The sequence below is a fragment of the Lates calcarifer genome, linkage group LG5, assembly GCF_001640805.2.
Source record: "Lates calcarifer isolate ASB-BC8 linkage group LG5, TLL_Latcal_v3, whole genome shotgun sequence".
NCBI lineage: Eukaryota > Metazoa > Chordata > Actinopteri > Centropomidae > Lates > Lates calcarifer.
The window spans coordinates 25,793,915-25,936,761 of record NC_066837.1 but is presented as its reverse complement, the minus strand read 5'-3'; the positions used below and the strand labels follow the sequence as shown (position 1 = coordinate 25,936,761).

At 41.6% G+C, this 142,847-nt stretch overlaps 10 protein-coding genes and 1 non-coding gene across 14 annotated transcripts in view; 7 read left to right on the top strand and 4 right to left on the bottom strand.

Annotated features, from left to right (window-relative positions):
* Window positions 1-28,042, top strand: part of maml3 (mastermind-like transcriptional coactivator 3) — a 99,507-nt gene extending 71,465 nt beyond the window's left edge. Inside the window, 4 exon segments of the mRNA XM_051070859.1 lie at window positions 23,124-23,390; window positions 24,677-24,755; window positions 26,342-26,958; window positions 26,960-28,042. Coding sequence (XP_050926816.1) covers window positions 23,124-23,390; window positions 24,677-24,755; window positions 26,342-26,958; window positions 26,960-27,433 — 1,437 coding nt within the window. The 3' untranslated portion in view covers window positions 27,434-28,042.
* Window positions 28,043-38,455: 10,413 nt separating this feature from the next.
* Window positions 38,456-53,528, top strand: naa15b (N-alpha-acetyltransferase 15, NatA auxiliary subunit b). Its single transcript, XM_018701031.1, has 20 exons — window positions 38,456-38,647; window positions 42,989-43,073; window positions 43,164-43,268; window positions 44,546-44,703; window positions 45,389-45,523; window positions 46,213-46,366; window positions 46,779-46,898; window positions 47,001-47,096; window positions 47,349-47,455; window positions 47,649-47,721; window positions 47,867-48,036; window positions 48,137-48,289; window positions 49,554-49,682; window positions 49,778-49,991; window positions 50,160-50,353; window positions 50,441-50,549; window positions 50,674-50,772; window positions 50,948-51,091; window positions 51,527-51,624; window positions 51,833-53,528. Exons 1-20 carry the CDS (start codon window positions 38,594-38,596, stop codon window positions 52,028-52,030), a joined length of 2,595 nt encoding a protein of 864 aa, XP_018556547.1. The 5' UTR covers window positions 38,456-38,593; the 3' UTR covers window positions 52,031-53,528.
* A 993-nt stretch (window positions 53,529-54,521) lies between these two features.
* Window positions 54,522-61,661, top strand: LOC108900127 (ras-related protein Rab-33B). Its single transcript, XM_018700985.2, has 3 exons — window positions 54,522-55,156; window positions 60,749-60,927; window positions 61,054-61,661. Exons 1-3 carry the CDS (start codon window positions 54,647-54,649, stop codon window positions 61,382-61,384), a joined length of 1,020 nt encoding a protein of 339 aa, XP_018556501.1. The 5' UTR covers window positions 54,522-54,646; the 3' UTR covers window positions 61,385-61,661.
* Window positions 61,662-65,700: 4,039 nt separating this feature from the next.
* LOC108900126 (protein MGARP) lies at window positions 65,701-73,064 on the top strand. Its single transcript, XM_018700983.2, has 4 exons — window positions 65,701-65,995; window positions 69,067-69,167; window positions 69,988-70,060; window positions 72,931-73,064. Exons 1-4 carry the CDS (start codon window positions 65,923-65,925, stop codon window positions 73,062-73,064), a joined length of 381 nt encoding a protein of 126 aa, XP_018556499.1. The 5' UTR covers window positions 65,701-65,922.
* trnar-ucu (transfer RNA arginine (anticodon UCU)) lies at window positions 71,500-71,591 on the bottom strand. Its single transcript is given in 2 exon segments — window positions 71,500-71,535; window positions 71,555-71,591. It is a non-coding gene; the product is annotated as a tRNA-Arg (tRNA).
* A 2,886-nt stretch (window positions 73,065-75,950) lies between the features above and the next one.
* Window positions 75,951-79,620, top strand: LOC108900129 (fibrous sheath CABYR-binding protein-like). Its single transcript, XM_018700987.1, has 2 exons — window positions 75,951-76,839; window positions 78,800-79,620. Exons 1-2 carry the CDS (start codon window positions 75,984-75,986, stop codon window positions 78,835-78,837), a joined length of 894 nt encoding a protein of 297 aa, XP_018556503.1. The 5' UTR covers window positions 75,951-75,983; the 3' UTR covers window positions 78,838-79,620.
* Window positions 79,621-79,994: 374 nt separating this feature from the next.
* Window positions 79,995-97,026, top strand: elf2b (E74-like factor 2b (ets domain transcription factor)). Its single transcript, XM_018701024.2, is given in 12 exon segments — window positions 79,995-80,256; window positions 83,013-83,144; window positions 87,148-87,291; window positions 87,425-87,680; window positions 92,764-92,877; window positions 93,124-93,315; window positions 93,534-93,620; window positions 93,754-93,949; window positions 94,048-94,279; window positions 94,281-94,465; window positions 94,581-94,758; window positions 94,898-97,026. Coding segments are annotated over 10 exon segments (2,136 nt in total). The 5' UTR covers window positions 79,995-80,256; window positions 83,013-83,144; window positions 87,148-87,216; the 3' UTR covers window positions 95,519-97,026.
* A 1,479-nt stretch (window positions 97,027-98,505) lies between these two features.
* Window positions 98,506-112,047, bottom strand: LOC108900154 (nocturnin). 3 transcript variants are annotated; one of them, XM_018701038.2, is made up of 6 exons: window positions 111,912-112,047; window positions 106,938-107,214; window positions 101,421-101,563; window positions 101,130-101,304; window positions 99,554-99,885; window positions 98,506-99,479 (listed from the first exon to the last, which is right to left on the bottom strand). In XM_018701038.2, the coding sequence occupies exons 3-6, from the start codon at window positions 101,553-101,555 to the stop codon at window positions 98,958-98,960; spliced, it is 1,164 nt and encodes a 387-aa protein (XP_018556554.1). In that variant the 5' UTR covers window positions 101,556-101,563; window positions 106,938-107,214; window positions 111,912-112,047; the 3' UTR covers window positions 98,506-98,957. The 3 variants fall into 3 exon arrangements, with proteins under 3 accessions (XP_018556554.1, XP_050926815.1, XP_018556552.1); XM_051070858.1 differs by lacking the exons at window positions 106,938-107,214; window positions 111,912-112,047 and adding exons at window positions 102,964-102,989; window positions 103,310-103,541; XM_018701036.2 differs by lacking the exons at window positions 106,938-107,214; window positions 111,912-112,047 and adding an exon at window positions 103,310-103,540.
* Window positions 108,046-111,745, bottom strand: LOC108900153 (cingulin-like protein 1). Its single transcript, XM_018701035.2, is given in 3 exon segments — window positions 108,046-109,600; window positions 109,602-109,778; window positions 109,780-111,745. Coding segments are annotated over 3 exon segments (2,208 nt in total). The 5' UTR covers window positions 111,481-111,745; the 3' UTR covers window positions 108,046-109,270.
* A 104-nt stretch (window positions 112,048-112,151) lies between the features above and the next one.
* Window positions 112,152-123,363, top strand: LOC108900151 (uncharacterized). Of its 2 annotated transcripts, XM_018701032.2 has the most exons (8): window positions 112,152-116,446; window positions 116,538-116,635; window positions 117,050-117,375; window positions 117,570-117,634; window positions 117,801-117,958; window positions 118,101-118,598; window positions 119,187-120,667; window positions 121,558-123,363. In XM_018701032.2, exons 1-8 carry the CDS (start codon window positions 115,341-115,343, stop codon window positions 122,233-122,235), a joined length of 4,410 nt encoding a protein of 1,469 aa, XP_018556548.1. In that variant the 5' UTR covers window positions 112,152-115,340; the 3' UTR covers window positions 122,236-123,363. The 2 variants fall into 2 exon arrangements, with proteins under 2 accessions (XP_018556548.1, XP_018556549.1); XM_018701033.2 differs by lacking the exon at window positions 116,538-116,635 and having other exon boundaries at window positions 112,152-114,048.
* A 409-nt stretch (window positions 123,364-123,772) lies between these two features.
* LOC108900152 (equilibrative nucleobase transporter 1) lies at window positions 123,773-133,691 on the bottom strand. The gene is made up of 13 exons (XM_018701034.2): window positions 133,546-133,691; window positions 131,495-131,848; window positions 130,548-130,677; window positions 129,607-129,653; window positions 128,574-128,650; window positions 128,390-128,482; window positions 128,162-128,301; window positions 127,920-128,068; window positions 125,837-125,980; window positions 125,549-125,656; window positions 125,270-125,456; window positions 124,134-124,257; window positions 123,773-123,916 (listed from the first exon to the last, which is right to left on the bottom strand). Exons 2-13 carry the CDS (start codon window positions 131,679-131,681, stop codon window positions 123,773-123,775), a joined length of 1,530 nt encoding a protein of 509 aa, XP_018556550.1. The 5' UTR covers window positions 131,682-131,848; window positions 133,546-133,691.
* Between the last annotated feature and the right edge of the window lie 9,156 nt (window positions 133,692-142,847).

The window sequence follows — 142,847 nt, the reverse complement described above, 5'->3', positions numbered from 1 at the left end:
AAAGACCTTTTTGATTGAGCTGTTACCTAACCTGATTTGACTTGACTTTGTTTTGTTGGGTTGTAAGTTTCTCTGCTGGTGTGTTCTTCAGACAGCAGGTTAGCAGCAGTGCTTAGCTTGAAGGATGCTTGTGTACGGTTTGTCTGGTTTAATACAATGTAAGCTCTCCTGTCTCACCATTGTCAAGGAGTCTTAGGAGTGCTTCTTATCCAAATGCTACACCACTGAGCTGATTAGGGAGGAAGTCTGCATGTGTACGTGTGTGTGAGAGAGAGAAAGAGAGAGAGTGAATTTGTATGTTTGTGTGCCGTTTGTATGAATATGTGTTTTCTATCTGTTTTAACATCATGTTAGCTTAGCATGTGTGCGTGTGTTTGAGTGTGAAAAGCCTCATTCCTGTAACAACTGCAAGCCCTGTGTCTCAGTGAGTGTGTGTCTTTTGAGGCTCCTCAAAAGCTGCCTTTTTCTCTCTCATGTGGCTTCTCTGGTATGTTTGGTATTTCACAAAGCCTCAGATCCTCCTCTCCTCAAAGGCTGGGGGAGGTGTGTGTGTGTGTGTGTGTGTGTGTGTGTGTGTGTGTGTGTGTGTGTGTGTGTGTGTGTGTGTGTGTGTGTGTGTGTGTGTGTGTGTGTGTTTCAGTGAGAGCAAGAAAAGGATGCTGGCTAACACACACACAGACACTCATGGATCTAAAGTGTCATTTCTCTGCCTCGTATTTTTGTGTTGAGGGGGGTGGGGTTGTAAGGGAGTGTGCATGACACTGTGATTAACACACACACACACACACACACACACACACGCTGTGGCTCTGTTGCTCCAAGTTCCTTTCCTTGTTAGCGTGCATGGTAGGGATTTCTTGGTTGGCTGGAGAGGCAGTGATTGTGTATTTATGTGCACATATGCTTGGAGTGTGTGTGTGTGAGTGTGTCTAAGGAGACCAGGATGTAATTAGACACAATGGCAGTAGCTAATGGAACAGCTGCCTCTTTGTAAATGTTGCTTGGTGCTGCCATGTGGACGCACAAACAGAACACACACACACACACACACACACACACACTTTCTGTGACCCACCAGTCGCTCAGGGCACCTCACCGTGTCTTACCCCTCATTTTTCTTTCTTTCTTTCTTTCTTTCTTTCTTTTTCTTTTCTTTTTCTTTCTGTCTTCTGTTGTCTTTTCACCTCTCCTTGTACACAAAGAAACTCTTGTTTTTCCTTTTTTTCTCCTCCTCTTTCACTTTCTACTGCACTCTCTTTCCTTTGCCCTCTTTTTCCTCCGCCTGTCTCTCTTTCTTTGTGTCTGCTCTGTTCCTTTGTGTGGCACTATGTCTCTATCTCTGCGCTCTCTGCCTCACTTTTCCTTTTCCCTCCCTCCCTGCCTTCCTCCCTCCTCCCTGCCTTTTTCTTGGCTATCAGACCATTTTTCCAGCAGTGAGACTCGTCACCCCTCCCCCCTTCTGTCCTTTCCCTCCCTCCCTCCTCTTCTTCCTCCTCTTGTGGCAGAGCTCGTATCAGAGAAATGATAACACTACGTCACTCTGTAATCTGGCAGAGGAGGGCTGCAGCAGCACACACACACACACAAACTGAGCCATTGCTGTCGTAGCAAAGACCAAATCTTTCTCATTTTCCATCTATCACTCTCTCCCTTTTTCCCCTCCTGTCTGTCTTTCACACTCTGGACCAGAGACCTTGATGTGTGCGTCTGTGTCAGATAGTCACAACAGTCGCCTTCAACGTCATGCCGCCGTAAAATCTCCATAGTAACGTGACCTTGCCCATCGCAGCCCTCCATCTCATCCATGTTTCCATCTGTCATCTCTCCCATCTTTCTGTCTCGCTTTCCTCTGACAGGCAGCTGTCTGGTCCAATTGATAAGGAAGTAAATCTCTCTTTGACCTCGTCGTGGGTGGGTCCTGCCTTCACTCTACCTCAGAGAGAAAGCAAGGGAGAGAGAGGGGAGATAGTTTGGGTGGGGTGGTTTGTCTACATGTAACACGAGGTCACTAATATGCAGGTTCTCCTGTCATACCTTCACCAAACCTTCAATCATCTCTCTCATCTGTGCCATTTAAGAGTCACTACCAGGAGTGTTCCCCTAAGCGTGCTGAGAAATGACTTTAATTGAGCCGCGGTTTGATCGTGATGTTCTGGAGCCGCTGATTGTTTGTTAATGCCTGCCACTGTCATGTCACCCCGGTCTGGAACGGCACAAACAGTTCCTGCTGAAACTGCACAAACTTGCCCTCCCCTTCCTAGTTCTCTGGATCATTCTCTCCCCCCTCCCCGCTTTCTGTCACTCTCTCTTTCCTCCCTTTGCCTCCTCACACACTGGTTCTCTGCTCAGTAGTTGAGTCAATACTACAGTAGGCTGATTTATCATTCTGTCACCCCACCACTCCAGCTCAGTTAAGATGTTTTAATAGAAAAGAATTGCTCTGAATGGATAATTCCACTTTATTCCAACATAGGTCTAATTTTTGTTGGTTTTTTTGTTTTTGTTGCCCATCTTTTCTATCAGTAATTAGAACACTGTTCTCACCAAGTTAATTAAGATGTGGGAGTGCATCAGCATCACTAAAAAGTATGGTGATCACACAGGTTTTAAAGGGAAAGGCAAATATTATTTTTGCCAAGAGTTAGATTAGTAGGTTGTTAACACTCTCATGTCTGTGTGCTAAGTATGTAGCTCAAGCTTAGCACAGAGACTGGAAACAGGCAGCTGCTAGCCTAGCACTCTTGAAGGTTAATAAAAAGCATTACCAAAAGGCACTTATTAATGCATTGTATCTTGTTTGTTTAATTCATGTAAAGACAACAGCATGTTAATTTGTGTGCTTTAGAGGTATTCATTTTGTATTTTTGAACTTTGGACAAAGCCAGGCTAGCAGTTTGCACCTGTCTCCAGTCTTTATGCTAAACTAAACTAATCCCCTGCTGGTACTGACGTCCAACAAACATCGTTAGCCAAACTTGTTGAGAAAAGCAGACAGATAATTTGAAAATTACTCGCCAAGCAGCTTAGCCAACTATGGAAATACTATCACTTCATTCATACCATTTCACTACCAAAGAAAGTGGTTTAAATAATCTGGTAAACTGCTGGATTGTGGCCTTTATGATCGTCTTATTGCTTGTGTTTCTTACCCCATTGGATTCAGTTGTAGCAGTGTTGACGCCTTCCCAAATCTCAGCAATTATTTTGCTGAGTTCAGTGTTATTTTAACTGATAGCAAAGGTGCCCAAAGCTAGAAAAAAGTAGGACCCAAGTTTTAATAAACTGGAATTATTCTTAAAACAAAAGTGTGTGTATTTGTGATGATAGCACACACACACACACACACAAATGTACAAGACTATGCAAAGTGAAACATAGTGACAGATAAGGTAACTCCTCACCACACCTATAGCAGCTGTTTTGATATGAGCATACAGCTACCTGGTGGGTCGCGCACACTTAGCTGTGTGTGTGGTCATGTGAAACATGAGTGTGAACACACAGGCACACATACATACAAAGCAACAAAACTTAGGGAGCCACACCATCATCTCATTTCTTGTGTGTGTTTGCACCAAATTAGGCATGCAGCACGGGGTGGGGGTGTGTTTTCATTGCTGTTACCATGTTTTTTTTTTCATTCTTATCCTCTACTCCCTCTCCCTCTCATCTTCCCTGTTCCCTGTTGTCAGTGCCTCTTGCAATAGCTCTACTCCCTCTCAACATTCCTCCTCCCCTCTGCTCCTTCCTCCCCTCACTAACCTCTCCTCTCTCTCTCCCTCTCCCTCTGCAGAAGGTCAGGGATATGAGGACGAGCAGAGAATCACATGATAGTTTCCCTGAGTACTCTGGCTCTAAAAAAACTTCCACACTCACCAGCAAGCCAACGACTGGAAACTTTTCACACCACAACATTGTTTCCTTAAACCCTCATTGGTATCCTATTGTCCTCAGTTTAGCACTTTTTGGCATTTGTTTTGAGGGCCTGCTAAAACGTATGGAATCATCGTCATGTATGCATACACTCCACCTCTGCTCCCTCTCTCTCTATCTCTCTCTCTCCTTCCTTCACCAGCAGCAGCACCAGGAGGAAGCAGTATTATTCTTCTCTGGAATGTCGCATCGGGCTAAATTTAGAGCCTTAGTTTCCGTTCTTCCTTCTCCTCCCCTCCCACTCCTCCTCTCCTGCTCCTCCTTTTCTCCCTCTTTGCAGATGAGACTGAAATAGCCGACGTTGTGTCTTGAGACTCACCTGGGAATACAGGCCCTAAACGCTCCCGTCGTTCTCCACCTCCCTTCAGCCTGCCAACTTCTGTATCAGAGAATTGGGCACAGATACTGACTTTGCAGTGTTGACATATTCACATGACTTTGGCATCTTAGTACCTGAGAGTGGTGTGTTTTCCAAAACTAAGTCTTTTTTTCACTTTGGACAGAGCTAAGCTAGCTGTTTCCCCCTGCTCTCAGTCTTTATGCTAAGCTAGGCTGAACAGTAAAGGTTTAATGGTCATTCTTGACCTTGAAAACAGCAGTTGACAAAGCAATCTCTCAAGGTCAGTGAAGTGGTTATTTTGGAGCCATCAGTTTTTTCCCATGATCTTCATAAGCATGTACACTGTTTTGTTTTGCTGTTCATTGTCATTTTTTAAGCTCCAGAACAACCACAAAATTATTTTTTGATGTGTGATTACTTCTTAGAGAGAAAGACAATAAGCATAGTTCACAAAATGTTGAAATGTTCCTTTAAGTAATCTATGCTGTAATCACAAACATTTAATATATGTCCAGATAAGATATTAGATTAGTAATATCACTTGACTTTTTTACCTGACTTTTTGGGGACCTGCAGAGTTTGATTCCTGACCAGATGATGCAAATTATGTCACAGTCATGTTCTGTGACATGACATGACATGACATGGAACTGCCTTCAGTGTCTACAGTACTTGTGCCCTGACTGAACGTGACATGTCTTTGTTCCATAATGTGTTAGGTACATGTACAACCCATGGACACGTTCTGGGTTCTGTAGATGTTTAGCTCTAACTGTATTTTGCCCCATGTTATTTTGTGTGTTTGTACATGTGTGTGTGTGTGTGTGTGTGTTTGTGTACGTGCTTCAACATGTGTTACAATCTATCAATACAGCCCTCTCTAGCCATTACCACTGATTCATGCCTCACTCCTAATGGTCAAATCATTAACATTATTTAGACCACAGGCTGTTTGTGGATGCGAGCGTGTGCATTTCTCTCTCTCCATGTTTGCCCATAGAGGAATGTTTGTGTGCTCATGATATATTAGATATGTGTGTGTCTGTGTCAAGCTTTGCTATACCTGTGTGTGTGTGTGTGTGGTGTGTGTGTGTGTGTTTCTGACTGTCCTCGGGCCGCTCTCAGTATTGATCTCCATATGGTCAATGAGCAAGGCTAACAACGCTACAATATGCCGCTTTCGCCCACCCCAAATCAATCTCAGCAGCTACGACACAAATGGCCCTCCCTGGTCTCCGTGAGGACCTGACGCATTAGCCGACCTCGGCCGCCATTAGCCAGCACTAATGAACAGCTCCAGGCTTGAAACACATTGTCATGAGTGAAGATTAGAGGATAGGTAAGCATATTTTATGTCTGTGCCAATCAAGGGTCTTGTTATCCCTCTGTGTTGCAGGGGTGAAGAGGATGCACAAATACCCACTAACAAGCTCCTATACACATTCATAAACTTACATACACAAACAAATGCACACTGATGCGCACTTGTGTTTCTAACCACCCCATCATTGGTTTTCTAAGGTGGATGGGTTGTGTTTTCATTGATTTCTCTGCAGCAGAAACTGGAGGCATAACATTAGACTCCTAGGACAAACACACACACACACACACATACATATACACACACACATGCATGCACACAAAGAAATGTGGAACATATCAATACACTGGGTCAATAATCAGGTATATCTCATCTGTTTAAAGAAGCATCCATTTGTGCCACAGGATGGAAGGAAGGATAGAAAGTGAGAGGCAGGGAGAGGAGGAATAAAATGCAGGGATATCCCCTCTTCCTTCCACACCATGTTCTTCTCTTCCTCTGTCTCCTGAGGCACAGAGAGAACCAGAAAAGCAGAAACACAGAGTGAAATCAAGAGAAAGAGAGACGTTACAGGCGCACTGGTAGCATTACCTTCACCATGGTCCCTGCAGATTTCTCTATCACTTACTAACACCAGTATGGCACAGTTAAACACTTACATGCTCAGTGACTCATTCACTTCACTCTTTTACCGACCCTCCCTCCCCCCTCCCTCTAACTGTTTGAGGTTTAAATCCCTCCATACTCAGCGACTTAACCCCTCTCTTTCATTTCGCCCCCTTCACTCGTGCTTAGATCTACCAGTAACCATTAGCTGCAGTGTGTCTCTGTGTGTGTGTGAATGTGTGTGTATGTGATCAGTAAACTAATGCTTTGTCGAGTGCCACGTTCCCGGCACGTGGCGTACCTCACTGCCAGAGTAAAACACAGGAACTACAAATGAGCTTTCAGCATGGCCACTAACACACACATATACACTTCCTCTTTAACATTTGGCTCTGTCTTTCTCTCCCACCACACACACACACACATATAAAGCCATATGTAACTTACATGTGTCTGTCAGCAAACATATATACAAGTCCAGTTTTTCACAGCCATGCAGTATACACTGGGGCTGAATAACAGGGCTGGGATCACTGTACTCTCTAGGAATTCTTGCCAAAAACCTCTTACTTTTTCCTGAGAAAAATTCCTGTAGGAACCTTAGATATTAATAGGTGCTCACATTCTGAAGACTAACATAACATTACTATGTGTCTGTTGTAGCTTAATACTGTTATTACGGTAATATGACAGGACCACCTTTTCTGCTGCAGTGGCTTCTTCTTATGCTAAAAAGGCAGCTTACAGTCCACTGTGTCGCAGATATTTATAGAAGTATTGTATTAAGGAAGCACAGTAGAACAATATCTGTAAACAAAAATGCAGTCTATTCAGTGAGACATGTAGGCCACCATCCTCAAATCAAAGAGCAGAGCAGCATTTAAAAGATGAAGCAGAGTGCAGAAAATAGCCCCATCCTTAAAACTGAATATCCTATAGGATAACTTGCGCGACACACCAAAAGGTCTACATGCGACATGTTGATGGTACAGCTCTCCAAAGACGCTCTAATGTGTTAAAACTGACAATAGGTTTTTTTTCACCTGCAGAATATTATACTTTCAAGAGGAACTGACTGTTTGCTAAACCTCTTTCCCAAACAGCGATTGTACAATCATAGCTTAGCAACCATACCTGGATACAGCAGGCCTACCGAGGTTTGGATTTCTGTAAATGTTGAAGTGTTGTGTGTGGAGCTGTAGTAACAGTGATACTCAGTATGTCTTTTTTAAGAGCCTTTCCAAAATCAATAATACATTAAGAAATGTGCACTAGCAAGTCTGTCTATGTAGTTATCTGAACTATTAACCTACATTTGTGTTACTACCAAAGCCAAGAGTTTGCATACTATGTGGATGTACAGGTGATCTTAGTAAAAGCCTGTTCAGACTGTGTGATGGCACAATGCTTCTTTTTCACAGAGAGGTCATTATTGTACCACTGAAAGCATCAGCAATTACTTAACTATAGTGATTTATGAAAGATGTCAGAGTGTGAGAAGAAATGCATTTTGTACAATTACTGCAGTTTCAACTTCACTTACAGTGAAGAGTGTGACATATTCCCGTCATCCTTACCACACACACCCCCTGCTTCTTTCTAGAACTAATTATTACAATACAGTCAGTGTTTAAAGATGACTTCCCCTCATTGACATGCCCGTTGTGTGCATTATCTGTGATGGTAAGAGCCCAAATGAGGCTTCTTAATTGTTAGTTTATGTAAAAGCTGCTCAATGCATGGGTAAACAGACGTCACAAGTTTGTTCCCTGGAGTTTTGCTCTTCTATTTTTCTTTCTCTCTCTCTCTCTCTCTCTTGATGGAGTGGTGTCAGATAACTTCAGGCCTACATCGCTGTCACCTCCTCACCCTTCCCCCACTCACCTTCATTGCCCCCCCCCCCTTTTTCCTTTCCACCTCGCCTTCCCTCCATGTTTCCCTCCCTTCTTTCCCGCTCTCTTCCAGTCCCTCCCACCCGGGCCCTCAGTGTAGTGTGAATCCTTTGGTAAACGTCTGGTGCCTTGCAGAGCTTGTCAGTAAAGCCAGAGCTAATTAGCGGAATCACAGAATAATTAGTTTTTCTTCTTGTCGTTTAATTCCCACCACCCCCCATCACCCCATCCCCTCTCCTCCCACCTCGCCTTAGTTTCTCTGCTGTCAACAGTCAACACTGTCGCTGAGCTATAGGCACAGTTTGTGCATTCTCTTACCTTCTATCACTCTAAATAGCTCACTCCTGATTTCTTTCGCTACATCTCTCTCTGAATCTCTTGATGCGTCTCATCTTCTCCTCTCTCTACATCTCTTCTACATCTCTCAGTGCCTGTTTCCCTTCTACATCTGTCTCCTCTCTCCCCGTGGAGTGTTTCCCGCCCACACCTTTTTCTCTATTGAGGTTTCTCTTGCCGTTGTTGACTTAAACACATGGTCGAGCTTGTTTTCTCACTCTGTGCCTTCCTCCCACTCTGCTTCCATCCCTCCCCTCCCTCTTTTCTCTTCTCTCTCTCTCTTTCTCTCTCCACTTCACTCTTGTTTGTCCCTATAGCCAGCGTTTGTTTACACATCTATTTCTCCCTCTAGGTTGGTCGACAGTCTACTCCTTCAAAAGTGATTTCCCCTATATATCCCTTCCTCCCTGCTTCCTTCCCTCCCCCCTCCGGCCGTTTCTCTTCATCTCCTCAGGGTGACTGTTTGCTCCTTTATCAACAGCTTTCCCTCAATCCCTCCCCTATGTCATTCCTCCACCCACCCATCACTCAACTCTCTCCCTCCTTCTTAACCACTCCTCGATTGCTCTTGTTTTGTAGAAATGATAAGGCAGAGGGAGGAAGGGTCTCTGGTCGCAACCGAGGTAATTGGCTCTTTACAGCTTAGTTATGTGTAGAGAGTGCTCTGGTTTAGTCTGGCTCAGCAGCCTCACTACCAGAGCCCCACGACACTGTGTCAGCCCAACACAGGGAAGGTCTGCCATTATCTACGCAGGTAGACTCTCAAAGAAGTTAAATGTGAGTGTAAATGAACAGATGGATGCTCTTCAATGAGCAATTCTACATCTAGAGTCTGTTCTGCTCTTAGCACACTGCTGTATTGTGCATATACACACTGAACACTGCATGTGCTATATGTGATAGTTTATATTTTCACACTGACTACTGGAATTAACTTCATCAGCTCACAGATGTTTGCAGCAAGAAAGCTCTGAACTGTATGCTACCTGTCCAGCACCAAACAATAAAGTTAACAACCAGTTTGTGAATATAGTGGAGCATTTAGCAGCCTGAGAGCCAGATAATGCAATAACCTTAATGAGTGTTAATGCTGCCCTTCATCTCCTGGTTGTACATAGGCAGTTGTTTGCTAACACATTTGCCATAGCAAAGTTTTGAGGTGATAATATGTCAGCGCTGTGTTTACACTTTGTTCCACTGCCTTCAATTGGCCAAAAACCCAATTAATGCATGTTTAAAATACATTTCTGATGGTATGATAGATAGTGTAGTATTAATGTCACTGATAGCATCAGCGTAGGTATACTTCAGTAGTGTGATGTGTCATATTATCTAAAAGTCGTCTCAGAGGCGTTTTACCACAGGTCTTCAAAGGTTCTCAGAGTTCGACGTGTAAAGTAAAAGATACATGACTTGTGTTGTTACATTACTTTTTTGACCACCAGTTAATTGGTGCTCTGTTCTCTCCATATTCAGGTTGATTGCTTAACCCTAAAATTCTGGCAGGCCAGTATTAGCTTAGCTTGTTAGTGTAGATGTTGGAAAACAAATAACAACAAAAATTCTGTTTTTGTTTGCATCTGATATATTGACAAATTTTCAATTCTCAAAAATTTAGGATAGGTTGGGCTCTACATTTACTATCTGGTCTAATTAGGCTTTGGTCCTTTGTTTGTTTCTCTTTCTTCAGTGCATTCATGTTCAGGTATGGGTTGATTCCATGGGGTCTTTCTCAGAGTGGGTCCAAAGTTTTACGCATGTGACCTTTACTATCCATAAAATCCCACTGTAGATAAGGAGTATTAACTCCATAGGTGAAATGCCCTTTCCAGTGGTGGCACAGTAATTGTAGTGATTTTTGAAACTGCAGAAAATAGGGTCATGCAACTGGGTGGAAGCCTGTTATTTATCTGAAACAGCCTTTGCAGAACTTTAAAGATTACACTAGAAATCTAAGTGTGATACCATAAAGCTTATATTGTTTCTGTCAGTGCTGCAGGAAAATACTAACATAGAAAACAGAACCAGGCAGCACTCTGGTTTGTCAACCAGGACAGGTGTGACCTGACAAGCCAATCAATATTTTTCAGAAGCAGTGTGTGGAGAACCTCTTCAGCTTGAGTAAAGGTGCTAGCATGGCATTTGAAGATAACACGTTGGATACCGGCTTTAGAGATTATTGAAACAATATATTAGCTCTTGGCATGTTCTGTCTGTACACACCTACCTGCGTTTGCACACACACACACACACACACACACACACACACACACACACACACACATACACATGATCACATAGCCCTTTTGTTCTGTCTGCTACTGTACACCTCTCTCTGTCTTTCTTTCTCTTCCGCTTTTTCTCTCTGTCCATCTGTTCTGCTGAGTCGTGCGATCAGGAGAGGGTCTATACATCACCTCTCCATCTCTCTTGGGACAACGCAGTGGAGCAGGGTAGAAAAAGAAGGGGGCGGGGGGGGCGCTCTCTCTCTCATACACACACGCACACACTCTCTCTCTAACCTCCACACCAACACAGCAGCTGTTAGCAATGACTGCAAATTGTTTTTCCTGTGCTTATTTGTGGTACACTACTGATTGGAAGGTCCTCTCATGCAAGCACAGTCGCAACCAGGCGGGTCTGTCTGCGTGTGTGTGTGTGTGTGTGTGTGTGTGTGTGTGTGTGTGTGTGTGTTGGATTAGTGTTTTAGCTGCATTAGGAAGAGTCTGAGACCAACACTTAGTTTAATGGAATTTCCATTTTCTACTTTTTGAGAACATGGTGTTATCTGACGACGGATCGACACACACTCGTCAAGAGTCTCGTAGACAGAGAGAGAGAGAGAGCGATAAAGAGATAGAGGGAGAAAGTGAGAGATGATGAGCTGCAATAGATAGGAACGGAGTGTGTGATTGATGGAGGGAGGGGTATCACCAAACAAGCAGGGAGAGAGAGACAAACAGAGAGAAAAAGAGAGAATTTAGAGAAAGACAGAGTAATGCACTGAATGTGGGAGGGAGGGAGGCAGACAGAGAGAGAGATGAGTAGAATGCAATAATGTGATAAAGCAGCTGAGGAATGGAGGTTTTTCTACACTCTGACGCTTTTAGTCCCATTTCTACTTTTTACGGCAGATTTCATCATATTACCAAAGGCCATTTTGGCTCTATTGTGGATAATAGGCTGCTGTGGAATTATTGGAGATGCTGGCTTAGATAATGGTCATTCTCTCTCTCCCTGTCTCCATACCCCACCCCACCCACACACACACACACACACACACACTGCGTTAGAGAGAGAGAGAGAGGTAAGGCAGAGGAGGTAAAGGAAGAGGAGAGAGATTAATGGCATACAAAGATGGGCAGAGTTGGGGGCGATGGAGATAGCTGAAAGTGCAGCGCATAGAGAGGCAGCTAAATGTGTAAGACAAAAGGAAGTAAGGATAGGTTGTGCTCTGTAGATAGCTGTGTGTGTCGGTGTGGGTGTGTGTGTGCTCAGACTGATTTGTGAATGTTTGCTCCTAATACAATAAGTGGATAAGAAAATTGGATTTATTCATCATTATATCCCTTCTGCAGAGCGAATGAACCAGCCAGTATTCTACAGCAGATATATTCCTGAAGGCTTACAGTATGTTTAAAAAACAGCCACAGGTTTAGATACATAAAATCAGTGACTGAGCTGCAATGATGAGCTGATGATTATTTTTGTTATTGATTATATTGATTAATCTGCTAATTGTGTTCTTGATTAATCAACTATCATTCTACAACAATCATTTGGTCTATAAAACATTAGAAAACAGTGAAAAATGGCCATTATAATTTCTTAGAGCCTAAGGTGGCTTCTTCAGATATCTGGTTTTGTTTTACCAGCAGTGAAAAACATTAAAATATTAGATTTAAAGTAATGAACGACATGACAAAAACAGTAAATTCTGACATTTGATAACTGCAGGTCTAATTTTAATAACATAACATCATTTGAGTCATTCTCTGAAGCAAAAATGCCAACAATTCAGCAGATTCAGCTTCTCAAATTAGAATATGTTCTGGCTTTCTTAGTCTTTTATGATATTATTTTTGGATTTTGGACTGTTGGGTGGATAAAACAAAGAATTTGAGGTCGTGGAAATAGTGAATAGCATTCTTGGGACTGTCCTTCCAAGAAGAACAGCAGTTGTTTCAGCAAATTCTCTAAAACAACATATGTCTAAGTGACAAAGTCCTTTAACAGTCATTGTAATTATGACTCTTATCCATTGGGATCAAAGGAGCAAGTAGTGTATTAAGTCCAAATAGAGTGGGGGTCAGGGTGGATGGTTAACAGTAAAACAAAGGGAGGCCGTTGTTCCCTTACTATTTCCAACTGACTGTGAATCACAACTGTGATCATTTCCTGACCTTAACCAAGTGTTTTTTATTCTGTAACCATGATGACAAAGGTCCCCAAATCTTAACAAACATTATGATTAACCTAAACCATGATGTTTTCCTTAACCTAACAAAGTACTTATTTTCACCCAAACCAAGTTGTTTTTGTTCCTAAATGTAATAGCAATGTCATATCATCTCCTTCAACTTGGAGGACATATTGCAATTTTCTGAGTACTGTAAAGAACAAGCAATTAAGTGAAGAAAATTGTTAATTGATCATAAAATAATTATTAGTTGTAGCCCAGTTAACTGTAGCTTCAGTGTTTGCATAGCTGAGTAAATGTGAAGCAGCTGGTGGTGAAAAGGGGAATGGGCTTGTGTCTGTAAGTAGCAGCCCTTCGTGTATATAAGCTCACTGATACACGGGACTATCTCACTGGAATATGGAAGGATAGAGAGAAAGGTGGGGGTAGTTAGAGGGGTGGAGAAATCAAGATGGAGGGAGGACGAAGAGGATGGAAGAGGAAGGGAGTCAGATGATGTGAGGACACGAGGGGGGGGGTGAAGAAACACAGGAAGACAGACATGGAGAGACTGAGGAGGAATGGCAGAGGGAAGGAGGGAAGGGGGCGCCTATTGCCCTGAGACTACGGCAGAGAGAGAAAAAGAGAGGGAGAGAGCAAAAGAGTGATAGCCTTACAGCAACACCTAATGGCTTCTCTGGAGAAAAGGAGAGGGAGGGAGTGCAGAGGAGGAGGAGAAGGCATAATGAGGGGGCTATGATAGAGGCAGAGATAGATTTAGAGAGGTGGATGGAGGGAGAGACAAAGAGAGGTGGAGGTTATATGGCCATTCAGTAAAGATGGTGTCAAAGAAAACAGGGAGTGAGTGAAAAGCAGTAAATGGAGTGGGGGGTGGGGTGTTGGGGGGCAGAGTGATAGCTGCTGAGACAGGGATGGATCCTGACATTAAATGAGCAACAGTGAGAATAAAGATGGATGAGCATGGATGTAGAAAAACAAATGTGAACCAGGTAGAAAAACAAATAAAAGCAGGGGTGAAGTCAAGAGGAGGAGCAAGAGAGAAAGAGAGAGAAGAGCTGTTGGGGCGAAATGAGGCGGGCGAGGAAAGGAGGGATCAGCCCTGAAGGTGAACAAAGAAGGAAAGAATGAGGGGAAGATAAATAGAGTCGAAGGGTGGACAGAGAAGGAGGGAGGAAGGGTGGCGAGGGGTGGGAAGGATTGGCTGGATGGAGGGAGCTTAGAAACGATAGGGAGAGAATAGAGATGAATGAGAGAACAGTGGAAAGGGAAAGACTGAATGAGGTGAGGAAGAGATGGAGGGATATTTTCAGTGAGTGAAAGAGTAGAACGCAGAGCGAGCGGTGAGACAGGAAAATGAAAATGGAAAATGAAGAAGCGGTTACCCCGAGAGGTGGAGGATGACTGGATGGATAAAAAGACAGTTTGCTGTCATAATGAGAGAGAGAGAGGGAGGTAAACAGAGATGGGAAGATGGACGGATGTGTGGAATGTATCTTTACCTCCGTTAACAGCCGTGTAATAGCACTGATCGCAGCTGTGAATAATTCAAAGCCTCTAGTTAGGAATTCTCCCTGGGAAGAACCCGAATGTGATAACCTCACACTCACATACACACACAACAGGACACACTCACCACAGCGTTTGATTTCCTCACTCCCTCTGTTTATTGCTACTTCTAGCTACAAGCTTTGTATATTACCCTCAATACACATATATATGCGCACGTACACACAGTAGTAATAAAGCAGGTAGTCATAAAAAGCACACAAGAGAGAGTAATAGAGCGATAGAGAGAGAAAAAGAAGAAGAGACAGAACATTCCACCTGCTGTGGCTCTGAGTTGTCCCTCAGACGCACCATTTTCAGCCGCCATGATTAGATTATATAGAAACATGTCAATCTCTCTCCCTCTCTCTCTCTCTCCCACGCTCACACACTATCCCCCCTGTTCTTTTGAAAATACACACATGTACACTCTCAGACGTGGTCTCTCTCCCACGTGCAAGTGTCTGCACGTGTGTCTTTAAGGTCTCCATGACTACCGTTTCCAGGGTGATTTACTGTAGCACCTGGTCCCTCTCAGGGTGGTACACTCGTCTGCTCGCCACAATCACTCCCCGGCCACCAATGATCTCATCCCTTTGCTCCCGCTCACACTCCCTCCTCCTCCTCCTCCTCCTGGCCTGTTGTCATGAATATGATTTACTCCTGTCTTCTGTCCTCTCACTGCTTGTCATATTCTGCTGTCTGTGACTATATATCCTCCTCACTAATGATATTCACGGGAGGGAACTTGTGTGGAACTAAGAGCAAAGCAAGCCTTTAGAATAACTTGTAAACTGCTATACAGGCTGCCTCAAACATTAGTGAACAGTAGTTCTGAAACAGCCATTTGATAAATTGGTTGATTGACATAAAATGAATTGGCCACAATTTGGACTACTTTGATAACATTTATCACTATAAATTAGATACTTTGGAGTTTTGACAAATGAAGCCATTTGAAGATGTCACCTTGAGCTTTGGGAAACTGTGTTGACCATTTTTAGTATTATGTATTAGACATGAAATTATATGGAAACAAAAAAAAGTTACAACACACCAGTTGCACACAACACACATCAGATGCCACTGCCCCCTGTACCAATGTGTTTCAGCTCTTCTGAAAAGAAATAGTTTTATGATGATTGCTCCCCAAATTGGCACATCTTGGCTGTGGTACCTTGGTTACGTCCTCTCTTACGTGTCAGATGTGGCCCTAAGGTGTCAAATGATGAGTGTCGATTACTTGTGCTGATTGTGCGCTTTATTGTGGGCAGAAATTAAAGTAATTGTTTTGAATACCTGGGACTCCCCAACCAATTTTTAGAACTAATGAAGCTTTTCAGATGAGAGGTGAAACGTCTTCAAGAAAATGAAAAGAAGTCCAGTTGCCTTCAAGTCTAGCACTTAAGGCTAATTGTTTTGACATGGCTACTGCATTTCCACCAGTTGTCCTGTGGTACATCTGTCCAGCTTGCATCAAATATCAATAGTATACAGTCTACAACATGCCAGTGGTTCCTTGAGGCTGTACTGAGACACTGCAGTGCTTTGAGCTAAATGCTAAAATGCTAATGTTAAGCAAGTAGAATGTTTACCACGTTAGTATGCTAACTTTTGCCAATTAGCATGTATTTTTTAGTTATTAAGGAACATATGTAACATATGTAAGAACATAACTGTAGCAAATGATGCAATAATTCATCAAGAGTTTTTACTCACAACTACAAATGTAACCCCCATGGTGTCACTAGGGGAAAAGTTAGGGGATCACTGGAGGCCTCAAATATCTATACAAAACTTCATGGGAAATCCATTCAGCAGTTGTTGAGATATTTCAGTCTGGACCAAAGCAGTGGACCACCGACCCACACTGCTATAAAAAAAAGTGAACACAGAGTCTTTGAAATAACCTGTAGATTCTAGAGTTTGTCTTGAAACCTGTTTACCACACCCTGGCACCGTGACTGCTGTAGAATCTATTTGGTCGATGTTGGACCCTGGGTGGCTCAGTTAGGATGGAGAAACCAACACAACTGAATGTGTAGGCTGAGAAACAGTCAGTCGAGGCAGTCACAAGCTGTAATATCCTATTAATGGAACAGTGAATAACGGTAGAGACAATATTCTCTATTCAAAGTCTTATCTCAAAGAATAAACAAAATAGATAAATGAAGTTTTTTGTCGGGTAAATTTAAAGAATTTCAGGCTACATGTTTGCAAACAGGCATGAACTGACATCCCAGGCTCTGTGCTGTCTGTGGGTGGCATTCTGTGTGTGCAGAGAAATCCCTTGGTTAAGCACAGTGCCTCCAAACAGCATTCATGCTGCAGGGATTCATTTACTTAAATTGATCCACTCCTGCATGCCTACATGCATTTCACAGCAGCATTGCATGGCATCATCTTGGTTCAGTAATGGTTTAAGGATGATCCCAAGAAACCCTGTTAACCCCATCCTTTGTTTTTGAGTCTGTGAGGGGAATTTTACAGTTAGGGGTTGTGTGGATCTCATTCTAACGTTGCCCCTAAATTATATGTGTGTGAGTGTAGATGGAGAAGATTCAGAAATAGGCCAGTTAGGGTTTAGAGCAGAGAGATGTTAGAGATTAAACAGACCTCTGTGGGGAGCAAGACTCCTCTCCAGCAGTTTAAATATAACTCTCTTCAGGGAGAAACCGTGTAAGTGTGTGTGTTTGAGTGTGTGTGTGTGAGAGGGTGGGGTTAAGGTGGGTGGATGTGTTCTTCAACAAATGAAAATGGTGACTATGAATCAAACCACTGGCTTCATACCTCCACCTATCCTTGTCAGTGTGTGTGTGTGTGTGTGTGTGTGTGTGTGTGTGTGTGTGTGTGTGTGTGTGTGTGTGTGTGTGTCAAAGTGATGTCTTCTTTACCTTTTGCGCTGTGGGGATAGTTTAATACTGTGAGGTCTGTCTCCACCATCTGCTCGGGGTTAGTGTGTATGTGTGTTGTCGTTATGGATCAGTCAGCAGGTGCTGCATAATACTTATGTTTTAACCATGTCCTCTAATACACAACACTTTTATCTGTACAAATACTTTATTCCTTGACTTCACATTGAGCATGTTTACATCGAGAGACAATTGAAACATACGCTCAAACATACAGCAGGTTTTCTTTTCTCCTATACAGTGACATTTGCGTGTGATGGGAACAAGGATCCTAACTAGTTGGGAAGACTAGCTTTTTCAGGCTATACCTTTAGACGAACACACAGCAGTCTGGCTTTAGCTCACATGCTTTCTCTGAGTTTGATATTGTGAGTTACAAAACTAAGGTTGCTCTTTTGTCTTAAATGTTAGTGTAGTGACACATACGCATGCACACAATCACTGTACATGTAGAGTGGTATGGTCCTCTGTGTTGGGTCATCAAATAGTAGACCTGTTATCTCACTAAAAGTCAGAACTAGTGCAAAATACAATGAGGTGCAGCTTGAAGTTGAGTGTGTTGCTTTAGGACACTTGCCAGTGGTTCGTGATGATGGACACATACACACACACACGTACACACACAATGCAGTGGAGATTAAATGTGTGGTCATTTAGATACAGGACCAGAGGTCCACACTGCTAGTCACCCAGCACTCATATGTTGTATCATTTGTTGTTTCAATATGATATTAGGGTTGTGACGACATAAGTACGGTGCACAGTATAAAGATACTCCATGTGAAATGATAACTGATGGTTTAAAATGACATCTACGACTCACTGAAAAATCCACAATCTGCCAAAAGTCCAATCAAAAGTCCGTTCTCAGTATGTGTGCACTACATACTTGTGTAAGTTGCATAATGGACTACGATTGCAAACTAATGGAGATGTCACAGAATCATCTCGTCCATACGTAGAGCTACAACATTTAATCAACTGGTCAAGTGGATCGGTAGCAATTTAGGAAATTGATCTGTTTTAGCTGTTTTTCAAGTTAAAATTTCAAACTGTTGATGGTACCAGCTTTTCAAATGTGAGGATTTGATGCTTTTCTTTGTCATACATGTCACCATAAACTCAACATTTTTGTTTTTTGGACCACTGACAAAACAAGACATTTTAAAATGTCACAGTGATCTTTGTCAACATATAACCAGCATTTTTTTTAAACTATTTTTTTGACATTTTATAGACAAAGAGATTCATTCACTTGTTGATAAAGTAATCATCAGTTTAACAACAATGAAAAATATAATTGTAAATTGCAGCCCTTGTGGGAGTGCAGAGAAATGTTCCCTCTTTAGTAGATGTGAAAACAGCCAGACTCTGCACATCCATTAGGTCTGTACAGTGAAGGCTGAGCATCCATTTTCCAGGCTGATGAGTGGAATCTTGTGCTGTTAGATGAGTGTAAATATGAAAAAAGAATGGATGTAGCAAAAATATCAAACAAAATAAATATCCAGACAGAGAGTAGATAAGCTTTTTCCTGCTGTATACTAGTTATTCTCCCCACATGCACCAGTGTGTGTTATCTATGTATCCATTCATTCAAGCTGGTGCCCTTGAAAATGTAGAGGCACCACTACAGCAACCAACCTTTTTGTAATATTACTACCAATGTTTTCTCTTGTTTGTTTTTTTATGTACCTTTTTCTTTTGCATATTTCTCCTTCACTTCTCAGACATCACAGGGTCAGAGTGCAAGGTCAACCAGTGTGAAGCTCAAGGACATTCAGACATTGATAAGCTCTGGCTGTGAAAGAGATGTGACCTTCAAGCTGGCCATGCTAACCAGAGACACAGCTGCAACACACTCCCTGCATCCATACCATAAACTGTCAACTGCCACAACATCCACCTTTGTCTGAATGTAGAATCCAAACATAATGTAGGCAGATGCACTTTCTGTTCACTTTCTCAGTTCAGTTGCAGCCGTAGTCTACACAAGAACGAAGCATCCAATCATCCATCCATCCATCTATCTTTCCATCCATCACTCTGCTTCCTTTCCCTTCACTGTTCCTGATCTCCTCCTCTTCACACTCCCTCCCTCCCTTCTCTTACACAAGTGGGTGACAGATGTGAGCCACTGTGGAGAGCACACAGACACCCAGCGCGTTGCTGCCAGGCGCCACTGCTCTTATAGACTGTGTGTGTGTGTGCAGTTGTGTTTCACTTAATGCCCTCATGCAAGAGCTGTAAGGCATCACATAGTTCTGTAGTGGTCTGTGTTTGTCTATGGTTTCTGAATGTGGGTGCATGTTTACAGGTTTGTGTGTGAGGTTGCATGGCTGTGTGTGTGTGTCCGTGTTATTTCATACCGGCAAGTGCAGCCTTTAATCTTACCACTGTGTGGTCACCATGGGAGCAGGTGATTTCATCCCAATTGGGACACATACACACACACACACACATATATACATATACATACAGTTAATACAATAGACATGTTTTTCTGCTCCATGAGACATAAGAATGAAATGGACAGTCTCTCCCTCCCTCTCTCACTTACACACATGCACACATTTCCGCTCACTTCACATGTAATGTAATCACCTGGGCTCTCCATGCCTCCTAACCCAATAAAGCTGACAGCCTCCACTACACACACATGCACACACACATACAAACAAACACGCACATCCCCCCGAACAACCTGTGATACATTTACCTCTCCTTTCATTTCATTCGCTGTTCGCTTTTCTCTGTCATTTCTCTGTCATGCAGCAGCCTACAGTAGCTGTTGCAGTTTCAAACTCCAGCTCCCAGAGTTTGCAGTAGTTAGGAGCTAACCGTTGAGTCTCGTTAGCTGCTGACCCACTTCTGTTGAACGGCACAGAGTTTGGGGACTGACTCGAACTGGTCTAAGGTGCCAGAATGAAGCATCAGGGGAGGGACAGAGGGAAACAGAGGCAAAGACAGAGAGTTGGATCGACAGGGCTGAAAGAGAAGGCAGACAGAGTGTGGATGCTCTTTGTTACATTATTCACCAACAATCATGAACTTAGGACGGAGAGGACAGAGAGAATGTAAGATGGACTGATGAATAGAGAAAGAAGAGGTCAAAGAAAGTACAAAAATTGCAGGGTAACTGGGAGTGTTTGTGCATATACTGTAAGTGTGACTCGTCCGGGGGTCTGCCTGGCGTTGCGGAGGGCGACCGGGCGCGGCGGCCATAACTGCTCCTCCGAGTGCCATCTGCTCCTCACTGCAGCAACTGTTGCCAGGGTACCTGCTCTCCTCTCTTCCTCTCTCCTCTGTCCCACCTTTTACTCTTCCTCTTTTGGCTTGTCACCTCCTCGCTTCCTCTCATTATTTTCTCCCAAAGGAATTTATCCTATTCTTCTTCTCCTTCCACTCTCACACCATTCTTATTTCCTCACACATAACTCTTTCCTCTTCTCTCCTATTAATTTAATTTGCTTTTTCATTCTAAAGAGGATACCTGCTTTCTATTCAATAAGATTTATTGGCGTGACATTCAATTCATTGTATATTAGCAACGCTTCAGTGAAGTTACTAATAGCAATAAAATAATACTGATACTACTGCTAATGCACTCGCTCTTTTTTCATTTTTTCCCACATGTGCTGTTCTTTTTTACATATCTTAATTCAACAACGTACAATGTGTACATACACCATACTTATCTGTCATTCTTCAGCTAGCTGATACTGTGCTACTACTGTCACTTTCCCCCATAACACACACACACACACACACACACACACACACTACCTTCACTAAAATCTTTAAGTCTCTGAGACTTTTCCTCTCCTCTTTCCTTTGTAATCCATCTTCCTTCCGTTGCTTCGTTCCCTGGCAATTGTGTGGACATGACTCAGGGCCCCCTGTCTACAGAGGGAGAGAGAGAGAACCAACCAGAGAAAGAGTAGAGAAAGGAGTTTGATGGTGGGGTGTTTAGAGAGAAGGGAAGAAAAGAGGTAGAGTGAGTGGGGGAGAGGGAGAGATCGTAGATCAGAACCGTCATGATTGAGCCATCTGCTGAGAGGAGGCCAGTGAGAGACACACACACACACACACACACACACACACACACACACACACACACACACACACATACGCATGCTTAAAGATCACCACTGCCACCCGTTGGTCATTTCCTGACACTGCGCCTCTCCTTCCTCCCTCTCTGCTCCTCTCTTGCACCGACCGACTTGCTCTGCTGCCATCCAGCAGGAACATGCCAACCAGAGATGAGACACGTAGCTCTGAACATCGATCAGTCTGGTCTGGCTGTGTCTGGTGAGCCAGTCTTAAGCAGACAATTCTGTTTGCTCCACAGGGTTTTCTTGTGCTCTAATGTGTGAGGTTTATCTCCACCTAACTCCTTTCTAAGAAGAGCAGAGCCTCAATACGGATTATGAGGCTTTGGCTCTTTCAAAACATATTGAGTATAGTGGTGTGTTTCAGAGTCTAGCCAATGCTACGATTCACTACTGTAATCCTGTTTTTGCTGTTTCATTCCTTCCCTGCAGTTAAATGTGATTTGTTGTACACTGTCTGTTCCTCTGTGTGGCTGTGGCTGGCTGTGTGTGGTAGTATTTTTATATGTGCAAACACACCTCACCAGCCTGAATGGTTCATTCTTCTCCTCACAGGCCTTTCCCCTCTCCTTCCACTGGCAGCCATAAAACGACGTCCACTCTCGTTCAGCTGTCTAACCTTTCATAGATTCATAAATGCTCCTCTTCCATTGGCCAGACCAGACCATTTCATCCTGTTAGAGATTAGCATACGGCTGAGTGGAGGAGGAAGTCTTTATATGCTAATGAGGGAGATAATGTATGCAGCGAGGACCCACCAATGCCCTGTTGGGAGGACTCAGAGTGGCCCGGCGTGCTGAATCTTTAGGCAGTCCTGTCTTTATCCTGCTTTTCACTCTCATTCACAGACACCTGGACTGTGTCTTTGTGAACCTTTATAAAACAGACTGTGTGAAGTTGTCACTGTAGATGCTCACAATGCTGGGAGTGTGTTGAATATGCATTCCTTCTATACTTGATGTAACTGTGTTGCATTCACTTGTGATACAGAGCTTTAACAATGACAGTGAAGAGGAGGTTTATGTAATTAGAATTGGTTTTGTTAGATATATAAAGGATCACTTAGCACTTTTTTGTTTAATTTTTCCATTTTAGGTTCACAAACATGATTAGACTAGACTTCAAGGTAATAGTTCAACATTTTAGGAAATACACTTGTTTGCTTTTCACCAAGAGTCAGATGAGAAGACTAATTCCACTCTCATATCTGTATGGTAATAATGACACTACCACTAGCAGCTGGTTAGCTTAGCACAAACACCAGAAGACGGAGGTTCTGACGGAATATAACAAAATCTGCCTACCAGCACCTCTGGAGCTCACTAATTAACACGTTGTAGCTTGTTTGTTTAATCCATACAAAAACCAAAGTGTAAAAACAACCATTTGCCATTTTACAAGATATAACCTGTTAATTAGTGAGCTTTAGAGGTGCTGGTAAGCCGATTCGTTACCTTTGAACAGATAGATAGCTGTTTCCAGTTTTTATGTTTTCCAGTGTTCTTCTTTATAAGCCACAGTAACCAGCTGCTGGATGTAGCAGACTGATATGACAGGGATCAATCTTCTTATCTAACTTTCAGCAAGAAAGCAAATCAGCCTGTTTCACAAAATGTAGAACTGTACTCTCTCTTCTGTAGATGATTGACAGTCCATCTGACCAACTGACCATCTCCTCTCTCTTTCTCTCTCTCCCTCTGCAGGAACAAGGTGTGGTGGGAATGTCGCGCCCGCCGGGTGCCATCCCTCCTCCTCATCCGGGTGGGGGTGTGGCCTCGGGGGTGGGCCCCAACCAGGGTTCAGGACCACCTCCGGGCTATGTGGGCAATCAGCAGCAGGCAGCCATGATGAAACAGATGATGGCGATGGAGCAAGAGAAGAGAGTACAAATGCATATGATGGAGCAGCAGAAACAGCAGCTCTTCAGAGAACAGAGACAACAGCAGCAGCAGCAACTACTGGCTGAACAGGTGAGGTTTTTTCTAAGCCGGTTTGCTCACAGCATAAGGTTAGTGTGTTTGTGTGGGGATTATAAAGCAGGAAGGCCTGTGTGAGTCATCTGTTGTGCATTAAATTATAATTTGTGCGTGTGAGCATTGTTTGTTCATACATCCCTGTATATTTGTCTGTGTCTGCAGCTCTAACAAGAGCAGCTCATCCTCTCTTCTTCCTTACTGTTGTCTGGTTGCATGTATAATTACTCTCAACCAGCCCCCTCTTCACTACTTCCTTTTCATCTCTGCAAAGTGTGTGTGTGCATGTGTGCGTGTGTGTTTTTGCCACATGCTGCCTGCTGTGATAATGTGGTGTTTTCTTTTTATTTCTCTCTCTGTGAGGGAATCAAGTGTTAAAGAGTTCTGAACTCTGAAGTCACCACCCACTATGTTGGTTTTAATTGGATCTGCGAAAACATACACAGACACACAAAATATAGGTGTCTGAAAGGAAACACATCCTGCTGGGGATTAGTGTATGTTGTTAACTGGATATCATACCTCTATTTAAATGAGCAACACCTTCTCCTGTCCAGGCACACAATCAGTTGTTGCTTTTTATGCTGCAAGGACAGAGACTGCTCATTAATGATAAAAACCTTTCACATTTTTTCCATTTAATTTTCTTAACCTACAGCACAGCTATGACTAGATAGAGTGTCAGGGCTGCCTCTGGTTTCCTATTTGGTACAATTTGTGTAGGAGAACATCATGCAAATACTGTACACTAATCTAATCCTGACTGTACACCTCTGCCTCTCAACCAAAACATCTGCCTCATCTCTGCAGCACCAAAACATCTGCCTACCAGACACCTCTTTCTGTTCCAGTGTATCTAACATCTGTCTCACCTCTTCTTTACCAGTCTGCTCTACTGTACCAACTGTAATCAGCAGGGTTACAACCACTCTTTACATAGCTCATTGTCTCACTTTTTCATTCTGTGATTAATAATTCTATTTTTGTATATGAAGCTGAAACTCACATGTTTGCATTTGTATTTGAGAAATGACTCAAATGATTACTCAACTATAAAAAAAAATAGAATTTATTTCTCTTTCAATTGGTCTACTTACAATTTATCATTACATGCTTACACTGGAGCCTTATTTTTTCTAGTGTTTCACTATTCAGGCTGTAGAGAAAGTGTGACCCTGTTCTTGTGTGTATCCTGTGATGATACCAAATCCTGAATACATGAAATACATACGAGGGAGTTACAAGCTACACTCTCAACAACTTGTCTGTGTCTGTGTCTGCAGCTCCAACAGCAGCAGCACCTCCCCAGACAGATGGGCCAGGGCCAGAGGAATCCATACCCCCAAGTCAATCAATACCAAGGTGAGACACACAAACACATGCATTCATTTCATCTGTGCAACAAAACTTACAAGGTATGCAAAAACCCAAGAATGGCAGCGCCTCAATGGATTTTCTAATGAAGAAGGCAAGACCTGACCTAAATTCTTAAGCGTTTTATTGACGACCACATTAGTAAATGGATTTTTGGTAAACCAGTTTCTGGTTCTTTACAGAGCATCTGGATGGTTAAACAACAGCAACAACAAAAAGCGTACAGTCACATATGTGCACTTGGTCTGCAACAAGTATGGTACACATGGTAGAGTGCCAAGACACTTAAGACATTAAACAGATTTTACGGTTCACTCTCTGCCATATTCACAAACAGATAGACGCACAAACACATAAAAACAAACAGCAGCGCTGACTGAACGTCACCCTGAAACCAAACCCCGTCCTCTCTGTCTGTCTCTGACAGATACATCAGTTGGCGCTCAGATGCTCTTCAGCCTCTTTCTCTCCCCCTCTCTCCTCTCTCTTTCTCTCTCACTCTCCAAAAAAAAAAAGATATAGAATATTCCTGCTCTGCCTGTTACCACGGCAACTTGTCTGTCCTGGATCCCCCAGAGTTCCGGTGAAGTCAGAGAGATGGATGAGAGGAGGGAAGTGGGAGAGAAGGAGAGAAGGTGGGGGGCGGGGGCTGGCAACATGAGGAATAGGTAGATAGTCTGGTAGGTAGTGGGAGAGGTTGGGAAGGAAGACAGACAGACAGAGAGAGAGACGAGTGGGTGAGAGTATGATGGAGAGATGAAGAAAATGCAGAGAGGAAGGAGGAGAGTCAAGTCGAAAGCCATTTATAGCCATCACAGAGTCTGTCTGCAAGTCTGGGAGATAATGTAGAGAGGAAGATGGGGCTTCAGCATGAGGCCTAGATATATACCTGTTAGTTCAGCTATCCTGCAGCGTATCACTGATTCAAAAGCAATGATTGTGATAGTATCACCTGCAATCAGAACACACTCATTCCCACTCATATATATTTATATGAAGTGACATGTTGAATATACATGGCTGTTTTGCAGCATTGCGTTACCTCTAGCACTTCACACTCCCTACTTACTTACAAGTCTGGAGTGTGTGATCCTCTTCGTTCTCGCTCCTCTGTTACAGTTCCAGTCCGAGCTGTGAGGTGAGGGATTAGTGGAATGATGTCAGAAGTGGGTTTATTAGAGGATTTAGAGCCATTTCCACACTAGCAGACCTCCTCAGCTCCGCTACTATCGAGCCTCTAATAGGGAAAAGCAGGGAAGTGAGGTGTTGGTGCTTTAGTGTGTTTAGTTTGACTTTACTGTGGTGGGATTTGAGCTAAACTGGGAGAAGAGCATTCATTTCTAGAGTAAACAGGTTGCCACAGAGCATAAATCTTTGCCTCAGTGCTGTCTTATTAGATTGGTCTTATGTGCTATTTGGTGATTTAAGTGGATCTAGTATACATGCTCCAAAGCTCTTTTACAAGAGTCCAGTTCCTTGGTGATTTCTGTCTCCGTATGTCTCTCTAATTCTTTCCCAGTTCCATTGCCTGCTTAAAACAAGAGGTTTTAACTCCTCTCATTCTCCTTTCCTAGGTCCTCCTCAGGATCTGGCATCCAGGAGCCAGGCTCTCCAGAACATTCGGGCTGCCCGACTCTTACAACAGCAACAGCAGAACCAGCAGCAGATGGTCCAGATGAGCTCTGTTCCGAGCCAGGGGGGCTCTGTGGGACCCCAAACTGACATGGGTCTACCCTATGGCAACCAGGGGTCTAACCAGGGTTCCCTGTATGGGCTCAACCCCTCCATGAGCCAAATGATCCACCAGCAGCAGCACCAGAGCCAAAGCGTTCAGGCCTCCATGGGTCTTCCCCCGCAGCACAACCCTGCCGGAGGACCACCCCGGCAGGCAGGTGCAGGTCCTGGGGTCGGAGGTATGCCTGGAGGCCCCGCAGGTGGTGGAGCTGGAGGGTACGGGGGACAGGGGATGTTAATGAACTCCATGACCCAGCAACCCCTCAAAGGCCCTCCCAATGCCAAAGCCCAGGCACAGAGACTGCAAAGCATGCTGGGAGCAGGAGGAGGTGGCGGGGGAATGGGGGCAGGCGGCTGGCCGCAGCAGCAAGGACAGAGTCTGCAGGCCATGGGGGGAGGAGTTGGAAGGACTACAGGTGGAGGGGGAGGAGACATGGTGGGGTTCAGCTCAGGCCCAGGGTTACGGCATGCAGCCAGGACAACCCCCTCGCATGACCAAACAACACTTTCAGGGCCCGGGACAGGGGATGAGCCAGGGGATGGACCCCAGGGTAGGCAATCCAGCCGCGGGTATGGGCACCCCAATGATGGGGCCTCACATGGGCAGCCAGCCCAGGACCAACCAGCCCCGGCCCATGGTCATGAACCAGGGGGTGATGAGCCAGGGGATGACTGGGATGGGGGGTTTCGGGCCAGGCCCTGGTGGGCCAGGAATGGGGGCCGGGGGAGGAGGAGGTGGACCCTATGGACCAGGGGGAGTTGGGGTTGGAGGTCAGCCGCAGGGCTACCAGAGGACAGCCAATCAGGATATGTCATCCTATGGATATGGGGGCGGGCCCTCAGGTGGCGGAGCCTTCGGGTTGGGTGATGGCTCAGGGGCGGAGCTGGACTCAAGCGATGGTTGGATGGAGGAGTTTTTCCCGAGCCAATAGCCAACGGAGAAACTGGAGATGAGTTTTTACTGGATGAACTAAACATTAAAATAGTACAAACGTTAAAACCTGAGAGAGTAAAACAAAAAGGATGACACGACGTGGACAGGCATGTTTTTGTTTTGTAAAACATGAGCAAGGTTATAAATGAATTCATGTGTTATGTTTTGTGTGTGAGTGTGTGTGTATGTGTGAGTGAGTGTGCGCTGGAGAGAGCGATCATTGTCTCGTGCATATTAATGAAAAACCAGTATAGAGATTAAGAGGTGTGTTTCATTAGTTTCCCTTTTCTCCACGGAATGAATTTTTCTCATGTTCCAGTGTTTGAAAGCGAGCCCCGTTTACACAGCAGCGCTTTGAGCCCAAGCTTCAGCAGGGGCTGATTGAACACCGCAGACTGATGAAGGGGAAGGAAGACTTGTTCTCAAGACAGCAATTTATTTGTGTTTGTGTGTTTGTGCCACCCAGCTCAGTGCTTCAGATCTCTCAGCTATGTGAGGAGTTGAAGGGAGTAGAAAGCACTCTCAACACTCCCATTTCCTCTCTTAGATTTGTGCCCCCCATACACTCACACACACACACATGCAAATCTGTCTCCCTCACACTCTCTCTCTACTATCTCTCTCTCTACTCTCTCTCTCTCTCTCTCTCTCTCTCTCTCTCTCCTCCTCTCTCTCTCCCTCCCTCTCTCTCTCATCCTCCTTCCCTCTTTCCCACCCTCTCTCCAGAGACTTGTTCCTCACTCTCAACACTCCTTTCTCTTTTTAAATTGTGAACATCACAACAGAACAAATGATGTTTCTCTGTTGTGCCACACAAGCACACTCTGCCCTCTAGTGCTTTTGCTAGGCAACCGACCTGGGTGGCGTTTTTTGGGGGTGGGGGTTTCATTTCCTGCGCATGGCTGTGGATGACGGGTATGCATTTAAGAGGAAGACAAAGAGAATAGGCAGCTAAAGCAAGCATTTGGACTCAAAAACCTACACACACACAGACACGCATATATATATATATATGTATATATATATACCAACCAACAGATAAACAAGCATCAGTCTGGGAGAATGAGCGGATGTGTGAGAGGCAGCTAACAGAGCTAATATTGCATTAAACCCTCTGCCTGTGTGACACAAACCACACCACATGCATCAGGCTGACACAGAGCAAAATGATTCGCTGGGCACTGAATGTATTCAAGCACCACAAGTGACTTCTTCTTTTTAAAGAAAAAAAAAACGCTCATTGAAAGCCCACCCACATTGTTTTGTCTGTTGCTGTGTTTTATCTCTAACAATGATGCTGGTTGTGTCTCTGTCGATTAAAAATGAAAAAAAAAAGTTTAAATTAGCCTTCTTTTAGTTTGTGTTGTCTTTTGAATATCTGTTTGTCTTCCCATCACACCACAGCCTTCTCCTCCATTGTGACACAGCTGGTTGTCAATCACCGTAGCCCTGCTTTACATCATGGCTTCTCTTTGTACCGCAGCTATAAAACACCCTCGTTCCGAACTAGAACGTTAACTGTGCTTTACTGTAACACTACTGTGAAGAAATACGAGTTGTCCCCTTCCAGTGCTTTACTAGGAAATTAAAACCACTGCTAAGCTTCGAGTTTGTTTTAGAGACAGTAGGGAAACTTCAGACAGCTGATCGGGCTTGAAGGGTGGCGACGATTAACGCCAGTCAGCATCAAAACAACCAGTGCTTCCACTGAAGTCAGTGTCTCCCCTTCTCTGAGTAAACTGTAGGCTTTACACCACACCTTCTGGCTTTCATTCATCATCAACAAGCTGTCCACTCTTTTGCCCTAATGGTTGAGTAATAAATATGTGTCAGATAGGTTTTAATACAGTAGTCCATGGTAAGATAACACCTTACTTCTGTAACTGTTTTGTAATCTTGGTTAAAAGATGAATGAAAGCGAGTCTGTAGTGCATTACTTTGTATTTAGCTCATCAGAGTGAAAGTTTGGAGGATGATGCTGTAATCAACAAACCAAAAAGCCTTCTTTTCTGTAAACTAACTCCTTGCCATCAACACATTTGTTCTTATGGTTGTTGGTGTTGTATAATCCAACCCTTTAAATACAAACTTTAACCACCACGCCCATTGTCCTGTAAGTGTTGCTGCATTCGGTAGCACCCATAAATGAGGTTCTGTACTTTGGTTTTTGTCATGTTTGGGGAGTAGAAGTCCTCTGTCTCACTGTGTGGAGTTGGAGAAGGTCAAAGGCCAGAGAGATGTATAGGGTTGTAGCATTCCCTAATTTTATCAGGGGAGGATGGTAAAAATAAAGGAAACCCTGTGTCAGCGTCTGGATGAACTCTTGGATTGTTTGGGCCTTCCTTTGCGCAGGAAGTGCAGAGGTCTTCAGTGGCTCCTCTGCTCATACTTCCAAAACTCTGATACTGCGCTGGTTCTCCAGACAGGCTCAAATATACATTTAGAGTGTCAGATCAGTGAAATGGAGGCAGTGTGTAGGAAAATGCCTGAAGTTTGACCACTCCAAACTGGAGGCAGGAAGGTAGAGAAACACTTCTGGGTCAGTGTTAAAGTCACAGCTTTTGTGACCCTTTTGTCTTCTTCAGAGTGAGGGTTCATGATATGGTTTGAAATCCCTTCAGGAAGAGAGGATGCTTCCTCCAAATATCATTATGTACCGGGACCAAGTCTGTAGACAACATTTTAACAAAAATTGTTGTTGTTGATGTTCTTTATTTTGTTTTATTTTGTTTTTTTACTGGTGCTGACATATATGTGATTATGAGAAAAAGTATATAAAAGATAATGGCTATTTGTAAATATGTTTTTACAGGTTTAAATACATCAGATAATACAGTCTCTACTCTGTAAAGAATTTACTGTTTGTTGGAAAAATAGAGAAGTATTTTTATTTGAAGTTTTTTGGTTTCACTTTTAACCCATCTGAGCTATGCCATTGCACTTCAGACAATGTCTTACTACTAATTTGTATTGTAAACCTCCTCTCTTTTTTGGAATTTTTTTCATTTGTTTTTTTTTTTTTTTCTAGTTTGAAATTTGACTCTGTTCTTAAGCAGTGCTTATTTCTTTTTATCCTGTACAGAATTCTGAAATGTTAACAAAAGAGCGTTACAAAAGACTTTTTGTTTGTTTGTTTTTCAAAAAGATACAATAAAGAGAGAATGTTCTCGCTGATCATATTAAATGAAAATTTCTATTGTTCTTTGGTTTTTATTTGTTAGTATAGTCAGAATACCACAACTATGGAGGCCCAAAACTGGCAAAAAAAAATTCAATTAAAAGGTTAACATTAAAACATAGTTCATTAGATAAAATATATAACTCAATACAGTCAACAAGTAAATGCCAACAACGTTAGCAAACTAACACTGCCTGAAAGTTTTTAGTTTGACATTGTAAGTTAAAACAATGAATCACACACATTACGAAATGTCCAAGACAGATGACACAATAAAGTCACAAGAAAAGGATAATGTTAACATGGTGTATGTGAACTTCCAAGTAACACTAGCTAGTGATCTTTGTTAGCTTGCCTGCTAAAATGCTTTAGCAGGTATTTGAAAGAGTTTACACAATGATCCTATGTTATATACAATATATAGATGATTAACATTACCTGCGATGGTTGGAATAGTTTTATGACGAAAGTTAGCTTTAGCTAAATAGCTAGCTGAAAAGCTGGTGCTCACTGTATTTAGTTACCACAGTTTTTAGTTAAGCTAGGTAGCTACACAGTCCTCTCTATTGATATTAAATACATGTGAAATCTGAACCGATGAAACTCTCAGCTGTTAAATAATAGGACCTAGCAAATTAGATGAAAGATAAATAAAAGAGTACAAAAAAGTTTCATTTTATCTTAATAATTCTTAATTGGTAGTTAATTGTTTGCTTTGCTCCATGCACTACAACATCATGTGTGTGCATACACAACAACATCAATACTTACCCAGTCAGCTGACAAGCAGTAATTTCATTTCATTTCAGGGTCATAAGACTGACAGAGACAAATGTACACACATTCATGTAGCGCCTAAAACCAGACTGACTAACTGCTGCAGTAATGTTTTGTCTAACAGACTTGATTTGCATAATTAGACTTGCATATGGTAAAGAGCAGAGCCTTAATTCTGTCTGGCAGTAATAGCGATGATGAATCATTGGCTCCCTGTTGGTGTCAGCAGACAGACAGACAGAACACACGCAGGGCCAGGACCTTTTGGATGTAATTCATCTTTTTCAGGATCCACCCATTTCAAACTCACTCCTCCTCATCCTCTGTCAGCCACGCCCCTTTTCTTCATCTCTCCTCTCCTCTTCGTCGTGGCAACCTTCCTCTACTTCCTCTCATATTCCTGCTACATCTTTCCTTTCCCCTCTCCCTATGTGACTTGTTTCTCCTCAACTCTCTATCCCCCACCCACCATTACCACACACACACACACACACTTCTGCTCTCCCATCTGACATTGATAAATGGAGACTTACAGAGATGACAACATCATTACTCATGTTCAGTAGCGACACCACCTAGGACAGAGAAAAACGAGAGGAAGAGGGAGGATGAAGGACAGGACAGGAGGAAGATGGGGAGTGAAGGGGTGGAGGAGGGAGGCTGCAGTTGGAGGTGTTTGCTACAATCCACCCCCAAGCACACACCTTAACATCTCCAGAGAACACGATCTTGAGGTGTTCATTACTGGTGTGAAAAAGTAGAGCAACTGTTGATAGTACTGGCAGCCTGGAAGATTGAAACTCATCGGTTTCCTACACAAATCCAATCAGATGGGAAGAGCTGCAGGGCTGTAAGAAACAACAATTTTCTTTATCGCTAAATCTGCTGCTCCTTTCAATTAATCATTTACTGTGTGAAATGTCAAAAATAATAGCAAATGCCTATCACACATTCCCAGGTTTCAAGGAATTTCTTCCAACCAACAAAAATACATGAATAATATTACATTTCCAATGAAAATGAAAAAGTGCATCTTCATTTTAGAGGCTAATTTTTGTATCTTTACATAATAAATTGCTAAACTTTTAAGTTTCAAAAGCCAAATTGAAGGGATCCAGCAGTTTCAGCTGCAGTTAGTGGGAAGTTTAATTCAATTAATCTAATTATTGTAAAGGAGCAGAGGCCTTATGAACAGACTCAGATGACTGTCTTCCTTGAGCTCAGTAGATCGTCAGCAGCGCAGACAACGAGCCAGCCACAAGTCCAAGTTAATGACAGCCAGTTTCCTCCTGTAGCCAAACGCTTACAGACACACACCATCAGCCTTGCACACACTCCGGAGGCACTGTTATGGGCTCTAATCAGAGCGACAAATGATGTGTCACAGAGAGTGGGAGATGAGTTGGAAGAATCATTCACTCTCTCTTCTTCTCGCAGAGTAATAAGGTGAAGAAATGCAGCTGGAGAAATGTGGAGTGGAAAGACATATGGAGGGGGGAGAAGAGGGAACAGGGGATGGGATAGTGTGGAGTGAGTGTGTGTGCATGTGCGTGAGCGAGTGTGTGTGTACATGTGTGTGTCTATGTGTTGTCAAGTTGATGAATGTGGTAGCAGGAGCCATTGTGGTGGTGGAGGAGTAGGAGGCCACTAGATAACAGCAGAGCAAGGCCTAAGCTGTCTCACACCATGAATAAAACACCATGAAAATTTCTCTCTGTCTCTCTCTCTCTCTCAAACACACAAACACAAAGACACACATACACATTTCTAATTACCTATGGACGACTTTAATCTTTCTGTTTCATTGAGTTATTTAAATGGGAAGTATCAGACTGTGGTCTGTATGCTGCCCCGGCTTGTTTAAGATAACCCTGTATGTGTGTGTGTGTGTGTGTGTGGTGTGTGTGTGTGTGTGTGTAGTATACACACACAAACTCAGTGAACTGTCCACTCTCTCTCTCTTTCAACTTAAGTTAGTACATAGTTTGCACTACATAGTTAGACAAGCAATTACCAACAAATTGTCTGGTTGTGAGCAGTGATTTGGTTTCACCTCTTTTCTGTCAATATGGCGTCCTCTAGTGGCCGCCAACTGAAACAAAAACAATCCTGCTTCATGTACAGTTAATTTTCCAATTTCAGTTTCCAATTTATTTAGCCTTTAGATGCTACAGTTTTTATTAATTTAGGCCATTTGTTTGTTTTTTTTATTGTCATTTTCAAAAGATGTCACTGAGTTGCATTGTGGGATGGGTAGGACCACTGACTGGAGTACTCTTTAAAGATATACAATTGAAACTTTTCAATTCTTTTTTTTAAACATTACCGTATAAGTTGACAAATTGACAAGTTTACAGTTTTCTAGGACCTATTTTCATGGTGGTGCAAAGACCAACACACACAGCAAGTGGGAGGTTCTGTAACAACTGCATCTCTGTGTCTTAGACTTTGTGCTGGGAATAGACACCTCAGACACACATCTGTTTCTGACGCAACATCAATCTGCTGATGCTTCTCTGATTTTAACAACAAAAGCAAAGATTTTGAGAAACAATGGAATAATGCTTAAAATGTAAATAAGCTATTTTAACTGATTACTCTCTAGTCAACAGTGGTGTTTAAAATTGCCATTAAAAAGTTAACCTTTATTGTTTTTAAAACAGGAATGTGAACTGTAAATCAGTCAGTATTTATCTACAAATTAGTATGAGGGATTCTGACAGAATGTAGTCTACAGCTGTTTCATACTGTAAGTCATTCTCATATAACATAACACACCTCAGACTGGTCCGTTATGACTCTGTGTACTGTTGTGTGTAGTGAAAGATGTGGATTACAGCTGCTCATCAATCCTGTAAGTCACTGCCTCCTCCTCAGCTTTCTTTCTTAGTAAATGTAGCATTTCATGTTTGATTCTTGCCTTGCAACTGCTGTAGTGTAACTTTCTACAGGTGTGATGTGAGCATTTACGATACAATAGTGTGTGTGTATGTTTTTGTGTGACTCCTTACAAATTAGTTAAGGATGGAGGGATTTAGTGAGATTTACTGTGCAGTATTATCACAGTAAGTTCTGCTTGCAAAGGTTCCTAACTGAGTTAAATGGTCCAGAAGTTTCTCAGCGGCAGCCATAATAAGAGCTGGTTGAATTTCCTAAATGCTAGGGAAATGTGCCTCAGTGCCTCCTTTCTTATCTCCTTTAGTGTACCTTCTTTTACAAAAGGAAAGGAGAGAGTTGTCATATTGTTTCAATATTTCAGTGTTTTTTGTTTTTCTTTTTACTTGAACAATATCTATTTTGTTGTTACGTCCTATGAGTAACTGATGGTTAAACGTTCCCTGTGTATAAACTGAGAACATTCTTTCTTTAGCGGGTGTGATTCTATTTTGGACAGGAAACCTTATTGATCTGTAGCCTACAGCACTGGCTTTGATGATCTTTGATGTGTTTCAAATAAAGTTGGTTGAAAAAAAAAAAGTAGTGTCGTAGTGAGTGCAGTCAGATTCTCTCAGCACCGTGGCTCTCTTTTCCTAAGTCCTTATGAATTCTCCCTCACATCTCTCCTTTACTGCACAATGTTTTCCATCAAGGTCAGGAAGAAGTGGTTGGGTTTTTTTCACTTTCCAACCACAGCCACAGTTCGTACCTTCCTCTGCCATCTTGTTTCAAAAAGACCAAAAGACTAGAAGTCTGCAGGCACAACAGCAGCCCCATGAGGCTGTAATAATAAATACACACTAGAAAACTTCTATAGGTGAAAATGAAGAGACAACTACACCATTAGTGGGGCAAAACGGTAAAGCAGATGTCTGGGGAGAGGCTACATTGTAACCTAACACAAATGGCTTTATCCTGTGTGTCAAGAGATTTTCAGGACAGTTATCTTCACACTTTGGTCTGGAAAGTACACTCATTATATTTGGACCTATCGTCTACACATGCAAATCAAAAGTAGACAAAAGTATGTGGACAGGAGTGTGTCATTATATGGTATATTGCTTTTGGTAGATAAGATGGCCATGGGTGAAAGTCTTTCTAGAATAATGAACACAGTTGAGTTTAAAGAGGTGTTTTAATCCTCAGAGTAAACTGTACTAACCCCAGTGCTCTCAGCAGGTTAACTTGCTCCTTTAGAGCATTGTTTTCCTCTTTGAGTGATTGCAGAGAAGAGGGCATCTCTGAGGCTTTGTACAGCAGCGTTTTGAGGGAGCTGGTCAATAGAAACATACATGTACAGTAGTTCATGGCTAAAACTCCAGTGCCACCTTATCACCACCTGTAGGCCTACACTTATTTATACAGTTGAATCTACTTTATAATAAGGACAAGACTTGTTGAAACACTCCTTTAAGAGCAACATATAACCACAACCAGCAACTCAAATTCACACATATCATATGAAAACATTTGTAATAATATTTCATTTATATTTGATTTTCTTTCTGGTTACTGCTACATTACTACAGAATTGCTGCCACATCTATTTTCAGTTTCAGTTGAGTATGTTTAAGTTTGGTTTACTGTGGATTATTCTGGTGAAACACACAATTCACTTTATTCCACTGATTAGAGACACACTGACAGCAGATTACTCATGCTGGAATTTTGTGAGGAAAAAAGGGGGAAAAAACTACTGCAATCATAAAATCATCCTCTTCTCTTGGAATTTTGTATCAAAATATATCAGTACTATATTTCCTTGTGTGGTCTCCTGGATATAAGAAGCTCACCTGGTAGTGTGCATACCATGCATCAAGGTCCAAAGTCCTTAGGGACAAAGTCCTTACTGCAGTGGTCTGGGTTCTAATCTAGCCCTTCCCTCACTTCACTGTCAATAAAGCAGAAATGATAAAAACAGTGATACATTAACTCAACAAACTGTATGAAAATGTACTGAGGCTTTAGACAAAATACAGATGAATAATAGGGAAAAGTAGTCTGGCCTGGGGAACCCAGTCTCTCTAGGTCAGATAAGAAATCTTATCTTAATCCTGGTGTTTTTTGCACACATAATGTTTGTTAAAAGGCTGTAACTGTTGTAAAGTCACACACACTTCACAATGCTGATATTTGTTGGTTCACTTGAATGTTCAGCATTCACTCTGCAGAATGATGTAGGTAATGAGTTTGACATAACAGGCTGTTTTCAGATTCATCTGCTGGAGGGGTGATAACTTCTCTGTGCTCATTTCAAATTTCAGTTTAATGTTTATTTGAGTAATTTCTCAGTGTGTTCTCTAATTCATGCCACAGTTTTAGCTGCTTTCAAGATTTCCAGAAGGTTTTTTATTGTGTAAATCATGATCTCCTTACTTCGAACTGAAATCTGGCATCAGTGGTAAATGTTATGAAGCCGTGAAACCTCTCCATTGAGTCTTGGTTGCGTGTGTGTGTTTGTGTGTAAATTAATGACTAAAACAGATTTTTGAAATGAAGCAGCAGGTGTTGGGGTCAGACTTTTTGATTTTAAAGTTGGTACTTACTTAATGCAGATGGTGTAGTGCTTCTGGCAGAGATCTTCACAGTAAATATTATACAGTGCTGGTGCTGTGCATGACAACAAAGTTAAATAAAGCTAAACTCAGATCATGTATCATAAAAAAATGAGAAAGAAAAGGAGATACATAAACTTAAGTTTGTTTTTCTAATTGGTTCAGTTATTCTGTCATATTCAGAGAGTTACAAATATTCAGGTTTTACCTTCATCATTTTAAATGAGGTTACATGGAGTTATAGACAAACAGAAAGTGATAAAATACAAAACACAGCTACATTTTGGGTTTGAGTAAAATGGTCTGTGGTGTTACATGATGGGAGTCATGTAATGTCAGGCAACGGCAAGGACACGCTGTGATTGTGCATAAGGTTAATTAGCACCACCTCTAAATTTTGCTTATAGTACAATACAGAGTATATTCAGAAATAAGTTGCCTTGTGATTATCTATTTTAAATACCTGCTGTTTGAAGATGATAAAGTAGAATGGTAAGAAGAAATATTAAGTAAACCAAAACTGTGAACATGTTATTAAACACACTCATCATCCCAAGAAATATGCCATCCTTAAACTGAGCAGAGCTCAAAGTCTGTTTGTGCTCAGTTAAGATCTGGCATTCAGCCTTTGGCTGTGGAAACTGGATACTTCCATGCAGTCCCAGAGGAGGACAGAAAGTGTCTCCTGTACATATAGCAATGTTTCTGGTTAAACAAAAATGATCTTACTCTTTGATTAAAAAAAGGACTATTTCTGTTGGAAGCCTCTGTTGGTGGTAAAGACAAACACTTTAGTCAATGTACTTTGACATGGAAAACTGCCTATTTGCATGTGGTCGCTGTTGCCGGGTACACTGTTCTTAACCAGTACTGCACCAGTTCCAAAGTTTTTATCAATAATTTACAACTACATACATGGGAAAATAAGGCCCAGACTCAAAAAAAAAAATAGTTACCCTTTAAGCTTTTTCTGAAAATGTCAACTGGGCATCCCAGTCTGTTTGACAGTGAATGTAGGTACTTGATATTGCTCAGTTTTTGTTAAATTCCTTGCATGGACTTATGAAAGTGCTGTATTTTGACACAGTGTCTTGGCTTCCTCTCCTTTTTGACTTCTCTTGCCTCTGAAGGTAGTGTTATGTAACTGGTGTTTAGTAAGCCCATGTGGACTGAGTACCTTGGGTGTGTGAAACTTGTTATGAATAAGCAATTAATTTGGTCCATTATATGCCTAACTTAACAAAGTGAGATGTGTTTAAAGAGTATGGTCTATACCTGCTCTTTATGAAAAGTGCCTTGAGATGACTTTTGTTGTGATTTGGCACTATATAAATAAATTGAATTGAAGCCTCCATGCAGTATGGACTTATCATTTAAAGAATTTTAAACAAACTGTCAGATTCAGGCACAAAACACTCCTCCAGGCAAAGTATTTTTACATGTCTTAAAACGTGCATGGAGGTGGTCTGTAGCTTTGTCACGATCTTCACAGCTCTGTCTTGAGAAATCTGCCGCCGCCATTTTGAAAGGTGTTGAAGTTTCCGTCCCCACGTGAGGCGGAAGTGAGTGCGTAGAGAAAACGGAGCAATCGAGCGGAGCGGCTGAAGCAGGCGAGCCAGGGCTATCACTCAGCTCTACTCGTCTGGACTATCCGGGCTAACTTTAGCTACATGTGCTGAGGTCGAGGGGGAAACTGATCTCAACCGCAACAATGCCGACAGTTACTTTACCGCCGAAAGAGAACGCTCTCTTCAAGAGGATTTTGGTGAGTTGGTCGTTAAAGAGCTGCTTAACAACAGCTGTCGTTAACAGAGTCAAGGGATGTGCTGAAAGGTTCAATCCGCGGCTCTCCGGGTGACAGTGTAGCTCTCCGGTGTTAGCGTTAGCTTCAGTTAGTTAGCAAAATGGCATCATTGAATGGGTGAGCTAGCCCGGCCCTCGCTGTCACTGTAATGTAAAGCTGAAATGGTTGTTTGTGTTCTGCGGTGGTTGTGACAGACGTTTTCAAACTCTTTAAAACACAATACTGTTAAAAAACTTTGTTGCTCGTTTAAATAGCCGGCCTTGGCTGGTTAGTTGAGACAGGCCTCACCGCTTGTCAAACACAACAACCAATAACTTAGCGTTAACGCTAGGTTCCACGATGGCTAACTCAATAGCCAGTGCAACAGTCGTGTATGGCTTGAGGCCAGCTTCCCAAGCTACTTTTGTAGGTGTTGTTGCTTTTGTTTTGCTCTTAGCTGAATGCAAAGCACGTGCCTCTACCGGTATATAACCGCACGCTTATTTCGTGCCAGACCTGGGCCATGTTAACCTGTTACCCGAGCTCAGCCCTACTGGCTGTCCGTTTGACGTTAGCTAATCGGCTAACGCTAGCCAACCTGATATCCTTGGACAGCAGACTTTGGGTAATTGTCAGTCTTAATCTGTGTGTGTGTGGGGGGGCTCAGCCTGCACTCATTACCATCACCAGTCTGGGTTAGATTAGGTCAGATTGGTAGCGCATGTGTCTAAAGGAGAGGAAAATTACGGAAGAACCGGTGTGACTGTGTCAGCAAATCTGTGCTGCTTCAGGCCTGCTTTGCTGTGGCAGCTAGCTACCCACCCATCTACCAACCATCCATCCCTCTCTTCCATGTTTGAGACCTTGTGTCGCCCCGCAGTTTGTTTGCTATCTGCTCGCAGTTTTATGTAGCTCAGAGGACTGGTGCGGATTTAGTATAGTTTTAATTTCTGTCGAGCGTGACAGTAACTGAGCTGTCTGTGAACTCAGCGTAGTTTTTACTGCATGTTAAGTACGTCTCCCTCCTCTGCTGCCATGCTTACGGTTGTCGATGTGTATTGTTAAAAATCTCTGCATGGACATCCAGCGGAATACTTTCCAGGAACTGTGCATATTATGTGGCCAGCGAGCAGTTTATTGTCGCTAACCGGTGTAGATAAACATCAGTTGTTTTGAAATTCGTGATAGGCGGCTGTCTCTGTTGGGAGTTAGTGGGTGTTTATTAGGCAGGAGACTGGCAACGAATTGCTCTACCTCTGGCAGGGAAAACCGACCTGTGACCCGCACCTGATCTTGAAAAGTTAGAACCTGTGTTTGCTGCATACAGAGCAGGTACTGCTTTTCCCTGAACTGTTGTTGGGACACACTGTTTAATGTGTTGGATTGAAGTTATGTTTTTCAGATCTCACACTCATTAATTGTAGAATTTACCTATAAAAACTATGGCAAACTACCTTTTGTTCTGAATTTGTGCCAAAATTACAGATAATTAACAACAGTGAATAATAGCAGAAATCAAATTCTTTGCATCAGACAACAATGCAGCAAACATTTAACAGAATAATTTCCATGTGGGTACTCCACTCCACTTTTGGAGAACTTGTAGAGTATGCTGCAGGCATTTATCAGAGTGTATTGTCTCAGACTGCCTCTGAACATTTCTATTTTAAAAAGGAGGTAAACTTGGGGTCTTGCGTCCAGTTAAGAAGCCCGGGCTAGTGTCATCTGCTGGAGATTATTGTTGTGTGAACAAGAGTAAAATTACTGTCATTAACCTTGTCTTCTGTTTGAATGTGATATGAGACTTGAAACATTTTTCTCCCTGGCTGTAGTTGGGAATCGACCACACCCCTCTTTATTTTTGCTTTCCCAGACTGGATGCCCAAATGCATTATTAAAAGTTGGCAGTTTTCCAGCTTCTGCATGGCAGTGGAGTTGGATGTGTTTCCATTTTGTTCTTTCAGGGAATGGGGACACTTTTCCTTATTGTTAGCCTAACATAAAGTTGGAACTTGTACCATTAAAGAAAGTAAAATAGCATTTATCATCTTAGTCTTGCATGAAAACATCCCTGTTGTATATGAAATTTGCATTTGCATCAACAAATGATAAAACTAATAAAGCAGACAGGTGAAGTAAAAAAACACAACTCTGATATTCACCTCACAGTTATCAAGACAATAAAACTATTGCATCTGTGGTAACTTCTCAGTTGTAAAATCCAGACTCAAAGGAGTGTAAACAGCTGTATGTAGTCTTGGCGTGTGATAAACACCTACTGGATGGGTGTAATTCTTAAAACTGGACTTCCAGGTATTTCATTCAATTTCCCTGATACCTGTAGCTACACGCCCCCACCAAAGGGGAACTGTATTTTGCTCAACGTCCTGCAGGACAGGTTCAGTAGAGTGGAACTGGGTCTGTTCATTGAAGTGGTTTGTCCAGGACTGCCTGATGTATTATGGGTAGGGTTTCTGACAGCTCAAGTATTTCTGACTAAGTGCTCTGTAAAAAGCTGAAAAGCTTGTGAACATGAATGTCTTAACTTGCTGAAACCACAACACTCTTCCTTGTGACCTTCCTTCAGTGCTTTAGAGCTCTGAAATGTTTTGAAATGGTTTCCCTAAATCTAATGTATGCCCCTACGGCTCCTTGCAGCGAGACCTGCAACTTGGAGCAATGCTCTGACACATTCTCTCTGTAACTCAGGGGGCTGAGTTATTTTGGGTGAGGTAGAGAACATGCTGGATAAGCACAGCTGGTGGTGTTAATGTTGCTAAATTTAAATTAAATGTACACTACAGCATGCGTGTCTGTAGTAGCATCAGTATACTTGCATAATGCACGTGTGACTCTTTGAACTGTCATTTGTGGTAGACATTGCTGACAGCACATTGCTTATCGTTGGCTTTGTCAGATTGTGTTGAAAGTAGAATGTTATGATGAAGACTTGGTTTGGCTTCTGTTTGTGAAATGTATTTTTTTTCCCACAGACACATAATAAGCTTTCTTAATACAAAAAGCAACATAACTCAGATAAACAGCCCTTATTTGGCAAGTGTTTTAAAAACTTGGGGAATGGGAAATATATACTATGTAACTTTTTCAGATGTTATCAGCTAATACAGTTCTTGATCAGTGTTTTGAATATTAATCCTACTGGTACATATTTGACAGATCATCCACTCCAAACACTGTCAAATTCACTGGTTCATGTTAAATGTCATCTTTTGTCTGTAGTATTTCCACTGAAGAAAAAGTGTAACTTCTAAACAATGGATAAGTTTAGGTTCCTTTTGCGTTTGTTCATAAAACAGGAGCTCGGTGTTTTGTCTGTTTTTCTAGAGAAGGACAAGTATTTATCATTCGAGACCATGTGACGCTGTGTTCACTTGTCTGTATGTTGATTATAGAATATGTCCGGGTAATGATGCTCTGAGCTCGACCAGATATTTTCATTGGTTCAGTGACAAGTTTCGTGTCTTAGTTTGTTGTACTTCCTTCTAGTTGTGATTCTGCATGTGGAGAGAGATTGGTGTCAATACATCAGATGCTATTGACAAGGTTGTGCCATCGATGCAAATATTATGGCTGGCTGTGTGTGTACATTTCTTAATGCATGTCCACTAGCCCCTTACACCACTGACCAGATGGTTTTGTTACACACACACACACAACTGTTTTGCACCAGCATGCACAGTTTAGTTTCACATTGTCATTTGTGCTGTTCGGTTACAGTACTGTGTGTTGATAAAGCAACTGACAGGACATAGGATGTTTCCTCCTGTGGCCCCACATCTCAACTAATGGTATAATCTTTCACCTAACTCAACAGCAAATTACTTGTAATTTCATAACCGACCTTGGCACCCCGTATGTGAAGCTGACGTCATCTTTTTCACCATTAGCGAAGTTGGTGGTGGTACAATGAAATGCCATCTGCCAGCTTAACACACCCTCCCCCACCCCCACCCAATCTCTCCCTTCTCTCTCCCTCTCCCCCTCTCCCCCCTCTCTCACTGTTGCTCTTGCTCTCTCTCTGTCACAGACATGCACACACACACTATCTCCCCTGAGAGTCATCAGCTTAAAAAGAGAGGTGGTTTGTGCAACTCTGTACCTAAATATAACTTGAGGGCAAAATGCTGGTAATCTCTTTAAGGTAGTTTAATACTTTGTGTGTCTTCATTAAAAAGTGGATCCTGCTAAACTTAGCTTGTTGTTATGTTGTAAAAAGTCTGTGAGTGCTACGCTGCTCCTTTCTCCCTGAATTATCACTCTTTTTCTCTTGGCCTAATGTGATGTGTCTCCTCCCTTTGACAGCGATGTTACGAACATAAACAGTACAGAAACGGGCTCAAGTTCTGCAAACAAATCCTGTCCAACCCCAAGTTTGCAGAGCATGGAGGTAAGCAGCAGAAGTGTAGATGTATGGAAATGTTTCATTTTCATTCAGTGTAGCCCTCACTGTCCTCTATATCCTTGTCTCCCCTTTCAGAGACCCTGGCAATGAAGGGCTTGACCCTGAACTGTCTGGGGAAAAAGGAGGAGGCCTATGATCTGGTGAGAAGAGGCCTGCGCAACGACCTCAGGAGCCATGTCTGTATCCTTACATGGTTATTTCAAAGACACAGAATTATTGTGTTGGTGAAGGAGATATGCTGCAAGTTAAGTTGTTATCACTTCTTATTTTCAGCAGTGTCGCTGTAAAATGGGTGTGTGTTTTGACGGCCACTGGACCTTGAGAAGCCACACATTGTGTAGAGGAGCTCTTGTCTCTGTGGAGCACAGTCAGCACATCCTCTCTCTGTTGCTCTCTTTCTGCCTCTGCCTCTGTCTCTGCCTGACTCCCAGGCTAGAGAGAAATCTGTGCACATTTCCAGCAGATAAGTGCTATCTCAGCCTAGGCCCTGTCTAAAGTCAACATATCTCTGAGCAGACACACTGCTATCTTTTCAGCTTCACCAGTCATTTTTTATCTTGAGTCAGTGGCAAAGACATGTCTTGTTTATGCAGTGTGTATTTTGAGGGATGTATTCTGATGCGTGAAGTGTTTTTTTTTTTTTTTTTAAGAACATGGATCACTTTAATTCGTAGTTGGTTATTCTTTTTTAAGGTAATCTATCAGTTAACGCAACTGGACACACATAGTCCAGCCAAATTGCAGATAAAGCCTGTCTGAACATAACTGCTGCAACATAATGACTTTCTGTCTGTGAATATTAGTAGGTCCTACTTTTACTGAATATAATTCCATAAGATTTTTCCTCCCTTTTTGAAGTCAGTCACACTTACCTGTGTGAGGTGAGGTTTTTAATACACAATTGTAACACCAGAATCTACACATTTGTCTCTCTGGTCTCATCCCTGATTAGGGATGTTTTTAAAAATCCTCTTTGTTGAAATCAGGAAGCATCTAAAATCAACCCACTGTGCACTCACAGGTGTGATAGAAGTCTGTATGTTTGTCACCACACAACACACCAAACAATTTTTTTGTCTAGATATACAGTCCTCCTGCTTCTCATTCTCTCTTCTGTTTTTCTTACCTTGCCTTGATTTTCTGTGATGTTGGACAAAGTAAACATTATTCAAAATCTAAGTTAGCAGTGGCAGCTATCTTCAACATGTGTACACACCCTGAGTCGCACTGTAGGGAGTAGCTTAGCAGTTGCATGTGCAGTTTAAGTAGAATCATTGTTGTTGATCCCAGAGAGGAAATTAAGTTCAACAGTAACTCTTGTGTATTCAGTACACAGCCAACACTGAACACGTGTTAACCGCAACTCAAACACGACCTCCCCTTTAATATTAGTTTGATGACATCAGATTGTATGGGCCAACTGTGTGTGTATATCCTTAATTCTTCGTTCATCCCAGGCTGGCACGTTTACGGCCTACTGCAGCGCTCGGATAAAAAGTATGACGAGGCCATCAAGTGTTACCGCAACGCTTTGAAGTGGGACAAGGACAACCTGCAGATCCTCCGAGACCTGTCCCTGCTTCAGATCCAGATGAGAGACCTGGAGGGCTACCGGGTAAGGATTCAATATGCTTCGGATCGTCACAATGAAAGAGAGAAAAAGAAGTGAGAGGTCATATGGCATACGGTCGGCCTTCCAGAGCACTCCTAGAGCCTAAAATCCTGCTCTCAGAAATGTGGCAACTTTTCTTTTTAATACAAGAACAAAACAGACTTAAGCAATTTATGGCAAAAGAACTTCCTGAGAACACACAATCCCATCTGTCGCTCTGCCTGGTCCAGGGCACAGTATGGCGCTGATTTGGAGAAGATGCAGTGTATCAGCAGGCAGATATCAGGTTGCAGTCAGTCTTCACAATGTGGAACAGCTCTCATGGGACACAGCCTGGGATTTAGATGCTTATTTAGTGCGAGGTACGAAATGGCAAGATGAAAGTCTGGTTGAAAGGATTAAAAATATGGATGGGAGAGGGAAAAGGGAGGGGCTCTGAGTCAGAGTGTATTAGGTTTTTTTTTTTTTTTTTTAGTTCTCTCTGAGCCAGCTAGCAAGATCCTGGTGTCAGTACCATGAATCAGCAAAATTTCTCATCTTCACTTTGTGCTGCCAGCGGTTGCCTCACTTTTTTCCCCTGTTTATCTCCCTAGCTACACATCACATTTTACAGTGTTGATTCTGATGTTCAGCATGGCTAAATAGACTCGTGTTCACTTGTTTTCTTTTTGTTTTTTTCCCCCTATAGGAGACACGGTACCAGCTGTTGCAGCTGCGTCCAGCCCAGCGGGCTTCCTGGATTGGCTACGCCATCGCTTATCACCTTCTGGAAGACTACGAGATGGCTGCTAAGATCATTGAGGAGTTCAGGAAAACACAACAGGTTAGGCACAATTAGAGATTATTATTTCTCTTATACAAAGGATCTCTTTTTCATCCCTCATAGAGTAGGTCAAATGGTCAAACAAAAAGACATGAATATGAAGTATTTCAGTGAGACCACGCAACACACAGCAGTGTAAGATGAGTATGAAATTTGCTCACATTTCCTGTCACGTTGTAGGTGTGTGACTTACTGATGGACGAATCAGAGTTATAGTGCATGCTTTGTGGCCAGTCTCTCTTCCTTTCAACAGAGTCTTAAATATGGGTGTTTTCCCTGTCGCCAGTGCATCAGTCACAGCCACAATAGAGCTCTCACTCTCTCACTCTGGTGTGATCCTGATAAGACCAGTCTGCTTCCTGCCTTTGCGCTATCTATGTAATACAACAAGCTAGGCGAGTGTGCTCACGACAGTCATTAAGACTGTAACGGCAAAATAAAAGAATAAAATCCATCACTGTTGCATCCTGAAAGAAATTCTCTTCTTCCATCATACCATTTTCAACTTACAGCCGTCCTCTGATTCTCTCTCTCAAATGCCCCTGTCATGTTTGAAAGAAGCCGGAAGGAACATTTGCATAAGTCACCTATGTCTGCATGGCACATAGCCATTACTTGAACAGATAAATGAAGACAGCAGTGTTACATATTGGCTTAACGCTGCTCCCTCACTTGTGTTCTCTGTCCAGACGTCTCCAGACAAAGTGGACTACGAGTACAGCGAGCTGCTGCTGTACCAGAACCAGGTGCTGAGGGAAGCAGGCCTGTACAAGGAGGCCCTTGAGCATCTGTCCAACTATGAGAAGCAGATCTGTGACAAACTGGCTGTGGAGGAGACACGAGGTGGGTCACACACACGCAGTACACACACAAACAGACTGAAGCCAGAGCCTGTTAATCTCCTTATTTGCAGTTGGTAGGTCCAAGACCCAGGTGTTTGAAAGAGTAAACACATGCATACTAAAGTAATGCAATGTTTCTTCTGCTCTTTGTGATCGCAAAGACCCTTGAATATGATAAAGTGCAGCTGATTGAGTAGCTTTAGCTTTTGTGCACGATGTGAGATGCCTTCATTCTTTGCACCCTAGTTGCTCTGTACCAGCTGAATTGTAGCAGGAAAAAGTTTATACTGGTGAGGTGATGTTGTTTTTTAATTGACTGTATCCTTGAAGATCACAAGTAATTCATTTTTGGCCTGTCTGTTGAATCTGAGCAGCTTCTGACAAGTTATATATTTGTGGTCATGCTTTTGTAGGAGAGTTGTTGTTGAAGTTGGAACGTCTAGAGGAGGCAACAGAGGTCTACCGTCGTCTGCAGGAGAGGAACCCAGAGAACTGGTCTTATTACCATGGTCTGGAGAAGGCCCTAAAACCAAGTATGACACATTATTCTTTCTAGCTTCATCTTCTCATCACTGACCATTGAAATGTCCACTTTGATTTCACAACTGTAAAAACTGTGCTGAATGCTTTTTCAGGCAGCGTAGAGGAGAGACACAAGATCTATGAGGACGCCTGGGAGAAGTTTCCCAAAGGACTGGTACCTCGTCGACTGCCCCTCAACTTCCTCTCTGGTGTGACCAATGATACATCTCCTTTCAGCTAAAATTTCAGTCCATGTGGTTGGAATATAATAACAAACTAGCAGCTGTATTCATCTTTTAATCGTTTAGGTTTTCCATTGTATTTATAATATTTTGGCCCTCACTTTTTTGGTTTGTTTTATTGCTCTTTTCTTTTTTAAATCATCTATTGAACATGCAGGAAGTTGTTTTAATTTTGAGGAAGGTTTATGATCCTTTCCATCTCATCCTGTTTGTTTGCAGGTGAGAAGTTCAGAGAGTGTCTGGACAGGTATCTGAGGATGAACTTCAGTAAAGGCTGCCCGCCTGTCTTCACCACACTCAAATCACTGTATAACGACAAAGAAAAGGTGACAGCATTACTGCTAGAGATGTCTGATGACTGTTCTAAATCACAATGACACTTTGTCCCCAGCTTACAAAAATGCAGTGAAGAAAGTGAAATAAAACAGAGGGAAAGAAATATTTTTTAGGTAATCTCCGTCAGATGCATACTTATTACTGCATGTGAGATAATGTACTTTGTCCTCTTTCTCTTCACAGGTGGCAATAATAGAGGAGTTGGTGGTCGGCTATGAAACCTCATTAAAAAGCTGTAGAATGTTCAGCCAGAATGGTGAGGAGGAAATTGCAAAATCAGGATGTGGTGATGATGATGAATTAATGTATTTTCAACCAACAAGTTCAGTCCATCAGTTTCACTGTATTTTGTTTACAACCCTGAAGGCACAAACTTAGAGAATCTACTTGCACTCTTGCAGATGACGGAAAGGAAGAACCACCAACCACCTTGCTCTGGGTGCAGTACTTCCTGGCACAGCACTACGATATGATTGGCCAACAGACACTGGCTTTAGAATACATCAATGCAGCCATTGATAGCACCCCCACACTCATTGAACTCTTCCTTATCAAAGCCAAGATTTACAAGGTAACACCTGTTTGTTTACTGTTGCATTTGTAACCGAAAAGCGTTCTTGGTTGCCTTCTTGTATAGTGATTCTTGAATTGACCTTTTTCCCCTCCCACAGCATGCTGGGAACATCAGAGAGGCCGCTCAGTGGATGGATGAGGCCCAGGCTCTGGACACTGCTGACAGATTCATCAACTCCAAGTGTGCCAAGTACATGCTGAAGGCTGGCATGATCAAAGAGGCTGAGGAAATGTGCTCCAAGTTCACACGGGTGAGAAAACTGTGCAAGTGTGCGCACAAGTATACACTAACAGCAGACAAAGTGAGGAAGACCTTCTTCATTCAGTATGTCACAGATGTACTTCCTGGTAACTCCATTCACAAAGGACTAGTGCAACCATGATGTCTCATGGACCTTACATATTACTGTCCTAAAACCATGCACAAATGAAGGTCAGATTTTTTTCTTTACTAATTATTCACTTGCAAGCTGATTCAAATAAGATTACACAGACAAAATGACTTCTACAAAACAGAGCAAACCATATATATATATATATATATATATATATATATATATATGTATATATGTATGTGTGTGTGTGTGTGTGTGTATAATACTTGAGAGTTAATAATGTTAATTACAAGAAGACCCCAGTTAAAAAGAGCTTCAGTGTTCAGTTGTGTGTGTTTGAAGTAACATAAATGGTGCCTCTGTTTACTGTGTGGGTGTTTGTTTACTAAAGCAGGAAATGGAGACTGAGATGAGTAAGCTTAAACACAAAACCAAGTGAATAATAATAAAATGCTGTATAGTAAGTGACTTTTAGCAAATTTCCCTTGTAAGATAAATGTCCACTGAACACAATATACTCTGGCTCAAAGTATTACATTTTTAAAGAGGTTGTATGTAATTTTTAGTTTCAGATGTTCAAAAATTAACTAAAATGATCAACCTTCTCCTTCTCTTGGTAATCTTTAAATTGGTATTAGTGAACCCCAAATGACGGGTACACAGAGAAGGCTGACAGGGCTTATTATTATTTTTGATGGTCCATCGGCCCACTGATGCAGTGGCCCGCCAGGTTTGTCCTGGTATGCCCGACTGGGAGGGGGGAGGAGGGACCAAAGAGTGCATATCCTCGTTTCTTACAACAAGGGTGGACACACTAACTTTCTGGTAATATGCTCTACCCTATTTGTTCGGAATATGAACTCAACAGTTGGCCTATTCTTATACATAGCCCCTTAAACTCTGTCTGTATTTCATTGTATCATAGTTTTTCTTAGTTCCCTTGTAAACATTGTGAAATGCAACAAAAACCTGTATCTTTCAAAAGGGTCCGCCAGGTTCTCGCCCTAAAATCCTGTCTAAGTATGACAACACAGATCTGTTGGTGAGAAGAGGCTGTCTGCAAATGCCTTCATACACAGGGTGAACTTAACATAATGAGGACAGGGTAATTTGCCAAGTCCTTGTTTTGTCATTTACCTTGCTCACTGATATATCTTGTTTTTATTTTGTCTTTGTCTAGGAGGGAGCATCAGCAGTGGAGAATCTGAATGAGATGCAGTGTATGTGGTTCCAGACTGAGTGTGCACTCGCCTACAAAGCTATGAACAAGTTTGGGGAGGCTCTCAAGAAGTGCCACGAGATCGAGAGGGTGAGACCTTAACCACCCACATACAGTCTTTATATGTTTTATAAAATCCTTTTTTTTTTTTTCACAACTTTCCTCTCCTCGCACTCTCTCATCAGCATTTTGTGGAGATCACAGACGACCAGTTTGATTTCCACACCTACTGCATGAGGAAGATGACACTACGCTCCTATGTGGACCTACTGAAGCTGGAGGACGTGCTCCGGCAGCATCCCTTCTACTACAAGGCTGCCGTCACCGCCATCCAGATCTACCTGAGCCTCCACGACAATCCCCTGACTGACGACAGCAAGGAGCTGCAGGCCGACACTGGTGAGGGAATCATGATGTGCCTTTGTGTAGGATATAACATCAGATTTGGATTCCAGTTAGCACTACTGAACTGTCCAGTTCCAGAACATTTTAAATGCTTGACAAAGGAAAGGAGGAAATCAGAACACTGATCCATCATCAACACCACTTGTCACTTCTTTACTCCAGCGAACCTCTCGGACAAAGAGCTGAAGAAACTGAGGAACAAGCAACGGAGAGCCCAGAAGAAAGCCCAGCTGGAGGAGGAGAAAAAGAACGCTGAGAAGGAGAAGCAACTAAAGAATCAGAAGAAGAAGAAGGAGGATGATGACGAGGAGATTGGAGGGCCCAAAGAGGAGCTTGTTCCTGACAAACTAGTCAAAGTTGGTGTTAGAAATCTTGACAACTGAATCTGTTAAGATCCTGTTGATGGTTCTTTTATTTAAGTTCTTATCTTTTGACTTTTGCAGGTAGAAAATCCACTGGAAGAAGCTGTCAAGTTCCTGATGCCTCTCAAACACCTGGTCAAAGACAAAATTGACACACACCTACTGGCCTTTGAGATCTACTTCAGGAAAGGTTAGCACACACACTTATTTTAATGTTACTTCACTGACTTTTTAAAAAATGTTTTTAGCATGTTGATAATATGTCCCTTATCTTTCATTTCTCCTATACATGTTTCTAATATGTCTTCTTTCAGAAAAATACCTGTTGATGCTTCAGTCAGTGAAGAGAGCCTTGGCCATTGACCCAGACCACCCATGGCTACACCAGTGTTTAGTGCGCTTCTTTAAGGGAGGTAAGACGGGAGTTGATCATTAATACCACAATGCCACATCAGTTAAATGTGCCATATGTGGTAACGCACCTTTTTCATAAATCCATTCTCTTTCTAACATATTCCTCACTGTCTTTGTTTTCTGTATTCCTCCCACCATTGTTTCTGTCTCTGCCCCATTCAATCCTTCCTTCAGTTTCGGAGAGCAAGGAGCTGCCAGAGGTGGTCAGGACAGTGCTGAAGCAGGAGATCACCCGGCTGTTCGGAGACAGCAATGCTAAGAGCTTCAACCAGGCCTACCTCACCAAGCACTCCAACTCCATACCACACCGACTGGCTGGTAGGCCTCACATCACACACATTCACACACATAATGTTATTAAAGCATAGGTTAACATGTTTATGAGCTGTGACTTGCCTTTATGTTGGCCAAATGAAAAGACATAAAGTATGAATTTTCTAAAAACAAAACTTAGATGTAGTGAAGACCTCCCAAAACTTCTCTCATTGTATCTTGAGTTCCTGTTTATCTCTTGTGCGCAGGAGTTGAGCTCTCTCTCTTCTGTCCTTTAGCAAACCTTCAGACAACACTGAAATCACTCTACCAGCACTCTTATGCATTACAATTGCTCACATCACAGTTTCTCTTTTTTCACAAATGACACTTACTTGCAGATACCAAAAAACAATCTTATTTCTCTGAATAAGTCATACTCCTCCTTTTTAGTTTTTGAAAGTGATGGATTTCACTCTCTCTCTTCTCTCCTTCCTGCAGCTGCTAAGATGATGGTGTATCTGGACTCATCAACAGAAACAAAGGCAGCAGAGCTGGCCACTGCGCTAGATGAGTCACTCAACAACAGAACCATACAGGTGTGTATTCATGGAATGTGACAACTTCTCTTTCCAAGAGTTATAATGAAGTATGTATTAGTAGCCAGCAAACTATGCCACTATGCACCTACAGCTATTCCTTTATGTTGCTGTTAATGGGTCAAATATTTTTTAAAAAAAAGGAAATACAACACCCTGAATGAAAAGAGTCGTAATTTCATTTCTGTCATTTTCCTCCCCATTTCAGATCTGCACGGAGGTCCTGGAGTGTATTCGGAGCGGCGCCCTGGGCGACTGTAAAGAGCACGTGGAGGCGTACCGCGCCGAGTGTCACAAGCTTTACCCATACACGTTAGCTTTCATGCCCCCTGGATATGAGGAGAACACCAAGATCGCCAATGGAGATGTCTCCACAGAAACGGAGGAGCTAGCCAACGAAATGTGAGCGTGACAAAACAGCCAGCGGATGAGAAAAGGAATTGGGCCGAGCACGGAGCCTTGTAGTACGCCTGGCAGCCATTTTGTAGAGCCAATCACGGGAAGCGAAAATGGGTGTTTCGTTCTTTGGCTCGTCTCAATCGGGTCTGACATGGCTTGACTTGGCTCTCTCCCACATGGTGAAAATCAGGACTGTGTGTGTGTGTGTGTGTGTGTTTTTGTGTGTGTGTGTGTTTTGAGGGCGTGTATGTGTGTGAGTGCATGTGTGTGGCTGTGTATATTTGTGAGGGGGCGGGGGGGGCGGGGAGGGAGATAACAGAATGGCCATTTTACTTTTTTAATCGAGCTGACAACCATGCTGAATATGAAAATAAACAATAGCTAATGGCAAACTGTTGGGATGAACTGTGACACGGACTGTCAGTTTCCTCAGACGATCAATAACAGTGACAGCAACCACTCGAGTCTGACTCAGTGCTGCTTCAACACAGACCTGTCGCATACTGTGTTCCCCTTATTTTAAAAGAAAAGCTAATTTAAAAGAAAATAGGACACAACTGTCACTGGGGGATGGGAGACTGAGCTGAGTGGATCTGATCCCTGACAGATCTGTAGGAAGCTGAGCAGGAGGAGTTACTGAGGACCCTGAAGTAGACACCGAGGACATCCAACGACCACAGGTGTTATCTGTATCTACTGTAACGCTCCAGTAAACCGCAGATCTACATGTGGCAGTGCAGTGTGAGGAAGGCCCAATCTCTGCGGGGGCCACAGCACGGACAAAGTGGAGAAAGTGGCCTCACATGTGAACTTTTTTTTTTTTCTTTGGTCAGACTGTGCTTCCCTCACTGTTCCTGGTTCAACATAGGAATATGTAATCCTCCTGTCTATTATGGAGCACCTTGTAGCACAGAATAAAAACTGTAAAGATTGTGTGTTGTGCTCCATTTCAAATACACTGCTACTCTTAACCTTTTTACATAGTTCTGAGAGAGTTGGATAGATCTAAGCAATACCATAGACACCCTCCTGTCTTTAATGGGTCAGTGGAACTCTTAAAATTGATGATGGTCATTTCTAGGTCTGGTTGAAGTGATTACACTGAGCCTTCTGGCAGAGTCACTGGTGTTGCTGCTCTCGTCACTTCTAGAAAAGGTTTTATCTGCATGAACACAGAGACTCTGACAGTGGAAGTGGAAACGAGCCTCCAGTACATCTTACTTCAGAGGGCTCTTCTCTGCTAATGAATACGGCTCCTCTAAAGGTCAGAGTTCAGCAATGAAGCCCGTTGCCTGACGGTGACACAAGTGCAAATGTTACAAGGCGTGTCAAATGTATGAGCATCTGCAATTTATTTTAATTCTTTTGTTCTCCATTTTTTTCCCCAATAATCTCTTTTCTTCCCCCTTTTCCTCTAATTTGGGATCTAATGTGAAAGATGAATCGGAGATGGTGATGTATGATATCTCTGGAATTTTGTATTAAAACCAAACGAAAGAAAACAATTGATTTCTCTGCATTTGTGTATGTGTAGCCACTGTAACCCTCACTGAGCTGCTGGTGTATTTATTCTGTCACTGCTCCAGGGTCAGAAAGAGCTGACATGGATCAGTTTAGACTCATCATCACACATGCGATCCTCAGATGTAGCCACAGTATATAAAAAAAATTAAGTTCATTAGTTAGAAAAAGGATTTGTATTTTCAACCAGCTCTAAAACAGCTGACTTTTATTATGTTTCTCCAATTTTCTAATATAGTTTTAGTTAGCTGTAAATGAATCTACTGAATTGGAAATTTTTGTCCAACATATTTTAGTAAGAAGACAAAGACATGTTGTATAACTGAGGCCTCCACAGAACCAGTTCAACAGAGGCATTTTAAAATGGGCCTCAGGTTAGAATTGTTTAAAGCAAATCCAGCAAATGTTTTTTTGTACATGCATGACCTGAAAATACATGTTATGTTTTGCTCCTTTTTGTCAGAGTGAAATCTTCACGTTGAGAAGAACAGAGTTTGTAATGTATGCTGCTCTCTCTGTGTTAGACTCGGTCTGAGGACCTACGTATGGCTACAGTCAGATTCAGTCTGCTGTCATCTGTTCAGACTGGGTGCCTGGGCTCTCTGCTCTGATGTGTAGTATCAACACTGGCAGATGTCCCAAATGTTATTTAAAAACACATCCAGCTATGGATCATTGTTACAACAGATGTCCTCTGACTGTTCAACCTCTGTGAGCAGCTATTTGTGAGAAACTACTATCCACATGTACATAAAGAGTTTGTGTATCACACAAGGTAACCATGAAATCTACCAGCAGGGGGCAGCGCCATGCTGTTCCTCGAGCTGCACAGGTGAGACGCTGAGGCAATGAGTGAGTGTGGAGTTGATCCAATGAGATGATCTTTTATTTCATCTTTTGTTGTAAATCAGCGTGTAGGCGAGAAACACACGAAAACAGTGTTTCTGTTTCTATAACACCAATCAACAGGTGGGATAATTTAAAACACAAAGGCAAGTTATCACGCTGTACACAACTGTGTGTGCTACAAAACACGTGTGTCAGAAATTTTCAGACGAACCCATCACGTTTATCCGTCTAGAAGCTACAAGGCCTCATTCTGATGCCTGCTCGTGATTTAATCAATCCTCCACCCTCAGACTCCAGCCATCACTATGCTGTCAGACGAAACGCCGCACACTCCCACTCCTCTGATTCACGCTCATCAACGCTGTGCAGAGTTTACTGGGAACTTGCGGTCGGGAAACTTGCGCGGCTCCTCCAACAGAACGCGTGTTTTTCCGAAAAGTCTCGCCACATTATTGTTTACACCTGCGGCTGTGCATCTTTGAAAACCTCAAGGGAGGTTTTAGCATTTTGTCTTCGACAGAATTCACTGCGAACAGCTTGTGCGATGGACTCATCGCTTGAGTTTTCCAGCTCGTTGGGCAGCGTGTCCTCCCTGCTAACCCGCTGTCGGACCTTTAAAGTGCTGGTGATCGGAGACTCTGGGGTGGGGAAGACCTGCCTCACGCACCGACTGTGCGCCGGACAGTTCCCCAGCAGAGTGGAAGCCACCATCGGGGTGGACTTCCGCGAGAGACTGCTGGACATTGATGGAGAAAGAATTAAGGTAAAACTTGGTGAAGTTTAAAGCAAACCAGTAGCATGATATTTATTTTAACTCATGACCAAGCTTTTACGTTTGAAAACGTAGAAGACTGACTGCAGATAAAAACAGACACTTCAAAGTTTATGTTGGTGTTTTCAGCAACACTTTGAGCGCTTGTCAGTCAGTTCAGTTAGTCTGCACAAAGAAAACAACCACTGAACCTACCACAAGCTCCATGTGTGAAAGAGGCCGCAGCATGAGATTCCTACAGGCTCTTAATGAGTGAGCTTTTAAACAGTGACACTATCATGTTTCATTCTGCATGTGTATCTCCTTGGTTAGCTCTTGATATTCTTATAGGCTCCTTTAACACTGTCCTGCACTGCTCTGAGGCTCTGCTGAAATAACACAGACTTATTTGTCTCATAGTGAATGACTGAGAATTCTCTGGATGGCAGAAAATCAGCAGAGCTGCTTGTGTTTGCAGAACTAACACAGCCTGTAAACCACTGAGGATGACATGCTGGGTTTTAGCAGCAGGCTAGCTCTTACTCAAAATCGGCAGCCTCATAAATGCATCAAGTCAGGCCCTGCAGCTGTGATGTGTGAAAACTTTAGTTTGAGCTAGATCCTTTAAACATGATAAAGGGCTTTGTTTATATGGTGATTCTATATTAAATCTGTGGGTGTTACTTGGTTTGTGCCGTTTCCTGAGTGTTTTGAAATGACCACATGACAGAGGAAGTGTCTGTCAGTGGTGACAGAGGATTTGTTTTGTTGTGGAAATTCTCAGTTGCTGGTGAAGAATGAAATAGAGATTTCTGCCGGCTGACAAAGTTTTATTTTCTTTGCAAAGAAAAGGTCAATCACCACCCGAGCGGTCAGAGTCTAGATAGTCTAGTGGTCTAGATATCACAAATGGTTACAGACAAAGAAAGGAATTTACAATTCCCTCTTTTGATTATTGATTAATCACAAACACAAAACAAAGGAGAGAAAGAAAACAGATTACAACTTAATTATCTGACACATTAATTCACATAGATTTAAAACGTATCATCATGGCAGTTGTTTGGAAAAGTGATGATAAAATAAATGATTGGGGAAAAAAAGTAACAAAAGGAAAGGAGAAAGCAAAAAAACAAACAAACAAAAAACTAAAGACAAAACATTATTTACAGATTGTCATCATCACTGTCCTTGTTTTTACATAGTGTTGCTAGTCAGTGATTTCCAAGATGGACATGAGACATGTGGCCAACAAGCTATTAACAATTAGGATCCCAAGCACAATGAATACAAATTCAAGGATTAAATAACCCAAACCCTCTGGATTTCCTTTAAACCAGTCACACAAACTATTGGTGGGGACAGGATTACACAATGTCTTAACAGTGCAATTCATGTGGTTTGAGATTTCTTGTAGGCAGCATTATGGTCTGATATGAAGGTGCAACATTCAGTTACGATGATGGCAAATTTCCAGTGTGAGCCTCAGATGGCACAGTAAGGACTCCTATTGCTGGAACTGCATGGCCCAGATCATACCACAAATTCAGTGTACACCTTGTGGTAGGGGTATAAAGGTATGGCTAAGATGATTGTAATCATTGTTAGATCAGATGATGAATGTTGTGTTAGAGGAAGTGTTCATGATAGAGTTTAAGTGTAGTATGCAATAAATGTAAATGGATAAGCCGTCAGTGGGAGACTTCCTGTGTTGTATTATCAGCCACCAGTGCCTAACAGGGGACATGTGTGAAGTTTGTGATATCAGTGTAATTTCACTCAGGCTGATGACTGGGGTGTCCTTCATCTTCTTCCGCGAGTCTGGTGTCTACTCCTCTGCTTTTCCAGCGTCTGTGGGTTGTTGGTTGGAGGTGTCCTTCATCTTTTTCTTTTGGGGTTCCAGTGTGTGCGCTGTTCCTCTGCTGTTCCAATGACTGTGGGTGTTGCACAGCTTCTTCTCGTCTCTGGCGTTCATCACCAGGAGAAGACTGGACAGCTTGTACTTGTCTGAGGATTGACTGAATAGTAGCAGTTAGAGCAGAGCAAAATGGTGTCATGGCATGGTGATCCCATCTGTTTCAAAATACCATTCTTTATATTATATCTGAAGACAGAGGGTGTTGTGGACAATGTAGTCTGAATAGAGTAAAGTTTATCTGTAGAGCCTCAAGGGTGCCTGAGTGTGTGTGTGTGTGTGTGAGAGAGAGAGAGAGAGAGAGAGAGAGAGCCATCCATACAGTCTTATAGGGCTGTACTGTACAGATTAGGTGTTGTTCACTTTCTAGCACAAGATGTAAGTCCTGAACCTATACTCCTTCATGTCAGCAAAACCTTGCAAGATCTACCTCATTAGGAGAAGCAAGGTCATTAATAGACAAAAAACAGAGCGTGGACAGGGATACTCAAAGCGTGTCAAAGCAGGTAACCATCAATCACATTTCTGAAATCAATAATATAAGTTTTACCTTTTGATAGAAGATCTTCAGCAGTGTGTATAACTCAACTACTTGGGCGGAGCTTGAGGGTGGTAGCACTCATTGCCATAAGAAACAAGATTAATGTTGGAGAGAAGAATTTCAGAAAGAAAAGATCAGGGCAAGGTTTAGATGCACATATGGACATAAGATTACAGCTATGCAAATATGGAACCTATGCACGGTCCAGTCTGAAAATGAGCAACAGGTTTAAGAAGAGTGTTGTTGGGTGAGAACAGACATGTAAAGACAAGTAATCATTCATATTCACAGTCAGACCTATGGGCAGTTTAGAATTACCAATTAACCTAATCTATATGTCCTCAAATTGTGTGAGGAAGCCAGAGTACCTGTAGAGAACGCACACAGACACAGGGAGAACATGCAAAACTCCACACAAAAGTTTGGACTCAATTGATTGGGTTAATGAGTTTTAAAAGTTAAAAATACATCTCTAATTCCAACATTTAATCCTACAATAATGGATGTGCCATAGACAGGATGTGTTTTTAGATTTGGTTGCTGCAGATGAGCTATTTCTTACCACAATGGAGGGGATTGCCTTATCCCAGGTGGATGCTTTGTCCAAGGTGTGAAGTCACACTGCCACAGCCAAGTTCCTCTGCCACCTTTCCTTTTGCTCTGCCTATATAGTGAAATACTTAGGAAAAAAACTGTTATCATCTTGATCCAATATCCAGTTTTACTCAGATTACCATCTCATTTTTTGTCTCATCAACTCTCCAAAACTTGAAGAGGCCAAAGAAAACATAAAAACCACATTCTACACCAAAACGAAGACATACATGAAGTGACTATAAATTCGTAGTGACAAACATCTACAAGACCATACAAGATGACAAACGTATACAAAACCACATGAAGTGACACATTTCACAAAAAACATGACAATTTAAACTGAATTTTGACCAAAAAGGTAAGTTTAACATTTCCTGATGTAATCACTGTTGGCCATTACCATTAGTTTTGGTGCTTCCGCAAGACTTTTATGTGTTGTGATCGTAAAGTGGTTAAAATTATTATCATTCTTTTTAAATGTAACTCTGCGTTGTGTCCTCTTATGTTCTTGGTACCAGTTATCATACATGTATTTTACAGGATTGGTCAACTCATTCTCTGCCCCTCTACTAAACCACTTCTCATGATCCCTCTATAGAATCCCTCCAAAGAAAAGAAACTTTCCCTCACACTCACTTTGTCCATCATTCACCTTCCAATCCCTCTAGTCAACATTCTACTCAGAAGATACAGATTTAACAAATGAAATATATTGTAAGTACTTGGAAAAGCGAGTCATTCCTACCAGTTACTCTTAATCTTTATTTTTAATCTTTATTATACATTTTTAAAGATTTATTTTTATTTTATTTTTTTAATACACTGTTGACCAGTCCGTAAAGGATCACAGGATTCATATATACCTAGTCTTTCCTAACAGAATCACAGGGTACAACTACCTGGTCTTTCCTGGTCCATTTTGGTCAGTGTTTCTTTCCCTATGTTACCGTGAGACGTCAAACCATTAGGAGAGTGAGTCGATTTTGAGGCAGGGAAGAGGCAAACAACCTTACAACAAGCCAGTTAACCATGTCACAAAGGTGAAGCATCTAAACATACACAGAGCAACATTCACATAGAAACTAAACAATAATCAGAACACAGCAAACTTGGTGTCAACGTCTTTGGATCCAACTTCACAGACCTCCAACAGCACACAACAACAATAATTAGGTTTCAAAGACCTTACTCTTAGTTCAGTTTGATTCTCAGTCACTGTGTATCTTGGTCTGGAAGAAGGAGTCTCCAGAGAAGTGTATTGCCATCTGGGTCATGGCACCATTTGTTGAAGAAAAACTCTCAAGTCCTTAATTCAAAGTTTGCTGTAGTGGTGGTGATTTATTGGTATTCCAGAATATGGTCAAGGATCTATTTTCTTTAAACTGAGAGTTTGGGAATCCAAACTCAGCTGTCCAGACATTCAAATATTTAAAACTTTTATCCCCATATTTCTTCCTCACAACATCCACAATCGGTCAGCGGAGGTCTCACCTCGATGGAATTCTTACTCCCCATTCCAAATGTGGAGGTCGCGCACAACTAATTACAATACAGACGTCTCTGTAAGGACCACTTTGTCTAACGCTACAAGTGATAAAAAGCAGGTCACTTCGTTTTAATGCTACAAGTGGGAATTACAGTTTTTAACCTCAGGGTAGAGGAGGTTTCAAGTTTGTTTCAGTCATTTAATGATATGGATAGCGTATTGTTTTTGTTCAGTGTGAATGTATCATGTAAAAATTAAAAATGTGAAAAAGTCTTCAATGACAATAATAAGAATTCAATCAGTCAATCAAGGTCACTGAGACAGTGTATGTAAAGTGTAAAGTGTCAAGTGAATTCAAGATCTGAGAAGTTCAAGTTAAGTCTTGAGTTGGTCAAGACGGGTCTCGGATCAAGTCCTGAGTCAGTCAAGTCAAGTCTCAACTCAGTCAGGTCACATCCTAAGTCAATCAAGACAGGTCTTAAGTCTAGAGTCAGTTAAGACAAGTGTCAGGTCAAGTTCCATGTCAAGCAAGACAACTCTCTAGACCTTGGGGGAAAGGCCAAATCTTGTCACAAATTTGCAGACCCTCCAGATATTTGAAGGCCGATCAAATGAAAATTAAATGACATTTGTTTCTTTCAGAGCTGCAGTATGTATATATATATATAACATGGATTTGTCATCATAGGTTTTGTGCTCATGTACCATTGATATTATATTAGATGAGTGTCGTGGTTTATCATGTTTTGAGCAGAGTTGTTGATTTGTGTTATTTAAGGAAACTATGGAGTCTTGCAGAGAGATCTGACTTTCTAATGATCAGACCAACTTGTTTATTCCTTTTCTTTGTTCCCTCTCAGTGATGACTCATGGTATGTGTCTGTGCATGTTATCGTGTGTGTTTGTGTTTCTGTGCGGTTTGGGGTATTTCAACACATGATCTCTCTTCCTGTCAGTGCCATTAATTTCCTCTTTCACACGTTTTTGTCTCTACCACCTCCTCCTCAGTCCACCTACATATTAATGACTTACGTTTCCTCTTGCATTTTCCCTCCTTAACATCAGCTCCAGCTGTGGGATACTGCAGGACAGGAGCGCTTTCGTAAGTCCATGGTGCAGCACTACTACCGGAACGTCCATGCCGTGCTCTTTGTTTATGATGTCACCTGCCCTGCTAGTTTCAGTGGCCTGATTGCCTGGATAGAGGAGTGCAGGAGGAACTCCCTGGGACAGGAAATCCCCAGGTAACTGCATTAGCTCATTAAAGACATGAGTTTTCTTACTTAAACATTTCTTCATTGCAGTGACCACACATCTTATTTTGTGAAACTCTAACATCGTGTCCTCTCCACTCCCTGTTCTCCTCACAGATTCCTGGTGGGTAATAAGAGTGACCTCCGTGATTCCAGCAGGACCTCAGGCCAGGTGTGCCAGGAGCGGGCGATGAGCTTTGCCAAGGCCCACGGCATGATGTTTTTTGAGACATCTGCCAAGAATCTGCAGATGAAGCGCGTGAATGGACAGCGAGGTGACAGGGAGGTTTCATATCAGCAGGATAAGGTGGAGGACATCATCATCGCTGTCGGTGCCAAACTGAAGCGACAGAAGAAACCTTCCGCAACAACCGCTTTGACACACAGTGGGTCCTTTAAACTCCTGAACAAGAAAAAAACTGAAAAAGAGCAGTGGACCTGCTGCTGAGAGAAAGAGAGGCAAGACTGTGTCAGATTTACCAATGTGACTTTTTAGCTCTTTGTACAGTGTGCGTGCATGCATGTGTTTGTGTGTGTACGCATGCATGAGAGAACTTATTTGAGAATGTTCAAAAACAACCTTAACATGAAACACAGTTGTCGTCAGGCACACAGAACTTTAATATTTATAAAAACGTGAATGTCCTACTTGGAAATTTTGTGTATATTTGTGATTTTACCTGTTTACAGTAGTTGCAAAATAAAAACTGTGAATTTAAACATTATTTGGTGGAGGCTCTGAGCCAAATGACCTTTCAGTGCAGTAATGGTGTTTGTTTTCAGCATGGGTGGTCTCACTGGGAGCTAACTGTTGCTGTGCTCATTGCATCTGCAATGAGACCTCTCTGTCTTTACTTGTGCCATTTGCTACAACCAATAGCACCATGAACCACCCGCCTTGGTTTTCTCACAGCATTGAAACACTGTCCATCATCAGACATCTCAAGATGGCTGATCATGTGAGTGTTGACGATACTGTGCATCAGCGGTGTAGCTCTGCAGCTGTTAAATGTGGGTTTAATTACCTAGAAAGACAGGTTGGCTGAGTGCAGGAAAAATATGAGGACTACAAGTAGACCTGCATCAAGTAGATCCTACTATGATGTCACCACAGCACAAGGTGCAATATGTACATTTTTGCTATCACTATATAGCCAACGTTAGCATTGGCAACAGCTTTTTAACTACCAGTCTAGAAGAAACACTGCAAGTTCAGCATCAAAATTGATTCCTTTACAACTATTGCTGTTGCCACTTAACCAACATTAGCATTAACAATGTTTTGTGTTTACAAGACAAGAGGTTAGAATACATCCTGTGGGCAGTGCTTCTTCATCCTCCCCTGTTGGGCTGGAGGCAGACTGGACACTAAAGTGACTCACTATTGTAAAGAGATGTAATGAGATGGGACGTGGTAGGGCTAGCTGGTTAGCATGCTAACTTTAGTTGCCCTGACATGTCTGCTTCCAGTCCAACACAGGAACACGAGGAAGTAGCACTGCCCACATGGAGTATTCTAACCTCTTGAAAACACAAAATGTTGTTAATGCTAATGTTGTGGCAATAGCAAAAACATACACATAGCACCTTTAAAGTCAATGCATAGAATGCTAAAATGCCTGACTTTCGCACTCCAGTATAGTCCATCTTTACTCACCAAATATTCTCAACTTCCACAATGGTAATGCTACAAAATCCACTGTTTTAACAGATAAAGTGTGATGCTATTGCCATGTTCACATTATATCCGAGTAATCCAAGTTTCTGAAATTTAAGTAGCATTCTTCTCAACTTCCAAGTGACAGTTTCAGCTGGAAAACTCAGATTTGTCTGAATGCTCCCATATATCCAACTTGACACTGGATAATATGGAAGTGTCTGACAACAAAACAAATCAGCCATAGAAACTTATTCAGTGTATTGTATTGTATTTATGTGCAGGATTCTCCATATGAGTGTCCTGTCCATTATACTGTATGTTTCTGTGTATACAAGTAACTTTAATACTGTGGTTTTACAATTTAGTACTAGATAGATGTACTTTCTTGAACCCATGAGGGAAATTCTTACTACTGAATCCTGGCTGTTGAGGGTCTCCCACCGTTTCCAACCGTGTCCAACTGGAGAAAACGTCACGGCAGTCATGCACTGGTCTTGTGCATGAACAATGTGGGCGGTGGAAAGTGTATCACATGTCTTGTCATTTTGTGTCAAATCGATGATTCAGAGGTTGTCACATGATGAGGGCAAACCTCCTCTGCTGTACGGTCTAGACAACTGTGGATCCTCTAACGCACCAGAGGTATGCAGCACTGAGAGTGTGTGCACATGCAAGTGTCACAGTGGTGCAACATTCACCAGCCCGGTGGTAGATGTTTTATTCTACACTCAGGAAAGACGATAGGTGGAGGAGGAGTAAAGGTCTCTCTCCATATTTCTCCAATTTGCAATAACAAAACCCCCAGAAAATAAAATACAATGCACTAAGAGAATAAAGTGGGATTAGCAGCTCCAGAAGTTTTGAAGTTTAAGTTTGGATGTCTGACAATATTTCCACTCTAACAGATGTGATTTCTAGAAAGAAAAAAAAACTTAAAGGGGCATTCCATAGATTTTACACATCAAGAGCAATTTTCTAGTCTTGAGCGTGACACAGCCTGTGAAAACAGTTGTGTGGGTTGTTGTGCAGTTACTTTATGTCAGAGAAAATAACTCGTGATGGTGACATAGTGCTGTCATCACAGTTATTTGAGCTTGAAGGTCACAAACTCTGAACAAGGAGGTTTTACAGGGTAACATATTAGTGGGGAACAGTTTGAAGGAGTTCAAATGAAATGGGCTGCACTTACATAGCACTTCTATAGTCTGTGAATATTCTCATTTATCCAGGTCATAGTTATCTCAAGGAAGTTTAATCCAAAGCAACTGGACTTGACACGACTCAAAGTACTTCACACCACATAACCACAGTGACCCATTCACACACACACATGATGACAATTGGTGGTTCAATATCTTGCCCAAGGACACTTCAACATGCAGACAGGAGGAGCCGGGGATTGAACCACCTGCCTTTCAATTAGTGGGCGACAGGAAGTGCAAAAGAAAAGAATCAGCTTCTTAGACTTTGACACTTTTTTAAATCTTATTTTTTGACAGGTCTCTTAACATTATACAAGTGCAATATAAAATCTCTGGAGTAATCTCTCAGTAATCATTCTCCCATTACACCAGATTTGTGAATAAAACGCTTAGCAAATACAGCACCAGTACCAACACAGATACAGTCCAAATCGAATAACCCGTTGGTTCATGTCTTGTTAGTGTCCAGATGCCTGTTTAACCACAGGAGGGCAACAGAAACACTGTGTGGTAGTTATAACCAATCCTGGATCTTGCTTCAACTGTAGTCAACTAAACAGCACTTCTAGAGGTCACTTGTGGTGTGTAAACAGCAACTCTCTGTCTCATCCTTCCACCTGAGGCCAGAGGCCTGTACTACTGAGTACTCTGATTTAACTCGGGGTTATCAAGGAAAGTTGATAAACCCTGACTGCCTCGGTCTGTGTTAAACGGTACTACGACGGTGGTTCAGATGTCGGTAAATTGAGTCGGTGTTAACTCAATCGGAGTTAGTGCGCGTGCATAAAACGGGCGTGCACCGTATCTCTCAGATGAAGAGCGCACATTAATTCTGTCGGTTTACGAGGAATTTCAAGAGACTCTAGCAACACAATGTAAAACCGGGGCTGACAACAAAGACAGGGAGACTTGTCACATGTTCTCTGGGTTCTTTATCTGTAGTATGAGATGTAAGGACACGGAAAATAAGTGATGATTTTTCGGATACTTGGATTACAGACAACACGTGGGTCACATGTCTGAGAATGAGCTGTTACTGTTAATGATGTTCTGCCTTGAACACTCTGTTATGTTCAGTATGAACTTCATGTTAACAGTATTTCAGCCTCAGTGGAAACTGAACCTGGATCAAATAGAAACATTCTATAAAGTGCTACACATCCATATTTACATCATTAATGCTGCATGTGTTGTTCTGTAGTCTACAATCACAACAGCCTGTTGCATTATATTGTCTTTCAGGACAATAATGCCCCACCCCATTTAAAGGATTATTGAAATTGATAATATGCATACTGACGGTCTTAGACAACCCCCGTCCTACGGAGTCAGCCTCTCTCAGTCGTTGTGCCAATATCGATTGGTTGTTCCACCTGTGGGGCGGAGCTTATACAGGATAACACGGAGGTAACCACGAACATAAACTGATAAACTGCTCGGAGCAGTTTAGAGAAGCGCGTAAATAACCATGGCCTATCCAAAACCTATCCACCTTTCATAGTACAGGTTAATCAGGAAGTTACACCTGACGTCACTAAGTTACTCCTGAAGTTACCCTGATAGGCCAGTAACCTCGCTTCGTAGTATAGGCCTCTGGTCTTGGCTTATAGCTCTGCCATTCAGAACTATACACAATGCAGGGCCGCAGTAGCACTCTGGAACAGTGTGTATTATGTAACCACAGTTCACTGTCTCCATGTTTCCATCCAACCAAATGGGACGGTAATCCACTTGGAACCAGCATGAGGGATGTCTGATCCTCCTCACAGTCACAGCACAGTTAACACGACCTCATCTCGTTTTGAAGAGTGATTCCCACAAATGTTTAGTGGAAAAAGCATTAAAAATGTTACTATCCATACATAAATAAATATATACATAAATGAATATGGTTTACTATGTACAGTTTTACAACTTTTGCAGAAACAAAGATGTCTAATGGGTGCTGTTATTTTGCCTTATCGCCTGTAGAGGTCGTGCTAGTGGACTGATCCTCTCGGGAGGGGGGGGGTGTCCTGTTTGCAATCAGCGGTGCAAGTGAGCGCTCCTCGTCGTTCATCTCGTTCATCTTCAAAACCGTCTGACACACACGGACACACACACATTCTATACAACCGAACCAAGATGTTCTGCAGACGGGCATGGCAGAGAGTCGGGCCGCTGGCACGGAGGGCTTTCAAACCCCCATCCAGAAACAGTGAGTCAGCTTACTATCAGAGACTTTTCAATAACTGCATGATCGGCTGTGAAATGAATTGGAGTAAATAAACCGCCGCTGTCTCGTGCGTTTTTGGCAGCTGTGTTTAAATGAATAGAGTTAGTGAAACGTTTTCCAGTTGACTGCTGTTTCTGTCCGAAATTTGGTAACTTTTTCAAGTGCATTTATTGAAAAGGGATGATTTGTGCAGCAGTGATTCATTCATGTATTTACATTTCAATGTGTGTAGTATGTAAGTAAGTGAAAGTCGCAGAAACAGATGCATTTGAGTTTTTTTTCCACGGTGCAGAGGCGAGCAGCAGCAACAGAGCAGCAGTCAGCTTGACAGAAGGAGGTGTGTCCTGCTTTGGGAACACACAGTTCTGCACACCGGTTATGAAAGAGCGCATCACAAACGCCAAAAAAAATCAGTTTGGTTTTAGTTTTTATAACTAGGTTGCATGAAGTGCACAAATCTCAAGCGTGTTGTCCGGTATCTATAAAGTAGACATAATGGCCATTTTCACAGGGTTCTTTGTCAGGGTAACATGTTGTCCCAGCACCACATGAAGATCAGCTATTCTCTACACAGCTGTCAGCCTCTCTGAGTATGTGGATTCAATTATGTTAAAATTCTAATTCCCATGATGCATAAATTATACAACCAATAACTCTTTACTGTAGTTACATGTGAGTTAAAGAAAACACATCTTTTTAGCTGTTGCATCAGTGTTTTTAGTATGAAGTGTGCAGTCATCTTGTATTTTCAAGACACTTTCTCTTTTCACGCGTGCCTGCTCAGATCATCCTTTTACTTTGGGATTTGAGCATGTGGAATTCAGCCTGGGGGTGAACGGAGGCTTTAATTTCCTGTTTTAAAAACCTGTGGCAAACTCCTGACTGTGCAAAACCCAAGTATAACCTGAAAGACCACAGTTGGCCAAAAAAAAGTAGTTAGTATAGGAAAGAAAGCAGAGGTGGATGCTATAGGTTACTGTTCTCTAATTACACAAACACAGAGCACACTGTAGGCCGCACCTATATGCAGTAGGGCCACATCAGTCCTGTACTGGTTGTCCTTCAGGTCTGTATGGTTTCATTCTGTCTCAGTGAGCATGTCAGCTAACAGACAGTAGCAGGAGAGTACACGTTCACCTAACATGCATGTCCACATGTATTGCTGCTAACACAGTGGCCATCTTTGTGTGTTGTTGCCTGACATGCGTGTCCATTTTTACAGGCTTGAACCTCACTGCAGGGATTAACTGATTACCTGTATAAATAACCTGTACTTGGCCTTGTCCCTGCATGGTGCTGCTGTGTCATGGGTATTAGAGGAGGAGGGAGAGAGGGCTTACTGCTCCATTGGCTCAGCATCCATGACACAACAATATTCACCTCTGTTATGGTTTTTGCTCACATAGTTTTGTTAATGTATCACTCAGAATTTTGTGATGCTACTGTAGCTTGAGCCAGCAGCTGTTAGCTTAGCTTAACACAAAGACTGGAAATAGGGAGAAACAGTTAGTCTGGCTTTGTCCAGGTAACAAAATATCTGCCTACTTTAGACATCTCAAAGAGTTTAAAAAGCTAAGCTAAGCTACAAAAAACACATTTAACTGAGTTAATATCTAAGTCTCTGGAAGAAAGCAAATAAAAATGTCAAACTGTTCTTTAGATGAATAATCGTAAAGGAATGTAACTTTGTTGGTCCTAGGTGATCAGTGTTCTTACTTGAAACTGGGTTTTTTGACAGGTCCCTTAACATTATGCAAGTGCAATATAAAATCTCTGGAGTAATCTTTCAGTAAGCATGAAATTACTCACTTTGAAGTGAGTAATGACTCCTTTGCTCCCATTACACCAGATTTGCGAATATGCAAAAAAGCTTAGCAAATACAGCACCAGTACTGACACAGAGACAATCCAAATTCACAAATGTACCCATGTGTGATGTTTCATATGGAGTAATCTGTTGGCTCATGTCTTGTTAGTATCCAGATGCCTGTTTAATGAATTGTGAATGCAACAGGTGAACAATGATCCAGAGCTTCATATACAGTTCATACAAGCTGTCAGTAGAAAGGTCACAGGGTTGAGATATGATTTACCTGAACGCACACGTGAAACATGGGAGGAACGAAAAGGGGTGGGGCGTTCAGTACGTTGTGTTCTTTCACTGCTTCAGATGGCCTGCTCAGCTTGCTGAGTAAAGCATGTGTGTGTGTGTACACATAGAGGGCGTAAAGCATGCTAAAGATGTCATATGTACTGTAACTGTTCATTCTGTGTGCCTGTGTGTGTGTGTGTGTGTGTGTGTGTGTGTGTGTGTGTGTGTGTGTGTGTGTGTGTGTGAGAGAGGTCTAGGTAGGATGAGATGAGGCTGAGGCAGTGTTTGGGGTGCAGGGTGGATTTATTTGTGGCCTCCTCTGCATACACCACTAACAATCCTCTAAACACCAGCAAATCTTTTCAGAGAATGTAGAAGCTGCAGCCAGCCACGCTCCCCTACCCAAGACAGTAACAATAGCCTATTAAGAAGCCTTTAACAGATCCTGTATCAGTCCTGACACATGTGTTCACTTGATTTCAACTCCACCAGATAATTTTGAAATTGTTCATTTCGATGCAAATCTAGGATTGTCGTGCAGGAAGTGTTTGAGTGTTTGTGTGTGCTGCATTTTGGTGTTTAGCTTGGCCAATGCTAAATCTTTCCATCTCCACAACAAACGACCAGAGCTTCATTGTGTAACTGGATTAAGGGACGGGGACATGTTGACACTGACAGAATGCACTGGTCTTTGTGCCAAGTTGTATTCTAATGGAGTGACAACTTGTCATTTTTATCATAGTTTTTCTTTATAGTTCTTTTTGAGTTGACGTACAAAGCAAATGCCCTGTGTTCAATCAGAGATCATTTGAATCTGCAAGAAAACTAAACTCTAGTGAAAAATTACAATCAAATTTCAAAAAAATGTATTTTGTGAGTAAATGTAAATGTCTTTGTTGAAGGTCAGCTCCCATGTTGATTGCTATGCTAACCCTGTAACTCTCCCTCCTGTGTCTCTCAGCAGCTCCAGTGCGACACATGGCCTTTGGGGTCCCTGGTGGCTCCACCAACATGACATACTTTCTCCTGTGTGGAGGAGGCCTCACTGCTGCAGTCGTCTATGTGAGCATCAAAAAATTCCAGTTTCAGATTTGTAGTTGTGACTTATAAGCCTTGATATTTTACAGTTTTGTCCATCTGCTTGAATTTCTCAAGGTGATGCCTAAATACCTAAAGAGTATCAGGATTAAGTACGATAATGTGAACGTTGCTTCATGTTTAAAATATGATAGCTTTGTTTTACGTCATAACCTGAGAAGTTTCACGTTTTCACACCGTTATTATTATTGGATAATTGAATTGAATTGAAATTAAAAGCTTGATACATCATGCACCTAAAAATGTAAAATGAAAATTTTATTTGATTTAAGAGGTAAAATGGAAACATATTACTACACAACAAACAAACAACAAAACACTTTCCTGCTGCAACTTCCATTTATATTGTCAATATACTTTCATTTTCACTTCTGAAGTTTACTTGCTTGATATCAAACCACAACCATAATCAACTGGATTAAATTAGTTAACTTCCAGTCATCTTTCTGTAGTTTTACACTGTTGTGTATTTAAGCTGGGGGCCACTTAACATGCAGCCTCAGGACAGACTTCACTGTGTGGAGCAGACCTCACCACAGCTCAGATACTGAGAAGCACATAGAAAGTTCTTTGTGTTTTCAACAAACTCTGCCACATGCAGCCATTGTCTGGACAGACTTGTTCTCTATCGACTGTCTGGCTCTTGGGAAAGTCTGTATAAGCTGTGCTGGTTCATGATAGCCAAAATGTCAGTGGCGTTTTGTAATACACTCACCATTTTATACGGTTATCATTTGGTGTGTGATGGAATGTAATAAGTGCATATCTCCCCTCCCTCTCTCAGGCTTATAAGACAGTCAATGGTGACAGTGAGCACTATGAGGAGAGACTGGCTAACGTGGGCTCCACAGCAAAGGGTTGGTTACACACACACACACACACACACACACACACACCACACACACACACACCACACACACACACACACACACACACACACACACACACACACACACTCACTCAACCCCTGAGCAGAACTTTTGTAACCCATATTGCCTGTATGGGCTTTCAATACAAGATACCTTATATTGTGTGGTTGCATTTCCAAATGACACAACTGGAAGCCCAAAAATAAATAAAGACACAAATTACTTAGAATTTTGGACTATCATGTCAAGGCATAAAATCATCTAAAAAATGACACCATGCTCAGTATTTTTGAATCTGACAACCTCAAACCTATGGTTGTCAGGATTTAATCTACTTTTGCTTTTAGGTAAGTATAATGTGACATGTGATCCAGAGCCATATTTTTGCTTAATATATACAGTACATATATTGAGTAGAAGTTGATGAATCAGATGGTTAATCCAGAATGGTTCAGAGTTGTCACAGGTAATGGACAGCTTCTGTAGCTGTTTCATCTTAGAAAGACAACATACCAAAAGAGAAAGCAGATCTCACTGTATCTCTGAGTTGGTTCTGGCTACACCGCCCAAATATCAAACATGGTAGAATGATCACGCTCAATAGCTTTATCTTGCCTGTCTGTTTTGATTTCTGTCTGCAAATTATTTGTCTATTCAGCCAGTTTGAGCCTGGGGAGATCATGGCTCTGCGCCCAGAGCAGCTAACTAGCCTATAATGGGGATAAGCAGCTGCTGTCACTGGTTTAGTTGCATACGTGTAGCCTGGGAGTGTTATTTTTGGTCACAAATGAGAGTTCAAAGCTCTGCTCTCTACAGCTCTGGAGATTTTAACTGATTTGTTCTTAAACTGGTCAGTGATCATATTATGTAATCAAGCAAAAATGTACAGCAGAGAAAGTCACAGTGACATTTTGATGAGATGGTAATTAAAGTGATTGTGATCAAGGCGCATATTGTCCTGACACATTAATCTGAGTACTCATCACTGTGTGTCATTACAGTGCAATTTAGTGTTCTTCAGTTGCACAATTAGGTGTTTAGTTGGATTTGTTTAGTATATTGTTAAAACTGATGTTGGAACTGACAACTAAACTCAATTTCCATATGGGTTTAAAGAAAACGTTATCATAATGTGTCTAAATGACTACATTTTTGTCACACTTTTAGAGATGTATCTCAATTTAACCTGGTATTCCATCAAATATCTGTGTTGCATCAAACATATTTGAAGAACTACAGTTACTGGCAAAATCAATATCCTATCCATTACCACTTTTACAAATAATGTTCAGTATGCTGTGGCTTTAATGTTCTGTCCTGACCTGTTCTTTGCTGTCTTACAGACTTAAGCACTGTTATATTCCTCTCCTTCTGACACATATAGATTTAGTTCATGTTGTTACAGCAGTGTCAGCATTTCAAAAATGCGACTCTGGTGGGACTCGAACCCACAACCTTTGAATCACTCCTCATGTGCTTGACTAGAAGTCCAATGCGCTATCCATTGCGCCACAGAGCCATCTGTCTGACAGAAGTACTGCATGCACACCCAGTGGCAAAATCATTCAACTCATGGTGGAACAACAGTGTTTTCATTATCAGATTCTTGTTCCATATATAAAACAATGTTTTTTAAAATGATTTTTTATTGATAAACTCAGTGTACAACATCTGTATTGGACCAGTCATAGGTACTGATACTGTATCAGAGGGACAATGTCTTTTTCAGATACCAGAGCTGATAGTTGTAATGACAAGGTGGGGGAGTAACATTTTCCTGTGAGGAAAATACAATACAGTCAATGAAGATGACAGAAATATAGACCATTTTGAGGCACAACATTTTTTGATTATATGTGAATATAGTCACCACAGAATTCTTCTGACAAAGCCATGAATATTTTCCACGCAGACTCCTATCAGCCCATTTCAGCGAAGATGCGAACCTGTGAAGCTGTACTGTAGCTCTGCTTAGCCCAGATTTGACACTTTGGCCATTAAACCTTTGCCCCAAAGTGCTCATTTTTGTACCACCATGCAGTAACTGTGCAGTCATTTAATACAGTACTGTGTATGTATTGAATGATTGCACTTTTAAATTTTTACCGCTCACACTGAGTGCAATTTTCCACCTCTTCCTTTAAGGACAAACCAAGGTATAAAGGTATAAACCAAAATTGAATTTCCTTTAACAAGACCAACCAGCCAGTAACCAACTGCTTCAATGAGGTCAGCAGTTATATTTCTGTCCCTCTGATGATGTTAGGATTAAGGATTATCCTTCTCTTTACTCATATTATGTTGACAGTTTTAACAGCAGCTGCTTAACCTTTGGACCTTTGAAGACCTAAGCTCTTGACCTTCAACCATATGTTACCTGTTGACAGGAGTTTGAGGTCAAATACTTAAAATCGGATCTTCTTAAAGGTCTAAAAAAGTTTTTTACTGCGCACCTGGATAACTGAAGGCAGGTGGAGGCCATAGTTTCAGATTTTGGTCATTTTCTTTTGAGTTCTAGTTTATCTGAAGTAGTTTAGTGGTCTGGAAGATCAGTTTGACCTTTTAGTCACCTAGAGCTTTTCTAGGTGACTTGCGTGCTTGTCTCATCATGTCAAATCAAATACTCTACTCCCATTACCACTGCACTTTGTATGCACAAGTAAATATTTACCCTCACATCTATATCTCTACCTGCAAATATCACCAAACTTTTTGTCAGTTATGCAAATGGATAACTGAAATACACTTCTAAACAGACAGGCCTAGAAAGCTAAGGTACATCACACAAGTTGTTGTTATTTATTATGCTCATAACAAATAACAGTTACACACTTTTCTGTTCACCTCTTTATCTGTAGCCTCTTCTGAAGCAGCACCAGAGGCAGCAGCTCCTGCAGCTGAACCCGCCCCAGTGGAGGAGGCAGCGCCAGCTGCTGACGTCATCGCTGAGTCTGTCCCTGCTCCTGCAGAAGCAGTAGCAGAGACCTGCTGAGCTGCGTCGAGCCTGTCGTTGAGCCTGCGTCGAGCCTGTCGTTGAGCCTGTCAGTGAGCCTGTCAATGAGGCTGTGTCTGGAGAAACCTCCGTGGCAGTCGTTACTGAGGCTGCAGCGGAGCAAGTGCTCGTAGAAGAAGCTGCTCCACCTGCAGCTGTGGAGATTGTTCTTGAGGCTGCTCCTGTTGCTGCGGAAGTTGCCGCCACAGTGGAAACACCAGCAGAGGCCCCCACAGCAGAGAGCACTGGTACGGCCACAGTAGATGAAGTCCCTCCCGCTCCCTCTGCTGAGGCAGAGACTGTGCCTGCAGCCCTCGAGGCTGAGGCCACTCCTGCTGCAGAGGCAGCTGCATAAAGCTGTGATGGCTCAATACAGTTCAGCCAGAAAAGGAGAGTTAGGAGTTAGCTGTGCTGTGTCCCACCTCTCCAGGCCCAGGAAAAAAGGACTCATGAACCCCTATTGTAGTCAAGGGGAAAATCTGCATTTAGGTTTCACCTCCAGTTGGCTAGTGAATATCTGTTAGGGGTTCATCAGTCCAGTTTTCAGGTGCCGTTCTTCCCTTTACCTCACTCCGACCTTCAGAGCCAAACCATAACATTTGGTATTATGCTGTCTGAACAGATTCAGCTTGTACAGTTCAGTTTCTATAGAAATTCTCTTCACTTCAGAGCGGAGCTAATCCAAATGATGGTTTGGCTGTACAATTATATATAGAGGAGTGCTGAAGTAGGTGATATAAGGGATAGAACAGAGTTGATAACAATGTTCTCTGTACAATAATATTTGAAGTGCCCTTAAGAGCAGGACACAGTCCTGCATCTTGTTCCTTTACTTATCTGAAAATGTCCTCATGCTGAATGAATGCAGTCCTTTGAAGAAACTGTTCAGTCTTATGTTTTTTGATATTAGTCTTCCTCTGCTCAGCAAATACTTACTTCCAGCTACGTCCCATGAGTCTTTGCTTAGGTTCGGATCATTACACAGTCAGTAGGGAGATGGAACATGAAGTCAGTCAGCTTCTTTCAGATTTAACTCTGTCTCACTGTGAAGTATGACTGAAAACAGTTCGCATTTCTCATCTGGTGTCATTTTTCTCAGAGTGAGACAAAGTTAAAATGGGATTTTCTTCTTCTTTCCGTTATTACCAGTTATCTATTTATAGTCACATAGGCCTGCAGCCACTTCACCTAACTCACCCATGTATCTACATCATGACAGTATCTTTTCCAGTCTTTTCTCAGAAAGCCATTTTTCCTTAGTTTTTAAGTACTGAAAGACCGTTCTGTTCCATCTTGTCTCTTTAACTGTGAAACTAATCTTTCAGGGAACACTGCAGAAAACTGATTCACCTCTATGTCTGAGCATTGAAAGTTATCATTATGACTAATACAGTTAAGTGTTCAAAGAGTAAAACATCAGTGGAAGATAAGGAAGTTTGAAGTGTTTCAATAAAGACAAAGTTACTCTTTTTTTGGTTGGATATTGCATTTTTGTTCTTGTGTGGTGAATAGTGAAGGATTTGTGAGAATCACTATCTAATCAATATCTAATCTTTCCAGGGCTAATTTGTGGCCTATATACATTTAACACTCTTATGTGTTATGTGAATGTGACACAGTGAATACTGTAGTAATTACGCTGTGGATATAGAGACACCTTCCTCTGTAGAAATGCTTCCTTTCCTAAAAGAACCCCTCTTCCCTGAGCATGTTCATGCTCCTGTGCATTCAAGTGGAAGACTGAATGACAAAGATCTTGTGAAGTTTTCTGCCCATTACACATGACTATGCTCATATAATTTCTGATTGAGTCAGTTGTATTGTATGGCCCTTTATCACAGGCATTTCTCAATAGAAATAAATCTTTCCAAATCACAGAATAATGTTTTTGTATGCAACAACATAAAACACAAGGTAAAATGTATAAGCTAGAGACACAAATCTACCTACCCTCACCTGAGTGTATGTACTCTATTAACTTGTGGAAATATATTCACAATGTTACACAGCAGGCCAAGATGGATGGAAAAGAGCCACAGACTGTCAGATGGATGTGACAGGTTCTGCTCAACAAGCTTTGAGAGAAAACTTGTTTAAAAAAATCCTAGAATAACCACATGCTTACAAATGTACACAGCTTGAATTGTGTTTTCTCTTGAAGTTTCAAGCTGCCTCACAGACACGTTAAGACTAATCCAGGATTACAGTGCTCATTTTTAGGGTGCTGGTCCTGGTGTTCTGCCAGGGTGGGGTGACAGACAGGAACATCATGGGACACCGTGAGTGGCAAACTACACCTCTGACTCCCATTACAGTGTTCTTACTATCTAGCAACACACAAATGCCATTTAAATAAAATCTGTGAACACTGTGTGGAGATCGCCAGGATTATTCAATGTCTCTAAAACCATATTAGCTGCTACTGTATTGAAATTTAGTGCTATCCAACCAATACTCTCAATACGCTCACTAGATACACTGTATCTAAGATAACTGCTATCTCAGGACACTTTTTCTAAAAGTTGAAGGAGCATGAACTGTAGTCTCCTGTAGTGCATTTGAACCTGTGGTGACCATAGACCATCCAGTGGTAGACATCTGGTCTAGGTAAGTGGAATTTATACAAAATAGCTCTGCGTATCATAAAGAAAATAATGTACAGTGTATAGCAGATATAATTCCTCTCTTTACAGCAAGGCTATTTAGAAATTAGAGTTATGGTGCAGGAGGGTTTTTATCCCCTCAGATAAAATATCCCACAGAAAGTTCACATCATATAGCAGTTAAAGTTTTGATATTTGATAAATGATATTTTTATATTGATGTTAAAGCAATTTTACTGGATATTGGCTATTGGAATGTTGTTTCTGTACAAAATATCTTTATTATTTCCTGTTTTCCTTCCCTGATTCAGAGTCTATGCCAGATCTGCTCACAGCTGTGAAGATCTTGGCCGGCTCCACAGTTGAGATCGCAGCAGCTTCTGTTGGTGAGACCAGTCTGGTGAACACTGTCCAACAAATAGAGGAAGATGGAAAAGGTTTGCAGACCGCACTGGAGATGGTAGAACCAGAAGTCCTGGCTAAGGAAGCAGCTGAAGAGGCAGCTGTTGCAGTGAGCGAGGAGGATTTGAAGTCTGCAGAGGATAGTGCTGCTGAGGGAGTGACTGATGTAGAAGTTGCAGAAGCTCCGTCTGCTGAAGAAGTGGCATCTGCTCCTGCTGCAGCAGAGGAGGAGGAAGCAGCTGCGGCTCCTCCTGAGGAAGCTACAGCCTCAGCCTCCACAGTGGAGAGGGTGGGAGATGAGGATGAGGCACCAGTTGCTGAGGCTGCTCCTGAAGAAGCTTTTTCTTCTACAGAGGCCCCACCTGAAGATTCAGCTGATGAAGTTTCACCTGCTGAAGAGGCCACCCCCTCATCAGAGGAGATCACACCTGCTGCTGAGACATCAGTGGAGGAGGGAGCAAGTGAAGCTTCAGCCGAGGAGGCACCTGAAGTTGTGTCAACACACAGTGAAGCTGCAGCAGTTGTGTACATGACTCAGCTGGCGGCAGCCTCCACTGCAACCAATCTGGAAGTTCTTTCCACTGCTGAACCAGAATCTACATCAAAGGCTCCAGTACATGAGGCAAAGCACTGCCACTCCTGCCACTCTGCTCCTTCAGCTGGAGAGGAGGTGGTGCCACCTGCTGCTTTGGGAGGGGAGCTCGTCAGTGACGGGGCAGTGGATATAACACATGAGGCCAAGGAGGAGGTGTCACTGGTGGAGGGACAAAGTAAGAACATATAGGCTGCCAGTCAACAGTTGACACCCCATGCCTATTTTAACATAATAGTACATAATGCTACATAATATATATTCCTATCATTTTATTAAATCTAGAATACTACAGTACTACACCACTGTTTAATAATCAATTGAGAATTGTTTGGGACTTTGTATATAAGTGGAATTAACTTAGAACCAATCAGAAATGACCAGATTAGCTTGAAATGTTAACATAGATTCACCAGTCCACAAGAACGTTTCCATTTTTGCAGCTGTCTGTTTTTCATGTTTCATAGCTCAAACAAGCCTGTGAGACTGAAAAGTGGATAATCTGAATTTAAACATGATACAGTAAAATCAAATAAGTGTGTGCATCTAATAAATTCATGAAATCACAATAATGCACATGTAATTCCATGAAATGTTAATTAGCTATGTTCCAAATGTACATAATGTACCTTTAACCCTGTTTTGATATCTTTAAGATTAATTACATCCACTGTTACAGCTTGTATTATTTGAAAAGTAATTTACTAAGGTAAGTAGGGTAGGGTGTGGAAGGTTTACACTCCACTTTATAGCCTTTAATTAAAGCCCCTGTTTAACAGCATATAAACATTTAATAAATAGTTTATAACACATTATAATGTAGTTGTAAGCAGCTATTCAGTCTTATTAATGTATTTGTCAGCAACTGTAAATCCTCATGTGGAGGCTGGTGGATAAACAGAAAATGAATGACTATAGATATAATATTAAATATGTCTAGGTAGGTAAAGTTATAATTGTTGACAAATATTATAGATATATAAATAATATTTGTTTAAAGTAATATATTGATTAATGATATTTTAAAAAGTGTTATCAGATTTTCATTATTATTTTCCAGGAAGACAAAACAGTTTGACATTACAAATCTGTCAGAGTTTTGGACACTAGATGGCAGCACAGTAAATGTTTGTCACAGCAGACACACTGACTTGTTAATCTCAGGTGTAACTATTTACAATATTTACATCACTGAAGAATTGACAGACATGCATTAAAGGACTCTTAATCAGTCCCTATCAAAGCAGGTGTAATAACTAGACCACTGCATTAAACCTTATTAGAAACATGTAGACCTAGCTTCCATCAAATATTAAGTGCATCTGCATGTTACAGGGACTGGGTGTTTTAATCTCTGAGGTTTCTGCACTACAATTGACCTCAGTGCAGTTGTTCTTGAAGATGACCACTAGATGACAATGCAACCATTATCCTCAGTTGTGCTGTCACTGGGTACCAGTATACAGCACTTGTGGGGACTACACGATTGCCCTCCATCCATTACTGCTTGTCCTCAAGGGTCACAGGTGGCTGGAGCCAATCCCAGCTGACATAGGGTGAGAGGCAGGGTACACCCTGGACAGGTGCTACAAGATTTCTAGATTCATTTTCATTTTTGAACACCATATTAACAAAACATAATAAAGAACACAGTGTGGCTAAATTGATAACCACTGTGCTCAAAGATGACAGAATCAGAGTCTACACTGTATTTGGCTCTCACCAGATGTATTTCTGTCTATATCCACAGAACCAAAGGTGTCTGTCTGGACTGTAAAAAGCTGCTCAGTGATGTAATAGTGCAGTTCAGAAGGTAATCAGTTAAAAGGAGCATAATTATAGACACAGCTGTCTGTGTAGAACTAGAAATAGTAGAATGGACATCTTCAGGATAAGTATTATTCTCAGACAGCTACATTGAAATGTTCAGTTGGTGAGGCCAGTGTGACTCATATACACTCCTATACTTTTCTCAGAACTCTCCTTAAATTGCACTGACACTTGAAATTGATTGAACAACAAATGTCCATTCTACTTATTTAAACTCTAGGACAACTATGATGCAAAATCATATAGCTGTGTGCATCCAATTAATGAATTCCTACTCTACAAAACTGGAACTGTGATTTTTGTTGCAGCCACAGAGACAATGGTGGTGGTGACCGTCCCGTCATGACATGACAGACAGCGTGCCTTCCACAACACTCCCATCTGTCAGTCAAGCTGAGGATGAACCATGAAAACAACATGAAGAGAAGTAACCACAGGTTTAACTAACTAATGTGTCCTTTCTGTTGTTATCACAGAGTTTCTTGTAAATTCTCTTTCTGTTCATTCTGTATTAGCATTTATGAAATATGATTCCCATTATGTCTCTTGTCCTCTAGGTGCCACTATTGCAAAGCTTTTCATGACCAGTTGACTAGAACATACATGTCTTAGAGGTGCTATAATAGGCAGTAGAAGTAGTTTGTACCAATATCTAGAAATTCTGCCATGATTTTTATGTGGTAGTGCATTGCTGAAATGATATCAACAATAATGCATTTTTCTCACTCTTGTCATAGTACAAATGCACAAAGAGGCACAACTATTTTAAGACCATTATACTTTTCCTGAGACACCAACTTAATCGTTGTATCAGGTGAGATATATATATATTTGACATTTTAAGGCTGATATCAACTGATATCAATACCATGTCCACATTTTGGTGCATATCTAATTTCTATGTTTGTGTTATCGTTGTCTATATTTTAACTTCTGTAACAGAGAAAGATTGATGAATAGATTATAAGTGGGTTCAAACTGAAATAACTTGATATTGTACCCTTTCACTAGATGAATATATTGAACAGTAACATGCTTCTAATTCTCTGAGAGTTGCAGGTGGATGCATAGTTTTACATATATTTGTCGGTGCACTGCATATATATATTCACTATATATTATAATAATATATTCAATATTTAATGTACCCTACGAGTTTTCTTTCGTTTCAGTCAAGTATATTGTCTGTGTTGTCATGATTATGTGTTCACATAGACGCTTCAAATAAAGTCATGTATAAACTCTAACTCAGTTTTGCGGTGCTTGAAATGATTCTCGTGTTAACCCGTAACCTATTAAATAGTAGTTGTACTATAGTGATCCTAGTTCACTTGGTGGAGACAGATAACTAGTATTAGTTTACATTATTATTATTAGTGTACGTTAATGAATGCATGTTTTTTTTTTTTTTAACTCGATAATAAAAAGTGAGAGTTTATTCTGGTCAGCTCCGATTGTTTATTGTACGCCGTGACGTCATGAGTGTAATTTGCCTGAACAAGCGGAGAGTAAACTGACAACTGAGTCAGTCTCCGGTTAGCAGGGGAGGGAAGCAGCTACACAGCGGCTCCTCTATTCATTTACCATCCCACATGAAACACCAGGGGCATTGAGGTCTTCATACTTCTCTGTCTGCAGGCTCCACGGCTCCTCATTATGGATACAGACAGCTAACGTCAGGTTAGCTAGCGTTACCATTAGCAGCGGGACTTCTCCGCCTGACAGCAGCACAGCAGAGCTGAGTCGTCCAGCGAGGAAGCGAGAGGTTATTGGATGTCACACACGCACACACACATACACACAAACACACAGCGTAAACTCCCATTAGCCAGCCAGCTAACGTCAGGCTGCTCCTGTTAACTAAGTTGGCTGCCAGTGAGAGGCAAAAAGAAGGATTTCACGGTAAGTGAGGTGACCTGATTAGCCAGCATTAGCCACATGGTTTGTTGTGTTTCTTTTCTGACAGCTTGGTTTTGTCACAGTGCTAACTCAGCTAGCTAACGGTAGCTAAGTTAATGTCATTATTCAGTTTCTGTTTCTATTCAGCAGCCGCCTGTGTGCGACGTGTTCTCATAAATTAATATTCTTGTAATGCGCCTTGTAGTACAACATTTCGTGACCAGTTGGTAATATACTATTGTGAAATAACTATGTAAATAAAGACAGAGCTGGCTGACAATTCATTGATAAGATTAGGTGGTCTGAAGAGCAAAGGTACCATCGCAACAGTGAATTCCCCCTGTAAGTGGCTGTACATGCCTGTCACACTCTTACTGTTGTAATCAACTTTGATCTTGGATCTGACCTCATTACTTTTTTATGTGTCAGAGGTATTACCACAAGCAAACAAGATTAGTGTCAACACACAGAAACTACATAGGTTTTGTTGGATAGCAAGTGAGTGCATGGTATTGTTAGCCTGCAATATAATGTAGTAACAGGTGGTGATAAATAGGCCATTGATGCTGGTGACATGCTGTCACATTGGTGAGACTTTGTAAATAGATTTTTCCATGTTTTCACTACTCGTTGAAAATTTAAATTAGTTAACTGCTGGTGCAAGGATTTACTTCTCTCCGTATTTTACTTGACATTCATGTAATTTAGTTGGAGTGTTTGCGAAAAAACAATGACAAATAATAATAATGGCAAATAACTCAGTGTCTTAAAATTGGTCAACTGGAAGGAAAATCATCACTTGGTGAGCTTTTTGGACATTTTAATAAAAATTACATTAAAATTACTCAAATGATTAACAGAGTATAACTTTCAACTTATGGTTGATGTATGAAAAACATTGAATTGTTCCTCTTATAGTTTATATAATCCTTATCTACCTGTGGATACTATTTTGGAATACACTATGAAAGAGCATCATCCAATGTCCAGGTGTCGCACAGTATTATTATTTTTTTAGTTACAGGTCCATGGGCTGCTGGAATTTACAGTTTTGAGCTGTGTTGTTTAGTGAACAGAGGCCAGAGGCCTGGACCTGCTGTCTCCAGTGTGAGCTTAAGTTGAGTGTCTAGTACCAGTAAATTATTGACCAGGCTGCCTTTTGCTCAGCTGGTATATCCTGCAGTCTTAGCTAACAGTTGAGCTGTGGTCTGAAGGTTTCTGCTGGGTGGCCACAGTCGTCCCTGAGTGTTGGAGCTAAATCATGAGAGGCTTGTTGAGAAAAGACCAGATACAGACACTGAGTCCAAGGACTGGTGCCATGAAGATGGTCGTTTGATGGGTTATAGGAGAGGAGAGAGAGTGCTGATAGAAAGAAACCACAAATGTTGGGCTTGGATGTTACAAAGGGAAGCTTGTAGTGTGTATGTTGAAGAGTGCAGTGGTGGTCATGACATATTGTAGCTGAAACAATTAGTGGATCAATCGAAAATGATTCTACAATTTTTGTTATTGTATAATTACTAAATGTTGTACTTTTTAAAGCAAAAATTGCATAAAATTCACTGGTTCCAGCTTCTCAAAAGAAAATGTTTTCTGCTGTTCTTAGTGTGCGTTGCAAAATATCTTTGAGTTTTGTAGTGCTGGTCAAACAAAACACTTTAAACTCTTTGCTATTTACTGATAAACATCAGTGATTGGGGAAATAAAATGTAGATTAATCAATATCAAAATAATAATTTTTTGTAACTCTATAACAACTCTGAACCACTTACTGTAAGTAGTGTACAGTAACATTATACCAAGTCATATCACCAATTAAACTAAGGTTTAATGTGGCATTCATGTCATGTTTACAATGTAAAGAGTTTCTTTGTTAATGCATTACCTTTGCATGAAAGCACTTGACACTAAGATGGAAACGGTTTATGTTATTTAAAGTATCAGAAGGCAAAGAATAATCATTTCCAACTACATCATGTAAAAGGCTAATTTTACCAAACTATTGACATATTGAGGCCAAAGAATCTGGTGTATCTTATAGACAACGCTTGGTTATATGATGATATAGTTAATTTAGTTTAGTTGTAGATTACTTGTTAGTATGCAGTTTGTTGCCTTTCTAGTGTGTTTTCATGATGGTTTCACCCATTCCTCTTCAAAATGTCACCAGTGAGATACTAGACATCACCATAACTTATATTGTAGAACAAACATTTCAGAAGTTTGGGCCCCAAGACCAGTTTTAATAAATATCTTAAAACCTTCCAAGCAGTGAAAATGAGTCACAAGAAACTAGCATTAGGGTCACGGGAGAAATAACACAGATCAAGGACGACATTGTAGCAACTGAGTTACAGTAAAATGTGTGTGTATGGGCTGGGTTGATGTCAAGTAAATTCTGCGATGTATTTGCTCATTGTGTCATCAGTGTGTATGTCTGTGTACTGCAGGAGGGCAGGGCAGGGCACAAGGCAGGGCGTTGTATCTTTACCAGCGGCCCCAGTTACTTGGAACAAAAGCTCTGTTGTTGAAAGATCATGTGACTCTGTGTGTGTGTGTTTCTCTGTTTTTCTGTGTATGTGTGTGTGTGTGTTCCACCCTTGTCATGTGATCTGAGCTCAGCTCAGGGCAGGGTCTGAGAAGTGCTGAGTCGCTCTGAGAGGTTCCTTCCACCCAGGGAACAGGCAGACAAGCGAGCATGCAGGCAGGGAGAGGAGATGGACGGCCAGATGGATGGATGGATGTCAGACAGAGGTGTGGGAGAGTCAGACAGGGAGAAAGCAAAAGAGAGAGAGAGACAGAGAAGGATACAGAAAAAGTTATGTTACTTTATCCCACCATGGCAAGGCAGCACAACCCATTCTTTCGTTCTCCTCCTTGTCTCTTTGTGGATTTTTATACAGCAGACAAGTAAAGATTCAAGCCTACAATATGAGTCACATGGACTTTTCTGTGACAAGGCAAGTTTGTACTTTTTTCCTTTTAGTTTTCATGTGTTTGTTGGGATGTCGTCGTGGGAAAGTTTGCCTGTCAGGATGACTATGCTGTATCTTGTTAAGTCTTGAGACTGCTACTGACTCACCATGAACCAAAGCAACATTTGTAATAGAATCAAACTACTTGTCATCCTGGTAATCAAAAGTTAAAAGTGAACTCAGTCACTTATGGCTAAAGCATGTAGCTATATCTCTTGTCCAGAATTCTTTTCATTGCAGCAGTAATACTTAAAATTCCTAGAATACCAACATGACTAGTAGCTAACTTAAAGGAGTGAAAAGGTCACATTGATGGACTGCTGTGACTGTGTTTTGATCTATAAAACAATTAATTCCTCTGCTTGTAACGTGACAAGTATCTGCGGGTAGTTTCCAAATGAAATGATTTGTTTAAATGGTAATAATGCAAGTTCTTGACTCATTTATGTTTGAGCTGAGAACCATCAAGGCAGCCACGTGCTCACAGTCATCCAGCAGGTCCTGTAATACTTGTTCAACGCAAACCTGCAAGTCCTGTTTAAGAGACTCAGCTCCTAACGGATTTTGTCTCTGTTTGCCTTTGTGTGTGCACATGTGATTCACTCATTTCAGAACTCTCCCTGCAGTAAGCATGTTGCATACTCCATGTGACACTGCCCCTTGTATTATGCAGTTGTCGGAGGGTCTGCATTTGTCTACAAAGATGAATGTTCTCTTAGTGGGTGAAAATAAAGTTTTTGCTCAGGCTGATCCAGAGAGATCTGTGCTGCCATTTTAATGCCAAATCATTCTGTTGACCAAGGGGAAACATACAGTACCACATACCGAACTCTGTACTTTGACACTCCCTTTCAATCTCTGTCTAACTCGCTTTCTATTGAAAGGAGAGATAGGCTGGATAGATTACAAAAACCCAGTGTGTCACAATCTCCAACTCTTCCATGAACTTACATAATAACTGCTGTCAGTTTAACAGTAAAATAATGCACATACCACAGGATATGTGCACACCTGTCTTTGGTGAGCCTGTTTCTGTGCCAGAGAGCAAGAAGCATGGAATAACAGGTGAAGCATGAAATATTCAAACTAATTTAGAATGGGTGATTTACAATGGAAATTGGAGTCAGATTGCCTGTTCCTCTGTGGTCTTTACAATTTAACTTCAGAAAAGAAACTTGGTAGCACAAAGTGTCAACCTGTTCTGATTTTCTGGGACTGCACCAGAAACAGTACATACAACTCAGATGACAGTGTGTTGTATGCGTTTTAATAATTGAACAGAGGGTTTCCATCTGAGCTGACAGCATGTTGGTCTCAGTAGCAGAGGGAACACTGGCCTGGCACAGTTCATCTATTATACAGCAGTTAGAGTAACTGAGCACATGCTCGTACACTCCATGTCAGAAGATGCTGTATGATCAGGCGGCTCCAGTAGGTTTGTACAAAATTAAAAATACCCTGGATCAAGCATTAATTTTACATTGTGTTCTGGGTATTTTAAAATAAGTTACTGCTTGTGCACTGAAAAATGCTGAGAGATTAAAGTGTCAGTGAGAAAGAGTCATTCCTAATCCTTGTCTTTGTGCCTACTGAAGAATTGAAAGAATTTTTGTGTAGGATTATCTTTAAGCAGAGGGTATATAAGACTATAAATGGGGAGGTGCTGTGGTTCTGGAGGAGAATGGAGTTTGTTCTGTTTGGGAAACTGTTTATGTTGAAAATAAAAGGCCCAGCATGCTTCAAATAAACAAGTGTTGTTTGAACATCTAAAGGCAAAAGTGTTTATAGCTGTTCTGAACAGCCACACTTGAAGCCAGAGTGAAATGCCTGCTGTCATAGAGAGGACAGAGATGTGAGGATTGGACTAAGAGGAATAATGATGTACACTTTCAGACAATCTCTCCTCATTCATGGTGTTGTGTTAAGTCATTCACGTGAAAAGTGGTGGAAGTAGTTGTGTGAAGCTTGAAAAAAGAGCTTGAGCTTGCAGGGAGAACTTCAAGCCCTGTCACCTCCATACATCCAACCCATCACCACTGGAAGTGTTCTAAGTCCCGTCACCTTTAGTAACTGTCACTATGCCTTTTGAGCTTTTCATTGTTGTAGGGCATATACGTAGTTTGCAATGAAAACAGGGGCATATTTACCTCCTCAAAATTCTTCAGTTCCAGACACAGATAGACAAAAGCAGCTTCTCATTAAATGAGAGAGTCTCTAGTGGAACAAACTAGCTTATTAAAATTGATATGATCTCCATGAGTTGGTTAAAAACATTGTGTCTGATTGACTTTTTATTGTTTCTTGACTGTTAATTGGCATGTTTTAAAATGAAAACTCTTTGATCTTAAATATGCACTTAATAGCTGCATACATGATATCACATTAAAAGACTGAGGCTAAAGCTGTATGTCCTAAGCAAAAATTAGCATTGTAACAGATGATTCGTGTAGAAGACATGGAAATAGAGAAGTAGCATTGTTCATGCACTGTGGGGTAGAGGTATTACATAGTATAATATGGAAAAATTTAAGATCAGACTTTATTCCAGCATGACTCCATTTGGCTTAGGTAAGGTACATGGACATGCAAGATAGAGGTCAGATTTATGGCTTATAGTTTGCATATTTTCAAACTGTGTGTTTTGCTCTTAATGCCATGTGAAATGGCTTTTAGACTGAGGGCTAACCAGTGTTTTTTGGTAAATATATTGCTGCTTGAAAATGAGTTTAAATGAGGTTCCCCACATCCAATAAAGAGCAACAGCTAATACTAGCCTAAACTCTGAGATAGTTGTATCCTGTAACCCCGCCAGTAATGTTGAATGGTTGGGTTTTGCTTTTGTGTTATTGATTTTGGAAACGCCAGAAAAATTACCACCTTCCATACTATTCTATGGATATATGGAATATCTGCCTGAATACAGCCCTATGTACACTGCTGTTCTAGGGAAAGATTTAGTGAATGGTTGCTTCTGCTGTTGCAAAGATTTGGCAGGAGGGGATTTCAGACACTTGTTTGATGATTCACCAACCATTTTGTCTGAAGTTCACTGACACCTTAAGTTACTTTTTATTCATTTTCATTCCATTTTGAAAGCTGTGTTCTCACCACTGGAAGAATGTATCCAGTCCCAGCAGGCCAGTGGCCAAGCCAGCCCTTTAAGAACTAAGCAAAGTAAAAGTAGGTTTAAATGGCAACATGCTGCGTTTATTTATCTGCCTGCCTCCCCATGCACCGGCCTTTCCTTTGTCTTATATCCTATTGTCATCAGGCAGAGCAGCACAGAACAGGAACTGTAGGCCCTGTGGTTCTTAGCAACTGTTACCATGGCTCCAGTCTACCCTGGCTCGATCTTCCACTCGACACTGTGCGTGTTTTGAGGGAATGACTTGGCTTCCTGTCAGTGCATTTCTTCCTGTAATAGCAGACAGGCACTTCCTGCAGGCCAGAGCCAGAAGGGAAGAGATGAAAGAGATGCAGAAGATCCTGCACCATCAGTGAGACCTCAGATGACAGTTGGAACAGATGGAGGAAGGCGTTGTTACATTTTGATTTGATAACTTTGATTTTATAAAGAATTTATCAGGTTGCAGTGACGTCAGCTAGACATCCGCAACTCTGAGACTCGTAGACCTGCCTTGATTGTCGTGAATAGGGAAATAGGCTAACTTTAGTTCACACAAAATCTACTCGTATATTATTATTTTGTTACATAATTTGTTGTTTTAAAAAATTTTCTTTACCAAATGTTTCTTGTCTCTCTGGGGGCCATCGCCATACAGGTGGAGGCCACTAGACAGAGGAGCTGTGGCAAATTGCTGTGGCTGCGTGATCCCTGGGGAGCATGAGTCATGACCTCAGTGGTGCTGGTCGACACTGGTGGGACAGTGGTGGAGTATGTCGCAGCGGAAGAGGACCTCCAGCAGGTGGGTTGGACACAAGCAGAAACAACACTGCCTTCTCTTATTTCTTACCTAATTTGTTCCTAATTAGCTCTGATTGTAAACTTGTTGTTTTTGATTGTCTTGCTCTCTTCTGTCCCTCACTCCCTTTCCCCAGCAGGAGGGAGAGAGCGAGGTGGATTTGGACCTGGAAGGGGAGGTGGAAGGCGAGTGTGAAGCAGAGGAGGCCTATGAAGACGTGCAGGACAGAGAAGAGGCTGACGACTACCCAGCAGTCATTGTGGAGGAGGTACCTGGTGCCAGCCTGACCGAGGAGCAGAGTTACTCGGCCCAGGTGCTGGTGTATGATGACGAGGCGTACCCAATGCAGGAAGTCGGCGATGAGCAGGAGGTGGAGACAGAAGGGGAGGCAGGTGAGGCATATACACCTGTATTTATCAGAAATTGGATTTATTTAACCTCATAATCTCAAAAAGACTATTAGGCATGGTCCGGTTACTAGTTTCAAAGTATACCACGGTTTGAAAAAGTCAGGTCACTAATATTTTCTGTTATACCGTTCCTACGCTATAAGCTGTTTACCTCCCATGTTAAAATGACTCGTCAAAGACATAAAGTGTAGGAGTCCCTCTGGTCGCGTGCATTGTGGATGAACACGACCCCCCTAGCCGTCCGGTTTACAGGCTACCAGTGTTCATTATGGCAGAGGGAGGTGGCACGCACCCCCCCGGTCCACAAAAAAGCACTCGTCACTCTGTGCCAACATTACGTCAGGGAGCGGAGAAGAGCAGAGATTGTTGAACTGCAGGTTTAGGCTGACCTAAGAAAGAGACTGCATGTTTAAATTTTATTCTGATGTGTTATTAGTAGAAAAAAGTTGTTTTTCTTACCAGGCATTTCAAAATAACTCATTTTAGAGCTGTAATTGCGATACCGCAATACTGTGAAACACCCTGCAACCCAGAATGCCCAGAGCAAACCTTGGCCGTTAACTATCCTGATTTACCGTTTTACCTTACATCCTGAGAAATTTGGCACGTGTTTCTTTTCTATATACTGTTTCCATTGTTGATACACAGCTACCATTTCCTCTGGACCACTAACTTTTCATATTATTAGGAAAAAGAAATGTAAGCTACTGTTGCACTGTACACATTTATGGGCTATGTGTTTCAGAAGCAAGTATTTACGTATTGTCAGCTGGTGCCACTGCCAGAGCCATCTGTCGCCCTGACTTTATCCTGGTACCGAATCCACCACATCAAAATTAGCTCATTCGTTTTAGTACACTGTCCACCATAATTCTTAAAATATTGATTTTGTGTGCCTGCACCTTTTATTTTCCAGTGTTGAGAATCTGTTGTTTTGGCTTTGTTTGTGTCCTCCGTTTTTGATATGTACATCTATAGCCTCCTATTTCCTCTCTCCTGACTTCAAAGCTTCTTAGGCTGACACCTATTTTGTGCACATAGGAAGTATATTATAGAGGTTAGATGGTGTACTGAAGTGTTGTTTTTGTTTGTTTTGGTTGAGCTGAAACTGGTCAGATTTGTCACATGATTCTGCTGCCAGCAGCGCTAACCAGTGTGGTCTGCGACGGTTACAGACCTCTGTGTCCACATGCTGCCACCTTGTGGATATTTCATGAAGTGTTCATGAAGTCACTACTTCATGAACACTGAAGGTGTCCAGGATTAGTTCAGTATTCATCCATTAATCCTTTTTAATAGTACTATTGTCCAAGTGACTATAAGTATGAAAGAGACTGAAAGATGAAGGTAATATAATTTTGAATTTATGTATGCTTTATTCATTCATTCAGTCCCAAATGATATTTCTAAGCTCCATTTGCTCATCACCTAAATATTAAATATCTTTGAGCAGGATTGAGAATTTGTCATATTTGCAGGAAAGGTATTTGCATTACTGCATAGTTTTGCCCATTTTGTATTTTATATCTGCTTGGTTGTCAGAAAAAATTAAAAATATAGTTTATTTTCAAGTCTGGTTACAAATGAAAAATGTGCTGTCACAAGCTCATGGATGAAGTGATTTAATTTGTTGGAGTAAAACTTGAAATGTAATGATACTGGGTACACACCAGCATGGATTGTAACTGTTAGTTGAGAAGGAACTGGAGTGTTCAAATTGGCCCACTATGAATACAAAGTTGTTGTCCTTTCATATAATTCATATTGTTATATCTGTTTCAATCCCATAGAGACAAAATGTCAGTGACATCTAACAAAAGAGCAGGTGCAGAGATTAGAAAAACAAGTTCTGTAGATGCTGCATAAAAAGCATTTCCACCACACAAGTGCTGCATGTGCTGCACATTAGTGGGAAACAGTCCTGTATAGTTGTCATGTTTTATGACTCTTCTGATTCTGTTTAGGAAACACACTTTACATTGCATTAGACCATAGATTATAAGACATAAGACTTTTGAATTCTGAACACTTTAATAGTCAGTATTGACCAATAATTGTTTAATCAACTTTTAAACTTTGCCTTCTACTATTTATACTGCCCACAGGACATTATCTATTGAAAAGGAGGAAATTAGAATTATTGAAATAATAAAGCCAACACTGAAATTAATAAATGTCTTAATAATTTGAAGGAGAGCGTTTGGCTTGCATGAAAACTCTACTTAAATCAGGTAGAAGGCAACAAAGTACATACTATGAAGTAATCCTAGTCCATAGTTTTTAAAATAGAGTAGCAAACAAGTAATCACAGTCATTACAAAACATGTGTTGTTCATTGTTCTGAAAAGAAGTGGTTTAGATATTCTGTGTTGTGTACAGTTCTTAACAACCAATTCGTTGTGCAAACTGTAGCTTTGTTGTGTAATACTTTATTTGCCCCGTGTGTTTATAAAAAAACAGTTATCACGGTACAGCTTTATTTGACGTACTCACTACGCAAAAGAGGGAGGGCGAAGAAAGGATTTCCTGTGTCGGCGGCGGAGGAACACATTTCGGTCATCGTAACGCGTCTCGTTGAAAATCGAGGAGATTTCCCATTTGCGGCGGAGTGATCTGAGCTAGTAGCTCCCCATACAATTCAGTGAGAAGTCAATGTGAATCTGCAGCAAGGGGAAAACATGGCGACTTCACAGCATGAGGGGCACGCAAACCAGCTCGATCTACTCATCAGAGCCGGTAACGTAACTTTATGTAGTCGGAATTCCGACACGGGGGCTAACGTTAACGCGCAGCTTGTGTTTTTAACGTCGGCCGCCGCGTCTCAGTCCGCTGAGGAGTGTCCTGAAGTAATGGAGGGCAATCAGGAAGTGATCACCTTGGTAGCAACCTGCATGGCGTTGTTACACGGTTTATCAAACCCAGTTTAAGAGGAGAAAAACTTTCGTAGGGGCTGCCAGTCTGCACAGTTAGATAGTTATCTGCACGAAGTGTGTTTTGCATGCTGGAGTAGATTTTTCTCACTGCAGTGGGCTGTAGAATAACGGTTTGCAGATCGGCTCTGCACAACCAGGAAGTGTAAATATGTTGTCTTTCCTACGTCTTTGCCACGCTGTCTGAGTCGGAAGGACATGTGGGTTTATTTTTACTAGCATAAACCCGGTACACATAGTCATATATCATCTTTGTTAGCATTGTAATTGACGCGTGTGTTAGTATTTAGTCGTGGTTGGCTTTAGTTTGTTCCGTTTGTAGGAGTAATCTGCAGTAATAATCTCGTCCCTGAATAACAGTCCATTAGCCTTAAAAGGTAATTATCTAATTTGGCATTATTGTGATTTTTAGCTTTAGCGAGCCCACAGTACACATTTCTCATGTCAAAGGTTGTGATATATTTGTTGGATGGTTTCCGTTATCGTGTTGTGCTCTGTGTGACTGAAGCGTGGGACGGCCTGGCTCACTCGCTTTCTTCCCTGTACTTGTTTCAAGAGCGGCTTCAGTCTTCGACCACACTGACCTGCCAAATATACATTTTATGTGATTTCCTTTTGTTTGAATGCACGAATTGTTTTGTAAACATGGCTTCGTTTCCACTTGTCTTTAATCTCGATATTCAAAAGTATTTTGTCCCATTTCGATGGCGGAAGCAATTGTTTATGTGAGGGGGTGGGGCGTACCTTTGATTGACCTGCCCCTTACTTCAATGGCGTGCGGTATGCCTTAAAACGTCAGCAGACGTCCAATCAGATTTAACCGGGGGCGGGCTGTTGATCGGAGAATGAGCGAATAGGAGGCGAGGCGGTTTTTGAGTGACAAGAGGATTTGTGAGCTTCCTCGAAGAGAACTGGAGGGAAAGGATGATAAGTGTAAACACGGAAGTCATCGGAGGCAGCACTACTTTTTGTCGGGCTAGCGGCTATTCTTGGCGCCTTTACATAGTAGTTTATGTAATAATAACTATTTATTGTGATATATAAAGATAAAATTACGCACGCGTAGTGCTTATTTATTTTTAAAAATCGCGATGTTCCTCATTTTTATCATTCAATAATTTATTATAAATCACAATCCTAACAATTTAGACAGCCTTGAAATGGCCACAGTTTCTATATGTGCCTGTGTAGGTCAAGCCCAGCTGCAGCTCTCTGGTCTCACACCTTTTGGTGGTCTCATTGCAGCACAGCTGCCTGGTTTCAAGGGCAGCTCAGCAGGCTATAGGGTCTGCTGTGATGGCCACCAGCAGTCCTGTTTGTTTGTGAGAGGGACTGAATGAGTGGGATAATCTAAAGATAGCCCATTTCTCTCCCCTATGCAGTGTCAGTTCAGTTCAGTGAGATAGCCAAACATGGACAGAGCAGGGTGGAACAAGATCTCGTGTTTCCCACCAGTGATTGACAACAACAGCAGGTGCCCTGGGATCCTTCTCAGGGTTCCAGGGTCCCACGTACCCTTTCTTTTACAACAGACTGAATTCCATTTTAGAATTAAACAGCATTGTGTCTTTTCCTGTCATGCCTTGCCATATGTGAGTGCATGCACACAGATATTCTTAAACAACCTGGTATCTTACAACTTTTAACTTTTAAGAGGTAAAGGTGCAGAGGAAAAAAGTGAAGATTAAATAAACACTAAGACACAAGAAAATAAGGACATTTCCTACTGTGAAGGTTGTACTTTACATCAAGTCATACAGTTTCTGCATCAGAGTGAATGTGTTGCCTTCTGAAAATGCCATATCTGTGTCCCAAAAGCAATTTGGTTTTTCACTAGGGGGCGCCATATAGTTGCATGTTGTTCACAGCATGTACAGCACTGTGTTAATACTGTGAAAGAATTTACAAATAATTGTTAAAAACTTTGGACTCTTTTTTGTTTGGATAAACAAAGACTAAAAACAGACCATAAGATCCTGTTGAAATGTCTGTCAGCAGGACAGAGGCTTTTCCTGTGGGGTTGATAAAGTGGAACTCATGTGTTGTTGTGAAACAGACTCCACTGGGCTCAAACTGTAACTTTATTTTTCTTAAAATATTTGCTAAATGATTTTGTGTGTGTGTGTGTGTTTCAGTGGAGGCTTCTGTCCATGGCACCAGTGTCCACTGCTCTGACAAAACCATTGAGGCTGCAGAGGCTCTGCTTCGCATGGATTCACCTTCCAGCCTCAGAGAGGATCGTAGTCCAGGTAACACACACAAACTAATAAGACAGGAAAAGAAGTATTTACACAGTTTAGAACAGCTTACACCTGAAGCTGCTTTTTATAGTGTTTCATAAAAAAGACAATATAATTTTCTTCATATGTGTATATATGTTTGCTTTAAACTCAACACAAAACACAAAACTACAGTCAAATTTCTCATCAATGAAACTTTTATCAAACTTTTAATAACATGAAATTAAAATTCTCTCCACTTTCTCCTACATCCAGAAGCTTTTATCCCACCATGCATAGCAACACCAGACTTCCTCCATGCTGCTATGCGTCCTGACATGATTGCAGAAACAGAGGTGGAGATATCGACAGAAGACTGCTGCGAGGAGGAAGATGAGGAGATGGTCACCCTGTTGGAGGAGGGTCCAGAACCAGAACCTGACCACGAGCCTGTCAGGAAAAGGAGAGGTAGACAAAAACATCTTGTAGTCAAAAACATCTGTGAGTTGTGTGATTAACCATACCTTAAACCAAAACCTGAAGTTTCACAGTTGATTACACTGAACAAAGTAACCAACAGCACCACCTAGTGGTTGTTTTTTACCGAGCATCATAGGTCGGTGATGTTTGAGTCCACTGCACTGAAAGAAATTATAAAATCCTCTGTAAAATGTTTCCCTTTGTAGCTGGACGGAAGCCAAAGACACATCAGTCAGCTATTTCCAATGGCTCACCAGACCTCGGCATCAAGAAGAAGCCAAGAGAAGGAAAAGGTAACTCATAGCAGTGATTTCACTGGCTATCAATGTCATAGGTTTAAACATTAAATCCAGCTGTTTGTTGTGTTATGCTCGGATGAAGAAGGATTAGCATTCAGCACTGCATTGAATTTACTTTGATTTCCAGCAGGGAGTACAACCTACCTATGGGAGTTCTTGCTGGATCTACTCCAGGACAAAAACACCTGTCCCAGGTACATCAAGTGGACCCAGAGGGAGAAAGGCATCTTCAAACTGGTCGATTCAAAGGCTGTGTCCAAGCTGTGGGGCAAACACAAGAACAAGCCAGACATGAACTATGAGACCATGGGACGGGCACTCAGGTGAGGAGTCTGTGAGTTAATGAGGGAGATTTCAAATTGTTTTCTATTATTTGTGTTTTTGGGAATATCATAACTTCTGATAATCTTCTTTTCCTCAGATATTACTACCAGCGCGGCATCCTCGCCAAAGTAGAGGGCCAGCGGCTGGTTTACCAGTTCAAAGAGATGCCCAAAAACATAGTCATCATTGACGATGACAAGGCAGACATGGCAGCCCCCGATGATCTGATCGGCTCAGACACCGCCGCGTCCTATGAGCGAGTGCCACCGCCATCGTCGGACATGCTGCTCCAGGCGACCGAGCTATCGTCCTCCAAGAAGCCCAACATTCCTGCGGGGTGGAAACAGAGCCAACATGGTCCAGGCTCCCATCGCTACAGGAAGCAAGACGGCAGCAGGAGGCAGCGCGGCAGTGGCGTCGGGGGTTCCGCGGATAGTGACGGTTTCTGCTGCGCCAGATGGGAGTCAGACCCAGCAGTCTCACACAGCTATCATCCCTAATGCCACTGGTCCCAGGTTAGACTCCCACAGAGAGATGAGGACGTTCAGAGCTGATGCAAATGTTGGCATTTCTCCCTAACAGTAAGTGCTGACCTTTGACTCTCTGTGCTGTCTCACCTCTCATCTGCAGGACGGTGCGCGTGGCTATGCAGGTGCCTGTTGTCATGACAACATCACTGGGTCAGAAGATTTCAACAGTTGCTGTGCAGCAGCCGACAGGAACAACAGGGGCAGCCGGCCACACCACCCTCCTCACCAACACCTCTGCTATCAGTGCTGCTGCTGGTAACACCAACTCACAACAGAAGGTTTGTACATGTGAAAATAACTGTGGACAATAACTTATTGTCCATATTGTGGTCGGTATGGTCATGAAATAGGTATTAAATTACTTTCTGTGTGGTATTACTAAGTTCTTAGTCAAGTTTTATGAACTTTTTCATGTAGGTTGTGATCCAGACTATCCCCACCATGGTCCCAGCCACAGCAGAGAATGGAGATAAGATCACGGTCCAGCTGGCCAAGATCATCACAATCCCAGCCCACCAGTTAGCTCAGTGTCAGCTCCAGACCTCCACAGGCACAAACAAGCCCAGCCTCGGAGCTTCCCCTGGGGGCATCAGCCTCCTCGGCAGCCCCTTGACCGTCCGGGCCCTGGCTCCGGTCAGCGTTGCCCCGGGAACGCAAGTGATGAGACTCACCGTGCCGACGCAGGCACAGCAGCAGACTCTGGTGGTGTCGCAGCCGGGAAGCATCGGCAGCGGGGCCGGGGTGGTAACGGTGTCGACAGCCAATCAGACGGTGACTGCGCAGCCTCGCATCATCAGCGGTGTCATCAATGGCTCAGAGCTGGTGATAGGAGCACCTGCAACTGGAGGGGTCGCCATGGAGAAGCTGAAGGCCGCGGGGGTCCAGGTCCAGGCTGTGCATGTGCCGGTGGCGGTCCAGCAGAACCAGGCGAACCCCAGAACTGTCCAGAATGTCCAAACAGAGGCCGTGGACGCTGAGGTGGTAATCAAACTGGAAACACCAGATGTGACGATAAAGACAGAAGAGCCTGAGTGTTAAAGTGTGCACATTTACCAGTACCCATCTTCCCCCTCTGCCAGAGAGGGTTAGTTTGTCTGAAGTCATTTTTACTCTTATAACAACCAGCAGTAGTCTGTGAGACTTTAAAGACTCCTGAAGGTCTGATTTTAGTCCTCAACCTGTCTTCACACCTTCCCTGTTGCTGCCTACGACTTAAACTGTACTAAGTCGCTCTCCTTCACAACCACACTGAAACCTCTGAGTGTTGTGTTTGGAGCCCAAACTGCACCATGCAACATAGGAATACACACAGACTTCAAAGGGACTTGTTGGGAAAGGTGAAGGGACCAACCTTGATCACTACAATTGATGCCTTCTAAATGGATCGCTATCACTGACTCAGATTGGGAAGAACCTTGAAAAAAAAAAAAAAAGCTGAAACACTACAAAACAAGGCAAATAATTACAACCAACCAAAATGTGAACTATCACATTTAAAAAACGAGTGTTGGGGGGTGTAATGAAACTTTTGTAGAAAGCATTTGTTTCTAATTTTGCCTCTATGGATGTTAAAACCAGCAACTTAATTTTTTTTTTTTTTTTTTTACTTATATCACTGTGCAGATCAAGTATGGGTGGTGCTACATGAGAGAGAGAGGCAGAAGCTGACAGAAGCTTTGACAAGGGTCGATATCAGACAGAAAATGGTTGTGTATGTACATATTTATATATATCTCTACTATACAGTTTATGGAGCTAAAGTTAACAGAACAGCCTTAGATTTTAATTTTAATTTTCTTTTTCATATATTGTCTGAACAGTAAGCTAAAATTTGTTTTTGTGTTTTGATACCTTGTACCAAGCACAGTATTATTGAAACTAGGGAATCTAATATTTGTCTTTATCATTAGCTCCTCTGTCTAACAGGCTGTTAATGCTCATACGGAGAAATGGTAACATGTTGTAGATCAGTGACCAGATTGCTTGCAGTGTGTCTTCCAGCATCTAGGAAAATCTCTAGGCTTCACATGTATTTGACAAAAGGATCTTGGCGATGTCTCAGTATATATATTTTTTTTGTTTGCTCTCCTCTTCACAACCTGACACAGTCCAGCTGCATGGAAATGCCAAGAACAGGACTCAGAGCCATGCATGCTGCCATGACTCAGAAAGAAAAGAATCCAAGAAGTAGTAGCAGTGTGTTTACACTCAAATCACAAATGAGATGAATCAGTTATTTACATTTTTTTAAAAGAGGCATTGAAAATCACAAGTTATGCAAAATGGTTGCGGAAAATGAATCACTGTGGATCCCAGGTCATTTTACTTCACCCTTAAAACAATTTGTCAGAACAGTCTGTGCCATTTTGGCTCTACATTTCATTATTTTATTTTTTATCTAAAAAGAGGGACAATAGAAAGATGTTTGTGTTCAGACTGAACTGTTTATATTCAACATTTGAAGTATATTCTATTTTGTTGTACTCTTGTTTCAAAGTGTATTAAAGTAGATTTTACTGAAATATAAAGAGACATTTGAGACGCGACACTTCGCGTTTTGTTTTTCTGAAGCTGATGTTTGTAAATGTTACCTCACACTTTTTTCATACATGATCTGCAGTTATTCAAGATAAAATAGGAATGGTGCCCTACATTTATTTATAAATTGAAATCCTTGTGGTGGTGACCTCATTTTTAATCAGTGATAACATTTACTTTTTCAGTGAATCAGCAGGACACAGACTGTGCAGACTGGTTCTGTGGTTACTTGGCACATTTTACCATCTGGGTGCTTGAGTTCACAGATTGCTTCTGTCCCTCGACAAAGATAAATCACTTCCCTGTGATTAGACTGATCAGAGTTTGACCTGACCAGGTGATGTTCGGTTACACTGTAGGCGAAAAGAAGCTCGATATAGATGCTGGTCAACACAGATGAGATCTACAAAAATGAGGTGTTGCATAAGGTACTTTTTGTCCTGTGGTGTCTGACCTGTGTCCAAGGCATGATTGACTGATGTTATTCATCCAGAGAATAGCGAGTAAGCATGTTGTCAGATATCTCACTTTCTGCAAAATGGACTATGTATCAAATCATAAATAATCTCTGAAATCTAAAATACATATTAACAAAAAATGCTGATCAAGTCAGGTCAGGTCGAGGTCAGGTCAGGAAATCCCACAGGCCAAGGCTAATTGGAAAGCCCAAAATGTTAAAGAGTGAAAGTGTTATAATCCAGCACCGTATGCTGTATGTATTTCCTCACTCTGTCTTTCCTGAATGACATCAGTGAACAGCACTGTTAGTTCCAGAGCACATACAGTACAATGTCTCAGCAGATGGTAGATGAACACAAACAGTACCATTGTGGGACTGTGGTGTTCTTTGATACTGTGTAGGGACTTCAGTGCCTGGCCATGGGATAGTCTTCATTCCCCCTCCTAATGGCAAAAGTTCTGGGCACTTTCACAGTCAATATTGCAAGAAGTGATCTGGTAGCCTTTGTCCTTTATACAGTATGATGACATTCACAGCTCTGAAACTGTGTGGGAATAACATTTCCTTTGCGTTAGATTTGTACTTATCAGTCATTTAGAGGACCCATTATCTAGAATGAATAGAGTAAGTAATCTTTAAAGGGCCAGTTCCCCCAAATTATTAAAAATACTCCTTTGTAAAGCAATGAAAAGTTTTAGGGACTATTTCTTCTTTCTGCCATTAGCTTTTCAGAGTAACAAAGACATTGTATTCGTTTTTTTCTGGAAAGACGTGCTGCTGTTGAGTCCATAAACATCAAAACAAAATTCCAATCTCTGGACAGCTCAAAATCTGGACAAAACCAAAACTAGCTTAGTTGTTAATACTACTAGAGGTAAATGTGGAAAACTTTTCTCTATAATTTGGATGGGCCAACCCTTTAACTCCTAAATCACCAAGTAATTAGCAAACCAATGACTGAGTAGTCTGAGAGTGAATGTGTCCACACACACTGTACTGGAAAAGTAACAGTAATCAAAGCCACAAGTGAAGAGCAGAAACACTTTATTCTCTGTCACTCTGTAGTACATTGGCATCGTGAAGCACAACAATTACTATAGTTTCAATTAAACACAGTTTGATTTTATTATTAGTTTATTATTCTAAACTAATACACAGTTTGAATCCTATTCATTAGTGTCACTGTGTAAATTGTGTTTTGGGTACAGATGAAGGTACAGGACAGTAACCTGGTGTAGAAAACACACAAACACAGTGTTAGAGTTTGGCGAGGTAGACTGCAGCGCTGCAGCGCAACTCTGCAACTGCACCGTTAAAAGTTCCCGGACTTCTCTGCCTCCCGCCCCGGTTTCTCGGCCTCCTGTCTTCATCCTCACCATTTCACTCACACTCATCTGCACACCTGTTTGCAGAGTGAAGTCAACCAGAGCCAATCTCGACTGGTCGTCCCATCTTGTGTACCGATTTGTCACCTCCTTTTCATTCCTTCTCCTTAAAGCTGAAGTCACAAACCAGAGAGAGATGGTCAGACGGATAGCTGAAGGATGGAAGCCTGTTTGGTCCAATCTGTTCCTCAGTGGGCATTTCCAACACAGCGTCTACTCTTAGTTTGTCCCGGCTGTACCAGATGTAGTCCAGGGTGGCACAACATTCCCCTGATGGCCGAATCTTCCATGTTGTGTACTCTGGCTCCGTCAAACCATCTTGGCTAAGTTTCTTATAAGCAGAGTCCAAACTTAGAGGTGATGTAATAAAGCGTCGGTACACCTCCTCGTTTGGAATTGCATTGAAATCGCCGCATATGATCAGAGGAATGTCAGAGCTGGGATCAGCAGTGGGACTGCTGGCATGTTTCTGGACCAGATTCTGGAGGTGTCGCAGGAGGTCGGAGCCCTGAGCGCTGCGGAGCCACTCCCAGCCAGAACGGGCTTTCAGATGGGTCACGGTCACGCACATGCATCTTGCTGTGCTCCGACAACGCAGTAATGTCACTACGGCAACCTGTGGCAAGAGAGCAGTGTGTTAAAGATGCTTCTGAGTGGCTTTTTATGAGACAAAAGTGGAATTTTACCCACCTGATTGGTTGGAATCCTCATGGCAGAGAGCCTTATGCTCATGCTATCCAGGAGCTCGAATCGCGACTGGTCGAAGAACAGCGCGCAGCCATCGGGGCCGTTGTTGCCCTCCACATCTAAGCAGGGTGACCAGGGTTTGGGGCAGAAGTTGCTGCTGTAACCCAGGCCTGCCAGGACCGGCTGGAAAGTGTCATAGTAGTGGTCAACCTCCTGCAGACACAGGATATGAGGTCGGTAGGTGAGGATCTCCTCCAAGATGAGATACTTCCTGCGGGACCAGCTGAGGGCCTCCAGGGGACACTGGACAAAACTGTCAAGTCCCTCGCCAAGAGCTGAAGAACAGGAGAAACGGGGAGACGTGACTTCAGTAAAAAGTTTCACTTTAACATGAGTAGTCAAACAATGCTTCATGGTTACATTAGCAATTCTTCAAACAAGATTTCTCCTTTGGAAAAACTGTTAATTTGGAAAATGTTCATGCTGAGACACCTTTCGCCATTTTCAAGTTATCACCTGTCTATGTCTAGTTACCATTATTCATAACTGCGCATAGGGACTATATATCTCATCTGGCCTGGGAATGCCTTGGGATCCACCAGAAGCCACCGTGACCGGATCCCGATGGATGGATGGATAAGCATATTTAGGCCTACATCTTTACCACTGAAAAACTTAGCTACACAGATCAAGTTGTAATGTGATTTATTTTTCAGGAATTATTTCCCGCTGAACAGTTCTGAGTAATTGATAACTTTGTTTTAAATATTAATTGACGACTTGTATACACAACATGGATATACAATCACCTTGTAAAACTGGTATAACTAACACATCAGCAAACAGCTGCTTATTTTCACGTTAGTCACTTATTTACACACCCAGCGTGATTAGCATGCTCCATGTCTGCTGATGTAATTATACTGACTACCCAACGAATGTAAGTCCAATATTCACTGTGCTTCTAGCTCTGTGTTGCAACTTTTGAAAGGAACATCAGTTTTTTTCAATCTTGCTAATTGTTCAGTCTTCTCCATCAGCTAGCTTAACTAATAGTGAACTTTGGTGCTTGATTTAGCTGCTAATACTCTTTCTTCTCTCTTTGTTCAGTTAACTCACTAAATTTGTCTGTTGTTTGGAGCTGGTGGGTAGTGCACAGTTCTTTTAAACTGAAACAGATGCCTGCAACCAGACAGAAGAGGTGAGAGTGGACCAAAACATTAGAGCTGCAGCCACAAAAACTAAAACAACCTAAAAGACCCCAAACGCTTGGTAGGTATGAGGGGAACTACAGAGTTGGGTGATAATTATTTGTGTGTTCATCACTATTGTCAATATGAAAAAATTGATTAGTGCAGCTTTAACTTGTTTAAAAATGAATGGAAGTAAATGAAAGGAAGGATGAAACCTGATATCTCCAACTTCACTATGTGTTAAATTACCAGTAAGAAGGATTGGCACACAGTTGATCTTAACTCGCTGGATCTGTCACATTCAAAATCACACCCTATTTTAAGTTCATATCTGTCATTCCATATATCAAACCTACAGTCTAATGTCATGTGATATAGACATATACCTTGGGCCAGTATGTTCCACTGCATCACCCTAATGGGGCTGCTGGGGGCGCTGTCTCCATCATTAAGGTTGATGAACTTCCTGTGGAAGCGAGCCGGTCTGTCCCTTAGGGCCTCCTCACACTCTCGAAGCAGCTCCACTGGATCAAGGGGACATACAGCGGACCCCCTCTGCTCCTGCAGGACAGACAGATGGGACACTTGACATTTATTTCAGCACAGACGGAAGATTTAAATACATATCTCTTGTGCTACTTTTTGAAAACTGCAGAGGACAGAAGGGGAGGAGTCACCTGGCAGAAATCTGGATCCAGGTTTGTGTCCGCAGGCTGGTGGGGGTCCAGGTGGGATGGAGGGAGAGGGAGAGGAGAGCTGCTGCTGAGGGCCTGAGTCAGACTGCTGTACAGCCTGGTGGCCCCTCCACCCATCGGACACACTGGCGAGGTAGAAAGAACCAAGGATGGTGGGTGAGGACAGAGGCACACAGAACATGAACTGGAGTGGAGGGATTTATTTTACATTTCAAACACACATCTGTAAATGAATGGCAAGGAATGCCTCTGAATAGCAGGCGGTGCTGCTCTACAAATCCTTACAAATCCTTAATGGTTTATTCAGTGTTTGTTGACCTTCAGCTCAGATTATCAGGCCAGGGAGTGAGCACCTCTCACACCGTCTCACCTGTCCAGTCATCTTGAGCATCAACTGTGACAAATCCCTGTGTTTTCCAGTTGATAAGATGACTAAAGTATTCCTGATGTGTACCCTCAGTGTGATTGTGTGAGTGCACCTCAGCTTGCCTTTTGTCCTCTTTCAAGAACCTGTCCTCTCACATGTGAACTGAATCATTAATGCAACCTAAAAGAAAGACTGACGCTTCCCAACGACTGTCAGAGTTTTAACAAATGAGTTGACAATTAATTTTTATTGTTACTACATCACAGGTCTCCATCTCTTCCACTGCGGTGACACAATTTAAGTTTTTTTGCCAACATGAGAACAAGCTGTAAGCACAACACTGACCTATCATCACCTTAGAAATAGATACATTAAAGCTGCAGGGCCTCAAAATCAAAACAAGGAGCTAAATGCTGTGTAAAGCTGATGGGAACTGCAGAGTTGAGTTAGAATTCTCTGTGGGTTCATCATGGCAAGCAAACACTTTCACATCACACATATTCATGTGATGCATGAACATGAAAATATTGATTACAGCAGCTTTAAATGTCACGTATAAACTCTCATGTTGTTGGATAAACAGGCAGAACAGCAACTTTCAATTTTAAATTATAGGTTGGCAGCAGTCACACCATGGTGATAATATGCACTGTCACATGCACACACAGGCACCATCTGTTCTTCTAGTTTATGCCTCCATGAGTGTTTAACATGGTGGCTGTTTGTGGGAACTTTGAACTGCAGCAGGTCAAATCAAAGTGGGTCAATCTGACTGGCTAACATCAGGCTTATTCTACTCCAAATGCTGCACACAGTAAATAATATTAGTAATACTTAAAGTATTAAATTAAATCACCATTAAACCTCCAACTGTTGTCATCTGCAGAAAGAACATTACAAAAAAACCCCCAGAGATTTGTGCTTTAATTTTCAAAAAGCCAACATATCTGGGCCAATTAAATTTCAACTAGAGTCCTAATTGCTCTCCACTGAGGATAGTCATGCAATGAGTTCTTTAAATCTTTAAAAAATGTTGTGCACTTTCAATTAACCAGAACTGAGACTGATCTTAGCTCTGTCACACAAATTCTGGTAACTAACTACTCCTCAGCCCCTCTGAACTAGAACTATATGACTATAAAAGGAGAGACCAAATACCACTGATGTTTAGGATCCATCCAGTTCTGTGTGTGAGAGATAGAGAGAGGGATTTCAGTGACGAGTCGTGAATAGCTACTTCTCCTTTCCACATATAAAACAAACTGGTGCATTTTGCTGAACATAAACAAAACTTTTTTTCTCTTTCAGACATTAATGCTAATAATTCATTTACATACAAGCACACTTACTGCTCCACAGCACAGCACCCTCGCCACCTCCACCTCTGATTTGATTTTAAACACTTAAAATGACCATTCATACATATACTACACATACTGTACATCCAAATGTGTACAGTATGTGTCGACAATCGTCAACAAAATGTCAAATAGCTGCCTCTTACCCATAGTCTCCATCACTGTCGACAGCTATGTCCACTCTGCACTTCAATAAAATGTCCTCAACGCGTCTTTGTTATGCTACTGCCACCCTAACAGGTACTCTGTGTTACTGTCAGCTGATTAAAGCTTCTTTGCTAAGCTGAAAAGGATTTTCACTGCAACAGGAGACAGTGGCATGTGTTGTCTCTGTGTGAACACTGAAATCTGACTTCTCATCGCTCACTGCTGCTTATAAAACCTCTGGGAGGCAGAGAGAGAGAAAAAGAGAGAGAGAGAGAGAGATTAGGAAGTATAGACGTCATCAGGCCATATGGAGTATTACAGGTCATGTGCTGGTGAAGGAGAGAGGGATACACTGCGCAATCCAAACCGCTGCTCTCTCACAGTGACAGTGACACACACACACACACACGCAGATGTATTGCTGATTTATTCATTATACTGACTTTGTCTGGAGAGTGACACATGCTTGTTTGAACATGAATACACAGCAAAAACACTCTCACAATAAAACAAACACAAAGTGTCATGTCAAAGCATAAGTGCTGTTGTACACACACCTGCACAACAATGATTGCATGAGTGTACAAATATGCTGTGTGTGTGTGTGTCTTGCAACAATAACTTCCTCAGTTTGCATGTTGTAACAGCACCTCAGTCACAGTGATTACAGTTTATCGTTACTGATGTTGCATCAGTGGTGAGCGTTGTTTTCCACGTAGCTCATTGTACTTTTCCAAACTTGCAAATCAAGTTAATGAGATTTTGGGGGTGAAATGCAAGTCTGTTGTTTCAATTAGACTGTACAATTAGAGCACGACACAGCTATTCTCAACATGTGGTTCAAGGCTCCCACAAGGGATCGAGGAATAAATGTGAGGGGTCATAAGATTTAAGAAACAAACTGAAGAAAATACATTTCTGCAACACAGTCAGCCTGTTTTTTTCTCTTTTTCCCCCAAAACTCTTTTGTTAAACATTGGATAGTTTTTTCTCCTCGGGGTCACTTAAATGTATTTAAATGATTCATTAAACTTTAGCTGAACTACTACTGTCTCTAGACAGCAACATGTTCCTAAGCATGGCAATACCTTCTTTTAAACAGCGACCCTGCAGTATTGCTGTTAGGAAGACCCCTCATCACGCCATCTTTGCTTGTTTACACTGAACTAACCAATGGTGGCATAATGTCGCCCCAGTGTGTGATTTTAGATCGCATGCTGGCATTCCAGAATCAGATGCGTGACGTGTAACACAACAGCAGTGTCTGTCCCGCAATGCTGGCTTTCCCTTTAACGCAGATGCTGATTCGGCTCTATAACTACTACCACTGCTGGCTTAAAGGCAGAACAACAATGCCCCTCATTCCCTGTTTGTATACAGCATGTCAAGGCTGAATAATGGTGCAACATTCCTGCCTTAAACAGGCTGTATATAAGGGCCTAATGTTGGTCTGTTTGTCTGAGACTTGAGATTTTCAGACTGAAATGTTTTAACAACTGTTTTTCAATAAAATATCCCAACTACTACTAGATGGATTGCCATGAAAGTCACAATTTTAATCAGTTTGGTTATCCCTTAACTTTACATATAATCCCATCATTAGGTCAAAATTGGAATTGATACATTTTCATTTTCCAGTTTACAGTATTGCTTTGACATCAGTGTCAGCACACGGACAAGCAGACAGTGTCTCTGTTGATTTGTGAGTGATGACTCATATGTGCTCAGACTGTGCAAGTCATTACACATATACCGCAAGTCACGACACAATGACAAAATACTTGATGGAAAATACTGTATGGATGGTACTTTTAAACAGCAGGTGGTGGCTAAAAAAAAAAAAACATTTTCCACAAGCAACTGATGTCCAGACAGGCTGACTGACCATTCACTGATACACTGTTAATATATGTTTGTATGTGCATGCTGCTTTAAGGGCAGTGTGAGTCATGTGAGTCCTGTGGACAGTGGACGACCTATTAAGCCCCCTGGCAGAATAATTTACTGTAGTAGGGAGAGATAGGGAGAGAGCGAGAGAGAGAGTATGTATGAGAGTGAGAGAGAGTGAGTGAGTTGTGTCACTGTATCCTTTAGTGGCATATTGACATTTTCACATTGAAGGGCAGCTGCCTCATTATGTTACAATATGCGGGTGTGTTTTTATGTGTGGGGTGTCTTTTGCAGCAGCTGAAACAGTTGCATCATGTTAGTTGTAATCTTTGTGAAGGTACCACTACTGTGTATAATCTGTGTAAAACAGAAACCAAATGACAGATCAACATGGTCATCACTAGAATCACACCAACAACATGGGCAAGAAAAAATGTATAATTAAGTTTTGTTTACATTTGTGATAAACTATAGCTTAAGACTGGAGGTGAAACCATAATCAGAATCATATATTAACAGTGCCCTTTGAAATCCATAAAGCCTGTTTTTAACTGCAAAGAACACCACTCTAAAAATGGTGCCATCATATTTTCCTCTATATCTTCCAGATCTGAAAGTGAACATCTTGTATGTTATATCTAGTGTGGTGTTAAATTGCTCTGTAGTCTCTGACCTTTAGACAGGCAGCCTCCTCCTCCTTTAGCTGTCTAAACACAATCTACAGCATAAAGGGAGCCTCTCAGTCCATATGAGCTGTTCAAATAGTTACTGATCCCCAGCTGTGGATCAATAACTACTTCAGTAACTCTTAGGGATGGTGGCTTGTTTTGAGACAAATTTCTGCCCATTTAGATCATACATTGTACAGCCTGTATGAAAAGTGCCATTTGTTTACCAGGAGAACTTGAGACAATTTGTGAGAATATGTAAAGGAGATTCTCCAGGTCATGTCCAATCTGTCTCTAAAAATCACATGGAATAGGAAACTGCTATCACTCCAATCACTCTGATATCATTACATATCGATTTTGTGCCCTATTTACAGCCACGAGGAACATCAGTGCTGCAGGTATTGGGAACAGTTTTGTTGATGTGTTACAAACTAATAATGTAATTTAATGAGTTTTGCTTGTCCTGACTCTTGAAAATGCTGAAGCATTATCTACAAGGCACACCACTATCCCTGGTTTAGGATGAGAGCACTGAAAATACTGTCTGATCCCAACATTTTTTCAAAGTCCTTGTCTCTGTCAGAGCATAATTAGCAGAAACTCGTTATCAAAGATTAGAGTATAAGGTTCTTTAGAAGCTGTGCAGATTGTGTGCAGATACAAAAGGGACCTGTGTATTTCCTAAAAGGGACTAAAAACAATTGGACACAATCAAATAAAAAGCTTATGTCTAATGTTCATTTTTCAGAATAAAAGACAGTTTTGATCTCAAAGTGTGCAAAAATATAAAATATTATTAAAGTCACAGAGGTTGTTTTTTTTTCAGCATAACAGCAGCAACTGTCCTTCAAGTGAAGATAAAGTGGAAAAATCAAAGTTTTGTCATGACAACAGAAAAGTGTACCTGTATTTTGGCAACAACTGCTCACAGACATAAGTACTGATATGAGAGAGGAATTATATGCAGATACAGTCTGACGAGAGATCACTAAATATAATCCACAAAACAGTTTTGAACATGTGCTATGATGAGCAAAGTTTACTTTGTGTTTATCTGAATTCTTACCTTCTTTACTGGAATAAACTGATGATTTCCCTTCAGCTCCACTCGTGCAGCTGCTGCCTTGTTTTCCAGCTGTCTGTCTTTGCCTTTCTGTGGTCGTAGCAGTGTGTGAGACAGAAGCAGGGAATGTACCTCTTTGTGCAAGTGTCTGTGTGTTTTTGTTAAGCCCTCTAACCGCAGGGCAAGGTCACAGCAGAGAGAAACCTGGTCCCTTCTGCCATCTGCTGGTGGGAGCAACACAAGAGGAAGGTGTCTTTCATCACACCAAACCTCATGCAGCCTGAGAAGAAAAAAGATATTTAATTGGGCTCAGTCATACTGAATCAAACAAAAACTTAGCATGGCTACTGCATTTTACTTTTACACCTAATGTTAACAGTAAAAAAGCAGTTTTCATCAAACAAATACATTTGCAACAGGTAAATGGTGGTATATGGTGGAAATTAACCACTACTACTTAAGCACAAACACTGAGGAACATCTGTTACTGAACATCACGTGTCTTATGTTGAGTCCTCTGCTGTCACTATACTTATTGAAGCTCTATATAGCTATAGCTATATATAGATATAATAGCTGCTGTGTGTGCCAAACACTGTATATATGAAATATAGCTACGGTCCTGCTTGAAAGTTTGTGAACCCCTTGAGTAGTTAAGATTTTTCTGTTGTTTGACCATGATTTTCTTATTTTATCATCACCACTTTTTATATATGAAATGTCAGGTTTATGTTTTGCATGTACTAGTTTTGTGGGAACTGTGTGAGTAGCCAAAAAAACTATGTGAAACATGGAATTAGTGAATGTGGGAAAGTAAGTGAACCTCCAGCTGCACTGGTAAAGTCAAGTAGGTAAAAGATTCAGGTGAAACACATTTAGGTGCCCAATTAATCAATTAAGCAGCTTAATCAAATGAAACATCCTTAGGAAGGGGTTTGGGCAGCACTGCATTAAAAGAGAGAGAAAACCAACCAAACCACTGTAGTGCCAAGGTGTACCCACACATATCAACACTGCAAAGGAAAAGAGACTTCCAAGGACATCAGGAAGAAGGCAGTGACAGCCCAGCAGTGTGGGGAAAGCTATAAGACCACCATTAAGATTTAGAGACTTTATTTATTCCACTTGTGGGAAATTTACAAATGGAGGGCATTCAAAATGACTCAAACTCTGCCTAAAAGTGGATGCCCATTAAATCTATCACCAAGAAGCACCAGAAAAATAATAAATCAGGTAAAGGCCAAACCACACATCACCTCTAGAGAGCGGCAGAACTCTCTGGCAGCATCAGGGATAAATGTACATATGTCTACAATCAGGCGAATACTGAATAGACATGACAACCAGGGGAGGATTGCTAGAGGGAAGCCTCTGCTCTCAAGAAAAAGCAAAGCTGCCTCTTTAAACTTTGCCTGAGCACTTAGACAAACCAGAGGCCTTCTGGAAGTCAATTCTCTGGACAAATGAGTCCAAAATAGAATTATTTGGCCACAAAAGAAAACCCAACACTGTGTACCAAGAAAAGAATCTCCTCCTCTCAACGTGGTTAGCAATGCTTCCAGATGGGCAAATCAAACAAGAGAGCCACAACACAACAAATATTCTCTGTTAGGTCTCCCCACAGGATGTGACTATGTGGACTATCTGTATCTCTGTAAGTTTTCATATTATAGTCAGATAGTCAGTCTAAGGTGGTATGTAGTAATTGTTATTCATCTTAATAACTCCATTCCACCCCAAGACTGTGAAGAAACTGAACATAGATTTAGAAATTAACAGTCAATATTCATATAGACCTTTTTCACAGCAGACATCTTTACTTGTCATAGGAGGAAAAGCCCAGGTGTTCTGAGAAACATTTATAATGGCTGTGGGATTCAGTCATCATTAGTGGTATTATTTACACCTGAGATTTTTCTACTGTGACACGTAAAAATGTCTTTCATGAAAAATGCCTATTGATAGGGAAAATTAGACAAAAAAATAAACCTACAAAAAGTTTTTGCCATATTAAAATAAACTATGTTCAGAACCAAAACTGACTGAGATCTAACAAAATGTTATATTAGTGCTTTGTTCACAGCAGACATTTTGTCACAGGAGGAACAGCACAGGTGTTGCTAATGCCGTTAATGATGGCTCGGTTCTAGCAGGTTAAAGCAGATTAAAATAATCATATTATCACAGACACCTGTGCTTGACAAGTCAAACGTTGTGCTTTGAGCTTTATTAGAATTTTCATTATAAATGAATAGAAATATAACTGAACTCATTAAGACACTTGTGACTCTGTGACACAGAACTAGAGACAGTTTTATCAACTCAGCTATGTTGGTCTATACTGTAGTTGTTTTATCTCCCAGTCGTTTGCTGAAATCTAACATTTGTTGGTGTAGGAGTGTGTTGACATTTCCTAACTGCTGTCTCCTAGTCTTCAGATGGTTCAACAGAGCACTCATAGACACCAACAGAACACCATCACTGCTCTGACACTGCTCAGTTACCAATAAATCCTCTCTCCATGCTTCCTGTAAACTCTCCAACAGAGCCTTTATGTCCTGGTTGAACTGCTGAATCTCCTGCCAGTATCTGTCTTTGTTCCTCCTGGCTCTGCTAACATCCTCTGTCATCTGTCTGATGCAGAGATGTAACCTGCTGTTCTCCATGCTGAACCTGCTCAAGTTTCACGCTATTGTCATAGATGCTCATTTCCACAGCTCTCAGCTCTGCGGCCTGTTTGTCGAGCATGTCCACGTAACTCGCTCGCATTTCCTCCAGCTCAGCCTTCATCCTCTCTTTAGGCTGAAGCAGAGAGCTGGTTTTCTCCTTCAACACCTGAATGGAACAGCTCCAGCTCAGTCCTCCTGCTCCTCAGCTCAGCCGTGAGCCTTTTCAGTCTCTGGTGCCTGCTTTGCTCCTCGTTCCACTTGGCCTCCACTTCCTTCAGCATCTCCTCTTTCTCTTTCATCTCCTTTTGCTTCTCCTCGTTGCACCTTGTGATGCTCTCAGTCTTTGCATTGCACTGCTGTATTTCCTGATGGTAACTGACTTCTATTTGTCTGTACTCCACCTTGCACTGGGTCACGTACCTCATTAGTAAGTCAGCGTCCACACTCTTGGGCTGACGCTGCTGGAGCGCGGCCTGCTCTTGCCGCAGCTCCTCAAACCTGCTCCTTGCGTTGCTGATGTCAGAGGTCATTTTCGCCACGTGTTCCTCCTGCTTCGCCTTCGCCTCCTCCAGGAGTCTCTTCAGCCTGCTCTTCTCCTCCTCGAGATGGCTGATGTTCTTCTTCTCTGCATCCATGTTACCGCACAGCTCCTCCTGATTCCTCTCAAACACACGCTTGTTGATCGTGTCGGCTTCCAGCAGTTCTTTGATCTGCTTGTCCATCTCTTTGATCTCCTTGCTGTGTTTCACTATGGAGGCAATGCGCTCCTCCAGCTGCATCTTGGACCGCTCCAGCTGCTGGGAGACGTGGGAGTACTCTGCCCTTACTTCGTTCTCCTCATCCTGCCGGCGCTTGAATATCTTATAGATTTGAGTCAGGAGGTCCTGACAGAGCAACCCTGATGCTCGACCTTCCTCTATTTTACCCTCCACTGTGGAAATTTCCTCTTTAAGACGCTGAATGGCGAGGCTGAACACTTCTCCTAACTCACACAACTCCTTCTTCAGCGTTTCTCTTTGTTGCCTCAGTTCGTGATGCTTTTGGGTCTCCCCTTCCAGCTGTTTCTCAAACTGGCATCGAGATGCTGTCAGTCTTTGGAAATTGCTTTCTAGCTTGGTCATATCAGTAGTGAGCTCTCCCAGACGGTCACTGGCTTCTTGTTTCTTGTCGTTGACTCTCTCCAGCTCTCTTCTCCTCCTCCTGATCACTTGCTTCTGCTGCTTAATTTCCTCATCTGTCTGATCTGCTTCTTTGGACAGGTTGTCCTTTTTCATAGTGAAAGCCTCTCTCTCCAGCACCATGTTTTGCTCCATTGTTATTCTGTCCTGTTCAACAGCAGCGATGTGGGACTTCAGCTCCTTTATCTGTTCCTGTGTCTGATCCAGCTGCATTTGCAACCCGTGTTTGATGGTGATTTGATCATTCAGAGCAGTGATGGCCTCTTGGTGCTCAGCCTTCACTTGATCTCGCTCAGGGTATAGTGCTTCGTTTTGGCTCAAGAGGGCTTCTTGCCTCCTCACAGTGGCTTCTTGCAGCTGACAGACTCTGTTTAGGTCTTTGTGCAGCTGCTCGATCTCCTCAGCGTTAGCTGCCCGGGCAGCTGCCACATCTGCCATGATTTCCTGGCTCATTCGTTCACGTATATTGTTAATCTGGTGTCTTAGCTTACTGTTTTCTATGGTTTCCACTTCTAAATGCTCATGGGCAGCTCGTCGGTCCGACTCCAGGTCAGTGACAGCAGCAGTCATCTCTGCCAGGTGAAGGCTGGCTTCAGGAGCGAACGGTACACCCTCCTCTTTCAGCTGGTTGTCCAGTTCCTTTAAATGCTCGAGAGCAACCATGACGGCAGGGAAGTCGGGGACCAAGCAAGAAGCCATTTTTGTCAAATAAATGTGTGTTTTGTTTTAGGTTTCTGGGTGTTTTATGCTCAAAAGCGCGCCTGCTGCTCGAAAGTTCAATTCGTTTCTCCCCAACGACAACTTGTGAGTACGGTCGCCATGGCAACAACTACCCCATCACGAAGAAGGAAAAGAAGACAGCATGCTACGGCAAGTCGGCGAGGCCACAATGTTGTTAGCAGTGCCTAACCGTCAGCTAACCTTGAAGCCAAGTGACTGCTTGCACTTAACCTGTAACTAACCACAAGAAACCAAGCTAAACCGTAGTTTAGACATAGGGCAGACAGGACAGTGTGACTTCTGTGAAACATGGACGAACATGTATCCTACGAAAGAGCCATTCGCGTCTAATGTCCTGAAAAATGCCACGGTATAAATGTTAAGCACTCAACAACGGGTCTAGTGCTTACCTGCAAAGCGAAGCAATTCCTGTGAGGACGTTTAGAATCACCCTCGGTTCCCCAACGCGTGTATGAGAGCCGAAAACACTAGTCAGACGTGACTGGTATGACAGCTAACGCCAAACTGTGGGCAGCAGTAGAAGAGTATACGAGCCTCGTTATTGCCAGATTTGAAGATTTCACGTAAAAACAGTTGAAAAGGGGTAACATTTTCAATTCAATTCAATTCAATTTTATTTATATAGCGCCATATCACAACAACAGTCATCTCAAGGCACTTTTCATATAGAGCAGGTCTAGACCGTACTCTTTAAAATAGGTATTTACAGAGAGAGACCCAACAAATCCCACCATGAGCAAGCACTAGGCGACAGTGGCAAGGAAAAACTTCCTTTTAAGAGGCAGAAACCTCGAGCAGAACCGGACTCAGGGTGGGCGGCCATCTGCCTCGACCGGTTGGGTTAAGAAGGAGAGAGAGGGGGAGAGGGGGTAGAGAATAGCGAAAGAAGAACATAGCATAACACAGGTTCCATATCAGATGTAAGATGAGGCCAGTAATACAGCAGTAGTAATGATAGTAGTGATAATTAAAGTATTAACTACTAACACAGCAATACAACTAATAGCAGTGTAAGTAATTTCTAATTCTAGCAGCAGGTGTTGAGTGGAGTTGTAGGAGCAGCAGGAGACTTGTCATCACAGATCAGACTCTACAGCTCCAGAGGCAGAAATACCTGCAGAAAGAGACAGAAGAGGAGACAGAGACGGGAGAGCACAATACTACAGGAAAGGGGAGATACTGAGTTAGTAACATGTAACATGGGATATGAATCCATATTGAGTGGAGAGAGAGGGAGAGAGAGAGAGAGAGAGAGAGAGAGAGAGAGAGAGAGAGAGGAGCTCAGTGCATCATGGGAGACCTCCCGGCAGTCTAGGCCTATAGCAGCATAACTAAGGGATGGTTCAAGCCTGAGCCAACCCTAACATTTAGCTGATTAACTTATGTGTTGATCAAAACAAAAATTAGTAGGCAACTATTATTAGAGCTGAATTGTTTTAGTCACTTTTCAAGCAAAACTGACACACAGGCTCTAGATCAAGCCTTTTGAATTCAAGGATTTTCTGCTTTTCTTTGTCATACATTATAGTAAATGAAATATGTTTGTTTTGTACAAAACAAACAATTTAAACCCTTTGAGCTCTGAGAAACAGAGATGAGCATTTTTCACACATATCAACTAAAATAGATATTAAAACTATATTTTGACACTGGGACATTACAGTGTTCTAGTAATGTTCTACACAACATTACAGCAAGAAAAAATGTCCCTGCTGTAAAAGAGGAGACGACAAAAATAGAAGACAGAAAGTATCATAGTTAGAATGGTATTTAAGCACAAATTAATGGCGAGGATCTGTTCAACAGCAATACACTCAGAATTAAACCAGCACAATTTAAAACTTTTCAGAGTGCAAATCATATTCATATTTGGGACATAAAAGCTTTCAGACATTTTAGCGGGATTTAACTAATATTTGAGCTGATGTTTTGAGGATTTATAGTTAACAAGACCTGGCAACCCTGACTCGTCGCGATGTGTTGTCGTCGGTCCACAAATAAAGACGTAAAGCACAGAAACAGAACAAATAGAAAGTGCATCACTAATTCATTGACTGGCATCCTGTTTGTTTTTATGAAAACCACAGAAAAGGTTTCCACGTCTTTTGACACAGAAAGTGCCTATCGTCGTTAACTTTGTGTTGTTAATGTTAAACTGGCCAATGTTTATTGCACCCCAATGAAATAATTGGTGTAATTTTCCACGGCACGTCTTTTCTATGCCTTCCAACTCTTGCAGCAGTGCAGCAGCCAGCTTACGAGTTGCAGAAAAGGGCCACACAAACATGGATCTTATCACTAAACCAAGAAGCAAGTCTGTTGTGTGGATGTATTTTGGCTTGAAAGCAGATGAAAAGGGACAACCTTTGAACTCTGGCGAGGCTGTGTGTCGTTTATGCCGGAAAATAGTGCTTGCAAAAGGTGGAAATACCACGAATTTAAGAAGTCATCTGAGACGTCGACATCGTGCAGATTTCTTCGAGACCACCTCCTCTACGACATCAGGAGCGTTGTTTGAGGCGCCAGGTGATTGCCCACAAAATTCCGTTCTTTTACTGTATTCATGGACGTAAAGCGTGCATCAAATTTGAGTCTTACAGTATTGCCGCCATTGCAGTTTTTTCATGTGTCCTTCCCCTTTAAACTGGCTCTGCTGTGGAAAGGTGGAAAGAAATAGCCTTTGACCCTAATGTTCGTTAACATGGACACTCTTTGCCTATTCAGGCCACAGTAGACCACAAACTTGATGATACGACATATGTTGTTTTATCTTGCAGAATATTTAATGTTGTAATCAATGACTGTGTCTATTAATATACAGTCTATGGTCGTAACATTGAATGATGTGAGTGTATTTAATGTGTAACAGCTATGAATGCAGCATATTATTCCAACCATGCATTGTATCAGACTGTATATAATCAAGATAATTACACTCAATCGTCGTCTGAATAACATCAGTCAGTAAGTTTCTGACTAGTCAAGCATATATTTCTTTTAACAGGGGGTTATATTATGTCAAGTTCAGTCATGTATAATGTCTTTTCCATGTCACACCAGGGACTCGGGTAAGATATTCTCATTCAACGCAGAGTGTTGATTTTCGCCATGATAGTCATACTACAAACATCTGGCAACCAACTAAAGATCCTTGTGTGCATGCGCAAAGCGACCCAAGTGCTGTGTTTTACGACAGTTTCATACCCCTGTTGTTACCATGGCATCAGCTAAACAGTCGTTCACGCAGCCCAGTGGAAGGAGCTGACGGTTAACAATTTGGAATGTTTTGTTATTAAAATATCATTTGTTACGGGAGTTGCTGTTGTCCCGCTGGCATTATTAAGCAATATTAACCGAGAGGGTGTGCTTTAACGTCATTTGAGCACGACAGTGATGCGGTCATTGCCGCAAGTATCACTGAAGTGCTCACATCACGTTAAAGCACACCCTCGAGTGTAACATTGCGATTATACAACTGTTACCAAAAACAGTAAAATGTATATGGCGGAATCATATTTTTAGTGATGAGTAAGGCGTGCTGTCATGCTGATTTGAACACATTCTAAATGTCTTGTTGACCAATCGGAACTACTTGTTGTATAATATGTCGTAAATAACGGTTCTGCGTTTGGTGCGATGATTTACCAGTCTAAGCCGCCATCTTTAGTGTTTTAAAGCCCCTTTTATGAACCAGTCTCTTCAATACAAATGATGGTGACTGCAGTATAATCGTCGTATAGCATCCATTCGCTTTTACATGGCCAAATTTTAACACCTGCTGCGCTGGCCGCAGTGTGTCCTTACTACCCTGACAGTTGATGGAGCTAACAGCTAACATTGTGAACACAGACCAGAGGGATTCTCGTGAAAATCTGAAGTTGTTTTGTTCCGATATGACAACTAAAGAGGAAATAATTCCGAAAAAAGAGGATGAGTCACAAGAGGAGGAAGAGTGTGAGGTAAATACGGACATTTCTAGACATGCAGTGGTATCAGATTTGGAGCTGGATGAACTTGAAGACAGCAGCAATGAAATAAGTAAGGTTACAAAGAAGCAGACCACATGGGCTGTGAACTGCTTCAACGGCTGGTTGGAGTCTCAGGGGCTCCAGGTGGACCTGACCACAGTGGAGAAGCCTGAGCTGAACGGGCTGCTGAGACACTTTTATGGATCAGTACGGAACGGCAAAGGAGAGCTTTATGGAATTGCCAGTTACATTGCATTGAGAGCCGGACTGAACCGTTACTTTAAAGAGCCTCCTGTCAGCCGCCCCGTGTGCTTAATGAGAGATGCTGAGTTCACCTCAGCCAACAAGGTGTTCTTGGGAGTGCTCAATAGAATTAGGAAGTCTGGTCGAGACATAATATCACACCATCAGGCACTGTCACCCAATGATATTTGCATCCTAAGACACTCACGAGCAATGGACACCAGCACCCCAAGGGGACTTCTGAACAAAGTCTGGTTTGACATACAGGTACATTTTGGCCGCAGAGGGAAGCAGGCCAACAGGAATCTGAAGCCAGATTCATTTGTAATCAGAAAAGATGAGAGAGGACTGAGATACTGCTCTTTAAACTTTGCTGATGAGGCAAAACCGTGCAACGAGGAGGACCGATATTCCATGTTTGAGAAGCCGGGCAGTGAACACTGTCCCATTACTTCTCTTTTAAAGTACCTAAGCAAACTCCCCTCCAATGCAGCCGCCCTTTACTTACAGCCCAAGAAGGAGCTAACAGATGATATGTGGTACAGCCCCATCCCCCTAGGAGTGAACTATCTGGGCTCAATGTTGGCTCGCATGTGTAAAGAAGCAGGAACATCGGTGATCTACACCAACCACTGCATCAAAAGCACACCCTTTCACCAACTGTGTTACGCAGGACTGGAGAGGAGAGCGATTATTACTGTCAGTGTGCACAGGTAGGATTAATGTATTCACCTGTTGCCATCTTAATTTACACTCGTACCCATTTCACCTGGTCAGACTATGTAAATGCTATATTTCTAACAGGTCTGAAAGCTCCCCCCAACATCACCAGACAACTTCTCACAGGAGCTGTAAGCAGTGGAGCGAGATATTGCCAGAGAACAGTTCAGCTGGTCCAGCAGGTCTGCTACCAGACAAGTGTGCACCTCAAACAGAAGTTCACTCAAGCACACACATTCTGCACCACTGCTGCAATGGATTCACTGTTGTAGTAACCACAGTCTGAGTGAAATATTCAGATAAACGTCTATAGAAGTCAGAATGAACGAACAAACTCTAAAGAAACATACATCTCTCTCTATGGAGGAATAAAATAAAACTCACTGGAACAGACTCAAAGCTTCTTTACCAACTGTGTGCACTGTGTGTTTTGTATTTACTATAATGTAATTTATCCAGTTTATTTTATTATTACATTTTAATGCAGTGACATCCTCCAAAGGCCTTGTCTGTATTTTCCCATGTGTGTGTGTGTGTTTCCATAAGAAGATGAAGATGTATTTCCATATTTGACAAATCATTCTTTTATTTTCTAGGTTTGGATCTCAACCATGAAGAATTTTTTGAGGATGTTCCATTTCTCCAGAACGCTTCAAACCAGAACTACGTCCCAGATGCGGTGTTGCCACCCGGGGATCCGTGGCTCCATGGTGGTCCCTCCCGGGCGGTGCTGTCCCTGCCCTCCTGCCTGTGCCTGTGCAGGGACATTGGCTCGTCTGGTCCTGGATCTTCTGGCTCAGAGCAAATGGGAGAGATGAAGGTGTACGCCAAGTGTCACCTTCAGCAAGGCGTCATGTTTGGGCCCTTTGTAGGAGAAGTGTGCAGGGGACAAATGCCAACCAACCTCAAATATGCCTGGGCTGTAAGTAGACTGGTTTGAGTCGACATAAAGAGGTTTAAAACCAAGTTATTAGAAAAAATGCTGGTTTTTTGTGCTATAATCACATCAATCCACTTAAAATCCATTATGTATGCATTGTGTTGATAAACCAGCAGAAATACCCATATAGAATTGGTCATGAACATAGTTGCTATAGACGTTGCTTCCATCTCCAGATTAGGGATGATGCTGCTTTCATCTACATTGATGCTTCTGATGAAAACAAATCCAACTGGATGAGGTGGGTAGTTTGTGCTGATTTAAGTCATGTTTCCTTTCTCCCTGTTGTTTTATGTGTTTTTTGTAGTGCTCATTTGCACTTCATTCAGTTTTAATTACAGAATTTTGGACAGTTTTTACTTTGTTGGTCACAGTGACATTCTGTATGTGCTTACCCTGTGTTTTAGGTATGTAACATATACGAGCCATGAAGAGGAACACAATCTGATTGTCTTCCAGTTTTACCGTCACATCTACTACAGGGTTTCCCAACCCATCACAGAGGGTACGGAGCTCAAGGTTTGGATTGGCAAGGATTATGCCTCCCTGCTGGGCCTAGGGATGGGTGAGTTCTGTCCCACTGGGTTACTGTTGTGTGATAGACACAGAGTACCAGATCCACTAGATCCACTGAATTAACTGTAAGAATAATTCTTAAGGTAACTTGCCAATATCCCATACATTTGTTTTTGTTGGGGCGGTGGCAGGCGACAATGTGAAATGTGAAGTAGGAGACAAAGAGACAGCTCTGCGCCTCCTGCAGGACATCCAATTGGTCACCCTCCCAGAGCCCAGCAGCACCTCCCTTTGGTCAGATCACAGCCAATCGCAGAGCCCCATGCCTGTCATCAGTGACGTGACCACAATGTCAAACCCAGACACAGCTAATGATCCAGGTGGGATTTCTGGCTCCAGCTTCACCTCCACTTCCGCTGTCTCCTTCCCATCCCCTAGCTATGATTTTATGCCTGGCACAGAGAGACTGCTGAGTAACCCAAACGCCACACCGAACAGCCCATGGTACTTTTTTGGGTTCGAGCCAGACCCAACCGGTCGGCCTCTGGACCGGAACACTGTGGTGTGTAAACTGTGTGGGGACCTTGTGGGCTGTCCTGGGGGAGCAGCGGACCTCCAAAACCATCTGACCAACAAGCACCACATCAGATCACGGGACGGTAACAAGGATCGGAGTCTTCTGACAATAGGTAACTGTTCATGTCTACCGCCTGTTTGCATCGCACAGTAGATATTATCACTGCTCACGTTTCTTATCCAGTTGGACTTAATATTGCAAGTACTGTGTTAGTATTAATAAAAGGAATGATGTCCACAATCCCACTTATTTTAGTGAGTTGATAAACTAATATTTGCTGATTAGTGGTAAATACAGCTGAGGCTGATGGATGGGAATACATTACAGATATTTGGTCATAAACTTAAACACTGGGCAAATTTTAAGATGATGACAGAGCTAGGTGACCAAAGTGATTAGGTATCATCTTGGAACCACAAATGTCTCTACCAAGTTCTGTGCCAATTAACTAAGTAGATGTGGAGATATTACACATGTCAACCTTAAGGTGGCACTAGAGGAAAAGTCAATTGGTTCACAAAAGTTTGTAGGATTTATCTAGGGACCATGAACATCTGTACAAAATGTCTGAGCAATCCATTCAATAGGTGTTGAAATATTTCAGTCTGGACCAAAGTGGTGAACTAACCAATCTATCAACTGACTGACCATCTAATGCTGCCACCCATTAATCTTAACCCACCGTTCCTTTTTTCAACAGGTCAACAACGCTCTCAGCCAGTGATGATTAATAGTGGTCTGGTGAGCACACTCCCCCTGGTCTTGTCTGCCCAAGTGACCGAGGCCATCGCCAACTTTCTCATCACAGACCTCCAGCCTCCAGCACTGGTAGAAGGGGAAGGCTTCAAACAGCTGATCCACACCCTTCTGCCCTCCTGCAAAGAGCTGCCGTCACCTTGTCAGCTCGAGAACTTCCTGAAAGAACACCACATCAAAGGCAAGATGAGCCTGGCTCAGCTGCTGAGGAGGAAAACAGGAGGCGGAGATAATGACGAGACATCTGACTACACTGCTCCCATTGAGTTTGAGCCCAGGAGACGCGGGCGACCTCCCAGCCAACGGAGGGAAGTACTTCACTTTGTCACTTTAAGTGTGGACGTTTGGTCCCACCACTGGCAGGGCAACACTGAGAAGTATCTCACTCTCTGGGCACACTACATAGACTCAAATTTTAGTTTTCAGAACCTGGCCCTGACAACCCAAAGACGGACAGACAGCAGGTTGAAAGACTACACCCTTCGAGCAGTGGAGGCCCAAGTGAAAGTAATGGCACAGGAGTGGGGAATCTCCCAGCCCAGTCTGGTCCTGCTGGGAGGTGATGGAAGGAATAAGATGAGGCTGGGGCCGATAAAAAGCGAGAAAGGTGGAGAGGCTGCGGGAAGTGTCCCTCACCCGAACTCAACAACATTTCTTGAAAGGGAAGACTCTGTGTCACCTGAGGAACCACATGGCTCCGAGCACAGCCACTCCAGTGAGGGACTACCATCTGTACCCTGTTTTTTCAGCGCTGTGCAGGGCTGCATTGAGGAGGTGATGTCACATCCTGTCATCTCCAAGACCCTCTGCCAATATTCTGGTATTCTCTCAACCCTGTTCCTGACACCTGCTCAAAACAGAAGCTTGTATCAGCATCATGTTGAGAGTCTGTTGCAGACCCTGACGAAACAGGAACAGGCAGAGCTGAAGTCGTGGGCTCATAGTCGCCCAACGTGGAATAAGCTGTACCCTCTACTGAGCACGCTCATCAAACACAAAAGCCTTGTCTCTGATATAATAAAAGAGATTAGAGGGGAGGGCTTGTCGAAAGAAGACACTGCTTCAGAAACCAGTTCATCTGGCAGCTGCCACGCAAACTCGACCTCCAGCACGGTCACAATGCGTTCTGAATGGAAGGTCCTGGAGGAGCTGTGTATGGTCCTCAAACCTCTGGATGTAGCGTGTCGAACCCTCGCCAAGGAGGCCTTCCCCCGTCTGTCCCTAATCAAACCGATTCTCATCGGCCTGCTCTCCCGCCACCTCGTGTCCCGGCCAGGAGATTCGTCATCCACCTTAAAGGAGGTGAAGAGGATGATGAGGCAGAACTTGGCGAGCTGTTACAACAACCCTGTTGTCAACAGGGTTCTGTGTGTAGCATGTTCCCTCGACCCTCAGTTCCATGGGCTGGGCTTCATGGAGGAGAAGGTGAGTCAGGAAGTTTAAATGAAGGGAAGTGATTAGTGAATAGCTGGGACCAGGTATCACTTGAATTCACTGCTGGTTGGTTTGCCATGAAATTTTGTGCAGACAAGATGAAGATCAACTGACTTTCCCCTGCAGCATCATGTTTTGGATTGGATTGCCATTTGGTTAGTTTTTTTCCGGTCAGGATGAATTGTAATAATTTGGTGGTCCCTTAATTTTTTATGTAACACCATTATCAGGTCGAGATAGTCATTTCTCTCTCATGTTGGTTTATGACCAAATGCCCACAATACAAACATTCCCAACACCCTCAGCTGTACTTTGTTTTTAGTTACTTATTAGCAAATATTAGAATGCTAACATGCTAAACTATGATGGTGAACATGGTTAACATTACACCTGCCAAACATTAGCATATTAGCATGCTGGTAACCTAGATTTTAAGTCTTGTTGATACTAGTACTATATGATACCTGATTTTTGGTAGTGAAAACTAAATGTGTTCCATTGCTTAGAACATCCTGTTGTACATTTAACAAAGAAGCCAAGACACAGGTTGTTGTTTCAACAAATGTGAACATACACATGCTTCAGGAAGTGTCTCATAAGATGTCAGCATAATGTACTCGACATTTTTCAATCCTCTGTGTTCTGGAGACGTTTCAGTTGACCAAAACATTGAGTTTTGAAATGTTTCCCTATGAATAGCACACATCACATAAAGCTTCCATTTTGTTTTTGCACAGAAATAATGAGAGATTTTCCTGCTTATTGAATTTCATTCAAAATGACATTGACCCTTGAGACTGTTACTTTGATCTGTTGGAACATTAAATAATTTAATAAATAATTTTAAATAAATAAATAATTTTGTTGTGATTACTTTCTAGGAGCAGACAGCCACTTTTGATTGGCTGAAGAAAGAAGCTGTCAGGATTGTGAAGGAGGACAGGAAGAGGAGCCAAGGTAAGAAGCAAAACCAGAGTAAGAGAAGCCCCTCCCCTGGGTCACCAGAGTCAGAGGGTGACTATGTGCGGAGGAGCAAACGGCTCAAAGAATCCCGTCCAATCAACTTCAGAGAGATCGAAGACGAATATGAAGAGAGCGATGTAGGAGAGGCCGATGAGAACGAGTCAGCAGACCCAGGTTCTCAGGGCGGGCTGTCTGGAATGGAGTTTCTGCTGGGAGACCTGTTCTGCTCTGCCCCCCAAAGCAGGCAGAGCTCCGTGGAGGAGTCCATAGACATGGAGATGTCTGTCTTTAGAGCTGACAAGGGGGCCTCACTGGGAGTGGAGCCTCTGCAGTGGTGGAGGACGAAAGCGGTACAGTTTCCACTCTTGGCCACAGTGGCGCGGGCCTATCTGGCTGCCCCTGCCGTGGCGGGTAATGCTGCGCAGGAGTACATGCAGGAAGGAGTGGGAGCCACATACAGGAAGAGAGCCAACATTCCACCAGAAAGTTTGGACACAATCTTGTTTCTGCACCACAACCACATGCCCACCTCTGACACTGGACAAATAGCAGTCAGGAATGATGACAAAAACAGTGGGATTGAAAAGGTTCCATGAACAGAGAAACACACAGTAAACACAGTAACATGCTAAACACTTATCCTTACCTAGATTTAAATTTGATTATTGCCATAAACCAAAGCCCCAGCACAAAGTTAGCATGCTGGGAAAAAAGAAGCTGCACAATGTCTACAGCTGGGATAAAAACCAAGTCAGTGTAAAATCAGTGCATATTACGGAGAGATGCTCATTTTTGGGGGATCTTGGCTATTATAGATATTGGATTGGAACAGCCTTAAACAATCTCAAGTTTTATTGATTGAAAATGTTTATTCAACCTTAACTGTCTTTAAGGTCAGTATTTTTTAACATCATTTTATCATTTTTAGTTTATTCCCTAGGGCCTAAAGAGAAGACAAAGAAAATATATATATATATATATAGCTTTGGGCTATTCTACTACTGATTTACATTGTGCTGCGTTTATTAAGCATTTTGTAGTACCTAGTGCCTTACCTTGTTTTAATACACTAGATGGAAGGGTATTCCTTTTTTTATCCTTAATGCCAAATTTTAAGAAACATAACTGTGATTACAAGCGTGTAGGAAAGTCCTTCATGGTAGTATTGTGTAAAAGTTCTACTGTGCAACTTTACTTTTGCATAATGACTTGTACTTCATGTTGCTAATCAGTAGATAATGAAAGACATCTCTAAACGCTGAATGTTAGATCACTTCTTGCTGCTTTTTCTCATGTTACAGTAGGAATTCAACAGTTACGTCAGTAAATTAATGATGGAACTTAAATCATAAATGAAGAGATCACTGAAAAAGGATCCCAGGAAAAAACAACCTGACACTTGCTGAGAATAAAATGTGCCATCTCATTTGCACTGTAGAATAACAATTGTTTATGCCTTGTTTTTGTACTGCTGTATTTCAGAAGGTCATTTGTTACCTGTGTACTGACACCTAATGGTTTTATAGTATACTGCACTTTTCACTGCTACATTATACTGTATACTGTTAAAACAAGGGATGAAGTGTATTAGCACAATGTCTGTATTGTTTTAGACTGTAATGTTCTTGAACCTTGGCATATTCTCGTACATGCAGAGCTATTATTGTCTTATTGTAACATGAATATACCTGTTGAATACTCAGAATAAAACTATTACCATATGAGCAGTTCATTTACCAATTCAATCATGAAAAACACACTGTGTAGAAACATAGTACACAGTATACTGTTTAGTACTATTCTGCATACTGTGGTTATATATACAGTATAAACATACTGTATATACAGTGTATTGCATATTACATTTCAGTGAAACACAAACATTTACATTTAATAATGCTTTTTTTTTTTACCTAGGCTATCAACACATCTTTGATTATACAAATGATTTAAAAACATATGTATCTGTTCTCACAAACACTAAAAAATCAGTGCACCTGGATAAAAAAAAAAAACCCACAAGTTATTCAAAATTGTGTTATGTTGTGAACTGTAGTTCAAAATAAACAAACAGACAGACCCTGAAAAGTAAAACTTCTAGACAGAGACTGGAACATCTTAATTATTATCCCTCTAGAACTTGGCCTCAACTGAGCCATGAGCAGCTTCAGCCTGGACGTTGTCCTCTCTGTAGCGGGTTAGTCTCCTACAGTGGATGAAGATGTAGGCAGGATGGACAAACACCAGCAAAGTGAGGAGAGTCAGAGTAACATCCACCTGCAACACATCAAAACATTATTTATTTACCACTATCACACAATGTCAGTCTAATTTTACATGCAGACTGTGTTACATTTTGACAGAGGCACAAACTTGTATTCTTGCCTGGATGTGTCCTCGGCATGGTCAAAATATCAGCCTGATATAGCCAGCTTTGATATTCAACAAAGGTTTCTTTTGTAAAACAACAACTTAAACTTTCTTGAGCACTTACAAAAAAGGGGTCTCCACCAAGAGCTCCTTTGACGAGGGCAAAGCAGGGGTACTGCAGCAGAGAGATGACAGCAGAGATGGACATCACCAGGCCATACAGCTTCCCAAAGTGACAGGCTGGAAAACTGAGAGAGAGGGAGACGTGTCACTTCCACAGGTATGTCTGTAAATTAGGATGTTGCAGATGGACAACAACAAAGGAATGTAGAGAAGAAAAGCTTTGAATCATCACAGTGGCTCTGTCCAGTGTCACTTCCCTTCACAACCACATAATGTTATCATGTTTGCTTTTTGTGACATTGTCAGAAGTGTTAAATTATTCGAGGCTGCAGCTGCAAGTGTCTTTCAGTCAGTGCTGGTGATAGTTAACTTCTGACCACACTCACACTGCAGACAGAGTTATGCAGTTCACAAGTTAGATTTAGTTAAGTCAGATTTGATCAATATAATTGTTTTCAGCTTCAGATTTGTGAACTGTTCCACTGTTTGGCAAGTGTTTGTCATATTCTGACCATAAAGAAAAGTTTAAAAACCACATCCTCCATCCACAGCCTTTAAACTAGAAGAAATAATGATTTGTGGCTTCTAAACTTGTGGCTATGTCTCCCTGCACTAATACAGAAGTTAAATTTAGTGTGCCTTCAAATTTACTGAGTCATGAACCTCAACTCTTAGAAAATTAGGCAAGTTTACACATTTGCCCAGTTTGCTGATCTGTATGATGGGTCATGCTTTACATGTTGGTCTTCATCCTATATCCTCCCTCACACAAACTCTGTGCTCTTCAATATTTGACATTTTAGACTATAAGTGAGTTTTCGAGCAACAATTCACCTTAGAGAAGTGCAAAGACACCATCTAAAACACTGCTAAGTTATGTAACATTTCATACAACATCATACAGACTGTATGCCAATCATAAGATAACTGCATTAGCAAAGAAAGACACTAACTTTGTTGCAACTTTTTTGCAACTTTGTTTAACAACACAACAAAGACCATGGTAATCATGTCACTGTCAACAAGAACCAAACACTGTGGCCTTAACCAAGTTGGTGTTCTCTGCAGGGCTACTGTGTTTTCAAGTGTTTCTTTTATTTTGTCCACCTCCTGTTTGTACATGTAATAGCTGCTCACGCGATGCTAATGAAGGCTGCGTTTCCACCATAGAGGAAGGAGCGATTGAGGACTTGCAGAGCAAAGGTGAGATACTGCAGTGGGAGGAGAGGAAGGGAGGCGCACACAGAGAAGAGCAGGCACTGCAGGGAGGTCAGGAACAGAGACAGAGAGGAGGAGCGCAGGTCTGCCTCCTGCTCTGTTTCTCCTGCAGGAGGGAACATGGTTAAGAAGGAGTAAGTGAAGTTGCTCTGTTGCATAAAACACACACACACAAACATGCACCAGTTGTTGCTTTACCATGAGCCCGAGGCTTTCCCTTGTGTCTGTCCATGATGAGTCCATTCCAGGGAGCACACAGCACTCCACACAGCTGGGCCATGGCAAAAGCATTAGTGTACTGACTTACTGAGGGAGACACAGTGGGAAGGAAACAGCCACAGAGAGAAGTGATAAAGGAGTTGGTGTTAGATGGTGATAAGGAGAAGAGAGAAAAGGTCAGTGAGGTAACAAGTAGAAAGCTTTAAATCACAGTCAGTTAATACATGTGATAAAGAGGGTTAATTAGTGAACTTTATAATCAGTTACCCAAGTTGGGATCATCATTAGCCAGGCGGCTGAGCATGGGGTTGAGTGTGCCGATGAAGAGGTAGTGCCTCAGCTGCATGATGGACAACCACAGCAGGTGCCACAGGAAGAACCAGGACAACACACAGCTCTGGAAACTTGCAGCTAAATGCATGAAAATTCACATGAAGTCTGTGTTATGTGACATTTTCCCTCCAACTGTACTGGGTAATAATCCTACTAAGAGGATGTTTTTTTGGAAATATAAATATATAAATATAATATAAATTTGCAAAGTTGCAGTTACCATTAGATTATTCATTATTCACCATTTTCTTTATCTGGCAGATTGGGTGCGAATGATCCAGATTTTGACTGGTTAGATATTGAAGCATTCAGTCTGGGTAAACCATTAACACTAGCTAGTCTTCCATTTATCTTGAATCTGAGGGAATCAGAGGTTGCAGATGGTAGTTTAATTAATTGGTAGGTCTACACTGAAGCTCTGAGATTTGATTAAAAGATGGGAAAAAAGACCTGATGTTAAAGCACCAGTTGCCCTAAAAACACAGATTTTCCTCTGGGAGTGGCAGATAATTGCAGTTTTCACTGTGGGAAAATGATGGGGGGGTTTAATTAATGATATCCAACCATATTTGTGAAATAAGACTGTGCTGTACTGTACTGTATCTGCTCAGCACTGGTTTAAAAGAATTGGTCACTGTTAGGGATGCATACCCTGTTCCTGTACTCGTACTTGTACTCATAAAAGTGTCCCGATACCACAGCTTGATACCACTTTACAGCAGCGTGACGTTCAGTCGGACGGTCAGGTGCTAAGTGAGAGCACAGAGGAGCAATGTCGGCGTTGTGGAGGTATTTCACAGTGGATGATGGTGACTAAAGTAAAGCGGACTGCAAATTATGCTCTGATAAAACATCTAAAAAACCAACACGGCACGACACAGTGTTGCCCAAGCTACACGACTTTGTGAAGAGGCACATCCGCAGCCTGTTGCAAGACATTTCGGCCCTCAGCTTCACCACTGATATTTGGATGAGCAGCGTTAGCCCGGTGTCCCTCATCAGTTTACCTGCACAACAGATTGACGAGGATTTTACTCCGCAAAGAGTCGCCCTGCATGCAAAACAGTTTAGGGGTTCGCACACCAGCCAAGCCATCGCAGGTGTGTTTGTTGACATGCTTCAGACATGGGGGGTCCCTAAAAGTTCTGTTCATGTTGTGCTACGTGATAATGCAAAAAACATGAAGTCACACAAAGCCATGAGTGACGCTGGACTCCCGAGCCTGCCGTGTGTCGCACACACCCTCCAGCTGGCTGTTAATGAGGGGCTTTTAGCACAGAGGAGCGTGGCTGATGCTGTGGCAGTCGGACGGAAAATAGTTGGACATTTTAAACCTTCCACCTACTCCTGCCTTGAAGATATTCTGTTTGTTAAAAAAGATGCAGTTGAATGCTAAAATGTCAATAACACTACTTTAACAGTACTTCTATTGAGTAAAATGTGTGGCAATGTCATATATAATGGAATGTTCAAATGTCAGTCACAGTGATCTCTTACAGACAGAGAATGAAACAATATCTGATGAAAATAAAACATGTTTTCAAGTAAATGTACGAAGTGTAATGGCATTAATAAGTACTCTTATTGGTACTCTGTATCGGCAAGTACTCAGATCCAAGTATCGGTATTGTATCGGTTTGGAAAAAAGTGGCATTGGAGCATCCCTAGTCATTGTGATTCCATACATTCTTCAAATCTGTTTTTTTTTTTCAGTTCCAAACTAAGCAGGAAATTCTCCATTGAATTGTTCAAAAACTTCATGCGGTATAATCAGAGTGTTTTCTGGCAGATCCAAAACTTCAGCAGTTAATACAAGATTGAATTACATTGCCAGAAGAAGACTGCTTGGTAATAGACAGTGGACAGAGGTAGATCAGAGTTAGTCATTTGAAGTTGTTTTCTGTATTTGATGTGTCAAGTACCTTTAAATACATTATGATTGAATTGTATAGTCCAACAGCGGTCTCCACACCTGACACTGTGGATGTTTAGAAGGTGGGAAGATGAAGATACTTACCTTTTCCAGAGTCTTGGGTCTCTGTCCTGTCATCAGGTCCTGCTGGTGTGTTGTCCATCCCACTGGACTCTTGAGAAACCGTCATTGCACTGTCCCTCATCTTTTCAAACTGCTCCACATTGTAAGTGTTGGCCTTTCCACAGTTCACTCTGAGGATCAGGAAAAGTGGACATACAGTATATGTCATGTCTTAAATAACCTCAGAGAAAGTAGCTGCTCCAAAGTTTTTGTAATAATCTCACCCGTAGGTGTAGTATTGTGGCAGAGGGTATGGGATGTGGTTTCTGGGCATCAGCAGGAAGGTCCTCATCAGGTGTATGATGCTGCAGGAGGACAAAACAAGGAAGGAGGAGCGGAGACAGATTCCCTGTTCATACAGAACCTGGAAAGCAGAGGAAAAAAGATTTGGTATAGCAAGGGAACCATTTGAAATACAGACAGAACATAGATGAGCAGCTTCCCTGTTTTACCTTGATGATAAGAAACACAGCTGAGGAGGAGTCAAAGGCACCGTTGTAGAGGGTGATGATGGTGGAGCGGTGACTCGTAAACAGGTTGCCCACCTTCCAGACACACACAGTCACATCAGTGCATCAGACATACAGTATTTTTCTATACTAGGTACAATATACAGGACTACTACAGGGTATTCACCTGCATGTTTGTTATAAGGAGCAGAATTCCTCCCACAGCGATGCAGGACAAGGCAGGAAAAAGCAGCTCTGAAAACGCTGTGGAGCAATGGAGGACAAACTCATCACACATTATTATCTTTCAGACAAGAAATGATTTTCTTCATTATGTAATTATGGAATAATTGTGAACGTATTCCCTTTCATTTCACTTGATTTGTGCTAGAACCACAAGGAAGTCAGAAGAGCAGAGAAGTTAGGAGGTTAAGACCAGTTAAACCGTTACTGTGTATTTTAGCAAGACAGCTACAAAACTGTTTGAAACAAACTCTTCCTGTGGTACTGATGTAAATGGCTCAGACAGCTAGATGAAAAGTAGATTTTCAGTAGATAATTAAAAATTAAGAATTAAATATTGGTTTAATATGATTAAAGCAATGATTATGTGCTGTAATAATCTGGGTTGTGTGGTTTTTACTGTACAAGGAGCCATTTTGCTAACTTTGGACTAAATAACTAGACCAAGATGACACAAACTGTAACTGGACAAAATTTCATTTCACAGGTTGTGCACTAAAATTGCTTTGAGAGAAATGGGAGAGGAATACAGAGAAATAGGCAGAGTAAAGACCTGCTAGTGATCAAAATGATTAGCTGGTGAGCAAACTAACTTCCCCTCTAACTTCATTTAGATATTCTAGCTATTAAAAAAACAAACAAACAAACAAACAAAAAAAACAATGTTCCATGCTTCAGTGCATAAGTAATGGTATTTGTTCTGGAAAGAGAGTAGTGTATGTTTAAAATGGCTGGAATAAGGCTGAAATTGTGAGAATTATGAGAAGAAGAAATGAGCAGAAACTATGATGACACAGAGGTTAGTGGTCAATCAATTCACCGTTCCATTTCCTGAAATTACAGAGAGACTACATTATTTATACATTATGTCTTGAATGAGGTGATGTTTAAAAAGGTTAGGGAACAGCTTGAAATGGTTACATGATGGTATTTGCTGTACGTTGTGTATGATTGTGTGTATGTTTGTGTGCAATTACCTGGACTGGAGAAGGCTACAAGAAGTGTTCCAGTAGTGTACAAACATCTGGAGAAAGACATACAACTGAATTTAGAGCAGTCATGTTTGTGTTTCTCTCATTTATTCTCCAAAACATACACTGAGACAAACAGTACCAACACACAGACACAGACATATTATAATGCCTTTTAGAATTTCTCATAAAAAACACAATGGTAAATAAGAATATTTAGTAGGTACACCATGAACATTTGCAGTGACTGCAGGTTGGTGGACAGAGCTAAATGTAATGGATTGTATTAGCCAGATTTGCTTTTATTTAGCAAACTATCCTTCAGTAATTCCCTGTATTTATTTCATTTTTCATTGTTAAAAACACACTTAAGACATACACTTCTTTGTGTTAGTGTATGTCTTAGGTAGGCACTTTGACCTGCTAACCTGTATCATGTGATCTACAGATATGCATTCACGTGCATTGTGAGAAATAAATAAGTAACCTCAACTGTTAATGTATAACACAGAGGTTCCAGAAATCAACATTCCTCACTGTAACTGTGTGCAGAAAAACAGACAAGGACAATTTCATATTGTCTCGTGTGATACCATGATACAACAGGAGATACAGTTACTGTGTGCAGGCATGTGTTCTTGGTGAAATGTACTGTTCCACAGGGGTCGAAGAGTAATAAAGATTTGAAGAACTAGTAATGCTAAGTCAGCATTCACACTAATAACTTACAGTATTTCAAATTGTCAGCCGCTTGCTTTCTTAATTCTTAACCATTTATCTCATTATGCTGTCTGAGGAGGCCTAACTAAGTAAACTACTAATAAAGAATCTGAATTTTAAAGCTGGGTACATTTGTCAATGAGCTACTAAAATGGATTCATCTGGGGCCTTAAACTACAGCCTGGAGTTTTTTGGGGGGTTGGGGAAAGAAAAATTAGACAACTCACATTGCTAGCAGCCTAGTCACCATGGTGCCAAATCGATCGAACAGGTAACCATTGATGAGGTTCAAGAAGTTGTTAAGGAATGAGGCGATGGTGAAGACCAGTGAGAACCTCTCATCCTGTTTACTACAGTCTGCACAAGAGAAACGAGGAAAAACAAGAGTTTTTGAGAACGCTGCTGTTTTAAATGCTAAACATCAAAGCTTACTTCGAGCTGCTGTTGTATTAATTGTAGTGTCTGCAAATACTCTTAATGGCATAAGTTCATTTAAAGCTGCATAATTTAAAATAATTGATCTTAACAATCAATCAGCTGGGTCTGCATAATGTGAAATGGGATGGTCATAGTGACAAACTCATAGAGAATTATCACAAAACTCAGGTCTTCAAGGCTATTTAGCCTCTTTTAGCTCATTGTTTTCAGTTTGGCAGACAGATGAAATTAGCAAACAGCTGGTCAAGAAAGTTAAGACCAAAGCAGAGCTAAAAGTAGAACAAATGTTAGAATTAGATTTGTCAAATGTCCATAAGATGCTGTTGTGTTTCTGCTGAGTGTGCATGTAGAAATTAGTTGCTAACGCTAGCGACAACAACAAAGGTTACAGTATGACAGGAATATATGGCTGTTTTGATGCTGTTCTGCCCCCAAGTGGTCAAAACTATGAAGTTAATGCACCTTTAATTTCTAGTATTTTTGCTTTAGTTTAAAGATATATGTGCCTTTATTTTCTTAACATTAGGTGTCATTTCTCTTTCAATAATCAATTGATATCTTCTGTAAATAAAAAAGAGAGTCATCTGCTTTCATCTAGCTCACACATTTTAATTCACATTGTGCTTGGGCTGGTTTAAAGAAAAGACTGATATCCATCTGAGCTATACTCAGCAGAGATATTTAATTCAGCATCGCAGTAACAAGATCATCTCTGAAACTTAATCAAGTTGCTCACCTTTGATCAGTGTGCCATTGGTGCCTGGGATGCTGTCACACAGCTGACTGAAGTACCCATCCTCCTTAAGCACAAACACCAGAGAGGCATAACCAAACACCACACCGGCAAAGCACAGACACTCCAGAATCCCCGAGGCCAGTGTCAACCAGTAGCGCAGCCTGATACCAACCTCGTGCCCCTGCATGTTTCACTTCCTTTCCTCAAGGTCTCCAGAAGGTCAAATGTTTTTTTCCTCTGAGAAAGTTTTAGTGCCTCTTCTTCTCTTTTGATTTTCTCTTCCTATGCTAATTCCTTCTTAAGAAGATTCAGTTTCTGATGTTTCCCTTCAGCTGCTTGTCTGGATTAAAGTATCTACAATACAGAACAAAAACAGAACAGATGTCTTTCAGTTACAGCCCCAACAGTACAGTATTATTGTTGAGTATTATTCCACACTTACACAATGGATGATACAGGACTGAGCAGCATCTCTGTAGCATTTTAAATGGATTAAACACATACTGCCCTCAATCAATCAACTTATATCCTACAGTTCTCAGTTTGTACAGCCATTTTACTGTCTTTCTAAAGAATGATAAAGGGTAAATATTGCATTGGTTTAGTACAATATTTGGTGGCATAAAAAGTTGTATGGGTTTCGTAAAGTGAAGATGATTCCAAACAAGTCCTTTACATCTCGAGACCTTGGAGGGAGAAAACCATAAAGCCTGCCACAGTATATGATAAGAAGAGTTACTTTGTCCTCTGGTGTGTCTTGAAGACAGTTGTGATAATGTGGGGTGTCACACTGTTTGGCTTTCATGCAAACTAAAATCCATCAACGTTAATGACTGTGCTCATTCTGGTAACTTCCAAGGTGCTTCATTAAAAGTGAAGCCAAAACTTCACCTTTAATGAGACACCTTGGATACTGGGATATGAGAGCATATTTAAATTCTAAACAGTAAGACCACAGTCAAATAGCTTCAAATGAAACTTTATTTGGCAGGAATATCTTCTATAAACACAGTCACTCATGCATTCTTAAAATTTCAAAAGTTTCGCCTGGTAACATTAATAATCACTCATTTGTATTAATTAATTGAGCCAGTTTTGTCTGTGTGGTGGAAAGTAACTAAGGATATTTACTTAAATTTTCAGGTACTTTGAGGAAAATATTGCACTTTGTACTCCACTGTACTTATCTGACAGCTATTTTTACTTGTTACTGTAAGTTACTGGGCAGACTCAGGTTTTATATACAACTAGGAATGCATTTTATTTAACAAGTGAAATGCAATCTATACTTGAAAATAAATAAAATAAAATAAAATAAAAAATAGCAGCTTCACACTGACCAAGTGTGACTGACACTGACATCTAAATGCTATTGATGAATTAGTAACAATAATCTCAACACTTAACCAGTAATCATAAAAAAATATAAATGTAATATAAAAAACTCTGAAAGCGATCACTCTTGAATATCAAATAGGTTTATTTTTCACACTTTAATTACATTTTGCTTAATATATTTCTGTACTTTTACTTTAACAGACTTCTTATGAGTTCTTTCTTTTACTTCTACATTTCGGTGCTTAAAATAAAGGACTACTTATATACCTCAAACTTAGAGGTATATAAGTATATACCTCAAACCCTTTACTGAACGATCGGATGTTCCTGATGTCTTTTGGTCTCATGTTGGACTCACTCTACAACATGAGGACGGGAGACATAATGATAGACAGTGCAGCAGTTATCGCCAGGCGGTGCTGACTGTAATCCAGATTAGTTCACTTAATCTATACGTAACCACACATGGCACGACGTGGACACAACGCTAACATAAACTGGGTCCTTAAAATGTAAAACGGTTACATTTTAAATACCATATACCGTTTAACACAACATGAGTGGACATTTTATATGTCATATCTATTTGTACAGGTAGCGAAATACAGTATGACGATATGAGACGATGAATGAACTCATCTCAGCTCCTTTACCACGCTTCATTCCGCCAACACCTGCTGCACTTTATAATCTAGCAGTGAAATGATGTTTACCTTGCTATTTCCAGGTGATCCAAACGTTACAGACCTCTTGTGCAGGGACTCTGCAGGACAGCGATGCTCCTCTCACCGAGCCGCAGTGTGTCTACCATGCAGAGCTGCGCCTCACTCTCTCTCTCTGCCCGTCTGTCTGAGGTCCCGTTACAATCGCAACAGGTGGGCACAGGCGCGGGAAACCACATTAACATATGGGTCTCTATTGTAATTCTCATTAACAGTTTAATCGGCTAATCTTTGGGATTTTCTGTTACTTAGCCTACACGAATATAACAGCATTTTAATTCTAACCATTCGGTCCTTTTAACTGGAGACAAAGTAGAGCTGCTATGTACTGATTTTCTGTTGTCATGCTGCCAACTCAGTGTCTTTATAATGATACCGTAAGAAAAACTGCAGTCATTGTGGTGGGGTTTTGTACATTTGGAATTTGTCCTTTTTTGAGATTACTCTCTTAATGAACTTACATCATCATGTAACAATAGATCTGTGCAAATATGAATGGCTTCCTTGTGATTTACAGTATGTTCATCTATGCCACTAATTGTGGCAAAGCTGGACATACTGTAAATGGCACTGGCACAATGGCATAAATACAGTCTATGGATAAAGAGGGCATTAGTAGAAAAAAGAAGAAAAAATAAGGGGCAAAAAGTTTGAGGTGTTCAACTTGTAATTTTATGTAAAGAAAAAAACTACAAGATATTTTCTGACGTAGAGAGTCATATCTAAAATAAGTCTGAAATAATAATAAATATAATTAGTTATACATAATAAATTAGTATATGATTATTTATATACAATATTAGTGTTATAGCCAAAATAACTTTATAAAGCTGTGAAGATGACACTTGTTTTGAAGTTCTTCAGCCCCCTAGTGGCCACATATGAAGTAACACGGCTTTAACTATCACTACATAGCATTTTCATGCTTATGTAGTTTGACATTTTCAGAAATACACTTTCTCACTTTCATGCTAATACTTACTAACCAGCAGATGAGAAAACAGATAACACTCTTTGATGCTACTGCTAGTACCTAGTTATCTTAGCTTACCCCAGAGAATGGAAACAGGAGGAAACTGTTAGCCTAGCCAGTTAACCAGCTCTTAGCTGTAGCTTCATATTTAGCATATGGAAATGAGTGGTGTCAATCGTCTTATTTAATATTATTAATGATAACATAGTGTATTCTATCACTGCTAGAAGTTTGGTGGAGTGAGAATGATCCATACGACACCACAACACAACAGAATATATTCCCTTCATAAAATATTCAATAACTAAACTCTTCGATTGCATTCTTTATTTTGATTGCAGATTAAATTTCAAATGGATAAAATTGCCATTTTTGCCCCTCAATCTATACTCAATATGCATAATTACAAAGCAAAAAAACAAAACAACAACAACAACAACAACAACAACAACAACAACAAAAAACCCCAACATTTTTATAACCTTAAACTAAATGTACTAAAAATCAAAAACTGAAATCTGAAAAAATCCAGTTGTCTTTCCTGTTTACCTGCAGTACGTCTTCATGAGTGTGCTGAGGTGTGCGCTACAGGAAAACTTCAGATCTGGCAGGTAAATGGCCTGATACCTGACTGCAGCAGCTCATGGCGCCCTCAGGTGACTCTGTCTGATAAAGCTTATCCTGCACTGTCCACAGACCTGAGTCCTCTCCCCTGTGTGTGTGTGTGTGCCCCTAGCCTTTCATCATGCTCAGGAAAGGGAAGCCCTTCCCACAGTAGTCACACATGTACCTGGAACGTCCAGTTGCTCGACTGGCCCTGAGAGCTACATTATCACTGCCTCTACCTTGATTTTCAAACTGGTTTCCTTGGTAACTGGATGTGTCACCATCTGCAGCGAGCTGCCCATGTGAGGATAAATCACACTTGTCCAATGTTCTTGATGTGTTTCTGGTGAGCTGCTATAACATGTGAGTACTGGGGTATCAGGCAGAGTATTGCCCGGAGGGAATGCTCCAGAGTCCGTGTACATCTGGAACTCAAAACCCTGATCTATTATCTCACCTGGGGTGTAGAGGCCTGAATTTTCTGCCTCTCTTTTAATATGACACCCCGCATCAGTTAGATTAGCCTCTTCATTCCTCCATCGTGTCTTGGTCTCCATCTGATCAGACTGCATCCAGGGTACTTCGCCACTGTTTCCTAAAAAAATGGGGAATGAACGCACAATGAATGAAACTCTGCACTACACAGCAAATACTGAGATGACATTTTTAATGACATTATCATACCAATATCACACCAAACACAACCAGTGAAGTGCAAACCTTCCTGATTAGAAGAAACCTTTTGCCTGTCAAATATTCAGTCTGAGATCTGCAGTTAACAGCAGTATATCTGCTTCCCAAAGACTTGCTATGGAATAATCCCTTTCCAACACAGAGGTACCTGATCATACCTTTTTGATACCTCTTTATCTGATGAAGTAATATTATATAATATATAATATTATAGGTCCATTAATCTGATTTAGATGCAAGATAATATCACAGGATTGTTTAGTCTATAAAATGTCACAAAATAAGTTGGACAGTGACCAGCTAAAGAATAAGGTAAGGGGTGGAGACACAGACACATGGAGCAGAAGCACATGGCTTTGTAAAAAAAAAAAAAAAAAAACAGCACGTGTAAGTAAACAAAATCCATGACAACCAAGGAAAAAGAAGAAGAAACCACCCAAACTGTGAAAAACACAAACAAAATAGTCACAAACACAAACATGCTGAATTGAGAAACTGGCAAATTCACATTTTAGAAGCTGGTGCCAGTGAACTTTTATCATTTTTGCATAAAAATGACTTAAGAGATTAATCAGTGACCAATAGAACAAATTAAGTTTCTCTCAAATGACTAATCTATAAACCAACAACTCATTTATTTTACCCTTAACCAGGAAAGATCCTCTTTTTACCAAGGGAGACCTGTCCAGGACAGCAGCATTGTTACTGCACTACAGCACTGACTGGTTGCTGGGTGTGCAGGGAAATGATGGGACTGCTGTGTAGAGTGGAGGGTCAATAAGGGCTAGCACAGAACAGAGAAACGAGGCTTGTCTAAAATTTACTGTGGTGCAGGTGGAGGTGGTGGAAACACAGCCCAAACTGGCAGGCACCTTACACACATGCAGGTCTGAATAAGACATGCTTGTAGGCTTTAGGTTGGGATGTGGGTCATGGTGGCTTTTTCCTATGGGCCTACGTCTCTACACATCTTACCATCCTGAGGCTCCTGATTGAAGTTGTTAATGGGAGGACACTGCTGTTTCTCCCTGCTCAGCTCCTGGAGGACAGCACAGTACTCACACATCAGCTGGATGATCTCTGCAGTCTCTCCATGATGGAGGACAACTGAGTGTGAAACGTAGCGTTAGTTTGTTGTTCCGTAAGTGACATGGCTTGTCCTGACTAATGTCCACTCATGTGACCACTGTATCTAAAAACTAATTCTTCTTATTCAATGATTATTGACTATTGTATTGATTATTGTATGGAATGTGAATGTAACATTATTTAAGACACTCTCTTGTACACACACACAAATTTGTACTTATGTACTTATTTATACACATGTACTTCACGTGCTTCCATCTTTCTGAGGTTTTTAATCGTTCTGACAGTGGAGCGTAACATGTACTACTGTTCACTCCCCTGTGTCCAAATCTAAGCATTGTTATTATTTCCTCACCTCTCCCAGTCTTCCCTGCTCACCTCCTTTCTCCCACTTTTCCTTGAACTCTGTAAAACCACTGTGTTTGTGGTCTCCTTTGCAACCTTATCTGCCATTTCATCTCCTTTGATACCAATAAAGTGGCAGTAGCCTGAAGAATATTACTGTAATTTTGAATTGTGTATCATGTTTGTTGTACTTCTATCAAGCAAGAGATGAGCTTGAAATGATTCTCTCATCCAACCATAACCCTAGAAGCTATTTCTATTTCTGTATTACACAGCAAATCATTTTGCATTCAAACAATCAATACAAAAAACATCTTTGGTTTCAGTAATGCACAGTTTTATGGTTGCTTGTTACATTCACTTTTCATTCTGATATTTAAATGTTTTTTGTGTTGCCTCTCTATTTCTGGTCCAGGCAATGAGAGTACATCAGTCATACCTTACAGTTAGGCACAGTACATGATCATCTGATCTAGAATGTCCAGTGTCATTTAAGGGCAAAATCTGTAACTACAGTGTAAACAAACAAACTAAAAAAAAAAAAAAAAAAAAAAGAAAAAGTCACAGCACCATTGATTGACAATACTTTACAGATATTGACTAACTATTATTAATGTTACCACCTCTAGAAGGTGAAGGCTTGGTGGCCTCCGTAGAAGAAGGAGCTGTTGACAACCTGCAGGATGAAGGTAAGGTACTGCAGAGGGAGGACAGGACAGGTGAAACACACACAGAAGATAAAACACTGCAGGGAGGTGAGGAAGAGGGTGAGAGAGGATGATCGCAGATCAGCTTCTCTCTTTCTCCTGAGAAGCAAACAGAAAGATGATTAACAGAACTGTGAAGTCTTTGTAGGACTTGGCAAAAGCCAGAGAACATAGATTTAGGGTGGATTCCAGTCGAGTCTCTTCATTTGCCTGCAATGTGATCTGGATAAACTAGAGTTTAGAGCTCAAGTCTTGACTTGATCATACCTCTCTCTTGCTCAGGCTCATGCAGTGGTATTTTCAGCAAATGCAAGTCAGACATCTCAGCTGCTGCTCTCTCGTCCTTTTCATTCTTCTCCATGTCTTCCTCCTTCAGTTCTTGGTTCTTGTCATCTTCCTCCTCTCCCCTTTTTCTTCTCTGGACAGAACAGCTTACCCTGTCACAGCAGACCAGCGTGAGTGAGTACCATCCTCCTGCTGCAGAAACACACTAATGGTTCAAATCAGTATTGATGGTGCAGTTTGCTTTGACCCATATGTATATGTCTCTTGCAGTGGGTAGGGGATATGTCCTTTAGGCATCAAGAGGAAGGTATGGAAGAGATAGATTATACTACACGAGGTGAGGAAGAGAAAAGATGTATGCAGAGACACTCCTCCTTCATGCTGCATCTATAGGCAGACAAACAAAAGGAGATAATGTACACCTTTTAAACTTTTGTTGAGGTTCCAAGAGCCCTTAAATCTATATTTCAGCTCAGGAGCATTACCTTTATGATGAGAAGAACAGCAGCAGAGGAATCATAAGCCCCACTGTAGATTGTAATTATGGTGGAGCGATAGGAGTCAAACAGGTTCCCAATCTTAAGAGACAAGTTACCTTAAGTAAACCTGTGCACTCACATGTAATGTACATTATTGGGTTGTGACATGATATAACAGGGTACAGCAACAGAAAGAAAGAGAGAGAAGAGAAAGATAAAGGGAGTGTGTCTGATGTACAGTCTCAGCTCTAAAACTACACTATAAAGAACAACATGTCTGCATTTGACAGTGTGATGAGCAATGTGCCAGTGATGTACAAAGATCTGCAGGAAGATCATATTTATGAGTGAAAATGGCCAACTCAGCATTTTCAGCCATTGTAACAGCCACGGCACAGTACCCAGCTCCTCTCTGAAACCAGTTGCTTCAGTCAGGGGCAATGGCAGGACTATTCCCGACCCCTTACATATGGTACATCTTTATTTGAAGTGTGTGAAAAATCAAATGTGGACAAACATGCAAAGTCCATGTAAACAGGCCTCAGTCAGTGACTGAACTGAACTGAGGACCTTTTAGGTGTGAAATGACAGAACTGAGTGGTGAGAAAAAGTCAAATTCTACTAATTCTTCCTGATGCAGCCTTGTTATAATCAGTAATTTGAGGCAACAAATGACCCAGTGTTTCCTGGTGGGAGATTTCACTCACTTGGATAAACAGAAACCTCTTACATAAACATAATCTATTCAAACTTTGAATTCACTTCCTGAAGTAAACATGTCCTGTAGAGTTCACAGTGTTTGAACTGTGATCTGCGAGTCAGTGGTTTGCTAATGGACTGCTCTGTCAGGGGGTGCTGCAAGTAATGGCAGTGAAAGGGGCTGCAGAGGTGATAAAAAAAACTGTGAGATTTTTTAACTCGAAGAAAGCTTAGGTTGCCTAGCAATTCTGTAAGCTGTAACGGCTTATTCTTGAAAAACTGTGCAGCCCTGTCACAGTAACTGCAGCATGTTTTCAACTCATGGGTAAATTCTGTCCTGTCAGGTTTGCATCATCTGCACCTTTATTTCAGTACTGAAGATATGACTTTACTTTGAATGTTAATAATTGCTTCTTTCCTTTCCTTTGACATCTTGTACAGTCCCAAAACAAACATGACACTTCATAATAAACCACAATTTATCATGACACGTGATGGTGTACTCACATTGAAATTAACCTTGTTGCTGTGGTTCCACAGCTGTCAAAGATATAACCAATGGGGAAGCGTATTATTGTGTTGGGGATGGAAGCAACAGACATGACCTGAGAAAAGTGCTCATCCTGACTGCTACAATCTGTAAGGAAGAAGGAATAAAACAAAAGAAGATATGGAAACAGTTTGGTGTGTATCAGGTACACTATATGGGCCACAGCTCTCAATCATTGAATTTAGGTGTTTCATTCAGGCCCATTGCCAAGGGTGTGCAAAATTAAGCACCTAGCCATGCAGTCTGCCTTTAACATTTGTGAAAGAATGGGTCGTTCTAAAGAGCTCACTGAATTTGAGCCTGGCACTGTAAAAGGATGCCACCAGTGACGATTCATGCTTCTCTATCTGGCAGTCTGATGGACAAGTATTTGCGTGTTGAATACCAACTGTAAAGTTTGATGGAGGAGGGATAATATTATAGGGTTGTTTCTCTGGGTTTGGCCCCTTAGTTCCAGTGAAGGGAAATCTTAATGCTCCATCTTAACAAGACATTTTGGACAATTCTATGTATCCAACTCTGTGGGAACAGTTTGGGGAAGGAACCTTTTCTGTTCCAGCATGACTGTGCTCCCAGTGCACAAAGCAAGGTCCATAAAGGCATGGTTGGATGACTTTGGTGTAGAAGAACTTGACTGGCCAGCATGGAGCCCTGACCTCTACTCATCGAACACCTTTAGGATGAACTAGAACAGAGATTGGAAGCCAAGCCCTCTCATCCAACATTAGTGTCTGACCAAACAAATGCTCACCCAGATGAATGGGCAAAAATTCCCATCGACACACTCCGACATATCCGACACATCCAAAATCTTGTAAAAAGCCTTCCCAGAAGAATAGAAGCTGTTATAGCTGCAACTCCATATTAATACAGAATGGAATGTCATGACAGCCCCTGTACATGTAATGTCTAAAGAACACCACTGTGTCCATTAAACTACACACCACACACACACACACACACACATACACACACACACACACATCCTGTTTAAAACAATAAAGACAGTAAACAGTATGTACTTTAAGTCCTATAACAGCAGATAGGATTCTTGTGATTAAATGATCTCTAGTGGAGACAGTGCAGGAAAATAAAACAGATCTACCGTATAGCTTCACTGAAATAACAGAATAAGCTGCAGTGTTTTGTGTTGATTGCTTATTTGTCCTTACTCGCCTTTCAGCTGAACAACTTTTAGCTCATGTCAGCTACCACACACTAAACAAATATTAGCTTTCATTTTATTTCTACACAGCATTCAGACAGAATGTTAAAAGTGCCTGTGTTTGAGTGCATATCTCTCCATATACAATATACTCATATATACCTGCATGTAAAGCATTAAAATTCATCCCTGGTGGAGTTGGCACAGTAGCCAGCAAAGTATCCATCACCTTTCAGGACAAACACTAGAGAAGCCCAGCCAAAGACAATACCCATGACGAACAAACTCTCCACAAGTCCTGAAAGCAGTGTCAACCAGTAGTGCAGCTTAACTCCTCTGCTGTGGAATTCAAACATGCTGCCAAATGCCTCTGCTTCCCTGGGTGAGCAAGGTGAATTGGTGATGTCTAATTATGACCAGTGGAGCTGTAAAACTTTCACTGCACTAACCAGGATCACATGGGTAACCTAGAAAAGAGCACACATTAGTGAATCCAGTATGATGGAGTTAAATACATTCACTGACCCTTGCATTTATTCTGACAAGAGTGCGAGCTGTGGTGCTGATTAGATCAGGGTCTCCATTGATCTCATGCTCACACACACACTAGCTGCCATGTCTTGGTCTAACTGAGTCAACACTTCTCTCTCTCAGTATTTACTGCAGTTGCATTGCATTAAATTGTACATGTTTGTATACATAATAATAATGTACATCACCCCCTGTAATCCTGAAAGCCTTACCTGCCACGCTGCTTTTTTGTCAGTAATCTCATAAATGTCCCTTCTTAATCTCATTCCTCACTAAACCCTCCAGTCTCCATACATCAGCCCTCTCTCATCCACTGAAACGATTGGGGAAACAGGAACAAAACAGGACAGGAACTTGATTTAAAAAAACAAACAAACAAAAAAAACCTTTACTTGCCAAACTAGAATTACTGTACATTGGCCTGGAAAAGTATATCAACACACAAATCAAACATTCACACTGATGGTGGAAAAGATTAGTGAAGCCTTGGATTTAATAAGTGGTTGAACCTGCTTTGGACCCCTAAATATAACCAGCATATTTACTGTATATTATACAGAATTGTTTGATGGGAAGGTAAAGGTGGGTGTAGGCCACCAGAGGTGAATCAACTCATTAACCCATGTGTAACACGCGCAGTGGTCACTACAGTGGACAACTATTAAAAAGCAGTTTTCTTGTATATGCATGGGTTTTGATGGTAGAATTGCACATCAGCCACCATAATTGGATGCTAGAGTGTTGTTCCATACACTGTCACCCATTGGCCAGTCGATGTAAGTCTAATACAAACTTATAAAAACCAAGATGACTGACGGATGGCCAGAAATGCTGAGCAGCTCAGGAATATCTTGCCAAGCCTTCTACAGAAGGAAACCCCTACAAATAAAGAAATGGCAACATCAAGTAACAGCTAAGGAGTAATAACATTGTTAACATTTCCAAGCACTGATTTTATATTAGGAGGAAATTATGATTAATCATCTGTCCGCTAGAGTGGACATCATGCTTTGCTGGCTATATTTCAACTACATTTCATACTATCACTGTGACAAGATAAGATAACATAATCCTTTATTAGTCCCACAGTTTTTTGCTTTTTGCTTGTTTCTTTTTATTATAATTGTCCTTTAGCACCAATGTACCAAGACAAATTCCTTGTATGTGCAAA

Bases quoted from the DNA above. Each gene is read 5' to 3' on its own strand.
- LOC108900151 (XM_018701032.2), top strand. From the start codon at position 115,341: ATGGAGCTAACAGCTAACATTGTGAACACAGACCAGAGGGATTCTCGT. The intron at 117,376-117,569 runs GTAAGTAGACTG...TTCCATCTCCAG, and splicing joins ACCTCAAATATGCCTGGGCT to ATTAGGGATGATGCTGCTTT. The intron at 117,959-118,100 runs GTGAGTTCTGTC...GGGCGGTGGCAG, and splicing joins CCTGCTGGGCCTAGGGATGG to GCGACAATGTGAAATGTGAA.
- LOC108900127 (XM_018700985.2), top strand. From the start codon at position 54,647: ATGCCTGCTCGTGATTTAATCAATCCTCCACCCTCAGACTCCAGCCAT. The intron at 55,157-60,748 runs GTAAAACTTGGT...CCTTAACATCAG, and splicing joins TTGATGGAGAAAGAATTAAG to CTCCAGCTGTGGGATACTGC. The intron at 60,928-61,053 runs GTAACTGCATTA...TTCTCCTCACAG, and splicing joins CTGGGACAGGAAATCCCCAG to ATTCCTGGTGGGTAATAAGA.
- LOC108900154 (XM_018701036.2), bottom strand. The intron at 101,305-101,420 runs GTGACTCCTCCC...TCTGTCCTGCAG, and splicing joins TGGATCCAGATTTCTGCCAG to GAGCAGAGGGGGTCCGCTGT. The intron at 99,480-99,553 runs GTGGGTAAAATT...CTCTTGCCACAG, and splicing joins TGAGGATTCCAACCAATCAG to GTTGCCGTAGTGACATTACT.
- LOC108900152 (XM_018701034.2), bottom strand. From the start codon at position 131,681: ATGCAGGGGCACGAGGTTGGTATCAGGCTGCGCTACTGGTTGACACTG. The intron at 130,678-131,494 runs GTGAGCAACTTG...TCTCTTGTGCAG, and splicing joins CAATGGCACACTGATCAAAG to ACTGTAGTAAACAGGATGAG. The intron at 129,654-130,547 runs GTGAGTTGTCTA...GTCTTTCTCCAG, and splicing joins GTGACTAGGCTGCTAGCAAT to ATGTTTGTACACTACTGGAA.
- naa15b (XM_018701031.1), top strand. From the start codon at position 38,594: ATGCCGACAGTTACTTTACCGCCGAAAGAGAACGCTCTCTTCAAGAGG. The intron at 46,367-46,778 runs GTGGGTCACACA...ATGCTTTTGTAG, and splicing joins GGCTGTGGAGGAGACACGAG to GAGAGTTGTTGTTGAAGTTG. The intron at 47,097-47,348 runs GTGTGACCAATG...GTTTGTTTGCAG, and splicing joins GCCCCTCAACTTCCTCTCTG to GTGAGAAGTTCAGAGAGTGT.
- LOC108900129 (XM_018700987.1), top strand. From the start codon at position 75,984: ATGCCAGATCTGCTCACAGCTGTGAAGATCTTGGCCGGCTCCACAGTT. The intron at 76,840-78,799 runs GTAAGAACATAT...TTTTTGTTGCAG, and splicing joins GTCACTGGTGGAGGGACAAA to CCACAGAGACAATGGTGGTG.
- LOC108900126 (XM_018700983.2), top strand. From the start codon at position 65,923: ATGTTCTGCAGACGGGCATGGCAGAGAGTCGGGCCGCTGGCACGGAGG. The intron at 65,996-69,066 runs GTGAGTCAGCTT...TGTGTCTCTCAG, and splicing joins CAAACCCCCATCCAGAAACA to CAGCTCCAGTGCGACACATG. The intron at 70,061-72,930 runs GTTGGTTACACA...CTTTATCTGTAG, and splicing joins CGTGGGCTCCACAGCAAAGG to CCTCTTCTGAAGCAGCACCA.